The sequence below is a fragment of the Equus przewalskii genome, chromosome 7 (genome assembly GCF_037783145.1).
Source record: "Equus przewalskii isolate Varuska chromosome 7, EquPr2, whole genome shotgun sequence".
NCBI lineage: Eukaryota > Metazoa > Chordata > Mammalia > Perissodactyla > Equidae > Equus > Equus przewalskii.
Genome location: NC_091837.1, coordinates 70,897,118 through 71,010,237, shown reverse-complemented (window position 1 = coordinate 71,010,237; position 113,120 = coordinate 70,897,118). Strand labels below are relative to the sequence as shown.

General features: G+C 39.5%; 2 protein-coding genes and 1 long non-coding RNA gene across 6 annotated transcripts; 1 reads left to right on the top strand and 2 right to left on the bottom strand.

Moving 5' to 3' along the window:
* Nucleotides 1–8,092: 8,092 nt before the first annotated feature.
* ELAC1 (elaC ribonuclease Z 1) lies at nt 8,093–32,821 on the bottom strand. The gene is made up of 4 exons (XM_070627603.1): nt 30,709–32,821; nt 24,416–24,580; nt 17,697–18,164; nt 8,093–8,768 (listed from the first exon to the last, which is right to left on the bottom strand). The coding sequence occupies exons 1-4, from the start codon at nt 31,196–31,198 to the stop codon at nt 8,302–8,304; spliced, it is 1,590 nt and encodes a 529-aa protein (XP_070483704.1). The 5' UTR covers nt 31,199–32,821; the 3' UTR covers nt 8,093–8,301.
* On the top strand, nt 30,737–47,500 carry LOC139084562 (uncharacterized). The gene is made up of 3 exons (XR_011542047.1): nt 30,737–30,953; nt 39,872–40,036; nt 44,579–47,500. It is a non-coding gene; the product is annotated as an uncharacterized lncRNA (long non-coding RNA).
* Nucleotides 47,501–49,160: 1,660 nt separating this feature from the next.
* Nucleotides 49,161–104,473, bottom strand: ME2 (malic enzyme 2). Of its 4 annotated transcripts, XR_011542043.1 has the most exons (18): nt 103,891–104,446; nt 102,929–103,031; nt 97,083–97,202; nt 86,408–86,541; nt 82,129–82,278; nt 79,855–79,930; nt 78,594–78,755; nt 78,184–78,287; nt 75,586–75,695; nt 75,392–75,489; nt 74,981–75,094; nt 72,099–72,213; nt 69,724–69,866; nt 63,620–63,722; nt 55,167–55,237; nt 54,151–54,249; nt 50,242–50,490; nt 49,161–50,045 (listed from the first exon to the last, which is right to left on the bottom strand). XR_011542043.1 is itself a non-coding variant. In XM_070627600.1 (17 exons), the coding sequence occupies exons 3-17, from the start codon at nt 97,188–97,190 to the stop codon at nt 49,878–49,880; spliced, it is 1,755 nt and encodes a 584-aa protein (XP_070483701.1). In that variant the 5' UTR covers nt 97,191–97,202; nt 102,929–103,031; nt 103,891–104,446; the 3' UTR covers nt 49,161–49,877. The 4 variants fall into 4 exon arrangements, 2 of the variants coding, with proteins under 2 accessions (XP_070483701.1, XP_070483700.1); XR_011542042.1 differs by lacking the exon at nt 102,929–103,031 and having other exon boundaries at nt 103,891–104,468; XM_070627600.1 differs by lacking the exon at nt 50,242–50,490.
* Between the last annotated feature and the right edge of the window lie 8,647 nt (nt 104,474–113,120).

Below are 113,120 nucleotides of genomic sequence, written 5' to 3'. Positions count from 1 at the left end.
TAATATTTACTGTATATTTTTGCAGATAATATTTATCAGGTTAAGGTTAATATGATGACTTCTTATCATAAATGAATATAAATTTTATTTAAAAAATTTTGTACCTATGGAGATTATCTTACCACTTTTTCCCATTTATTTTGTTAATGTGATGAATAATAGTGATTTTTAAACATTAAAGAAAGCTTTCATTCCTTGAATAAACTCCCTTTGTCAAGATTTATTCTTTTTATATGTCACTGGATTCAATTAGCTAATTATTTTCTGAGGTCTTTTATGAGAGAGATTAGCCTGTAATTGTCCTTTCTTTTAATATCCTTAAGTTTTGGCATCGAGGTTATGCTGACTTCATAAAATGAGTTGGGAAGTGTTCCCTCCTTTTTTATTTTCCAGAAGTGTTTGTGGAAGAAAGGTATATTTCCTCCTTAATTGTTTAGAATCATTCACTAGTGAAACAATCTGGGCCTGTGGTTGGCTTTTTCGCTTGTTTTTTCTTTTGTGTAGGAAGAGTTTCAATCACAAATTCAATTTCTTTAATAAATAGAAAATATGAATAGTCCTATATTTTTTTCTGTGTCACTTCTAGCAAATTGTGTTAAGAAGTTGTTTTAGTACTTTTATCTAAAATTAAAGTTATTTATAGTGTCCTCTTTTAACTTAGTAATATTTGGGAGATCTATAGCAATGTTTCCTTTTTCATTCCTGATATAGGTATACTGTAAAAAGTATTTTAAGTAATCTATCATTGGATCAACTGATGAATGGATAAATAAAATGTTGGATATCCATACATAAAAAGGAATGAAGTACTAATACATGCTATAACATGGATACATCTTGAAAATATTATGCTAAGTGAAAGGAGCCAGTCACAAAGGACCACGTTTTATGTAATTCACTTTATATAAACTGTCCAGAATAGGCAAATCTATAGAGACAGAATGTAGATTAGTGGTAGAAGGTGGCTTAGGGCTGTGGAGTTTGGGAGAAAGTGGGAGTGATTGTCAAAGGGTACAGAGTTTCTTTTGAGGGTAATAAAAATGTTCTAAAATTGATAGTGCTAATAGTTGCACAACTCTGAATATATGGAAAACTATTGAATTGTATGGTATGTGAATTATATCTCAATAAAGTAGTTTAAAACATCTATCATTGGAGAGATTAGATACTTCTTGATCTGGACTTGATTAGATCCTCGTTCAATTTTGTTCAAAGCAACAAATTGGAAACTACCCAACTTGCAAAAGAATTTGTTACCCACTCATTCATGTTTTCAACTCCAATACCAGTATTTTCAATTATCTCCTTTGGTATCCTGGAGCATTTTACAATGAAACCAGCAAGACATTTTGCCTACACTAGTCTCAGGAAGATTGATTTTAGGAAATATTTCAGATGAAAGCATGCCTGTGTATTCTTAGAAAAGTCTTTGCATTTCCCCACGGGTACAATACCCTAGTTTGAAGACCACTGCAGTAGGCTACAACGCCTCTCGGTATAGGCATGTGGAGGAGGAAATTGATCGTGTTCCAGTATCCACTAGCTGTATGAAGACTGTTACATGGCAAGGCCCTTTGTGAGCCAGTTAGGATCAGCATTTGTGTAGCTGACCCAGACATGGGTACTTCTACAAGGTCAGCTCTAGTCCAGGATGTTTGACAGAGATATGGTGTCATTCTGTCAAGCCTATGATCTCTGGAAGCCAGAAAAGTGTAGAGAACAACCTAGACAAAATAACCTTGGTTTCACTTGGTGACACTGAAGTAAATGTTGCTTAGCTCTACCTGAGGCTGCCTGAACTGTTTCTGGCAGTTTCAGGGGGATTTATATAGCTGGGAAACTTGATCCCTCGCCTTTCCCCTTTTGCTTTTTCGTGGGCGAATTTAATCTTTGTACCTGCCATGTCTGCTGAGTGTATAATTAGCATGCTGACATCTGAGCAACAGTGTTTCTCAGCTAGCTTTATTTAGGAATGGAATTATTTTTTACTTTGGATAAACTTAGGCACTGCCATCAACTTCCCTATTATCCTGGAGATGACAGCTTTTTAATCCTTAGAATATGTTTATTGAGGGCACAGAAATATCAGTGTCCAGATATCAGCTGGAGTTACCCTGTCCTTTAAGATCAACAGGAAATTGGCTCAATCCCTCTCCCGCTGCCCCATTTCATGGGTTATATAAAGGTCAATGCCCTCCTTACAATTTTCTGAAAATTCCTAGGAGACTTCGGTTCTTAGGGCCACCTCTGACTCCAGCTCCTGTGAACAGTATTGGTTTTGGATTGTCTCATTCTCTCACCCTTGCTGTCCCTTTTCCACCCAGGTCAACCCAGTCATGGAATTTAGAACTTGTTCTCGTTTGGTGGTGTGCAGGGTTGAGGAGAAATCCCCAAATCCTTTGTGTCTAGCAGACTTCAAAGAAAGTTTGGGGGAAATGCAGGGATTTACTTCCAAGCAAATCAGCCACCATAAAACTGAACATCAGACATTGGTGTTCTATTGGTTCTCCCACCATTTCCTTACCCTGCATGGGGCTCCAGACTCCTGCATGGGACTTGGCCTTCTCCTCTCACTCTTTATTACCTTTGTTCTGACTTTCCTATATATAGGAAAAGCCAACATCCCAATTTCTTAGGCAGAGAAACTCATTTTCCAGCCCTTTCCCTGACTCTGTGTATCTGCCCACATACCTTAGGACACCAAGCTAAAGCTTTAGAATGAGTATTTATAAGGATTTGCCTCATTACAGTCACAGGCAACCATTCTCTTCCTCTCCAGTTTTTGTTCAGAGATTAAGAGTGGGGATTTTTGTTTGTCTTTAATATCAATCAGGAAAAATCCCTAGGAGAACAAGGTATTGCATCTTAATAGAATAATGGGATGGCAAGGAAAATTGAGCCAGTCACCACTATTTATTGAATGCCTAATATGTTCCAGGCCCTGAGCTAGGAGCTAGGGCACAAAGGGAAACAAAATCAGACACATTTCTGCCCTTGGGAAGCTGACAGTGCTAGTGGGAAAGAGCAACATCAATCGCATACACAGCAAAATGAAAATATGAATTGACAAGCACCAGGAAGGTGGGTGCAGGTGCTGTGAGAGTAATATCCTACCTTGTGGGGAAGTCTGGGAAGGCTTCTGTGGGGGTGTCACTGCAGGGCTGTGATCAGCAGGCCCAGCAAGGGTTAACTTAGGGAGAGGAGAGAGAGCATTCCAGGCTGGGTGCCAAGACTGTGCAACAGAAACCTCTGACAAAGGACTAAAAGAAGGCCCATGTGGCTGGGGCTGCAGAAATGAGTGGCACTGTGGAGAGAGATTAGGTTGGAAAGGCTGGGTAAGGCAAGGCCATGAAACAGATTCAAGTGGGGGGTGCTAGGCTCAGATTTGCATTTTGAAAAAGATCACTTTGCAGTATGGAGAATGGATTGGAATGTTAAAAAGGCTTGAGAGGAACTGTGAACTGCCTGGAGCACCCATGTGGAGACCAGCAATGGATATGATTACTCAGAGCAGCATCTTGTCTATGTGTGGGTATTTTAATGTAATTTTTAAACTAAATGAATACACGTAAATAGTTCAAATATCCAACAGCACTAATACTATTAGGCTTATAAAAAAAAGTAGTCCTCTGACCGTCCCTCCCATTCCGTTGTACCTTCCACTAAGGATCCCTTCCTCAACTCTTTTTTTTTTTTTTAAAGATTGGCACCTGAGCTAACATCTGTTGCCAATCTTCTTCTTTTTCCTTCTTCTCCCCAAAGCCCCCCAGTACCTAGTGTATCTTCTAGTTGTGGGTCCTTCTAGTTGTGCTATGTGGGATGCTGCCTCAGCATGGCCTGATGAGTGGTGCTCTGTCCGCGCCCAGGATCAAACCGGCGAAACCCCAGGCCGCTGAAGCGGAGCGTGCAAACTCAACTACTCAGCCCCGGCTGCCCCCTCGACTCTTAACTATTCATCCAGTATTTATCCCCCTTGCCTTCCTTTTTTTTTCTAACATAATATGCCTAAAGTACTACTTATTTTTCAGTTTTAAACATTGTTTACTTACTACTTGGAAGTAAAGAATTTCTCCCTCTTACCCCACGTCCCATCTCACCCCCTCCTTAAACTCTATTCATATCTGACCAGGGTGAATATTCAAAGTATTACCAGCATTGCCTTGTTGTTCTTCCCATATAAGAAAAAATACTCTGACTCATTCATTACCTGAAAATCCATTAATCAGGACAGAACCAGTACATTTCACTATAAATTTACCTTTGTGAAGACAAAAGTACCTTTACTGTACATCTGTCATGAACATATTTTAAGTAGTAAGGATTTTTACCCCTTTAAGTAAAAACTGCCAAACTTTTAAGACGGTGTAAGACTAGTGAAGGAAATCACAATTGAATTATATGTGGTAGTTGAACGACATCATAAAGTTATTTGCACTAGGAAGCCAAAATAATGTTTATAAGTCAAATGTCTTGGAACAGAAGGGATAGAAAGGTCCTTAATTGATGGTACTCAATATCATCTATCAATGGAGTAGAAATCAGGCGTCTCTCATGCTGCTGCAGGATGTGAGCTGGGAAACAGGGGTCGATTCCCACCCAGAGGCTGAAAACCTAAGGCAGGTGTTTTGACCTTCAGAGAAATCAATCCTCAGGAAATACTCAGAGATACAAAGGTTTACACCTAAGAATATTCAGGATCGAATTATTTATAATAATGGAAAACAATCTCAATGCCCCCAAAGTAGGAAAACAGTTAAATTATATTACATCTATAGAATGAAATAATATTAAATCATTCAATTCATGCTTTCAAAGAACAGTTAACATTGTGGAGAAATGCTCATAAAGTTAGATTAGAAAACAGTTGAGGTCAACCTACATGTAAAAATATGCATGTGAGCATGTGTGTAATATACACAAATATATAAACATATTATACGTTTAAATATGTATAAAATATCTAGACACACCCCAATTTTTTTAAGTGCATAGAAAAGACGGTTTTTTCTATAGTGTTGTGCCTATATACTTCAGAATCACCTGGGGGGCTTATTAAAGATGCAGATTCTTGGGTTCTACCCCAGACCTACTGAATTAGTCTTTAGAATCAGAGCCCAGGGTTCTCCATCTACCTACACACCCTTGTCTGCCCATGTACTACCTTGAGTAATAGTGACTCACACATCAGTTTGAAGAACACTGGTCTAGAAGTTAACTGTCTGCATGGTGGAATCATGAGTAATTGTCTTTTCCTGAATCTTTAGCAAAAAATTTTTTTACCACGCTTACACTGATTTTTTGATTAAAAGTTCATTCAAATATATTAATGAGGCATGAGTATTAGAAAACAGAGCTGATTTAGGGTCTATTTGGGCAAGTCTAAAATACCTTTTGGGAACCAGAAAGTGCATATTTTGTATCTAAAATAAATAGAATTTCTGACTACAGAAAGTCAGTTTAGGACAAAGAAAATACTATATTAAGTGTAGGTATGGAATTCATTACCTCAATAAATTGTGCAGGTAAAAGTATACATATAATTTTGAGAAATATTAAGGAGCAGTGTTTCTCAGTGTTCCGAGATGTTTCCTGACAAGAGGACTCGGTGATCTAATAAGTTTGGGTCAATACATATTCTAAGCTCCTCTTAGAGTCATACAACCATGAGCAGATTACAGGCTCTGGGAAGTCCAAGATAAGCTTCAAACTTAACAATGGTTCCACAAATTCTTAGAATGTCCTACCATTAAGAACAAATTCCAGGCCAGAAGAGAGTCCAAGAAAGAATTTTCACCATGGACTGATACCCTACACTTGATCCAACACATCAATTTGTTCCCAGATTCTCATGGTCTTGGAAGGCTTAGCCCACATATATTAACAGAGCCTGATTCTAAGGGTACAGCTCAAGTCAGCTACCAAATATGGCTCAGGAACAGCAAAATTGAGTGCCACGCTACAAGATTAGAACATTTAAAGGAACCGTATACTTAACATTTGTTTACTTACTTATCTCTACCACTTAGACTGTGAGCTCAGGCCTAGAATTTTGCCTTATATTCATTTATGTACTCCCAACACAATAAATCCTGGCACTTACTTGGTACTCAATGAACAGGGAACCACCAAATGGGTAGTTTAAATTTTTTGGATAAGTACAGCAATGAAACGGGTGAGGCACAGGGTTCTAAGCTTTAGGTCCTAAAGTTTGCACGCTCACAATATCAAGGCCTCATTTCATTCAATAACATTTCTGAGTGTTTACTATGGGTGGGCAGTTCCAAGAATGTAGAGGCGACTCAGATACAGTCTTTACACGCAAGGGTTCCATGAAGTAGAGGGACTAGTGCTAGCCATTCCTTCTCGTACAGGTTTGGGCACACAGTAGGTATCTAATAAATGCTTGTTTGGATTGAGTTCAGAAATCAAGAAACACTTTAAGTCTGGTCAAACTTTGGTACTTTGGGGGCCAAGAGCCTAGAGCAGGGCAGAACCAGATCATTCTGGAGACTGCCTCAGAATGAATGAGATCTTGAGTAACTAGACCCATCCTGACTACTACTCTAGAGACTCCAGAGCCAGCCAGGAGTCAAAATTTTTCACCAAAGAAATTTAACAGCATACACCATGACAATGTTTCTGAATATGTGTACTGTAAAATGTTCTAGGTTCTTGAGATACTAATAGGTAGTAAGTATATGGTGAAAATAGGACTGAGAAAGGGGTTCAAGAGAGTTGACAGGCCTCTGTACTGCAGGACGTCTCAACACCTTTAAGCAATGTGCTATGTTCCTTTTATGCAGAGTCTCATTTAATCTTCACAACCATCCTATGAGGTAGGTCTTACTATTTTTCCCATTTTAGAGATGAGCAAGCTGAAGCTCACAGAAAGGAAGTAATCTTCTCCAAACAACACATGTACCAACATGAATTACAGAATGGGACTTGGAAGTCAGATCTCTCTGGCACCAAAAACTGGTGTATGACCACTCAAGCAGTACTGTTTTTACTATGTTGATGGGCACTAGAACACTTTCAGAGGGACACATAGCATAAAGGGTTTCCCAAATTGTTCGATTAGGGAACCCTTTTGAATGAATCAGTACTTGAGATTAACTTTCCATGTAACATATTTTGAAAAATATTGTGGGGCAAATGAGTCAGAGATACCACATGGCAGAAAGAAGGGAGGTAGAAGGCAGCTCATAAGGAAAAGCTAGTCTAGAAAAAAAATGAAAATTGTGCTCAAGGAATTATTAATAGTGACATGTAAATTAAACCTTAGTTTAATAGATATCATTTCTTTACCTCCGTATTCACAAGCTCCAGCTCATGGCTCATTTTGGGAAAATAATATTTGATATGACATTCCAATTCCAACATATTCACTTAGCAAGGTCTTTAGGATTTGTTGAATTTGGCTTACGTAGTAGTTCAATTCAGTATGTCACTGATTTTGGTAAAGTATATTCACAGTGGGAGGATAAGTTTTAACTTGCTGTGTATCTCAGTAGGCCTGCAATTTTCATTTTGGGGTGAGATAATTCTTCATTATATAAGACTGACCCAAACTTTGTAGGATCCAGCATCCTTGGCCCCTGCTGACTAAATACCAGTAGTACTTCCCTCACCCCCATGTCACTGTGACAAGAAAACATCCCCATAATTTCAAAACTCCATCTAGGGGAGCAGTATCACCCCAGCTAAGAACCACAGGCTTAGAGCAAACCAGAAAGTTCAATAAAATATTAATTGAAGGATAAACACCTAGCCCAACCTTGTACTCAGTATTCCAGCAAAGAATTCAAGATTTAACATGCCAGCTTCAATCCTGCATGTCCAATGTCTCATTACATTTCTCCTTATTCTGTTAATAACATGAACAGATTCAACACAAACTGCCAAAATACCATTTTTAGCCAAGAGGGCTGAGCCCTGTGTACTTTGCCAACAACAGCAATAAAGCTGGGCAGAAGCTAAGCCCAGGATTGAATGGGGTGTTGGCTCATATTTGAGGCAGCAGCCACAAAACAATAAGTATAGCTGAGTAGTCTATCATTTTGTCAAATATAGACTTTAAAAAGGATGCTGGTTTTTTTCTTTTTAAAATGATTTATTATCAAAAAGCTTGTTCCCTCTCCCTGCTGAGTCAGTTCACCAACGCAGCTCCATCCTTTTTACGATTATTAGGACCCAAATAATTTTAGACCAAAACGACAACAACAACAACAATAAGAAACTGGACTGTTGGTTCAGTAACGTATTCACAGACACGTCAGTATGCATTCAGGAAAACTGGCTTCATTTCTTGATCGGAATGCCAATCACCATAAAATCTTCCGCGAGAGTCACTTCTTGGAGATCTAACACCGATTCAGCTTGCTTTTTCAGTTCTACAATCCCATCTGTTTCTCCTTCTCTGGCCAAGGCAACTGGTTTGTACCTCTGACTGAAGTGAGTCAGAACCAGCCTCTTTGCTTGGCACAACTTTGCAAACGCCGCTGCCATCTGTGGTGTGCTGTGGCCGTGCTCCTTTGCTTTGTCCATCTGGGCGTCATCCAGGGTTGCTTCATGGATCAACAGGTCTGCTTCAAAGCACAGCTTCACTCCTCCATCACCCACAACTCCAGAACAGTCACCCAAAATGCAGATTTTTCTTCCAACAATAGGCTTTTTTAAGACATCTTGGGGAGAAATTGTAACTCCATTTTCCAGAACAACAGAAATTCCATTTTTCAGCTTCCCATAGGCAGGACCTGGCGGAACACCTAATGATGGAGGCAGATAAAATCACATCATGGGAATGGAATTTATGACTTTTTAAGAGAGTCTGTTTCAACAGCACAGCAAATAGCAAATGGAAAAGGCATCCAATTCTTTTCATAATTGTTATAAATATTTTACTACTCGTGGAAAACTGAAATATTTATACATTTTTAAAAATTCAGTGTTGGGGCCGGAGATCTCGGAGAGGACCGGGGCGGGGGAACTTTCAAAGGCGGGTCCGGCGATCCGGTGGAGAAGCGCCGGAGCTCCGCCCGGGCAGCAGACAAAACTCTCTGTCTGCCGGTAGCAGAGGGGCCACGCTGAGCATTCAGAGCTCCCGGCAGAGGCCCGGACAGAAGCCCAGAGGGCGGGGCGACCCCCAGCTGCCGTTGCCCGCCCCGTGGGACTAGGGATTGCCGGAGATCTCGGAGAGGACCGGGGCGGGGGAATTTTCAAAGGCCGGATCGGCGACCCGGAGGGGAAGTGCCGGAGCTCCCCCAGGCAGCAGACAAAACTCCCTGTCTGCCGGTAGCAGAGGGGCCACGCTGAGCACTCAGGGCTCCCGGCACAAGCCCGGACAGAAGCCCAGAGGCCGGGGCGACCCCCAGCTGCCGTTGCCCGCCCCGTGGGACTAGGGATTGCCGGAGATCTCGGAGAGGACCGGGGCGGGGGAACTTTCAAAGGCGGGTCCGGCGATCCGGTGGAGAAGCGCCGGAGCTCCGCCCGGGCAGCAGACAAAACTCTATGTCTGCCGGTAGCAGAGGGGCCACGCTGAGCATTCAGAGCTCCCGGCAGAGGCCCGGACAGAAGCCCAGAGGGCGGGGCGACCCCCAGCTGCCGTTGCCCGCCCCGTGGGACTAGGGATTGCCGGAGATCTCGGAGAGGACCGGGGCGGGGGAATTTTCAAAGGCCGGATCGGCGACCCGGAGGGGAAGTGCCGGAGCTCCCCCAGGCAGCAGACAAAACTCTCTGTCTGCCGGTAGCAGAGGGGCCACGCTGAGCACTCAGGGCTCCCGGCACAAGCCCGGACAGAAGCCCAGAGGGCGGGGCGACCCCCAGCTGCCGTTGCCCGCCCCGTGGGACTAGGGATTGCCGGAGATCTCGGAGAGGACCGGGGCGGGGGAACTTTCAAAGGCGGATCCGGCGATCCGGTGGAGAAGCGCCGGAGCTCCGCCCGGGCAGCAGACAAAACTCTCTGTCTGCCGGTAGCAGAGGGGCCACGCTGAGCATTCAGAGCTCCCGGCAGAGGCCCGGAGAGAAGCCCAGAGGGCGGGGCGACCCCCAGCTGCCGTTGCCCACCAGGTGAGGCTAGGGATTGCCGGAGATCTCGGAGAGGACTGGGGCTGGAGAGAGTTCCAGAGACCCAGCTTAGTAGCCTAGGGGGAAACCCTACAGGCTCACAGAAGCCTTAGGGAAAGCCTCGGCACAGCACCAGTAGAAGGCACCCAGCCGCCAGCCACAAGGCTGGAAGACCCCAGGGCAAAAGCAGCATAGCTAGGTGTACTAACCACAGACTGTAGAAGATGCCAATAGCTCTCCTGCGACCCATAGAGGACAAGTGAGATTTGGTGGGTGCCGACAGCAACCGAGCGACAAATAAAAGTGATCCCACCCCTGGCCGCTGGAAAAGCCCATAACACCGTTGCAGACCCCAAGGAGAGAGCGCATCTAGGTGGGCAACAACAGTAGGCACCTGCAGTCTGAAGCCCCCCGTGACGGCCCCCACGGCAGAGGAGGGAATCCAAAGGGCCACTGTGGCTACGAAGAGGGGCCCAGGCCCAGTTAGCAACTACGGACAGGGTTCCTGGTTGGTGAAGTATAAACAGCTGCTCCCCCCACCGCAGCAGCTGAAACAAGTGAAAGGAGCAACTAAACTCTATCTCCATGCGGAGGCACAAATCAACATCATCAAGCAATATGAAAAAATACATCAAATCTCCAGAACAGAAAGAAAGTAACAAATACACAGAAAACAATCCCAAAGAAAATGAGATATATAACCTAAATGATGATGACTTCAAAACAGCCATCATTAAAATACTCACGGAGTTAAGAGAGAATTCTGACCGACAACTCAACGAGTTCAGGAGCTATGTCACAAAAGAGTTTGATACGATAAAGAAGAACCAAACAGAAATACTGGAAATGAAGAACACAATAGAGGAGATTAAGAAAAATCTAGATGCTCTGAACAGTAGGGCCGATAATATGGAGGAAAGAATTAGCAATTTGGAAGATGGCAATATAGAATTGTTGCAGGCAGAGGAGGAGAGAGAAGCAAGACTTAAAAGAAATGAAGAAACTCTCCGAGAATTATCAGACACAATTAGGAGATGCAACGTAAGGATTATAGGTATACCAGAGGGAGAAGAGAAGGAGAAAGGGGCAGAAAACCTATTCAAAGAAATAATGGCTGAGAACTTCCCAAATCTGGTGAGGGAGATGGATCTTCAGGTGACAGAAGCCAATAGATCTCCAAACTTTATCAATGCAAGAAGACCAACTCCACGCCATATAGTAGTGAAGCTAGCAAAAGTCAACGACAAGGAGAAAATATTAAGGACAGCCAGGCAAAAGAAACTAACCTACAAAGGAACCCCCATCAGGCTATCAGCAGATTTCTCAGCAGAAACTTTACAGGCTAGAAGAGAGTGGAATGATATATTCAAAAATCTGAAGGACAAAAACCTACAGCCGAGAATTCTCTACCCAGCGAAAATATCCTTCAAATACGATGGAGAAATAAAAACTTTCCCAGATAAACAAAAATTAAGGGAGTTCATTGCCACAAAACCTCCTCTTCAGGAAATCCTCAGGAAAACCCTCATTCCTGAAAAATCCAAAAAAGGAAAGGGACTACAAAACCAAGAGCAGAGGAGATAAGTAGAAGGACAAAAACAGAGAGTAGCAGCTCTACATCAGAACAGATTAAACCATGGGACGAGAAACAAAGGAAACTGAAGAAAACCGGAAAACAAGACACAAAATGGTAGTGGTAGGCCACCACGTCTCAATAATCACTCTAAATGTAAACGGATTGAACTCCCCAATCAAAAGACACAGAGTGGCAGGATGGATCAAAGAACAAGATCCAACAATATGCTGCCTCCAGGAAACACACCTCAGCCCCAAAGACAAACACAGACTCAGAGTGAAGGGATGGAGAACAATACTCCAAGCTAATAATGAACAAAAGAAAGCAGGTGTCGCTATACTAATATCAGACAAGGTAGATTTCAAAGCAAAACAGATAAAGAAAGACAAAGAGGGACAGTATATAATGATAAAAGGGACTCTCCACCAAGAAGACATAACACTTATAAATATATACGCACCCAACACAGGAGCACCAAAATTTGTAAAGCAACTCTTAATAGATCTAAAAGAAGACATCAACAACAATACAATAATAGTAGGGGACCTCAACACACCATTAACATCAATGGACAGAACATCCAGACAGAAAATCAACAAGGAAATAATAGAATTAAATGAAAAATTAGACCAGATGGACTTAATAGATATATATAGAACACTTCATCCAAAAACAGCAGGTTACACATTCTTCTCAAGTGCACATGGAACATTCTCAAGGATTGACCATATTTTGGGAACCAAAGCAAACATCAATAAATACAAGAGAGTTGAAATAATATCAAGCATCTTTTCTGATCATAACGCTATTAAACTAGAAATCAACTACAAGAAAAAAGCAGAGAAAGGTGCAAAAATGTGGAGACTAAACAACACGCTTCTCAACAAACAATGGATCATTGAAGAAATTAAAGAAGAAATCAAATATTATCTGGAGACAAATGAAAATGAGAACACGACATACCAAATCATTTGGGATGCAGCAAAAGCAGTCCTAAGAGGGAAATTCATCGCAATACAGGCTCACCTCACTAAACAAGAAAAAGCTCACGTAAGCAACCTCAAACGACACCTAACAGAACTAGAAAAAGAAGAACAAACAAGGCCCAGAGTCAGTAGAAGGAGGGAAATAATAAAAATAAGAGCAGAAATAAACGATATTGAAACAAAAAAGACAATAGAAAGGATCAATGAAACAAAGAGTTGGTTCTTCGAAAGAATTAACAAAATTGACAAACCCCTAGCCAGACTCACCAAGAAAAGAAGAGAGAAATCGCAAATTAATAAAATCAGGAATGACAGAGGAGAAATCACAACAGATACCAATGAAATACAAGAGATCATAAGAGAATACTATGAAAAACTATATGCCAACAAATTGAACAACCTGGAAGAAATGGACAAATTCCTAGACTCCTACAATCTCCCCAAACTGAATCAGGAAGAAATGGAGAATCTGAATAGACCAATCACAAGTAAGGAAATAGAAACGGTAATCAAAAACCTCCCCAAAAACAAGAGTCCAGGACCAGACGGCTTCTCTGGAGAATTCTACCAAACATTCAAAGAAGACTTAATACCTATTCTCCTCAAACTGTTCCAGCAAATTGAGAAAGATGGAGAACTCCCTAACACATTCTATGAAGCCAACATCACTCTGATCCCCAAACCTGACAAGGACAACACAAAGAAGGAGAACTACAGGCCGATATCACTGATGAACATAGATGCAAAAATCCTCAACAAAATTTTGGCAAACCGATTACAGCAATACATCAAAAAGATTATACACCATGATCAAGTGGGATTTATACCAGGGACACAGGGATGGTTCAACATCCGCAAGTCAATCAACGTGATACACTACATTAACAAAATGAAAACCAAAAACCACATGATCATCTCAATAGATGCAGAGAAAGCATTCGACAAGATCCAACACCCATTTATGATAAAAACCCTCAGTAAAATGGGTATAGAAGGAAAGTACCTCAACATAATAAAGGCCATATATGATAGACCCACAGCCAACATCATACTCAATGGACAAAAGCTGAAAGCCATCCCTCTGAGGACAGGAACAAGACAAGGGTGCCCACTTTCACCACTCCTATTCAACATAGTTCTGGAGGTGCTGGCCAGAGCAATTCGGCAGGAAAAAGAAATAAAAGGAATCCAAATAGGTAACGAAGAAGTAAAACTCTCGTTGTTTGCAGACGACATGATCTTATACATAGAAAACCCCAAAGAATCCACAGAAAAACTATTAGAAATAATCAACAACTACAGCAAAGTAGCAGGGTATAAAATTAACGTGCATAAATCAGTAGCATTTCTATACACTAACAATAAACTAACAGAAAAAGAACTCAAGAACTCTATCCCATTCACAATAGCAACGAAAAGAATAAAATACCTTGGGATAAACTTAACCAAGGAAGTGAAGGATCTATACAATGAAAACTACAAGACTCTCTTGAAAGAAATAGGCGATGACATAAAGAGATGGAAAGACATCCCTTGCACATGGATCGGAAGAATAAACATAGTTAAAATGTCCATACTACCTAAAGCAATATACAGATTCAATGCTATCCCAATCAGAATCCCAAGAACATTCTTCACAGAAATTGAACAAACAATCCTAAAATTCATATGGGGCAACAAAAGACCGCGAATTGCTAAAGCAATCCTGAGCAAGAAAAACAAAGCCGGCGGAATCACAATCCCCGATTTCAAAACATACTACAAAGCTACAGTGATCAAAACAGCATGGTACTGGTACAAAAACAGGTCCACAGATCAATGGAACAGAATTGAAAGCCCAGAGATAAAACCACACATCTATGGACAGCTAATCTTCGACAAAGGAGCAGAGGGCCTACAATGGAGAAAAGAAAGTCTCTTCAACAAATGGTGCTGGGAAAACTGGACAGCCACATGCAAAAGATTGAAAATTGACCATTCTTTTTCTCCACACACCAAAATAAACTCAAAATGGATCAAAGACCTAAAGATTAGGCCTGAGACAATAAGTCTTTTGGAAGAGAATATAGGCAGTACACTCTTTGACATCAGTTTCAAAAGAATCTTTTCAGACACTGTAACTCCTCAGTTGAGGGAAACAATAGAAAGAATAAACAAATGGGACTTCATCAGACTAAAGAGCTTCTTCAAGGCAAGGGAAAACAGGATTGAAACAAAAAAACAGCTCACTAATTGGGAAAAAATATTTACAAGCCACTTATCCGACAAAGGGTTAATCTCCATAATATACAAAGAACTCACACTGCTTAACAACAAAAAAACAAACAACCCGATCAAAAAATGGGCAGAGGACATGAACAGACATTTCTCAAAAGAAGATATGAATATGGCCAATAGACACATGAAAAGATGTTCATCATCGCTAATCATCAGGGAAATGCAAATCAAAACTACACTAAGATATCACCTTACCCCCGTTAGATTGGCAAAAACATCCAAAACCAAGAACGACAAATGTTGGAGGGGTTGTGGAGAAAGAGGAACCCTCATACACTGTTGGTGGGAATGCAAACTGGTACAGCCACTATGGAAAACAGTATGGAGATTTCTCAAAAAGTTAAAAATAGAAATACCCTATGACCCAGCCATCCCATTACTGGGTATCTATCCTAAGAACCTGATATCAGATATCTCAAGAGTCCGTTGCACCCCTATGTTCATTGCAGCATTATTTACAATAGCCAAGACGTGGAACCAGCCTACATGCCCAGAAACTAATGATTGGATAAAGAAGATGTGGTATATATACACAATGGAATACTACTCAGCCATAAAAAAAGACGAAATTGGCCCATTCACAACAATGTGGATGGACCTCGAGGGTATTATGTTAAGCGAAATAAGTCAGTCAGAGAAAGACGAACTCTATATGACTCCACTCATAGGTGGAAATTAGTATATTGAGAAGGAGATCTGATTGGTGGTTACCAGGGAAAAGGGGGGGTGGGGGGAGGGTACGGAGGGGGAAGTGGTGTACACACAACATGACTAACAAAAATGTACAACTGAAATCTCACAAGGTTGTAATCTATCATAACATTAATAAAAAAAAAAAAAAAATTAAAAAAAAAAAAAAAAAAAAAAAAAAAAAGAAACGAGGAAATCTGGCCATTTGTGACAACATGGATTGACCTTGAGGGTATTATGCTGAGTGAAATAAGTCAGAGGGAGAAAGTCAAATACCATATGATCTCACTCATAAGTAGAAGATAAAAACGACAAAAAAAAAAAAACAGAACACATAGCATTGGAGATTGGACTGGTGGTTACCTTTGGGGAAGGGGGAGGGGGGAGGGCAAAACGGGTGATTGGGCTCACATGTGAGGGGATGGACCATAATTAGTGTTCGGGTGGTGAACATGATGTAATGTATACAGAATTCGAAATACGATGTACATCCGAAAAAGATAAAAATTAAAAAAAAAATTTTAAAAAAAAAAAAAAAAAAAAAAATTCAGTGTTGGCTCTTGACATTAGCAATGCTCTAGTACTTAAAGCATTTCCCAAACACATGTGTCACGTGAGTTTTAAGCTCTTAAGTCTCACTAAGACCTTATTACAGTCACGATAACAGTCTCGATTGTCTGCTGTGCATGGGAATAACAGTTTTTGCCAGTGCTTTATTTAATAAGCTGATCTTTCGGTAAAATTAAAGAGTCTATTTAAATAATGACAAGTTACCTACAAACTGACTAGCAAAAAAAATTGTTAGCGGGGATTGTTTGGATCACAAGATCAAGGAGAATCTGAGGCAATCATACATAATCAACTTTCTTTGTAGATGGGGCAGTTCCACCCTTACCAGACTGGGCTTAAATCTCATATTAGTCTAGAAGAACACCTGATCATCACTCTGGACAATACCTACAAACATATAGAACGTGATCAGGAACTCCAACATAGATCATGTTTCAAGTTTCCAAATACAACAGTATTTCCAAAGGTTTTTAAATAATAAAAATATCTTTAGCCTAAGTCACTTTTCCTTATTATTTGCCACTTTGTTTTAGTTGGGGAAGAAAGAAGAGATTGCATAAAGAAACAAACAAGGGGCTGGCCCCGTGGCCGAGTGGTTAAGTTTGCGCGCTCCGCTGCAGGCGGCCCAGTGTTTCGTTAGTTTGAATCCTGGGCGCGGACATGGCACTGCTCATCGGACCACGCTGAGGCAGCGTCCCACATGCCACAACTAGAAGAACCCACAACGAAGAATACACAACTATGTACCGGGGGGCTTTGGGGAGAAAAAGGAAAAAATAAAAAAAAAAATCTTTAAAAAAAAAAAAAAAGAAACAAACAAATACACAAAAACAATGCCATGCTTTTTACAGGCTTTGCGATGGTCATGCCAAGGACAGTGGTGATGCTGGAGGGATAAGGGACACAGATGCTGCTTCGAGAGAGGAGCTGAAGACCCCCTCACACACGATGGCTCACCAGAGGAGGAATGAAGCCTCAGATGGGCCAAGCCCATCTTTGTGTACTCGCTTCCAAGGGTGATGAACCCAGGTATGTAAAACTGGTTAAGGAGCAATGTTCTGATCACTGCCTTAACTTAATCACGGTTGACTGAAGAGGCAAAGTCAATAGAGAAGGAAAATCCTGACAGTAATTGGGTGCAGGTGCAAGGTTAAGAGCTATGGCAAAAATTCTCAGGCCAAAGATGTCACTGGAAACATATTTGAAAAGGAAGACATGAAAAAAGAAAAGCCTAGACCTAAGACAATAACACCACCCTGCCAACCAAGATCGTTTAAGCTGAAGATAATTGACTAAGAATGTGCATCCAGAGAACTGAAGAGAGGATTCAAATATATACTTGGTTTTTGCTCTGAATAGCATCTTTTGGCCCTAAGAATTTCTCTTAATAAGCAAACTTTGAGCAAATGAAGTAAGTGGAGAAAATGTCAGTTTTAGGCCTGGGAGACAGCAAAGGAAGGCTACTATGAGACTTCCCACAGCCTCAGTTAACAACAGCTCGATTGATGAGAAGGGGGCAAAAAAACACTTACCGAGGTCTTTCAGTTTCTGGGCATTGAGTTTACCTGGGCGTTTCTTCTCCATGACTGAAAACCCAAAGGAGGGTATTCGGTGAAAGAGGCGAAATGCTTTCACGACAAACTGTTCATCATCAACCAGAAGGTATGAGTTTTCTTCTGAGTCTAATAGGATAGTTCTTCCTTGTCCGTCTTTGGGAGGGCTGTCTGCTCTATTCACATGTACAAAGTCTTTCAGTTCTTCTGTAGGACACTGATCTGCCGTAGGTACCAGCTCATGGACCACGTAAGGGAAGACCAACTCTGTGTGAGAGAGTTCCATGGTTCGCCAGATGAAGTCCCGCAGCCCTGCAGGGCCGTAGATTTCGATAGGCTGTTTGGTGACGGTGGAGCCACTCTGCAGGCTGATTGTGCAGAGAAGGCCAGGAAGGCCAAAGAAATGGTCTCCATGAAGATGCGTGATGAAGATCTTGGTAATTCTCCCTTTTGATGGAGGCAAAGAAATAAATCTGGGAATTTTTCAGAAATAAACCCATACAAAGCTACTTGAAACATGCATAACAACTTACATAGAAAGCAGTAAAATGAATTCACAAGCTCTACTTATCACCATAAACTTATTTCTTTACGTTTTTCTACATGATTCCAGAAGCGAGAAAGACAGGCTTTATTTCACTAGATGGTTTTAATAAGATATAACTTTTTTCATAAAACATCTTCAAATTACATAGTGTTACAGTTTTGAGAATTTTCCTACACATCCTCTTACTAAACAAAAAAAAGAAAAAGAAAAAAAAAGGAATAGGGAAGTGTACCAAAATAATTCACTTAAATAACTAGCTAGGCCTCAAGTGTCAAAGCATCTGGCAGTTACACTGCCCCCTACTGCTCACTCTGAGAATAGCAAATATGTACTTTCAGCAAAACAAATGTTCCCCTGGCTCCAATTGACTGGACCAGTGCCTGAACCCAAAATTGCCTTTTAAGGACTCTACACTGGACAGAGATTAACTAACCAAGTCAGAGCCTGCTTGTCTGGGTGAGGTTAAAGAGGCAGGAGAAAAAGGGAGGTAGGAAAGGGACAGGGAGAGGAGAGGAGGTGGGCAATAGATCCCAGAATGTAGATCAGAGGGGAGATCCCCTACGGTGTTCCATAAAGGTACCTGGGCCCATGCCTTCCTTTCAGTCTGAACTAACACAACAGCCTTTTCAATGTATATTGGCTTAGGTTGTAACTTGATGTAGCCAATAGTAAACTGAATTTACTGCTGGTATGTGGCAGGATGCCACATCAGCATTTTTCTGAGATGCACCGTAAGTCATTTTAAAAGTAACAATCACAATTAACACATTTTTAGTATAACAGAGGCTCCCAGTCCTAGCTCATGGCTCACCTATTTCAAACATTTGATACCATAAAAGAAGAGGAACAGTTTACTGATACCATAAAAGAACAGGAATAGTTTATTGTAAAGTAATTTGTTCTCTGACATCAAGGCAAAGTGTTCTCCAGGCAAGTCTTCCCAGAGTTACTACACCAAACCCAGGCCCTCACGGCACACAACAAAAGACTGGGCAGAGGCTGATCTTGGGCCTTGGGAATCCCCAGAAGGCACTCTAGAAGTTTCTTCAATATACTCCTTTTTGTTTTTCTCTTTTTAGTCCTCGGTTTTGCTGTTTCTTGACTTCTAGAACCCTTTCATTTCCCTATTCCTGCTGTCTGGGCTGCCCAGGCACCCCTGAGTGTGACCTGAGGCCTCTGCAGACAAAAGAACTACAACGGTTGTTGAGTCCTGATCTCACTTTGACCTCAAAACTGCCGAGTCAGACTCTCTGGTCCCTCTCCCTATCTACTGCAAAACAGCCAAAACTGAACACCAAACAATCTGTGAACCCAAAGCAAGCGCGACAAGTTAAGTAAGGAAAAAACTGCTTCCCACACTTATCACAGTTTCAAGGAAGACAAACATTTCATTTTTCTTGAAACTTGATTCCAGAGGGAGAAGGAATGGCAACCACAATTATCAAAGGTATCAAATGAGGAAAGAAAAATGCATGAGTTCTGTCTCACTTGAGAATAAGAAAGTTACCAGGGAACAGGTCATCCCCAGAGGAGCGAAACACTAAGCATCCTCTAAGTGATGATGCAGGTATATTTACTGCCATAGGAAAATGTCTGCAATATACTGTTCCTATATAGTGTTCAGCTGGAAGAAAGCAGGGTACACCAAGTATTGGGTGATTCCATTTATGCAGAATTATACACACACACACACCCTCCATTACCATATCTACATGTACAGAAAATTTACCTATGGGGGGGATTTAGGCTCTTCTTATTTATACTTTTCTGCTTTGTTTGAACTTTTACAATGAGCATGTATACTTTTTGTAATCATTTTTTAAACTATATTTTTTTTTTTTTTTTTTTTTTTTTTTTTAAAGATTTTATCTTTTCCTTTCTCTCCCCAAAGCCCCCCGGTACACAGTTGTGCATTCTTCGTTGTGGGTTCCTCCAGTTGTGGCATGTGGGACGCCGCCTCAGCGTGGTCTGACGAGCAGTGCCATGTCCGCGCCCAGGATTCGAACCGACGAAACACTGGGCCGCCTGCAGCGGAGCGCGCGAACTTAACCACTCGGCCACGGGGCCAGCCCCTTTAAACTATATTTTTTATAATCATTTTTGAGGGAAAAAAGGAAGGCTTACACTCACTTTTTAAAATTATAAAAGAAATAGACATGGCAAGCCTATGCCTATAAATCAGATGCTCGCATATTAGGACCATGGAAGCTTGAAAGTATGTTTAGATAAATAGAAAGTACTTCTTTATGAAACTCACAGAATATTACTACCCCAGGAGGTAGTACAAGCTGAAAGAGTTTCCATGGTCCATAGGTCCATATGGGGTTACTGAGAGAAACCAGGATGTATTGAGGATGCTGCATTCGAGTTTGAGACTGGGGGCTTCCGAAGCGCTAGCGAGTAATTGATAAGTTCTGGGATTACCATCTCACCCTCCTCTCTGAGGCCGGGAATTTCCTTTTTTAAGCCAATAAAAATTTAATAAACTAAAGGTTCCCTTAGGCTTTATTTTATTTATTTATTTTGCCAGGCTTAGCTTTGCAAACTATTTACTTTAAAAAGATATAAAACAGCTATAAAATATAAAATATTAGAGAAAAGGAATTGAGGCAGATAGACTTAAAGTGGCACTCATGGCCCCTGCCTCCTGGTGTTCTCGTGCTTCTGTAATTCCCTCCCCTTGAGTGTGGGTGGGACTTGTAACTTGCTTCTAACCAGTAAAACCTGGCACAGGGATGCAATGTGATTATGTTGCATTATAAGATTCCATCTTGCTAGCAGACTTGCTCATGAGTTTCCTTCTCCCTTGCTGGCAGTAAATAGGCAAAGCTACCATGAAACAGAAACCCATATGACCAGGAACTGCAGGAGGCCTCTAGGAGCTGTGGGCTGCTTCAGTTCTACAACTGTAAGGATGCTGCCAACAACCTGAGTGAACTCTGAAGCAGATACTTCCCCAGATGAGCCTCTGATGAGACCTCAGCCCTAACAAATAACAGGATTGCAGCCTAGTGAGACCTTGAAGCAGAGAACCCACCTAAGCCAGGCCTGAACTCCCTGCCCCATAGAAGCTGTGAGAGAGGGAATACAAATAAGCCACTAAATTTGCAATCTGTTATGCAGCATTAGATAACTGATACAGCTATTAAATAAAAAGTAAAGACTTATCCCTGCACCCAAACCTCTGGTACCCACATTTAACAGTTTCTGGTTTCTATTAATCACTCTGCCACTTCAATTCCTACTCTCTACAATGTTAAATATTACAGCTTCCACCCTGGCCTGTGCCTACCCTGAGAATTCTCATAAAGGAAACCCCTCTGTGATCCAAGGGAAGTAAAGCGTAGTACTTGCCTTCACCTCAGGGTTTCAACAGAAGACAGCAGATAATTAAGGTTGAACTGTATATATCACAAGGCCATGTGTCCCAAGTGAAATGCAGTATTAGTTCCTTTCTGCAACAGCTCTTTTCCTGACTCCCTCTCTAGGTTGAGGACATCACCATCTCTAACTTATAATAATGCTTCACTTCTTCACATCCTAGGCATTCATCAGTCACCACCTCCTGCTGGCTCTACAAGTTACTTCTTAAATTGAGTCTCTCATCTTCATCCCCATCTCTACTTCCTGCTTCAACATCCTCATCCTCTCTTTCTCTCTCAGATGAAGGCAACTGCCTTGAACTGGTCTCCTTGATGTTATTCTCTTTCTCCCAACACATTTGCCATTGGAAAACTCTGTCCTAAAACACAAATCAGACCATGTCTTTCCCCTACTTGAAAACTTTTAATGATTCCTTATTGCCAATAGAATACAGTCATGTGCCACCTAATGATGTTTCAGTCAATAATGGATCGCATATATGATGGTGGTCCCATAAGATTAGTACTATACAGCTAGGTGTGCAGTAGGCTGTACAGTCCAGGTTTGTGTAAGTACTGTAGAGGGGAGGAAGAAATCTTCTTCTACCCTTCTCAGTTCTTCTGGCTGGTCTAAGAATTAAATTGACATGAGACAGATTAACAGGAGAAAAACAAAAGTTTAATAACATGTATATGTGGGAGAAACCCTGGAAAACAGAGTAACTCACCAAAATGGCCAAAGGACTCACCTTAAATACCATCCTCAGCTAAAGACAAAAGATGCTGGGGGAGGGGAGAGTTAGCGACATCAAAGAGAAGGAAGGCAATCCACAGGTAGGTGAAAAGGAGCAAACATTTGGAAAACAAGTTTGGCCACACAGAAACAGAAGAACCCAGAGGGGAGCCCAACCAACAGGCTTTTCCAGGTTCCTCCCTGTTTACCACCTAGCTTATAATATGCTAAGGTGATAGCTTGCCTCCTGAGACAAGTTTTTTTAATCTGAATTCTATAAGGCAGTTAAGGGGGCATAAGAAAAAGAACATTCAGAGTCTTTGTTTCTTAAAAATAATCAGCCTAGAATAATCCTCACATAAAAGAGACACATTTGGGGGTGGCAAATTTTGTTCCCCTTTAGTACACCTTATGATGTTCGTGGGCCTAATGACACATTTCTCAGAACGCATCCCCATCGTCAAGCAATGCATGACTGTAATAAGGCCTAAACACCGTAGTATGCCACAGAAGACTTCACAGTCTGCCCTTACTTACTTTTTCAGCATTCTTATCTCCCATCTATCCTAGTCAATTACGCCAAGTTCTGGATGGTTTAATATTCCCCAAACATGTCATGTCTCTCATGGAAACCCCCTTACTTGTTGCCTACTTTGTTGTCTGTTCCTTGAATGTCCATTCCTTCTTCTCTCCCCAGAGAAACTTCTATTCATCTCTTAGATCCTAGCTCAACTGTTACCATCTCTGGGATGCTTTCTCTGAACATACAGCTACAGTTAGTGTCCCCCTCGTTTGTGCTCCGATAGTACTTGGAAAACACCTCCATAATTCTACTTATCACATTACCCATGTGATAGCTATTCTGTTTATCACATTACACTATGACTGTCTGCATGTCAGTTTCCACCACTAGACCAAGAGATCCTTGGATGCTAGAACTATCTTTCCTTTAGTCATCAAATGCCATGCACTGTGTTGAGTCATAGGAATAATAACTTCAATGACTACCATGTATCAGTCCTAGTGAGTGAGAGGCACTGTAGTAAGTGCTGAACGTCTTATTCCAGCATTAACTGAACAGATATTTACTAGGCATCTACTAGGTACATAAGTGACCAGTAAGCTTAGTACAGGGAAACAGTGTACAGAGAAACAACTATTTAAATAACATAATTTTAGATATTGATGATGCTAAGAAGTCAAAAAAAATAGGGTGGAGCAGCAAAATGCCTAGGGTGAGGGAGGAACGACTTAATCCTGGATGTTCAGGGAAAGCCTCTGAAGAGATGGCATTTAAGCTAAGATTTAACTGATGAGGAGACAACCACACAGAGAAGGGATTATTATACATAATTCTCATAACATCATTTCTAAGTAGAGTTTTTATACCCATTTTCAAGATGAAGAAGTAAAGCTTAAGTTTGCTAACCTGCTAAAGTCACAAGCAAAGACAGAGCTGGGACTGGAACCTAGGTCTGCCTGGCTCTGGGCCGAGGCTTTTCACCACTGTACTCCTCCGTCTCCCTGGTGCTGGGCCTCTGCTCACTCCACTCCTTCTGGCTGGAATGCCCTTCTTCTCCCCAACCCAGGGAATTCCTCCTCCTCCTTCAACAACTCACAGGTCACCTTCTCTGAGATGCCTACACCGATAACCCCAAGTGGAAAAGAGTATCTCCCTCCTCTGAACATCTACTGCCCTTCACATTCTCTCATGATACTTACAACTATCTCCAGGGGGAAATAAGTATGTACGCCGTTCCTTTGCTTGGGCAATGTCCATCTAATATGCCTGATGTATCCCACTCCATCCTCTATCCCCTGAGCCTATATAAATCCTTGCTCTCAACATTTACAGGATGGATGAAAAGTAAATAAATAGATGAATGAAGTTCAGTGGGCGTGGCCAGATGACCAAGAGCCCTCCAAGTCTTCCAGGGCTCCAGCACTGAAGTGGGATGCAACTGTCAGGACTATTTCTTAGCAAAGGCCCAAGGAGAGCCAAGAAAATGAAGCAGAACAAGAGACAGTCTTAACGAGATAGCTGAATCACACTAACCTGCTTTAAGTTGACTTTTCATAAGCTGTGTCTGGGTTCCTTCCCCACAGTCAAAGAGCCAGCACTCGCCCTCACACCGAAGGACCAGAGCAGAGGCACCCCGAGTTGGGGATGGGTATGCTGCGCCTGTCCCCAGAAACGTCACATCCATAGACATCTTCCACCCTGCAAAGGAAAGATCACCCAGGGATTACTTCACGTCACTGCTCAAAATCACCAAAAACAGGTTCCTGTGAGATTTACTGTTATTTATTTTTTGGTTATTCAGAATAGTCTGGATTCCTGTTCTCCAACAGTTTTCCATAGAAATCCAAAGGAAGATTTTAATAACTCTTAATCAGTTAAAACCACAAGTTACCAAACCTTGCGTCACTGCTCACACACACAAAAACAAACAAACAAATAAAAAAACAGCCAAACCCAGTCAGTTAAAAACCATAGTTGAATTCCAACTATATGACATTCTGGAAAAGGCAAAACTACAGAGACAGTAAAAAGACGGTGGGTGGTTGCTAGTGGTTTGCGGGGAGGGAGGGAAGGATGAATAGGTGGAGCACAGGGGACTTTTAGGGCAGTGAAACTATTCTGTGTGATACAGTAAAGATAGACACATGTCATTATACTTTGGTTAAAACCATAGATTGGGGGTTGGCCCCACGGCCGAGTGGTTAAGTTCGTGCGCTCTGCTTTGGCAACCCAGGGTTTTGCCGGTTCAGATCCTGGGTGCAGACCTAGCACCGCTCATCAGGTCATGCTGAGGCGGCATCCCACATGGCAGAACTAGAAGGACCTACAACCATAATATATAACTATGTACTGGGGGGCTTTGGGGGAAGGAAAAAAAAAAGCCTTCCTCTATTTAAAAACAAAAACCAAAAAAACCACATAGATTGTAAAACACAAAGAGTGAATAAACCCTAATATAAATTTTAGTAGTAATAATTATGTATCAATATTGGTTCAACAACTGTAACAAATATACAACACTAACGCAAGATGGTAACAATAGGAGGAACTGGGGGGCAGGGTGAGGGAGTATATAGGAACTCTCTGTACTTTCCACTCAATTTTTTTAAAAAGTCCTTCTAATCAACACTAAACAATAACAACTCTAGCTGAGGTTCTGGGCAAGAGACAGGATTTAATTGTGCTGACTGAGTGGTATCTCTGGTGTCTATGGTGATCAGCCCTTTCTCTGAACGATCATAAATACAGCAGTGCTCTACAACACTCTACAGGACTGCTGACCCCTCAGAGTACAGCGGAGTGAATGGCTCACTCCCCTAAATGACAGGCTCTATGACTGGTTAGGACTCAGCTTTCTGCCATTATAAGTGATCAGCAATAACCTGTTGAAAGTGTAGATTTCTGCTCCTGGCATCGCTCTTTTTCCTTTCACTGTTTCTGAGCACATCTGCTATCTCTGATATACTTCCGTGATGGGAGATGTACATCAAATAGAATAAATGAGAATAAACTCAAACTTACACATAACCAATTTAGATTATCCACACTGATGGCAAGGAGGAAAACATATAAATAATTTTAAGAAAAAGTACTAAAATAAGAAAATTTGACAGAGAGCTGAATATACAATATACAAAACTATCAATAATTTGCCACAACTAGAAGGACCTGCAACTAAGATATACAACTATGTACCAGGGGGGATTTGGGGAGATTAAAGCAGAAAAAAAAAAAAACTATCAATAACTTTTCTAAGTCCTAGCAATAACCAGATAAAAATAGAAATGGGAAAAAAATCTCATTCACAAGAGGAAAAGAAAACCTTATAAAATCATTAGAAATAAAGTTAATAGGAAAGGAACAGGACCTAAAAGACCCAAAGAAATGGAAATACACCTTATGCTCCTTGATGGGAAGATTTAATAACACAGAAATGTTACTCTTTTTATAATGTAGATCCATTGAATGCAAATTCTTTCAGATTTCCAATGGGATTTATCTTGGAACAAAAAACAATCCAAAGGTCACATGGAAGGAAAAATAAATGTCTGAGAATGGGCAAGAAAATTACCTAAAGTAGTGAGCAGTGACTTATCTTTCCAGATTTTAACACTTACTACACTAATCAGGTATAATTAAAAGAGAATAATATTGGCACAAAAATAGAGGTGAAGAGAAGGGATGGTCCAGAAATAAAACCAGTTATGTATGAGAATCAATATATAACAAAAGTATTAAAAGAGTGGTTTATTTAATAAACAGCACTGACATAATTGGCTATTTTTGCAGAAAAAAATAAAGCAAGATTCTCACTTTGCATTATATATAAAAATATATTCCACATGGTTTAGAAATTTAAATGTAAAAGGTGCAATAAAACGTTCAAAAAAATTAGGAGAGGGGCTGGCTTGGTGGTGTAGTGGTTGAGTTTGTGTGCAGTGCTTTGGCGGCCCAGGGTTCATGGGTTCGGATCCCGGGGTTGGACCTACACACCACTCATCAAGCCATGCTGTGGTGGTGTCGCACATAAAATATAGGGGAAGACTGGCACAGATGTTAGCTCAGGGCCAATCTTTCTCAAGCAAAAAGAGGAAAAATGGCAATGGCTGTTAGCTCCAGACCAATCTTCCTCACCAAAAAGAAAAATTAGGAGAATACATATATATATCGCTTTGGGGATGAGAAAGCCCTTATTGGCAAGATAGGAAACTCACAAATTTAAAAAAAACAGACATTTTCACAACATAAAAACTTTCATATATCAAGACTCATAAAGTCAAAAGATCAAAAAAACACCTGGAGAAAACTGTTTGCATTGTATGATAAAGGGTTAATGCCCCTAAGAAAAAGTTCATGCAAATGCATTCGAAAAACAAAAATAACTGACAGAAAAATAAGCAATAGATATGTACAGGAAATGGACAGAAGAGATCCAAAAAGCCAATAAGCATAAAAAGTGCTCAGTCTCCAGGTAGTTAAAAGAAATGCAGATTAAAGAAACAAAGAGACACCATTTTTCACACATCAGCTGGCAAATATTAACACTAGCTAGTGCTAACCAGGACAAGGGAACAACTGTACTGTCACATGTTACTAGTGATGGAGGTGTGAGTTGCTATTATGTTTTAGGAAAGTAATCTGGCAATACATATTACCAATAATAATGATGCAGCTAACGATAAAACACTTTAACCCAGCAATTCCATTTTTGGGAATCAACCCTAAAAAAAAAGGTTCTATGTACAACGATGTTTACTGTGATACTTTTAAGGTGGCTAAAATATAGATGCAATCTGAGTATATGTCAATAGGGAAACACTCGAATATTTTATTGTATATTTATACCATGAACTATTTATTCTGCAGCTAAGTCAGGTCTGCAACTCTTGTTCTGAAGGGATGACAGTAAGAAAAGTTACAGATAGCTATGGCATGATCTCATTTTTATAGCAATGCCCCAAACCCCTACAAATATAAGACAGAGAAAGTCTCGTGTGGAAGGATACATAGCATATTGTTAATACTGGTTATCTCAGGGGTAATTAAAATGGTGGGGGAGGGGGGATTATTAACTTTTCTTTTAAATCATTGGGTTGTTTTTGGTTGCAATCAGCAGCATTTATCTATTTAATTTCTTTAATTTTTTTTCTTTTGGTGAGGAATATTGGTCCTGAGCTAACATCTGTTGCCAATCTTCCTCTTTTGCTTGAAGAAGACTGGCCCTGAGCCAACATCTGTGCCAATCTTCCTCTATTTTGTATGTGGGACGCTGCACAGCATGGCCTGATGAGTGGTGTGTAGGTCTGCACCTGGGATCCGAACCCAACAACCCTGGGCTGCTGAAGCAGAGCGTGTGAACCCAACTATGCCACCAGGCCAGCCCCTTACTGTTTTTCAAATGATGATTTTTAAAAAATATGTCATAAGGCTGAACATGCTTTTCTAATTACACATCACCTAATCTTTCTTTCCATTTGGGGACACAGTCAGCTCCCCACCCTCCTCATGCACACACCTCACACACACAGGTGGTATGTCTCCACCCCAAGCACAAGCTTTGAGGTTATTGCCAGTGTGCCTTCATGGGCTACTCCACATTTTTACTTCCAAGATCAAGCCTTCCTCTGATAATTCAGTTGTTTAATTTGCAGAGGCTTTCCTGCTGGACTGCAGTTTGCAAGAGAGGTGAGAATAAACAATGTAGAAACTTAAAAACATTAAAAGTTAATAAATGCAGAAGGAAGAATAAAATATAATCACTTTGCAATCCCTAACAAATAATGGATCTGGGCCAGTGGTACCTAACCCTGGAGCATATTAGAATCACCTGAAGAGCTTTTAAAACATATCAGTGATTGGGCTCCATCCCAGAAAAATTAAATTCTGCTAGTGAGACATATGTTTTAGTATTAAAAGAAGAAATTATTTCCCTGATTCTAACATGCAGTCAGATTTGAGAAGCACTTAGTGAAAGGCTAACAGAGAACTCTAATGGATGGATCAGGCTGACCCGAACACACCAGTCAACCAAGCAATCTTTCTAAAAAACTTTTTACTATGAAAAATTTCAAGCACATACAAAAGTAGAGAGATTAGCATCATGCATTGCCACATACATATCATCTAGCTTCAACAATTATCAACTCACGGCTAATCTTTTTTCATCTATATCCCCCACCCATCATCCAAGAACACCTGCTAAGTGGTATTGGGTACCTCCATCAAGAAGCATGCTGTCTGGCTGTCTTTTTCTGATGTTAACAGCCGCTAATGATCATTGTCAGGATCCATTATTTCATTGGGGGTTTCCAAAAGGTGATGTTCTTTCATTCCTTCTGCAGTTATTAGCTGGCATCCTTGTGTAATTTCCCACTCAATTATTTAGTTACCCTGCGGTGCAATTTGTACTGAAAAGGCTCACTGATCAATCTTAACACCACAAAGAGAGACAAGACCTTATCTAACGCATAATGTGATGCAAATGAAATACACAGTAATGCTATGAGATTTCTTGCCAAAAAGTGAACCTGAATCTGAAAAAGGCTGCAATCTCAATACCAGTTTATTAAAGGACATCACCAGGATGGAAAAACAAAAATCCAGCATGTAGGAAACTTTACAGGACAAATGACTTGGTTTCTTCAACAAGTAAAAAACAAGGAGAAAAGCAAAACAAAGAAGGAGGGGATAAAGAGATTAAAAGAGACCTCAACTAAATGTAACATGTGTAGTTTGTTTGGATCCTGATTTGGACAAACTGATAATGGGGGGGGGGGGAAGACAACTGGGGAAATGTAAACGCTGACTGGATAGATGATAACATTAAATGCTTATTATATTAATAATGGCTTTGTTTTAAAAAGGAGTTGTGTTTTATAAACATAAACAAGTATTTAACGGATGAAATGGTACAATCGGATTTGCTTTAAAATAATCCAGTGGCCGTGAGGGTAACAGATAAAAAGATTGATCATGAAAAATGGTACACTATCCATTTTTGCATATGTTTGAAAGTTTCCCATACAAAACGTTTAAAAGGAAGCCAAATAATCAAAACCATTCCACTAGGTTGGCAAGTAATCAGTATTTAATCAATGGGTCAATTTCATCGACATACACCCCTTTAGACACTAGAAATTAAAAGTGACCAAACTACATTTGGTCCCTTTCTTCTTAGACAAAAAACCCCAGCCGCTTGCTTTCTCATGACTATGATCCACCTTGGAGGAAGTGCATATTCTGGGCGAGAACCCAGCACACGACCACAGTACTGTCTCTTGACACTGGGCCAGCGCCTCTCAGTCCTGGCTGCATATCACAATCACCTGGTGACTCTCGGCCTCAGCAACTGGAAGGCTTGCCAAACGATTCTAAAGGCAGCGGGTTGAGAACCCCTTTTCCGGCAAGGAGTGCCAACCCTGGGATCACCCTGTGGTGTAGGCAGAGCAGTTACTGCCACCCTCAATTTTACAGATGAAAGAACCGTGAAAGCAGAAATAGAGTGGGCGGCCAAGGCAGAGTCAGGGCCAGAAGCCAGGTCTCCCATCACCAGCGAACCCAGGCCCTCCTCCAAGTCAGGGTCAGGCTCCCAAAGGGAGACGCGGCGGCGGCAGGAGCGCCGGGCGCCGGAGGCTCCCGCCCCGAGGAGGGGACGCGGCGCGCCCTCGGTCCCCCGTGCTCCCCGGGCCTGGGTCCTCGGCTCTGGCCCCGCCCGCGAGCCGGGAGGAACCGCCCGCCCGAGCGGCTCAGCCCCGACGGCGACGCGGGGGAGGCCGCGGCGGCGCAGCCCCTGGCCCGCCCCCGCCGGCGCGCCCTGCCCCACTCACCAGCTCCCCGAGGCCCCCGGCAGGAGCCGAGGGAGGCGCAGCCGGCCACGGGGCAGCGACGGGCGCAGGCGGAAGTGCGCCGCCGGCCGTGTCCGCGCGCGGCCGCTCTAGGACGCGCCGGAGGTCCGCGCTCGGTGGCGCCCAGCCGGCCAGGCCGCGTGGGGAGGCTCGGGCCGGCTGGAGGCACCGTCCCCAGCCTGCGGTGGCTCCCTCTCCTCCTTCCCTCTCCCGCACCAGTTCTCTGGGTAAGATGGTGACAGGAACCGGTGAGGACCAGAGCGCCCGAAGTGAAAACATTTACTGCTCCGCTTTTTGTTTTCCGTGTGATGTTTTTAAACAAAAATATTCTCCTTGATGCTTTGCTCCTGCGTATGTTTTTGTAATTTCTATTCTTTCGTTGGGATGAATCTCTTTCAGTCGCTAAATCTAAAAGTTTAAGCTTGCAGTGCCTTAAGAGGAAAAAGCAATGTGCCTTTGAATCAGAGTTCATAGCAGCTCTACTAGAGATCACGAGTCTCCGCTCTTTCTATTCCACTTTACTCTTCTGGGGATACCCGGAATATTTGCTTAAAATCTGAAGCTGCCTGTGCTGGACTCACACCAGCATTGCAGGTGTGTTCTCTTACACAGCATAGCCTGCTGGACGTGCGAGTGAAAAGCCCGGGCTGCTGTGTGCGGAAACTGCACGTGGTGATTGCAACCATAAGGGGAAAAGACACATTCGGTTTATATTCCAACTTTTAAAAAGATATTTCAAGGTTCTGTGCAGTGCCAGATGCACTGATTTTTGCTCGATGTACTCGAGGTGGTCGAAATATCCAGCAGCTTCATAACAGGAATAGAAGTGCCGTGTCTGTGGGGTTTTTGAAACTCCCACGAGAGAGAAATCAGGAACCGTTGCCCCTCACCCCACCCCACCCTGACCGCTTTGCTCAATAAACCATAATTTACTCTTTGGCCTCTTCAAAGCCTTTACTTATTCAAGTATTAATTGAGCTCCAACTTTGTGGATAGTATTATTGTTATGCAGAGACAAATTTTAAAATATGTAATGGCCCCTGGTTTTAGGAGCACGACTGAGGTTGGGAAAAGATGTATCAGGAAACAGTCAAGTAACAACATGAGGGAACAAATGAGAAGACAAAATGAGTGATAAGAATATGTAAGAAAGCTGGGGCTGGCCTGGTGGCAGTGGTTAAGTTCACGTGCCCTGCTGTGGTGGCCCCAGGGTTCGCAGGTCAAATCCTGCGCGGACCTAGCACTGCTCATCAAACCATGCTGTGCCCAGGGCCCACATAAATAGAGGAAGATTGGCACAGGTATTAGCTCAGCGACAATATTCTTCAAGCAAGAAGAGGAAGATTGGCAAGAGATGTTAGCTCAGGGCCAATCTTCCTCACAGGAAAAAGAAAAAAAATATATGGAAGAAGGGCTATTACTAGCCATGAGATAAGAAGAGGTGGGACTTGAGCTGGGTGTTGTAGGATGGCTGAGACAGACTAATGTTACGGAAGTGGAAAAATGAGGTGGATTTGGTCATGTGGGGTCTGATTTAGCAAAGTATTATACACTGGAACTTGAACCTGGTTTATCTGACACTTGCCTGGCTAAGAGGAGCTCAAGAAGACACATTCTACAGCTAGGTCTTGATCACAACTCCGCTAGAGGTCCCCCACAGCAGTACCCTCCATAGACCTGCCCTCTCCAGAGGTTCCTGGCTTGTTCTTCCCACCCATCAAGGCTTCCTACAACTCCTCTTCTTAGAGGTTATTCCATCTTTAGAGAACAGTGGGTAGAACGTTTTGTTCATTTTAAAAATTTTCCATAATGGGAAATTTTAAATGTACATGAAAGTTGAGAAAACGTTTAATGAACCTTTGTGTATAATGATCACTCACCTTCAACAGTTAGTAATAGCTGGTCCATCTCGTTTCACCTATAACCTCTGCCCCTCCAAAAGCAACAATAAAACCCTGGATTATTTTAAAGCAAATTCCAGACACAATGTCATTTTATCCATACACACTTCTGGAAGCATTTAAGGATCTTTTCTTTTAAAAAAAAAAAAAATCTCACCATTACATAACGATAGTGGGCAGTTCAGTATATAAATATAAAAGATAAGGACTTTAAAAAGTACAACCATAATATTATTACCATCAAAAGACAATAATTTCATAATATCATCAAATATCCAGTCACAGTTCAAATTTTCCTGTTCATCTCATAATTTTTTGAAGCTTACTTGTTCAAGTCAGAAAATCAAAATATAAAATTAAAAACTTAAAAAGCTCTCTTAAAAAAACTACAATATTATCGTCTCACCTGAAAAAGTTAATAATTCTTTAATAGAACCTGATTTGTTATAACATCCAATTACTTATTACTATCATTGAATTACTGCTTAATGTTCAAATTTCTGTGATTACTCCTGGAGTATGTCATATGTACTTGGTTTGTTTGAATTAGGATCCAAAAAATGTTTACACATTGCATTTGGTATAATTCTTTAAAGTTTCTTTTAAATGTTAATGGTTTCTTTTGCCTCCTTTTTCTTGCCATTTATTTGTGGAAGAAATTAGGTCATTTGTCCTCTAGAATTTCCCAGATTCTGGACTTAGCTGATTGCATCTTCATGGTATCATTTAACCAGTTCCTCTATCCCCTGCATTTCCTATCACATGGGAGTTAGATCTCGAGGCTTGTTCTAAGCCTTTTTGGTGGACAGAGCTAAGAAATATATATATTTTAAGGTAAAATAAATTACAAATTCATACTGATATTTCCAATTCAAGTGTAAAATTATAGAGTTTTTACTTAATTTATTTGATTTTATATCAAATGTCACTATATCAAAAATCTTGATTCCTAATGACATTAACATAATTTGTTTGATTTAGCTGCAGTAAACTAACCCCAGCACACCATTAGATATATCCTACTAGGTATGTACAGTCAAAATACTGTGTTTTTGGGTTACTTAAGAATGATTTTTTCTGTGTTGTTATGCCACCAACCTGATATACAATTAGATTGCTTTGTTTATTTATTTTTAGGTATTTATTTTTTGTTTTTTAGTTATGTAAATCACTTACATGGGTTCCAAAGTCAAAATTATATTCAGAAGTATATTAATTCCTTCCTTCCATAGGTGACACTTTCTTAAAATTAGTTTTAGAGGAACTTCCAGAATGACAGCATAAGGAACTCCATGGGCCCATTCCCCAGAAAAACTGGTTAAAATGATCAAAAAATGATCATTTAAAGCTCTGGAAATGGTCCTAAGGACATTTAGCAAAAGAAGAAACATTTATTCAAAAACTCTATTAAAATTCAGTAGAAACAGTGAGAGTTTGTGGTATGTGAACTGAGACCTGCTTCCTCCCTTCCCCCTCCCAAATCAGTGAGACTGAGCCTTCACTGCAGACTTGTGCAACTAGTAACCCAGGGCTCCCTCTCTTCCCAGCTCACAGTCAGAGGGCTGTCTTCCAGGTAGGGCTAGCATGTTAGTGTTTCCCATCCTGTCCCTAGCTACTGGTTGTTGAGGCTAAATTCTAGGCAAGTGTGACTAAGAGGTAGGATGGAGCCTTTAGTTTGGCCATGCCCTAACAAGAATACTACTAGGACCCTGATTGCCCTTGCCCTGGCTAATGTGGTGGTTCCATGCTGAGAGAGGCCAGCCAAAAAGACCTGAGGTTGATATCAAACCTCTTAATCTCAAGTTTGTGTGCTCAGTGTACAGTAAGCTAATCACTGAGGCATAGTGCATGGAGATAGAAAAAATTTTATTTGAGTTGGCCAAAATGAGAAGGTGGGAGGATAGGTTGTCTCAAATCTGCCTTAATGAAAGAAGAAAGCAGGGGGTCTTTATAGAGCTAAGGGGCTTGGGAGGAGGAATTTCAGAGAAACAAATGGGAAGTCCATGTTTCTTTCACTCCAGATAAGCCCTTGGGCAATCAGACTTTTGGGCATGGAGAGCAGCAACTGGGTCTGGTTATCTAGTGATCAGTAACTTCCTTAAAAGCATTATTTTTCTTCTGCAAAACAAGCCCATAAATCCTTGTGACCCTTGAGTCACCCCTCAGGTTAAACAAGAAAACAGCAAATTAACAAGATTAACTTCTTTTCATCTGTGTCTGTGTTGAGAGCAAGGTTGAAGGGTAATCATGTTCTTATTGAATATTTACAGTAACCCTCAGGTACCCAGCTTCAAGGTCACTGCTTTCCTCCCCAATTCCCCAGCACCTAAATTGGTGGTATCACTGAGAGGGTAACGTGCCATTGTCCATAGCTCTCTAGGTCCAGTGCCTTGGCTCAGAGATTTTGCCTGGGGAGAAAAGCAGGGCTAAAACATACCTCAATCTCTTCCAACAGACTGACTTCACTTACAACAGAATGTGAAGACATTCAAGCTTAAGGGCACTCTCAAAATGAATGGAGATGATGGTGAAAGGGGATTGGGAGGAGATTGGTAGAATCATTGGACATATAGGCTAAATTGTCAGCAGCTAGTTTTTCTAAGAGAACCAAGGGGCAAGAGACAATTGAGAGGAGCCTACCTGAGGTCAGAACAAAACTCAAACACTAACCTGAGGAACTATTTCTTCAAAGGAACTCAAATTTGATTGCTTTAGTCTCTGGAACAATTTATGCCCTGAGACATTGTTGAAAAAAGAAAATAGAGCAACAGCCTGGCAATTAGAAGAGCTTAATAGCTGGCTGTAGTCAGGGAAGGAGAAAAAGAGAGTCCTGCCCAAATCATTGTCATCCCAGGATGGATGTGGGCATACCCAAGGCTGCATGTCCTGAGGAGAAATATCAGAGGGTTAACTCTGTAGGCTGAGGGGGGATGGTTCCACTAAAATAATCCAGCGGTCACTAAACTAACAAACAGGCAAATAAGAATAACAAATCCCAGAGGTGGGGGGCAGTACCCAGAATTGCTATAATATAGTGTCTAAAATGTGCAGTTTCCAACAAAAAATCATAAGAAATGTAAAGAAACAGGAAAGTATGACTGGAAAAAAAAAAAGTAGGCAACAGAAACTGCCCATGAGAGTGACCAGATGTTGGATTTAACAGACAAAGCTTTCAAAGTAGCCAGTATAAATATTTTCAAAGAACTACAGAAAATCATGATTAAAGAAGTAAGGGGATGTATGATGACAATCACATCAAATAAGGAATATCAATATGGGGTAAAAAAATTATTACATAAAAAGGAAATCCTGGAGTTGAAAAGTACAGTAACATGGAAAATTCAGTAGAGGGATTCAACAGTAGATTTGAACTTACAGAGAAGAAAGAATTCGCAAACCTCCAGCTCGATTGACAGAAATCATACAACCCAAAGAACAGAGACAAAAAAATGAAGAAAAATGAGTAGAACCTCAGAGAAATGTATGACACCATTAAGCACACCAACATACAAATAGTAGGAGTACCAGAAGGACGGGGGAAAGGAGCAGAAAAAATATTCAAAGAAATAATGGCTGAAAACTTCACAGATTTATTGAAAAAGCAATAATCTCCACATCCAGGAAGCTCAACAAACTCCAAGTAGCATAAACACAAAGAAATCCACAAACAGACACATTGTAGTAAAAATGCTGAAAGAGAAGACAAGAAGAAAAGCTTGAAAGCAGCAAGAAGAAAATGACTGATCACTTAGAAGAGAACCTCAGGAAGATTAACAGCTGATTTCTCGGCAGAAACAAATGGAAGCCAGAAGTCTGTGGGATAACATATTCATAAGTGTTCAGATTAAAAACCTCTCAACAAAGAATCCCATATCTGGCAAAGCTATCTTTCAATAATGAGGGTGAAATAAAGACATTCCCAAATAAACAAAACTGAGAACTTGCTGCTAGTAGACTTACTTTACAGGGAAGTTCTTCAGACTGAAAGCAAGTGACCCCTGATGGTAATTTCAATCCACATGAAAAACAAAAAGTATCAGTAAAGGTGCACTCCTTGCAGCTGGACAGCAAGTTATTTTTGCAAGGAAGTTGCAAGCAGCACGCCTCCTTGGCTGACACAATCCTGTGTCAGCATACAAATTTCTTCCTCATTCCTTTTCACAGCTGTCTAATACTGAATGATTATATTATAGTTTATTCAGTCAGTCCCTGGATTGTTTCCAGTCTCTTGCTTTCACAGTGTGATAACAAATAGCTTTGTGCATAAGTTATTTTTTATTTCTGCAAGTATATCTTTGCCATAGATTCCTACAAATGGGATTGATGGCTTGACAGGTAAATGTGTGTATAATTTTGCTAGAGATTGCTAAAATCCCCTCCATGGGGGTTGTACCACTTTTCCTTTCATTGGCAATTTATCAGAGTACCTTTTTCCTCAGAACCTCAATGCCATTAATGGTGTCAAACTTTTGGATTTTTGCCAATCTAACATCTTAGACTAATTTAAATTTAAAATCTGTCATAATTGAGCTATGTTGAGTATCTTTTCATAAGTTTAAGGGTCATTTGCATCTGTTTTTCTGTGAACTTTTCATGAATGTATTTTCCTTGGTTTCTTATTGTATTGATGGTCTCTTTCTTCTTGGTTTTTAGGTGCTTTCTATATCTTAGGCATAATAACTAACTATGGTATAAGTTGCAAATATTTCCCCAATTTGTCATTTCACATTGCTTAGCAACATGAACTTCTGTTTGATAGTTTGAGTCTTGATTTTGCCCCTTTGTGTTTAGGTGACCTTGGTCGGTTCGTTTAACTTTTCTGAGCCTCTGTTTTTCTTTTTCTTTTTTCTTTCTTTTTGAGGAAGATTAGCCCTGAGCTAACTGCTGCCAATCTCCCTCTTTTTGCTGAGGAAGACTGGCCCTGAGCTAACATCCGTGCCCGTCGTCCTCTACTTTATATGTGGGATGCCTACCACAGCATGGCACACCAAGCAGTGCCACGTCCACACCTGGAATCCAAACCAGCGAACCCCGGGCTGCCAAAGCAGAATGTGTGCACTTAATGGCTGCACGACCGGGCTTGCCCCAAGAGCCTCTGTTTTTCCATTGGCAGAGTGAGGATAATAATTGCTCTTCTTGCCTCAAACTTTTGTTATAAGACTAAATGGTGTTTGTTGAAAATGCTTTGTAAAGTGTTATTAAAAGGTGAGTCGTTACAAAGTGATACCTAGCATATCTAACAATATAATTTCTACAGATAGAAGAAGGCTGCCTTCCCTTTTCTCTCTCATTCTTTGCTTAGAGGTAACCTACACGTAATATAACAGTGGTCTTCTTGAATCAGTAATTGAACCTGCCTATTAGCTTGTCTAAGGTGTAACTGACCTGGAATTAAGAGGGAAGGATAGCCGGCCCTGTGGCCGAGTGGTTAAGCTTGTGTGCTCTGCTTCTGTGGCCCAGGGATTCACCAGTTCAGATCCTGGGCGCAGACATGGCACTGCTCATCAGGCCATGCTGGGGCGGCGTCCCACATGGCACAACTAGAAGGACCCACAACTAAAATATACAACTATGTACTGGGAGGATTGGGGGAGAAAAAGCAATTAAAAAAAAAAGATTGGCAACAGTTGTTAGCTCAGGTGACAATCTTTAAAAAAAATTTAAAGAAAAAGGGAAGAATAATACCTCTGATTACAAATTAGTAAAAAGCAGTGGTCAAGTTTCAGAGCCAATGAAGTGCTAACATGGTGGACTCCGTGACTTTGTTTTCCTCATTCAAATTATATTTGGAAACTTTTTTGTCGATCATTTGGTAATGGAAATCAAGCACTGCTTAAACCTACATGGAGAAAGAGCCCTGAACTGAGTGAGAAAGAGATTTGAGTCTATACAAAATAAACAAAAGACATGACCACAGCCCTCCATTTGCTTAAAGTCTTGTTGATGGGCTAATATATACACACTTATAAATAGACATGTTAATTGGGTGTCAATCAGAATTATTGGTTACAAGCGTGGAGATCAATTTTGGCTAATTTAAGGAGATTGGAAAGCCCACAGAATTGACAGAAAACTTGAATCAATGGAGGCAGCAGGCACCAAAGCCAAGGTCTTGCCTCAGTGCCTTCTTAGGGCGCTGCCACTGACACACCACCACTACATGCTTGCCACTGTTCTTGGCTGCCATGAGGCAGAGAGAAGGAGGAGCCTGCCCCATGAGCTTTGGCTTCCACAGAGGAAGGCAGCACATTCTGTTCCTTGCAACACTATACATAGCGGGGAATCGCTCCAAAGTAATAGGGTTGGATACTGAGTGTCACCCAAAATATCTTTTTTTTTTTTTTTATTAATGTTATGATAGATTACAAGCTTGTGAGATTTCAGTTGTACATTTTTGTTAGTCATGTTGTGGGTACACCACTTCCCCCTCCGTACCCTCCCCCCACCCCCCCTTTTCCCTGGTAACCACCGATCAGATCTCCTTCTCAATATACTAATCACCCAAAATATCTTTAACCATGCACCTCAAATTTAACTGACTGACACGAAACTTTTGTTTCCTTCATCCGCACGTGCTTCTTCCTCTATTCATTCCCTAAATACGTTGTGTTTCTTTTTGCGATCATAGCACTTGGATTTCACTCAAGTTACTTTGATAGAATTTTTAAACACCATTCCTCTCCTCTCAAATCTGTGGTGGCCATTTTCTAAATATCATTGGGATAGACGATCTGCTATAAAGGCTGTCATTTGCTTTGAAGTATTTCAGTGTATTTGTCTGATATTAAGTATTTGTCAATTAATTTAAGCTTTAATTTAAGGGGTGGTCATCTGATGTGTTATCAAGAGTCCTGGAGTGAGCGTCTTACATCAGGAGGCCTACACTGCAAAAGTAGCTGCCACAAGACTTTCTGCTATTGTCATTTTGATCAAAAATCAGTGCTTTGCTTATCGGCATATTGAATGTCAAAACGTGACGCTAGTGATTTGTTAATTAGCATGATGAATGTTAAAAATGGGCTCTCAATGTTAAAATGCAAGGTATTCAATATAGGCGTGTTGGTCCAAACAATTCAGAGATCCTCTTCACCCTTGGATGAACAGATTAAAGAATCCAGTGAGATTAGTCACGACGTGATCCAGAGTTCAGACAATAGATCTAGAAAAGAAACAATATCAGAAAATCCAGAAAGTCTCATTACTTTAACAATAGCTCTAGTAATTTCAATGTTTCTAACCTATAGACCTACATCCTGAAGGACCTGCTATGTTAGTCTGGATCCTCCAAGTGGCAGACACCAAGAGGAAGAAGTGAAAGTGAGGAAGGAGCTGGCAGGCTGTGAGAGCCCTCAGACCGGGGATGCAGGTCTGATTCCAGGTGGAAGAGAGCGAGAAGGAAGAAAGGCTAGGTAAGGAATGAACTTTAGACTGAAATCCAGTTCTGAGCTTGGCGAGGCTTTGAGCTAGAATCACCTGTGAGAGTCCCCTCTCTCCCAGGCATGGGCCTGGCTTGCTGTCCCCGCTGTGTTAAGTCATTGGCTGAGAGCAGCCTTGCAGGAAGCATGCCTTCCATGTGAATGAAGAGATGGATCTCAGGGTACAGTGACTGGGGCTGATGGTCGATTAGATTCCTAGAAGTTAGCGATCTGAGAGGCACATTCTCCTGGTTGCTGTACACGTAGTGTCTTAAGTGTAATTTTTAGACCAGCTTGAGATGGAAAATTGTTTTTATTTTTTATTTATTTTTTTAAAGATTTTATTTTTCCTTTTTCTCTCCAAAGTCCCCTGCTACATAGTTACATATTTTTAGTTGTGGGTCCTTCTAGTTGTGGCATGTGGGATGCTGCCTCAGCATGGCTCGATGAGCAGTGCTATGTCCGCGCCCAGGATCCAAACTGGCGAAACCCTGGGCCATCGAAGCGGAGCGCTCGAGCTTAACCACTCGACCACGGGACCAGCCCTGGAAAATTGTTTTTAAAGTTGCCTTCTATTCACTTTAGATGCAAACCAGATGGTATTTGACATCCATATTTTTCAGGATTCAACAACAGAGAAGATACTATTTGGGGCAAGGGGTGTGAAGTCACTGATATTGCTGACATATCTGAGCATTACTTGCTTTATCAGGCAATGAAAGACCTTTATTTGTCTGTTTACCCATTCCAGCCTTGATGAAAGTTGAAACCTGTATCTCAGCATGCCAATTATTGCAATAAATAACTATGACAGACTAGTTAAAAATGCTCTAGCCTAGTTGTTCTTAACCTACCTTAGGTAAAAAAAGGGCCCTTTAGAAAATTTGATAAAGATAATGGAAATTCTCCCTCCTAGAGCCACAAGCACAGTACTATACACAACTTCAGGGGCTTCCTGGACTTCCTGAGACTATTCATGACCCCCTGGATGAAAAGGGTATTTTTTCAACAAATGATGAGCTGGACACTTTTCTAGGTTCCGGGATACAGGAATGAAAAAAAAGATGCAAAAAACCGTATCTTCATGGAGTTTATATTCTAATGGGGGAGAGATAGATAATAAATAAAATAAGTAAAATATATACTACATCAGATAGTAATAAGTTCTGTGGGGAAAAATAAGTAGGGAAGAGAGAGAATGCCAGGGAGTTTGGGTTACAATTTTAAAAAGGGTGAATCAGAGAAAGGCTCACCGAAAAGTGACATTTGAGCAAAGACCTGAAGAAGGTGAAGAGCAAGCTGTGGAGGTACAGAGAATGTTCCTGGCAGAGCATGCAGCAAATGAAAGGGCTGCCTGGAGTCTGCCTGTGTGCTCAAGGCAAGTATGGCTGAAATAGAGCGAGAAAGCAGGGAGCATAGTAGGTGAGATCAGAGAAGTGAGCGGTGGCAGTAGTAGTGGGGGGTGATCACATAGGGCCTTTCATGGCACTATAAGTACTTAAGCTTAGCCATTGAGGGTTTTGAAAAGAGTGACTTGCTTCATTTTATGTTTAAAAGGATCACTCTTGCTGTTCTGCTGAGAATAGATTTCTGTTGGTGGCAAGGGTGGGAGACCACTTAGGAAGGCATTGCAAGAACCCAGAATAAAATAAGAACCCATGAGTCCCTACCAATATAAATAAATGAATAAAATAATGGAGAAGAAGGAAAATGTCTTCCTTATAATAGAATGCCAACCAATATATACAGAAGAAATGATAGAGTTAGAAAATCATCAATGGATGCTAAAACTTAGTGGGTGAAGGCTTGATAAGGAAGAGGGTGTTTACATAGTTTCAAAACATCTCCCAAGAAATTACTTATTTACAAAGGGAAAAATAACTTTAGAGTAGAGAAGGGATATTAGATTAGGTAATAGTATTGCATCGATGTTAAGTTTTCTGATTTTGATAAGGAATGGTACTGTGCTTATGTCAGAGAATATCTTTGATCTTTGGAAATGCATACAAAAATACTTAAGGGTAAAGGGGCATCTTGTCTGACACTTACTCTCAAATCATTCAGAAAATAAGTGTTTATGTGTGTATAGTGGGAAAGAGAGTGAATGAATGATGAAACAAATGAAGCAAAATATAAACAATTGGTGAATCTGGGAAAAAGTCAGGGAGTTCCTTGTACTACTCCTACAGCTTTTCTGTACGTTTGAAATTATATCTTTCAAAAAAATAGTAAAAACAAAAAAGAGGGAGTGATCCATTGTGTCAAATGATGCTCATGGATCTAGTAAAATAGCAATTTTAATTTGACCTTTGAATTTGGCAGTTTGTAGGTTTCAGTGGAGGCTGGGTAAGACCTGATTGGAGTGGGTTCAAGAGAGAGTGGAAGGAGAGGATGAAGTCAGCAAGTATAGAGTAACTATGGAGCATCTTTGAGGAGTTTTGGTTTAAAGGATAGTGACTTGGGGCAGTAGCTGGAGGGGAAGAGGATTCAGGAGTCCCCCTAGCTGCAATCAGTGTGCTAGTGATCTAATAGAGGGAAAGTCGATGATGCAGAGAAGGGAGAATTGAGAGCAAGGCCCTTGAGTGGGTGAGGGGAAATGGTACCCAGTGCCCAAATGGAGGGCTTCTTCCTGACTGACAGGGCCGTAGTTGGTTCTTAAGCACATGGATGGAGATTGTCACTGCCCTCCAGCCTAAGAGCACCAGGAGCACACCTGTAGCTATTCATTGCAGCAATCAAGGATGCACACCATAGAGAACAGGGGGGCATCTCAGTAACAGGGTGTTAGAAAGCACCTATGATAGAATTTGGCTTTTGGTTGGGTGATTTTGCAGAGGGGCCACAGAAGTTGAGGTTCACTCTGGATTGGGGTTTGCTTAGGAAGCAGGGACAACTCTATGATTGCTTACCTCAAATCTTATCTATAGGGAGTGAGGCTAAAATTATAATTGGTAAAGTGTTAGTAGTCAAGCACACTAGCCAGGATTGGGGTTGGGGTGGGGTCTGGTCATTTCTGTGGTTTGGACAACGCCCATGTTCTGTCTGTGTATAGACAAGATGATGGAGTGGCCTCGTGTTATGTATTACTTTAATATGATTTCGAATGCACTTGTTTATGACTAAGACCAAAAGAAAAAAGTTGTTGTTTTGATATAAGAATGAAGTAAGTTGTGTCAGGATGTCATCATCTCATCTGTTGTCATTGATAAGCACTCGGTAGCTCAGCTGGGCCAGCACTGTTGGGGGGCTTAGCACCAGGAACACGTGGAGAAGCAACAAGGCACTCCTTGCAGACCTAATAAGCTGTCCGAAGACCTTGGGGCATTAGCTCCTAGCATAGTAAGGATGACTCCCTTATTAGTAGCTGTGACAAACTGCTCAGTCTGCTCAGTGGCCCATGAAGGAGATCAGCCTGCCCACCAACCCCGGCAACGTTGTTCCCTAGCAACGTGCTCTAGCAACAAGGGACTCGTATTTTGCGCCGGCAGCTGGAAGTCAGCTCTTGGTTGGTTTAGCCGTCTCTCCTGAGTGCAAACTCATATAAGAAGGTACACCTGGATTAAATTTGGACTTTATTCCTTTATCTCCCCTTGCCTGGAACAATAGTGTGATTAATCTGTCATTGGTTTGGAGCATGTTATTTTTTTTTATTGGCTTATTAAGAGACATTATCCTGTAGGCTATTGGCTTGTGAAACTATTATGAATCCCACAGTGAACCTGTGTTAAATTATTGGCAAAGGCAATCTCAGTCTCTGAGTATTAACTTGCTGCCCCCTGAAACAAAACACCTAGTTTTTGTCTTGGTTCATCATGGTCAGAGTAGCCTTGCCTGATTCTCATGTTCTGTGAGGTGGTTTACACCCCGCAGAACACCAAGGCCTGGTTGAGTTCCTAAACACACAAGGACAGCTGATAGTACCAGGCCAGCTCCTGGAGGGCAGGAGGTGCTGCTTTTCACTTTCTTAAGGTACCTGGGGAGCTGGGGGGAAGGGGAGCTGGAGGACATTCTCTTCTGATTGTCCTATTTCTCCATGAAATGGGAAGGAAGGCCATCTACTGAGGGTGAGGATGGGGGAGGATGTCAGAGACCTGAGAGCCGCGAAGATATCATAGTCGCTGGGCAGGGAAATGCCAGGAGCATTAAGGGTTTCTTGAAGTTAGTGACTATGAAGTGAGACACACAGCAGGACTGTGATTTTCTGCAGCCATGTTCTGCTCCCTGGGCTGTGCTCAGAGTAGGTGGAGAGTCTAGCTTAAACAGGATTGGATTTTGTCAAACCATGATGCAAGAGGTCTGAATCCTGGCTTGGATTCAATTTAGTAGCTACATGACCTCAATGGCTCAGCGCCTCACATTCTATATCTGTAAAACGGGGAAGATGTCGGTACCTACACCTGAGAAGCTTGTCGTGAAGTTTAAATGAATAAGCAGGTATCAGGTACTTAGGCAGCACTCAGGCTGTTACACCAGTTTTTCCCCTTTATCACAAAGTCAACATGCAGTCGTTCCTGATTTTGTATTCTTACATTGCAGTCTTGGAACATGTATGCGGTGGGCGAGAGGAAGTGAGAAATAATTCCTTTACTGCTATGATTAAAATAAATAAGAAGAGAAATAGAGCAGGAAGCTCAATAAAAAGGAAAGATGAGCGGCAAAACCAGTGCTCCACGTGTGAATTGAAGTCTAACAATATATCCCTGAAAGATCAAGTATTCTGGACTCTGTGTGAGTGCGTTTAAAGGTTTAAGATAATGCTAAGTTTTAAAAGTGCCCTATACACAGCAGCCTTTACAAACAAGGTCATAATGCATTTTTTAAGATTGGAAAATTTTGCAAAGAAAATACACACATCTCATTACAATTTATATCACAAAAGAGAAAAAACAATTCACATCATTTTGAAGTTTTTGGACTGATTCCTGGAACCATTTGTAATAAGTTGATCTGGTATCATATACCCTACGCAAGGCATTCCCCTTAAATTACTATTCCCATAAGCAATTACAAGACTGTTTATTCCATCTCTTTATCTTAAATCCAAAGGTGAGAAAGGCTAAGCAATGACTTTTGTGATGTGTGGCTTCCTTGAAGTTAATAATTAATACTTGGGATGTTATCAAAGGGAACATAATATCAATTGCAAAAATATGGTTTTAATTCCAGCTAATTTTAAAGGTCATTAGGCAAAGTATAAAACATTAGGCAGAAGTTTTACTTTGTCAAATATTTAGCTAAAATTGGCCTCAGAAATTCATTTTTCCACATATATATTTTATATTGCTACTTTCTATGGAAGAAGTTATATATATGCATATAATACAATAGATATCATTTAAAATAGATCTTATTTTCAAATTCACATTGACATTGGCAGATTCACAAAGTGTGTAAGCACTATGGAAATTGATTTTGCACAGAAGTGACAGCAGTTGGTTCTGTGACGATTACCAAATCAAAAGATGTCAGTGAGCTGGCTACTGAGAATCTTTGGTGTAATTTATCAAATTCAAAACCAAATCTTTTATGTTTACCTCCAATACTTAAAATGCTGAAGACTAACGGATAAAATAGGTTTATACTGTATTTGAATTATAAATGGGAACTAAGTAAAAATCAAATGAACTGGTAAAATGTATTAAAAATGACCTAAGACTAGTCTTATAAGAACAGGTGAATAATTTTCATCTGAAATAGCAATTCTTGACGATAAGGAATTTAAGATCCAGATAAAATCGCCTATCACAGACGCCCTTCTTCGTGGAGAGGGACTGAGGCTAAGAGCCGGGCTCTGCCACTCACCAGCAGACCTTGGGCAAGGCGTTTAACCTTTCTGTGCCAGTGTCCTTCTTTGTAAAACAGGTGTGGGGAGAGAAGGTCATTGTGAGGATTAAATATGCTGATGCATGTAAGACACTTAGAACAATGCCTGGCACAAAGTAGGTGCTATCTATAAAAGTTAGTTTATCATTATTTGATAATTGTACATACCTAAGGTGTTGGTGATGACTCAGTGACTATGTAGGAATCAACGATTTGCTGGAATATACACTTAAAATTATGAAAGTAAGGGGAAATAATTTTTCAAGGCCATAAAAAGACATACTGAAAACTGGGGGATATATACCCACAAATTTCCCCTTAGTCTTAAGACTTTAAAAAGTGTGCTGAATGTAGGGCTAACTTCCTAAACAGCAAATTAGCAAGTAAGTGTTTATTTGGAAAAAACAAGATTAAACAGCCATATGAAGAGAGTCAGTTTATTGGCAAAAACCTGTTACAGAAAGAGACAAAGCACCCAAAAGTCATTTGACTTAATTTGTATCTTTTATGCAACTGAACTATGAACACATTTCCATATTATAGCCTGACTTACTTTCCTCTTTGAGAGGCACAATTTTCCTTATCCAAGAAAGGAAAGTAATTATTGTTTTAAAATCTAATCAGTAGTTTATCTGAGTAACTCCTGGCAAGGATTAAGGGAATTATGCAACGACTCATGTCCTAATAAGGCCTAGTTGAATTTATTAAAATTTGGAACAAAGCATTGAGCTTTTTCTCTGCTTACATTAAAACATCTTATCCTGATTTCAGATGAGGGAGATGACGGAGAAGTTTTCTGTAGTCGAATTATCTTGAATATTTTAAATATTGTTACTTTATTTAGCTGCTCTACGGAGGATTTCTTTCATTTCAACATTTAGATGCAAATCAAATCGGTTGAGAGGAGAGAACAAATCTATGCCATTTTTATAAAGTCAGCAATGTGCCTGCACTTGAATATGTGTGGTCTTGTCTTAGATGGAAATACCTGATTGGTGCTATTCCATGCTTGAGGACAGTCCCTTTAAGTGGAATCCCAGTAGAGAGCTCTGAGATTTATATTAATGTTCTCAAGTATCGTGTATGCTCAACAGAGCTGACTCCATTTTGGCGAATTCCACAGAACCCTGAAGCTGTTCAAGACTATGAAGACGTTATCTTTGAAGACTGAATGGATTCGGGAAAAAAGCTACAGGAGCGTTTGAATGAAGTATTTTTTCTCAGGCAAGGCTTTTCCCACCCCCCTACCATCCTCTTTGGGCTTACTCAGTTATCCGAGAGCAGCAAATAATGCTCCACACCCCTTAATAATTATTATGCTTTGGTCTTAATTCATCAGCAACTCCTTTGCAAAGAAGAATGTAGAATCTTATTTCTCCAGAGGTTAATTTAGAGAAAGAAATGACAAAGGATAGGATAAGTCATATCATAAGACAACAATAGAGAAGAAACAAATATCCATTTGATAGCTAATCTTTCATAAATGAGAACTAGGTGCTAGGTTTTACTTAAGTACATTAGAAGTCTATAATTTATCATTGAACAGTATTCATTTTCAGAAAAGTGTTTGTGTGCTGTAATTTTTGTTCTTATAAGCACCCTATAAAAACTGTACATAAAAATAGATGAAACCAATCCCGTGTGAGAACACAATTTCACTTATCTTTTTCATGGAAAGTACATACTGTATGAGCACCAAGCTTAAACTGCACATCACACTCCGCTCTCCGGAGCAAAGCACTCAGTGTGTTCTGTGTGCTGCGGCGTGGGCATCCCCTGGGAGCTTGTCAGAAATGCAGAATCTTGGCCCACCCCCTCTGCCACACCCCCGGCATCGGCAGGAGGAATCAGTTAGCTCTCCAGGTGATGCGGCCATCTGCTTTAAGGCCCGACTGGGGGGACAGGGGACGTGTGTATGCATCAGAGTCACCTGGGGACCTGCTGAAACTACACCTGCCAGGGCTCTTGCCCCTGGTGGTCCAGGGGGCCTGCAAGGAGGCAGCAGAGGCATCTGCATTTTAAAGAAGCTTCATGGTGATTTTAAGGCAACTTCCTGGTTAAGGATCCATCCTTTAAAAAGATTGTAACCAAAATCTTTTCACACTTTTCCCATTATAGTCAATAAACCTTACTTCACTAGTTAATCCAATTTTTGTTCACACTACAGGTGGTGGTGCCAGATTAGAAAAACATGTACTCTCACTTTTCCCTACTAAATAATTTGATGGACTAATCTACAGAATTTCTTCCTTATTCAAAAGAATGAAAATGACTCTCCATTGCTGTTTTTCAAAATAATTAATTTCTTGCTGGGTTAAGTTTCCATAGAGGGTCCAAATGTTTTAGTTTCTTTTCCAATTTGATGCCATTATGCCACCCCTGCCCCCATGCTGATAGTTCCTGCCTGTATTCTTAGCTGAGCTATTAAACATTTTTTTCTTTAATTTACATCCAGTAACTGTTACTTGTTAAAATACTGGTGGGTAAATAACACATATTGAGAATAGGCAGCTTTTAAAATATATATATAGATAAAAGATTTCTGTCTTATTTAAATAAGCAGGCTATATGCCATTTGGTCTTGTTTTTTCCTTAAAATATTTAAAGTTTCCATAAAAACTGTACTGGACATATTTAATAAACAAAAATCTTAGTAAAATTAAGAGGAAATACCTCTTAATTTTAAGAGAAAGAGAAATACCAAATAATGTACATGGTGATACACAGCTGTGAATAATTTCTTGTAGTTAATTTCTACAATGAGCATTTGAAAACTTTGTTCCTTCAAAGCAACTATGTTAGGCACATTTACAGCAATACTTCTTCTCAAAATGCTTTTGGATTTTCCTTTAGAACTCTCCAATATGTAAGCCACATAAGAAAACTGGTCTCACTAGCCAATTATTATCCATTTTACTGAGATTAAAGATGGCATTTCCTAGTCTGAACACCTACCTTATTCATCCCCACTTAGCTCTAAATTAATTTTGCTGGTTTCAAAAAATTAAATCCATCCTCAAAGGAGAAAGAGTTGTCACTACTGATATTCAAAGGGATGTATCATAGGAACATTCCAAAATTATCTCAAGTAATGAACAGCAGCACAACTGGAATAGGGGGAGAGCATCTCCAGCTAAGCAGGACTTGTTTAGATGTGAAACACATGACTACTTTGTTAAAAGTCACAGGATGTCAGTCATAATTTATGCAATAGGTATCCTGTACCCTGCTCCTTAGTATTATCTAGAAATAAAGAAAATGAAAATATTTCTAGCTGGGCAATGAAACAGCGTAATTGAAGCAATTAAATTTAAGATGTCACCTTTATTAAATAAAAAAGTTACACTATGATTTTTATACACTGTCGAAAACAATGACTATTTTATTTGTCTAAAGGTAGCAGTAGTTCCCATTTCTCTCTCACATTATAGTTAATCCTCAATTTTGTTCCAGAAAATAAATAGGGTAGACCTTTCATATTTCTCTACATCTCTCTACGGGAAAGGAATTTCAGAGCATGAAGGTAAAATGAAGCAGAAATAAAAGAACACTTTTAGATACTGACAATTTGTCCTTAGAATTTGGTTAAATTTGGCCTCTCAAAATTCTGTACCCATATCCACAGGGGTAAATTTTGATTTTAGTAGCCCTAGAAGAGCTGAGAGAGAGAAGTCCCTATTATGTAAATAGCAAATACTTTGGCAAGCGTGAACCAGAGCACAAGAGAAGATATTCACAGATACATTTTTAACATCTCTTCGATGTGGGATGAGTTACAAATCAGAAGGAAAGCATTCTAGTGATTTGACTGCAGGGTGCTGGTGGGCATGAACAACGTAGTCAACACATATACCCCCTAAAGAAGTGTAGATTCGTGGGAAAAATTAAGTCAGGCAAAGTGGCGGGGGAGAACAAAACACAGAAAAAAACGTGAATTTGAGAACATTATCTCTTTTTGTCTAAAAAACGCAGTCCTCTGAAGCATGGGAAGTGTTCATCAGTGGGCGTGCTTCTATTCCGTTATCTGGGGAGGGCTTGATGCAGACTCTGGCCATTCATACACATCCGGCAGCAGGGAATCGTATTCACTTCGCCAGATTCTTTCTCTAATATATTTGGCCTTGTCCTCAGGTTCCGGGTATCGGAAAGCCATTTTATTAGCATATAGGTATTCTGTAACCTGAAAAATAAATAAGATTACTGTGTAGGCTCTGAGTATTAACCTATTTGAGAAGGAAAGTACTATTAAAACATAGAAATAAATGTAGAAAAATGGCATTTTTTTCCAAGTAAAAAATAACATTACTTTGACTCATTTCAAAGCATTCAGAAACTATTAAAAGTTTAAAAGATGAAATAAAAATCTGTGATCTCACCATAAGTTCGAGGTGTTTTAAAGTCTCCTGTCTCCCGCAGAATTATTAGCAGTTGCTCAACACTTCACTGCAACAAACAATTTCAAGCTCTCCTCTGTGTCAGGCGAGCAGACCTACGTGGGTAACCTGCCCAGCCCATGTGCCTCCTCCACAGCCCGGCGGAAACGCTGTGTAGGAGACTGACTTCCCGGTCATAACTGACTGGACTGCGGTGAAATCCTAACCCAAAGGGAGCCAGATGTTTTTGCTCTAGAATTTGGATTGAGAGACATGGAGATGATTATAAATCAGGTGTTGGATACGAACTATAATGTCGAGTGAAGTGAGGGCTAGAACCTGTACATGGCAGCTCACCACCCTCACTGAGTGCCAGGCATGTTCTCCGTGCTTTACGTGGACATCTCATTTAATCCTCGCAAGTACTACCATTATTCTCATTTTATACACGAGGACACCAAAGTATGAGGAGTTTAAGTAATTTGCCCAATGTAGTTAAGTGAGAGCTTAACTGTTTTGAGTTTTTCACTGTCCAAACAGCTTCAAACTGTTTGTTTCAAATCCAAAGCATTCTGATTCTAGATCCCAGACCCTAAACAGTTAATCTAGATCACTTCCCTCCTAAACTGGCTTGAGGGGATTTCCGATCTTTGTAACCAAGACACAAACCTTGACTGAAGGTGAGATCAACACTCTGAGCCTCAGTTTTGATGTAAAATGAGGTTGGGTGAGAAGCTTCCTCACAGCGTAGCACAGTAACTGTCATACAGTAAGTTCTCTAGTTATGGTTTTATTTTAACTTAAAAAAAAATGTAGGGGCCAGCCCCATGGCCCAGTGGTTCAAGTTCTGCATGCTCCCCTTTGGCGGCCTGGGTTCACAGGTTCAGATCCTGGATACAGACCTATTCCACTCATCAGCCTTGCTGTGGAGGCATCCCACATACAGAAAAACAGAGGAAGACTGGCACAGATGTTAGCTCATTTTCCTCAAGCAAAGAAAAAAAAAGGAAGATTGCCAACAGATGTTAGCTTAGGGCAAATCTTCCTCATCAAAAAAACAAAAATAAAAAAAATAAATAAAAAAAATGTAGTGACACATGGTAAAAAAAAAAAAAAAAGAATCCAAACAATTGTCTTTCTCCTCCTCCTTTAATTCCTATTCCAAATGGTAACCACTACTAAAGTTTATTTTAGCTTTCTAGAAGAAAACTTTACAAAAAAATGTTGGTTATTAAAAATAATCCTTGGCCCCGAGAGCTCAATCTCACTGTTTTGTGATGGGAAAATGTTTCAATTATTTCCTAATCTATTGTAGGAAACATATTTGTGCCCACAAAAAAGGTTGGGGGCAAGAAGATCAGAATGAGTTCTCCTTGGTCATGTAGGCATGCAGGAGGTGACTGGCGCCTATAAGGAGAGGCTCAGTGGCTGTGGGTTGGGTTGGGGGACAGACACAAAATACTGCCTACTCTCCTGACCCCTTGTTCCTAAAAATGAAAGCCCTAAGCCAGGAGGGAAGGAGCAAACTCTCTACCCCCCGGGAAGGGGGAAGAGACAGGATCCTTGGGCTCTGCTCCTATACCAACCCCAAGCACACATCTTCTATTCCTCATGTACTAACTTTCATTTGGACACACCAGTAATCTCTTGACTGATATCTTCCAAAATCTATCCCACCTGCAATATAATTCTACAAATTCTAAAACTGGACTCTATTCATCCTAATTCTAGACTCTAAAATCCTCAGCTGTTCTGCAATACTAAGGTATTCAGACGCCTTAGTCTGGCATTTGTGCATCTGTACTAGCCAGCCTTCAGAAAACTTTCAAGCCTTGTCTTCTACCATTTTCCTACCTATACTCAGACTCCAGCTCAACTGGATTGGCTGCTATTTCCTTAACATATCATCCTTTACCAATTCCCAATCTTTGCTTAGTTTATAGGTATTAAAATAATGCAATAATAATATTAATAGTCAAAGGGTTAAAATCTTATGATCATCAGTATCTAAGTCGAAAATGTGGTTGATAAATTCCACATCTAATGCTGATGTTTAAGAAAATCTTAGTAAACTAGGAATAGAAGTCTATTTCTTTAAAAAGATAAATACTTATTTCAATCAAAAGCTAGCATTACATTTAATATTAAAATATAAGGATGCCCTTATCAACCCAATTGCTTAAAATTGCTCTTAAATACCAACTAATTTAGTAAGATAGCGGAAAAAAAGCTTACATATATTAAAAAGAGAAAAAGAAATTATTCACAGATGATTCAACAGTGCCAAAAGCATTAACTGAGAACTATTAAAAGAATTAAGATTGTTCAAAGAAATTAGTTATCAAGTAAATTCATAAAAATTAATACCTTCCTTATATATTAGAAATGACCAGCAAGGAAATACATATGGAAAGAAAAGTCTTTATTATAAAGAATAACAAAATTTTTTAAATATCTAGGAAAATAAAAAATAATTTATAAATGTGACAGTTTCATACATAGTTGCAGTTTTCTGTGAATTAAAAACTGATAGAAAAATTCAACCAAAAGAATAAACAGTTTAGAATATAAAATACTCAAAAACCAGAGTGATGGGAAATATATAGTATCAAATAATACACATTATACATACTATAATAATTAAAACAGTGCCTAGTAATAGCCAAATATGGTCAGGAACAGAATCCCAGTAAGAGAATCAAGAATTTTATGTTAAAAGGAAGGTTCTCAATCAATTAGTGCTGGGGCAAGTGGTTAACTACTCAGAAAAAAAATGGTTCTGTCCCACATCATACGCTAAAATAACTATCAGAGGGATTAAACAGTTTTATATTGGGGCCGGCCCTATGGCGTAGTAGCATGCTTTGCTTCAGCAGCCCAGGTTCGCAGATTCGGATCCTGGGCGTGGACATACACCACTCATCAAGCCATGCTGTGGTGGTGACCCACATACAAAATAGAGGAAGACTGGCACAGGTGTTAGCTCAGGGCTAATCTTCTCAAGCAAAAGAAAAAAAAAAGAGGAAGACTGGCAACACGTGCTAGCTCAGAACAAAACTTCCTCACCAAAAAAAAAAAAAAAGCTTTATGTTATTAGAAAATGCAGGTAGATATTTATATGATATTGGAGTGGGAGAAGGCACTAACATTCATAAGAGATGAGGAAACAACAGATCTTTCCATTAAAAATACTTTGAAAAATCCATGTCAAACAATTCTGAAAGTTAAAATAAATAACAAATGGGAAAATGCCCGTGCCAGAGCAAACAGAAGGATCACTACCCTTAATAAAGAGCCCTTATAAATCAGTATCAGAAAGTAGAAATACAAACGTCATACTATAGAAACAAGCAAAGGTCATGAAGGAGCAGTTCATGGGAGAAATGCAATTGTTCACGGAACACAAAAATTTTTCAATCTAATAATAAAGTAAATGCTTTAAATAAAAATGAGATACTTTCACCTAATAAATATGCAAGATTAAAAAAATAATAATTCTAAGTACTGGCAAAAGTGTGGGAAAACAGATAGACTCACACCTAACAGGTGCAATGTAAATCAGTACTTTTTCCCTGAAATATTTAACAATAATTTGGCAGTTATTATTCATTTACATGGGAGAAGGCTCATAATATATTAAGTGGAAAAAAGTGCAGTGAGAAACCAACTATAAAAATAGGCACAGTTGACTGTTCATGTGTGTGTATATCTATGTACCTGGGAAGAAAAAAGACTAGAAGCACCAAATCCAAAATAATAATATGGGTTACATTCTGGTAGTAAGAATATAGGTGACCTAAAATTTCTGCTTTGCACCTTCTAAATGTTTCAGATATTTCTCTAATAAGCTTGTGTTACTGCATAAGAAAACACCATTAAAATTTATGTGAAGAGGTATAAATTATTACTTACTTTAATAGCAATGTTAATAGAAACTTCCTGAATATTAGCAAGTGGTGGGTAGAGTCTCCCTTGAGCGAGCTCCTTATCTGTCAATTGACTTGTCAGTGCCTGAGGAGGAAAAAACAACATTTTACTTTTGTTTAAATAACACAGAATAAAGAGGACCTAATAAAATGGTAAGAAGGGTTGGGGGAGATACAGGTATCATAATCCTCCCTTTTTCTAGCAGGAATACACTTAAACCACTGCAGAACAGTTTTAATAACTGTTCATTACTAACAATAAAGAAACAACCAGATTTAAAGACTTATTGACATATTCTACTTAATACTAAGAAGGTTTGCTGTAATTACAATAGCCACACAAAAAGAGACGTTAACATTTGTATTAATGTGAGTTCTTCAAAACTCATCGCAAAGTCTGGAAACTCCAATAGGCCAGCACTCCAAATAAACCAGTAATTGTCTATTAAAAAAACGTAAGGAGTTGGGGCCAGCCCAGTGGTGTAGCAGTTAAGTTGGTGTGTTCTGCTTTGGCGGCCCAGGGTTTGCTGGTTCGGATCCGAGGCATGGATCTAGCACCACTTATCAAGCCATGCTGTGGCAAGCGTCCCACACACAAAATAGAGGAAGATGGGGACAGATGTTAGCTCAGGGCCAATCTTCCTCAGCTAAAAGAGGAGGAATGGTGCCAGATGTTAGCTCAGGGCTAATCTTCCTCAAAAAAAAAAAAAAAAAAAAAAGTTATAGTTTATCTATTGTCACAATGCTACCTTCAGATATCTATAATACAAGTATAGTATATGTGTTAGAAATATGAAAGGATTCCTAGCTTACACTCAAACATTTGAAAAAAAGTAATTCTATGCAAAAGTAGATGGGCAGATCAAAAAAGCAATAGATGAGTAACTTCCTTTCCATTCATAAGGCAGATTTAACCCATTCTCTCTCTGCTTTTAATTAAGATCCATTCATCTCTATAATTCATCCTTTATAAAATAACCAAACAGTATTTAAAACATTTACCTTTGCAGCTTCCAGGAAAACATGGTCACTAATATGCCGGGTGTTACAGAGAATAACTGCTAAAGCCACGCCTAGAACACATTTTAAATAGTTTATTTAGTCAGGTTACTTTTCAAATTATGAAAGGAGCCAAATAAATTCCTCCATTTAAAGCAAATTAATGGTAACTCACTCCCACCCCTAACAGTACCCCGTCCCCCCCCAAAACAAAGCAGCCAAGAGAAAACAGAAATCTGAGAGTTAAAAATCAAATGATCTTTAACTGTTACAATTATCTACTACAACAAATAACTTGAGAAGTACCAAATGGGTTTTCTCAATTTAGTTCTACATTTATTAAAATTCAAATGCATCCAATTCATTAACACTTGTTACACAAAACATCCATCCCCAGCCCGCCTCCAACCCTCCATTGCTTGCTGTGCAGAGGCAAGTGCTTTCAATTCTTTCAGCTGATGATTTTAGTATTTCTCTCTCTCGCTCAAACAGCTTGCTTATATTCTTCTCATTGACTTTTGACTCACTGACTCCTTCCTGTGGAAAATAAGCATTTAGCTTTCTTTCATGTTTCCAGCCTTCTCCCTTCTTCCCAATACAGTTAGAGCATAATTTGAGTTGAGTCCATACTCAATGTTTATGTTATTATGACTTCATAAATGCTACTCGCAGCCGAGCCATGTAGTAACAGTGTATCATGATTACTTTCCCTCTTCTGCTGTAACTTTTTATCTTCCTGAAGTTACTGTTCTGCTGTAGGTTCCTCTGAGTTTTCAGCACTTAAAATTATTTCACGCTGAGACTCTCACTCAATGGTCTAAATCTTCTACTATTTCAGCCACCTCACAGATTCTCTAATTTCATTCTCTAGAATAAATCTCTGCTGAAACTCCGATCTGCTCCAGCGGCTCTCCAGCCCACATACAGAGTTGTCATCCTGGAAAATCCCTTTATCTTTATGGGGATTCTCTTTGCTTCTTTCCAAGTTGGGTCCATTTCCTAAATCCTGCTTCTTCCTAGTTTTTGGTTACTCCCTCTTTTTGGCAGGATATATTCTCCCGTAGTTTTCTGAAAAATAGTGTATGGGAGATACATTTTTTGAAATCCTGCATCCCCCCCCCCCCTTTTTTTTTTCTACTTTCCACTCATTTGATAGCTTGGGTTTCGAATTCTAGTTTGGAAATAATTTTCCTTCAGAACTGTGAGGCATTATTCCAATACCTTCTAGCTTCCAGTGTTGCTGGCGAGTCCAATGCCAATTTGATCCCAGATCCTTTTTCAGTGATTATCTTTCTGTTGTGTCTCTGGGAGTGTGTAGGATTTTTTTTTGTACCTAACATTCTGCAATTTTGACAATCATGTGCCTTAAGGTGGGTTACTTTCACCCACCATGTTTGGCACTTGGTGGGTGGGCCCTTCCTATCTGGCAACTTGGGTCTTTCAGTTTTGAGAAATGTTCATGAAGTCTTTAATAATTTCCTTCCCTCCATTTTTCTGTTCTTTCTCCCTGAAATTTGTTTTCTGGTATTGTCCCTCCTGGACTAGTCCTCTCATTTTCTTCTTTTCTTTGTTTTCCATCTCCTGTTCTTTGCTCAATTTCTAAGTGACTTCAACTTTTTTTTTTTAAGATTGGCACCTGAGCTAACATTTCTTGCCAATCTTTTTTTTCATCTTCTTCTCCCCAAAACCCCCCAGTACACAGTCGTATATTCTAGTTGTAGGACCTTCTAGTTCTGCTATGTGGGATGCCGCCTCAGCATGGCCTGATGAGCAGTGCCATGTCCGCACCGGGATCGAAACCAGGGAAACCCTGGGCCACTGAAGCGGAGCGTGTGAACTTAACCACTCAGCCATGGGGCCCGCCCCTCAACTTGTTTTTATAATCCTTCTGCTATCAAACTTTTCATTTTCAAGAGCTCATTTTTGTTTTCTAATTTAAAAAAAAAAAATTCTGTCTTTTTTCTGGAATATAATATTTTGTCTCTATGAGGACACGGATAGTTTATTTTTTAACTTTTCTTCTCCCCACATAATCCTTATATTTTCCTAAGCTGCTTTTTTCTTTTTATTGGTATGCTTTTTTGTTTTTTGGGTGAGGAAGTTGGCCCTGAGCTCACATCTGTTGCCAATCTTCCTCTTTTTTTTCTTTTTCTTCCCAAAGCCCAAGTACATAGTTGTATATCCTAGCTGCACATCTCTCTAGTTCTTCTATGTGGGATGCTGCCACAGCATAGATTGATGAGCGTTGTGTAGGTTTGCGCCCAGGATCCAAACCAGCAAACCCCAGGCTGCCGAAGCAGAGCACGTGAACTTACCCAACCACAGGACCGGCCCCTTTTCCTAAACTGCTTTTTTCTATTTGTCTACTTTAGTCTCTTTTATGAAAGAAATTGTTCATATTAGAGATTTTCCTTAGATAACTAGCAGTCTTTTAGTGTTTCTCATACATAAGGGTTAGGAACTAAAAAAATGATTGTTAGCTATGAGCACCAGGATGGAGCCTGCCCACTCTGAGCATCGCTGGAGTCACCTGGCTTTTAATCTCCCTATTTTCTGGCACCTCTGTCCTCAACTATGTCTGGTGTCTCCCAGTCTAGCAATTCTCTGTTTTAAATTACTCAAAAAGTATTGCAACAGGGGCCGGCCCCATGGCGCAGTGGTTAAGTTCGCACGTTCTGCTTCTTGGCAGCCTGGGGTTCGCCGGTTTGGATCCCGGGTATGGACATGGCACCACTTGGCAAAAGCCACGCTGTGGTAGGCGTCCCACATGTAGAGTGGAGGAAGATGGGCATGGATGTTAGCTCAGGGCCAGTCTTCCTCAGCAAGAAGAAGAGGATTGGCAGTAGTTAGTTCAGGGCTAATCTTCCTCAAAAAAAAAAAAAAAGTATTGCAACAATCTTTGACCAGAATGGGGAAATACGGTCACCCAATTAACCAGGGACGGGAAGAAGATCAGGTGGTTAATAGCCTCTTATTTTGATCTAGCTTTCAGATAATATATATATCTTTTAAAGTAGAGCATTTGTTCCATCTATATTTAATGTGGTTACTTAAATGGGGCAACATCTATTGTATTCTTATATTTGACTTGTCTATTCCATGTTCCTTTTCCTCTTCTTGCCTTTTGAATTTTGTTTTTAATCATTTCATTTCCTACCCTAACATTCTCTTACCGAAGTTTGGAAGTTTTTCTTTTAGTGATTATCCTAAAATTTGTAAGATGCACCCTTGTCAAAATTCCATGTTAGTTTTAATGTACCCTCCTACCAGACAATGCAAGTCCCTTGTAACAGTTTATTTAACTGATAGGCTATTACTATTGTGTATTTTAGTTTTGTCTCTGTATTTTTCAAAATCCCACGTTTTATTGTTTTGCTCTCTATATACAACATTCATTTTGTTTAACTCACAGATTCACAACTTTCTTGGCTCTTCATTCCTTCCACATCTCTGAGCTTCTAGCTAGGGTTATTTTTCTTCTACCTAAGGAACACTCTTTAGAATTTCTTCTCCTTTCTCACAGGTCTGCAGGTGGTGAATCCTCTGTTTTTCTAATAATGTCTTCATTTTGCCTTAATCCTTGAAAGATATTTTCACTGTGTAATGAACTCCAGCTTAGTATTTTGTCTGAGCAACTGAAATAGCTCATTCCACTGCCTTCTGGCATCTTGTCCTGTGGAGGAGTCAGTTGTCATTCTACCAGTTGCTTCTTGAAGGAAATCTTTTTGCTCTGGCCGCATAGTCTTCTCCTTGTTATTTTCTGAAGCCTCACAATGATATTCCTAAGTGTGGGTTTCTTTTTATTTATCCTGCATGGGTTTTACTGAGCTTCCTGAATACTGTGTATTGATGACATTCATCAGTTCTAAGAAATTCTCAGCCACGAGGCCTGCAAATACTGCCTCTGCTGCATTCTCACTCTCTTCTGTTGGGACTTCAATTAAAAGCCTATCGATTAAAGGAATATATCTTATCTGTTTTCCTATATTTTCCTTTTTTGGTCTCTGGATCCTTTCTTCTGGTCTATCCTCAAGTTTATTAATTCTCTTTGGTCTAATCTGCTATAAACCTCATTCACTGAGTTCTTAATTTATTGTATTTTTCAATTCTAGATTTTAGTATTACTTAGCTGAATTTTTAAAGCTTGACTTTTATCTCCGTAAACATAAAAACATATTTGCTTCATAGCACTTGTCTGATATCTAGAGTTCCAGAGTTTTCTAGTTGTTTCTGCTACTTTTGGCTTGTGTTGTCTTGCTGCTTTATATGTCTCATTATCTTTTTTTTTTAAGCTTAAAAATTTTTTTTTATTAAGATTATGATAGTTAACAACTTTGTGAAATTACAGTTGTACATCATTATTAGTCATGTTGTAGGTACACCACTTCACCCCTAGTGCCCTCCCCCCACACCCCCCCCCCCCCTTTCCCCTGGTAAGCACCGATCAGTTCTCTTTGTCTATATATTAACTACTACCTATGAGTGGAGTCATACAGAGTTCATCTTTCTCTGTCTGGTTTATTTCACTCAACATAATACCCTCAAGGTCTATCCATGTTGTTGTGAATGGGACGACTTTGTCCCTTTTTATGGCTGAGTAGTTTTCCATTGTATATACATACCATATCTTCTTTATCCAATCATCAGTTGCTGGGCACTTAGGTTGGTTCCATGACTTCACTATTGTGAGTGATGCTGCGATGAACATAGGGGTGCATGGGACTTTTGGAATTGCTGATTTCAGGTTCTTAGGATAGATACCCAGTAGTGGGAATGGCTGGGTCATAAGGTATTTCTATTTTTAACTTTTTGAGAAATCTCCATACTGTTTTCCATAGTGGCTGCACCAGTTTGCATTCCCACTAACAGTGTGTGAGGGTTCCTTTTTCTCCACAGCCTCTCCAACATTTGTCACTCTTGGTTTTGGATATTTTTGCCATTCTAACAGGTATAAGGTGGTATCTTAGTGTAGTTTTGATTTGCATTTCCCTGATGATTAGTGATGATGAGCATCTTTTCATGTGTCCATTCACGTATCTCTTCTTTGGAGAAATGTCTGTTCATGTCCCCTGCCCATTTTTTGATTGGCTTGTTTGATTTTTTGTTGTTGAGCTGTGTGAGTTCTTTACATATTATGGAGATTAACCCTTTGTCGGATAAATAACTTGTAAATATTTTTTCCCAATTAGTGAGCTGTTTTTTTGTTTCAATCCTGTTTTCCCTTGCCTTGAAGAAGCTCTTTAGTCTGATGAAGTCCCATTTGTTTATTCTTTCTATTGTTTCCCTCAAATGTCTCATTATCTTTTATTTTTTAACTGGGGTTGTATCTGAAAACTTATTTGTAAAAGTAACTTGAAGGCTAGCATAGTGTTATCTAATTCCAGAGAAGATTTCTGTTTGCTTCTGCCAGGGACTTGTGGGCACTGGCAGGCCAAAGCAAAGGCTTGAGGTTTTCTAGATCACTGATGGCATATACAAACTCCACCCATATTCCAAGGGCCAGCTCTTGAGAGTTTCAGCCCCAAATGGGAGGTGGTTCACTAGGATCCCATCCTCGGCAGGTGCCAGACTCCAGCTCTTGTCTTCCCTCCACGAAAAGTACAGGTTTAGCTCTCAGCCACCTTCCTGATCAGAGAATGCTTGCAGTGCAAAACTCCTTCAAATGCTGGTTCACCTCTGGGCTTACTCCTCTCCCTAATCTTGATCCAGAATTCTCCAATATTTTATTAGTCAGCATCTTATTAGCATTTTGACCCTTTTAAGGTTTTATTGTTGTGGTTATATCATCCAGTCATTATAATTGCTGGACTAGGTAATTCAAACAGTACCAGAACCTTAAGTTTTTAATTGCTTTATTAACAGACTTTAGGCCAATCCTCCTTGTTTTAAGCCCATTTTAACCTCCATTACCACGTCATTTTTACCTCTAAATTTATATTGCTAATTACTGTTATTAACAAAGTTAGGACTTTGAAGTGTAGTGTAAAAGTAATCAATTGCCAAATTCCTTCTTAGTCAAATATGATATAAAAATGGCTGTTAAAATCAGCAGAAAAGAATGCTCTTCCATGCTCTTATGCCTTTATGCCATAGAAATATTGTTGGATGGAGTAGATTGATTTTGAGCATTATCAAGTTCTAGAAAGAGATCATCAGTGACAGGAGAGTTTCTACTATAGATGCTGGGTCAAGAGCCAATCGGGGCAGAACTCTAGACAACCACAACTACACGGGGGAAAATGAGGGAAGTTCACATACAAAAGCACTAGGATATTCACAGGCTAAACATCTTTACTTTGATAACAGTTATAACATGCCTGCTTGATGCTAGCCTACGTATGGTATAAATCTACCTGTCATGAAATCTTAGTTAAGACCCTGCTGTCAGCTATTCCAGGAGGGGCCCTCAAGGAGAAAGACACAAGTACAAAGGAAATTCATACCAAATTCCTATTTTACATAGTCTTTCATTAAAATGAATAAACAACTAAGGATAACCAGAAATTTATGGAAAATAAACAGCACAAAGGAAGAAATACTTAAAAGAATCTTAATTAACTCTCTGGAGAGATCAGAAAGGATACTGCAATCTTAAAAAAAAGTAAAAGTGGCTATTAAAAAAGAGTGATTCTAGGATTTAAAAAGGTATGGGAATACAAAAATAACATTTCAACTTTCTGAATTGATGATATATGATATTAAGCAATCACTGTTAATTTCCTTTGGTGTGATACCAGTATTATGGTTATGTTTAATTTTTTTTAAATTTACTCTTTTAGAGATACATACTGAAGTAGTTATTAATGAAATTATAGGATGTCTCTGATTTGCTTCAAATAGCTCAGGGAAGGTGGAGTCGGTAGGAACATAGATTACATAAGACTGGCTACATGTTGGTAACTGCTAAAATGTGTGAGACTGGAACGTGGGACTTCATTCTTCCCTCTACTTTTGTCTATGTTTGAAATTTTCCATAATAAAAAGAAAAAAGACTGTTGAAACAAAACATATACCATAAGTCCTAAAAACCAGAACAGATACAGATGAACAAATGAACACTACAGAAATCCCCCATTTTATGGAATAAAAAAGGCAGAGGTGAAAATATGAAATAAAATTTACAAGTCAAGGACAATACAGGGATTTGACCATGGTCTAAAATAAGTTCCATAAGGGAAAAACAGAAAGAAACAAAAACCAAAAAAGTCCTTTGTAAAAGACAATACAGTGAATTGGCCTGCCTACAGAAATGCATAATAAATGGAAATAAGCCCAAACCTGGATGCTTCCCACTAACCTTTCAGAAATCTAAAGATTAAGAAAAAAATTTTAAACCTTTTTAGGGAGAAAAAGCTAGTATGTATAAAGGAATGAGAATCTCACTAACAGATTTCTCATCAGCAACACTGGCCACGAAAAGTGAATGGAGAAACGTTTGCAAAGGTCTGAAGACAATGACTTTGAATCTACAAATCTCTACTCAACTAAACTATCAAGCAAGAGGACAAAATAAAGACATTTTCAGATATGTAAAAACTCAGGAAGTTTTTGTCCATGCTTTATAAAAAAAACTTACTCAAAGATGTATTCCAGAAAAATGAGACCAAGACAGAGAAGAACAGTGCACATGCACACGAGAGAAGAGTAAGAACACGGGACACAAGAAGCAGTTTGTTGTGGAGTAGGATCAAGGAGAAACGAAGAAAGCTGGCAAGAAATTAAAGGAGGATTCATTATACTTGACACTTCAAAGACTCTGAGCGTAAAAATTTTGTGATGTAGAATGGCATGTTCCATTATATTTATCAAATCACCCTCTTGTTTAGACATGAATGACATAATCACGTAATTTCAGAATCCATCCGTAGACGAGCATGGAAAACAACAGAACAGGACGCAAATGTCAAAGAAAACTGCTCCACAATTATTAACTAACCAAAATTGAGGTGGTAACTACTAGGAAAACTAAAAGCAGTAACACAAATTGGGAGGGAGAGAGGAAGCAAGGTGTTAGGAGGTATGTGTGTACTATTGCTTCTCTTTCACAGGGGGAAGTTCACACATACAGTCTGGAGTTGGAAGAATCAAGGTAAGGGGAGATCAGTGTATCAGTCATGATGGCAACTGCCAGAAAAGCTCAAAGCAAACCAGTGACAGTGGTTATAGTTGAGAAGCGTGATAAGGAGGTACCAAGAGGAGATCAAGAGGGTTAAATATTTAAACCATTCTGTTCCTTCTGCATTTTTATGAACCATATACCACATTATTTCTATAATAAAAACAAGTTTAATGGTATGAATAAATACATTTTCAGTGGAAACAGAGCACTGAATTCCTCGAGTTTCCTTGTACATTCATACCAAAATCCTGTTGTTCGTTTTAATCTTAAATTCTAAAGAATTTCATGAAGTATTTTTATGTAATTATTACTCTATAACAAATAATGTGGCATTTACCTGGAAAAATATATACATTGTTTCCTTGACCTGGGGTAAAGAGCTGCCCATCGCTGAGTTTCACTGGCCCAAATGGACTGCCACTGGCAAACAAACACCTTCCCTGTTAAGAAATGAAATAACCTCAATTTTGTTACTTTATGGGGACTAGAAAATTGAGATAAATTCACCCAAAGTTAAATCTTGTAGTAAAGTAGACCAATATATTACTAACAAACAGGCATAAATTTACTATAAAACATGATTTTCTCCTTAAAACCCTTACTGGAATGAAGTTTGTCTGTGCATAGCATACATGCAAATAAAGTTGAAAAATGTCCATTAGTTAACTTTAAAAAACCTAACGCTTCTATTTTCTTTAAAAATGTAGAGGGCCAACAAATACCATCGCCAATAATAAAAGTTGCTGTAAACATCTGTGAAAGAAGGGGAAAACATCAAAAATATTAAATGGCAACCACTGACTGTACATTTGCTGGTTTTGCCACTGTACCAGGTGCCCCACAGGTGTTAACTCAGTTAATTTAGCCCCCACAAAAGCCTTATGAGATCACCATAATTTCCATTTCACTGATATAAAAGAAAAAATCTCAGCAAGCTAAGGCTTAGCTATTTCCAAGTACTTTGTAAAAAGTCACACTCACAATGGTAGCAGTTCAACTTGAATCCAGATATTTTATAACTCCAAAGCCTGTGGTCTGTTAGTGTGCTATAATGCCCCCCAGTTAGGCAGTTTATAACACAAGAATATTGTATAACCACACTATTACCTCAGAAAAACATGGCATGTTGCCTTGTTAAATAAAAATGAGTCTCCAAATTTGCTGTATACATCAATTTTAGTACTGTGCTCTAGAATGGCATATAATAAATACTACTAACACATTCAGTTTTTCTAAGAGAATTAGATGCCCACAAAATTAAAAAGTACCAGAAAGTTAATTTAGAAATACTTTATATATTGTTTTGTCACTGACATGACACCTGAACATTCAGTAGAATTATGATGTGTTTAGACCTTTGCTTTGTCTGCTTTTCTGTAGATCTAAAAATGTGTATTATACCAAGAGTGATTATTCTTTGAAATATAACAGACCCTTGGCATCAGTGGATTTAACACTCAAGTATTTGAGCCTTTGGACAATCTGAAAGTCCACAATGTATAGTAATTATTACTTTCACAAGACATACTTTCAATTTCAAAATGATACAAGGTTTAAGCGTAGAAGCAAGTTAACTCTGCCAGTGGTGGGCCCAGGTGACTATCCTGGACCCACAACTCCAGACAGCTGTATGGTTTTCTATAGGGAGCTATTATTCTCTACCTGTTCTAAGCATAGCTCTCCTTGTGACAACAATGTTTCTTTGAAGATTAGGTTTTAGGTTATTTCATGGTGAATGCCATACATGTTACCACAATAATAATGAGTATAATAATACAGATTATTTTTGTGGCACCAGTATTTTTAATAGCTTTATAAATTATACAAGATAGCTCTTTATGGGAAAAATGCTATGTTGTCATTATATGAATAAATTTGGAGATTTACAAAGATCTTGTGAATCTTCTCCAGAATGGCAAAATTCTACAGCAGTCTATCTTCTCCAGGCCATCCTTTTCTTTTTTTCATTCATAATAGACCAATGGCTTAAATGTGGCCAGATCTTGATGATAACAGTATTTGCATTCTGAAGTCCAAGTTGACCTATTCTTTGTTCTATGAGTGACTGGCCATTAAAATATAAAAACATTGGGGGGAAAAAAGTTTTTCTCACTAAGCAGCAGAGGGTGTTAGAGGAACATCAAAACAACTCTCCACCGAAAACAAAAAGAGATCAAAAATTTAAGAGGTGACTGCAAATCTATAAATTTATGCCATTATTTTATGTAACACTAAGAATTTCTGTAAAATTAAATTATGACAAAATGCGTTAACATTTTTTTTTGTGCTTTATCTCCCCAACCCCCCCTCCGTACATAGCTGTGTATCTTAGTTGCAGGTCCTTCTTGTTGTGGGATGTGGGACGCCACCTCAACGTGGCCTGACGAGCCGTGCCATGTCCTCGCCCAGGATCCGAACCCTGGGCCATCACAGCGGAGCTCGCGAATTAACCACCCGGCCACGGAGCCACCCCCTCGTTACCATTTTTTTTTTTAATTTTATTTATTTCTTTTAAATTTTATTTTTTCCTTTTTCTCCCCAAAGCCCCCCGGTACATAGCCGTGTATTATTCGTTGTGGGTTCTTCTAGTTGTGGCATGTGGGACGCTGCCTCAGCATGGTCCGATGAGCAGTGCCATGTCCGCGCCCAGGATTCGAACCAACGAAACACTGGGCCGCCTGCAGCGGAGCGCGCGAACTTAACCACTGGGCCACGGGGCCAGCCCCGCCTCGTTACCATTTTTAAGAGAGAATTTCAAAGTTATAAAAACTGTGAAAACATTTTCATCTTATAACTGATGGAATATAGTATATCAAACTAGTTCCCCTGGGGAGTTTTTATTCTTTTCAATAATGTACATCTATCACAGTAACATTTATTAAAAAGATAAACTTCCTAAATGTTGAGCAGTCTTCTAGGGATATACTGCTACTGCCCCAAACATTTAAATTTTTTATATTTTGGAAATCCCAAAGCCCATGATACATGGAGTATATTTATCAAACAGTCGTTGTATAAGACTAAGATTTAATTTTGGGGGTAATAACCATTAGCCTTCAGTAGCGAACACTGGTGAATAGGATGAGCAATCAAGCAGGAAGTAATACCATATTTTGGTAAAAAGGTAAGACAGTATACCAAAGCCTGATTTTTTTTTAATCAGTATGCAGATTTTGTGGATGATTTCAAAAGAAAAGATTTTAATAATTATTAGATGTTTCAGCAATTATTAGAAACATTGGAAACCAATAGTCAAGAGAATTAATTCTGATTAACAAAATTAAAGGAATTTTGAGGGGTCGGCCTGGTGGTATAGTCATTAAGTTCACATACACTGCTTCAGTGGCCCAGGGTTCACGGGTTCAGATCCTGGGTGTGGACCCACACATGGCTTGTCAGGCCATGCTGCGGCAGCACCCCACATACAAAATAGAGGAAGACTGGCACAGATGTTAGCTCACGGCCAATCCACCAAAAAAATAATAATAATAATAAATAAAAGGTAAAAAAAAAAAAAGGAATTTTGAGACAATATATATGTCAAAATAAAATTTTTCACAATGAGAAAGAAAAGAAGGCTTCATATATCAAGCCATGAATATTAAGTTCAGAAATTTCTGAGAAAGGGGCCAGCCCTGTGGCTGAGTGGTTAAAGTTCTGTGTTTTTGCTTTGGTGGCCTGGGTTCATGGGTTTGGATCCTGTGTGCAGACGTACTCCACTTGTAGGCCATGCTGTGCAGGTGTCCCGTGTACAAAGTAGAGGAAGACTGGCATGAATGTTAGCTCAGGGCAAATCTTCCTCACCAAAAAGGAAAGAAAGTTCTGAGAGAGAGTCCTGCCTTGGTAGTGGTCTTCTAGGTTGTTTTGTACCAATTCTTCCTCTGGTAACAATGAGAAAAAGTGGATAAATATATTAAAAGTATTTTTCAAGGAAGCAGGAATGCTACCAAGATAGAGTTTGGAGGCAGGAGATATTTGAAGATCCAAAAGAAGAGGAAAGCAAGATGTGCAAGCCCAGCATTTGAAGCCTTCCCCCTCAAGGAGACTGCTCATTTCAAAAGCAAAATCTGTGGCTGAGAGCCTGAGCAGCAAAGCTATCAGAAGTCTCATGATGACAGAGAGGAAAGTCAAGTTCAGGGACCATGAGGGATGAGGGTGCCAATAAATAGCCCAGGGTTTTCAATTCATACTCAGAGGGTACACATCAGGAAAAGGATAAACTGTGGAAAGAGACTAGGCATCACATGGACTGCATCCTGGTGAGATGACGGTGAGCTAGCCCAGACTAACAGCCACCAGAGGAACAGGTAACACCCCTCTGGAGAAAGAGAACTTCACCGACAGCCTCAAATTATCACTACAGTTCTTCATTCACACTCTCTAGCACTCAATAAATCAACAACAACAAAAATAATAAAACTAGGCTTACAGAAAGATGAGAACTGAATAACCAAGAGGAAAGAAGGACAGATACTAGAAATGGACTCACAGAGAATGAGATACTTGTTACTATCAGACATTGACTTTAATTATGATACATATATTCAAGAAATTAAACAAGATAGAAAATTTTAGCAGAGAATTGCAAGCTAAAGAAAAGGATCAATAAGTATTTAAAAATTATTAAAATTGTGAGGTGTGATAATCATACTGTGATTATATTTTTATAAGAATCCTTAACTTTTGGATGACATACTTATAATGAAATGATATGATGTCTGAGATCTGCTTCAAAATAATCTGGGGTGGGTGGGATGCAGAAGAAATGTGACTGGCGATGAGTTGATCATTTCTGAAGCTAGGTATTGGTATGTGGGAGTTAAAGAACTAAATCAAACGATTTGGATGAAGGTAAAAATTTGTTCCAGACAGCTGTCAGATGACTCAAAAAAATGGCCCTCATAAAGACAAACACTGATAGTGAAGATACATTTGAAGAGGGTAAAAAGAATTGTTTCATAAAACATGAGGGCAAGAAAGCAGTATTTATAAATTGGTTATTTCTATAATATGTCATTGTAAGTCTGTCTCACTAAATTAATAAATTATTACAAAAATAATCAGGGCAAGCCCTGGTGGCCTAGTGGTTAATGTCGGCATGTTTCCCATCAGCAGCCCGGGTTTGGTTCCTGGGCGTGGACCTACACCACTTGTCTGTCAGTGGCCATGCTGTGGTGGCTGCTCACATACAAAAAGAGGAAGATTGGCAACAGATGTTAGCTCAGGGCAAATCTTCCTCAGCAAAAAAAGAGAAAAAAAATCAAATAGAAATTCTACAAATAAAAAATACAAGAAAATTAAGACCCTAACAACAGATTAGCACAGCTAAAAGGAGAATATGCAAACTGGAGGATAAGTCCAAATAAAATCACCATATTGAAAGACAGAGAGCACACAGGATGGTATACAGAAAACAGTGTGAGATATATGAGATATGGTTAAAAAAAAAAAAAAAAGTCTGACATTCACATACTTGGAGTCCCACAAGAGGAGAGAGAGAATGTGGCCAAATCAGAGATATTTCCAAAATAGACCCCTCAAAAAAGAGGACATAAAGCTACAGATTCAGGAGTTCTGCAATCCCCAGGTGGACTAAATATAAAGAACAGCACACCTAGGTCCATTGTACTAAAACTGCTTAAAACCCAAGACAAAATGGTGTATCAAAAGGAAAACAGGGGCTGGCCCCGTGGCCGAGTAGTTAAGTTCCCTTGCTCCTCTGCAGGCGGCCCAGGGTTTCGTGGGTTCGAATCCTGGACGTGGACATGGCACCGCTCATCGAGCCACGCTGAGGTGGCATCCCACATACCACAACTAGAAGGACCCACAACTAAGAATATACAACTATGTACCTGGGGGCTTTGGGGAGAAAAAGGAAAAAAATAAAATCTTTAAAAAAAAAAAAAAAGGAAAACAGAAATCAGAAAACAATAGAATGATATCTTCAAAATAAAGTATCTATCAACTTTTACTTCTATGCACAGTGAAAATATCCTTGAAAATGAAGGCAAAATAAAAAAATTACCAAGAGAATTCATCAGACCCAGACTTAAGGAAAGTTCTTCTGGTACAAGGAAAATGATCCTAGATGGAAGCACAGATGTGCAGGAAGGATGGAAGGGCAAAAGAAAATATTAAAATGTAGCTAAATTTAAATGAATAATTTTTGTTTAAAACAACGTCTTTTGGGGTTTAAAATATAGAGAGAATTAAAATGCACAAGAATAGCATGAAAAGTGTGAGGGTGTTAAAATGGAGATATAAGGTAACAGTTTTCTAGAATGGATACAAGCAGTAATTTATATCAGAATTTGATGACGCACGGACGTACACTGTAATCTCTAGAGTAACCATTAAAAGAATTATGTGAGAATGTATAACTAACAGGCTAATAGAGGGAAAATAGACATAATCACTTCATACAATTATTTTGATTAGTACCTGTGTAAGTGTATATGCTTCTTCAGCTGTGCACTCAGCCTTCGCTGTAGGATTACTCAATGCAAAGATTATAGGCCTTTCATTGATATCAGCCATGGCTTTGATTACCTCAGGAGTGAAAAGTCGGCCAGCTCCCGCAACTCCTATGATAAACAAGGGGGAAAAAGGCAACTTCATTACAGCTGAAATAAAGCAATTCTTATCAACAGCATTTCTACAACAGGTTTAACATAAAAGCACAGGTAAACTCCCACTGCAAAGACAGATCTTGCCGTCCTGTTGCTGAGATAATGCCATGGGAACACAATCTCAAATCTGAAGAGAAAAACAGTAAAATGCTTCAAGTTTTCACTTAAATAGTTACTGTCTACCCCTGACATGGTAAATTGTGGGAAATAACAAAGAGTATAAGACTATCTCCATCAATCTAATTGAAAAGTTAAAACTTGCTACAACATGGATGAACCTCGAGGACATTATGCTAAGTAAGATAAGCCAGTCACAAAAAGACACACACTGTATGACTGCACTTCCGTAAGGTACCTAGCGTAGTCAAATTCATAGATACAGGAAGTAGAAAGGCGGCTGCCGGGGGATGTAGCTGTTTAACGGGTACAGCGTTTCAGCTGTGCAAGATGAAAGGCGTTCTGGAGATTGGTTGCACAATAGTGTGAATGAACTTAAGATTACTTAACTGTACATACAGTTAAAATGGTTATGATGGCAAATTTTATGTTGTGTGTATTTTACTACAATTAAAATTGTAAAAAAAAGATAGAAACTTGCATCTCAAATGTTACAATGTGAAACTCTATAGTATTCATTAGAAAATAGTAGGAATTCAGAAGGGATAAAAAAATCATCCTGACTAAAGTTTGACACAGTTCAGTTTAATGACCTTTTCTTAAGTCCCTACAATGCCTTAGACACTTTATTAGGCCGTTAGGATGTAAAAATGAGTATAATTCAGGCAGCTTATAGTTGAGAGAAAAATAACACAGTAAACAGAAATCAGAAAACCTGTAATAAGTGCTGAGTATAAAGTGTTATGAAAGCACAGCACGAAGGAAGACTACTTAGCCCACAGTAAGAATCTGGGGATGACCAAGCGATGCCTCAGCTGAGTACTTATCCAGTTCATCCAGAAAAATGATTATATTCAACAGTCAAAATAATTAATCTTTAATTATGTTTTATAAACTGATATTTAATAAAGAAAAATACTGATCTGGAGACCAGAGTTTTAGTGCTTGCTCTGTCACTCCTGGCTATACGAAGAATTCACAAATCTTGGGCAAGTTGCTTATTAGCATCTCTGTGCTTGTTTTTCTTATGGAAAAAAGGAATTTATACTCAGTGTTTCTCCATGTGGAGATACACGGACATATTCTTAGGAGTTCATGAGTTCTAAAAGAATTAAACATCTTTCTCTTTATGATTCCTTGACCACACAGGGATGGAGTCAATGGACAGATTCGTAGGTTTCCACGTTGAGTTTCAAGAGAAATGGGCTAGATGATCTTTAAGATTTCTTCTTGCTCTGAGAAATTATGAATTCTAATCAATGAAAAGCTAATAGGGACACACTTTTCCTGACCACAGAAACTTACTGTTTGTGACTGTTTTACTATTTAACATTCAATAGGGCTCCTACATGAAACTGATAAAATTACAAGAAAAGTTATACAGGGCTAGCCTGGTGGCATAGTGGTTGGGTTCACACACACCACTTTGGTGGCCCAGGGTTTGCAGGTTCAGATCCTGGGCATGGACCTACACACAGCCTTTGAAGCCATGCTGTGGAGGAGCCCATGTACAAAGTAGAGGAAGACTGGCAAAGATGTTAGCTCAGGGCCAATCTTCCTCACCGGAAAAAAAAACCAAAACAAAACAACTTATAGATTCAAATCTTACAGCTATATAGGAAATTAAATAGCTCCTCTTTTAAAGACTTTTACATTTTCTGCTGTGACCTTAATGCCGTGCTGGCATAGGCTGATGTCAGCTATGCAATGCCTGACTCTCAAAATGTACGAAAAGCTTTCAACTTTGTTGCCAACAAAAATCTCTGACTCTGCATGGGATTTTCTTGGCACAGTCTGTCAAATACCTTGTCTTTTTCAGGTTGTGAGCTCAACAGTCATACCAACTCTAAAGCAAAGCATGATCCATCGCACAGCTTCTACCACTTAAAAGAACAAGTAACATCTGTTAACCAAAATTTACACACTAATCAAAAAGCTATCACAGAAAACATCATATAGGCTGAAAGCTAGGTAAAAATCTGTCATTGCATGTTTAGTAATCTTGCGTGGTAGTTATGACCAGCAATAGACAGGTAAGTAATAGAATGATGTGCCAACAACTTTACTTACCAATTATAGCTGAAGGCTTAAGTATATTCACTGCTTCTTCGAAAGTATCAGGTATGTTCTCAGGAGCTGAGTGAGCAAATGGTTCTTGATAACTCTCTATTTTAGCTTTCCGCCCCTGAATTTTTAGATAAAATTGATATTTTTTAGTGCACGCTTATTGAGGATTAATTGAAAAGACATCATTATATGAGTCACATATTGTTTCCACAATAGGAATGTCTTTTCATTTACTTTTCCTTTCAACCCATATCTTCCAATTCTATCTTCATAGTATCCATAAACCCAAATATAAAACATAAAGCAAATCCCATTATAACCAGAAACTGTCTAATCCCTCTCAAAAACTTATCTACTCTGTGAAGTCCTCCTAAATCCAGTATGGCACAGAGGCCTTATCTGGGCTAGATGCGTTTTGGAATTCAAAATTTTTCATATTTTAGAAACATATTATGGTAATGTATCAAATATTACAAATGTCTCACAATGGGCACCCCACAACTGAACAAAACTTACGAAATAGTCACACCAAGTACAAAAGGTTAAGACTACAAAGATGCTCCCTGCTTTTGCTACCAGCTAAGTTCAGGTCAGTCAGATTTGCTACCAAATAAATTTCAGAAAAAACTTTGGGATTTCAGAGCTTTTAGGATTTCAGAATTTCAGATAGACATCATGGATTTGTACTACCAAGAGTTCAGAAAAAAGAGGCACAGGGAATTCTGGTTCAAGATGGCTGAATGAAGAAACATGGTTTCCTCCCCAAATACCAGGTCAAAGACTGTAAAAATTATGACTTTAGTAGTGTTATAAAGCCAGGAGAGGTACCACTGACAAACTAGAACAATGAAGAATTTTTCAACAATTTAAAGCAGGCAAAAACATACTGAATCCAAAAACCAACCAGCCTGAGAAATCCATACCCTTAATTTTGGTAAAAGAGAAGATCTCCCCTACAGAGGTGAATTCTTCCATCAGAACTCCAAAACAACCTGAGGTAAGAACCAGCAGAGGCTGGAAAAAGCAGCACACTATCAGCAGTTGGCTGGGAAGTTAATTTAAGGACTGAAATACAGCCTCAACAGATCCCTGTTCTCTGAACAGTGGCTTCTTATGCTTGCCCCCAGGAGGACCTCAACTCGCCAATACAGAGATTCAACATGAAACTCTCAAAGTCTCAAAAAGGAGGGCAGTGTTTTGGGTCACCAGGACAGACTGGAAGCCTAAAACCCAAAGGTCAAGCTATTTACACACCCCGAAAGACAAATATACTCTGAACTTGCAGATGAACAGGGATTCTTACTTGTGCCAACCAATACCATATTCACTCTAGACTTGACTTGTTACAAATATGATAAAGCATCACAAAATATTTGTGAAAACCAACATCACAAAAAGAAGCACCAACTAACTGTGTATCAGAAAAAATATATCACTCCTTTCCCCTCCCTCCACCTTCTAAAAGCACAACGTCTTATAATCCTTGCATTTTATTTACAAGCAAACAGGGCAGTTATCGCTCACTTGGGAGGCAGTGCAGCTGAAGAGTTAAAAGCACAGTTTCATAGTCAGGCTACTTGGGTGTGAATCCTACCTCCAATGCTTATAAGCTGATGACCTTGGAAAAGTCATTTAACCTTTTTAAACTGCAGTTTCCTCATTTGTAAAATTTCATAGAAGTTTTTAGATTAAATGAGATACTACCCATAACAACTTATCACAATGTCTGGTACGTTTTAAACTATTTTAAATTATGTATAATTTAAGCACTCAAGATTTTTCATTTACACACTTTAATTTTTCCTTTAATTTTTTGTACTAATAGAATACTGGAACTAATAAAGAAGAACAGATTTCAGAACTGGAACAAAGTACACAGAGATAAGCCTGCTCTGAAGATGCAAATGACAAGTAACTGCTGTATCATTATATATAGCAAAAATACAATGCACTGTGTGCTGGACAGGTTCAACCATGACACATTTACCTAGATTTCAATGGGTTATGCAGCATAAAAGATATAAGGCATTTCTTAAGCTACTAAAAATGGCAGTCACTGCTAGGAAGGCAGGAAGCAACATCAGCATCGTGGTGGAGTGAGTTGTTCCCTCTGTCGCTCCCCTCTAAGTTACAACTTAACAGACATCCATTAACCAACAGAGGATTCCCTACACAGCACAACAGGATGCCTGAGAGATCCAGGCAGCTATCCATCTGACGGTGGTGGACTGGACCCCCGGGAAGCAGTGGAACTAGGGCAGTGGCCCCTCCCTGGCACAGCTCCTAAAACAGAGGATCCTCACACAGCGGCCCAAGCCCGCCAGCACATGAACGCTTGCTAGGAAGGCAGACGGGTCCAAAGAATACTAAATTAATCTGGGTTAGAAGCTCTTTATTATCCATGAATTGGCTTCAGGAATATGTGCCTTTTTCTGGGGGAAAGGTCCATAAATTTCTACAGCGAATCATATCTCCAAAGGGTTAAGGAAGTTTTGCTCAAATATCAGATATCCTGCTAATAATTTAATTAGAAACTTCTGAGTTCCCATTAAAAAGCTAGTTTTCGAAGGGTCAAGTACAATCTTATTTATATGGTTATTTGATCTCTTAAGAGTCAGAGAACAAAGCAAGAAAGAATAAATCTGGTGCCACACAGAGATTATGATTTGAATATGAAGCAACAGTCTTTATAAAAGACAAAAGTCTGCAACTGGAGGATTTCTGTTGTGAATATACTGGAAGGTCCTCAACAGGTACAATGTGGATAGTCCAGTGAGATACAAGATTTTATACAAGATTTTAAGAATTGGTAATACGTAAAAAAATCAAACTAAAATATCACTATAACAATATTCTTTTGCTTCTCTGAGTTTTAAATCTCTTACCTTAAATAATAAACCAAACTTGTCAACCATCCAAATTTTCTTTTGTGCTTCTTCTTCTGAGATCCCATTTTCTACCATAGCCATAACTATGAGATTTGCAATTCCAAGAGCAGCCTGTCCAACAAAACATAAATTTGAAAAATAAAGATTAGCATATGACACAATGTTTGAATTACTTTATAGATGAAGATTATATGGTATGAAGAATATCTGGTTTGTTCTTCCCTTAGAAATCACACAAAAGTTGATTCTTTGTGATATTCTCTCTAAACATATTTTAAATTACCCACTTTACAACAGAGATCTTGAATTCATACCATCTATCTCAACAAAATTATAAGCTCATTATGCCCCATTTTCCAATTCTAAAGGAGAGTTGGTTTTAAATTCTAAAAGCTTACAAAAACGTACCTCTCCTGCTCCAAGAAATAAGATTTTGTGTTCTGAGATGGATTTCCCAGTAACCTTCTGTGCTGCGAGAAGACCTGCCAGAGCTACTGCAGCTGTTCCTGGAAGAAAAATAAAGAGTTTGAAAAGTAAGAAATGAGCACACTAAAAACATTTTTTAAAAGAATCAAAAACTTGAGGTTTTCTTTTTGCTTTACCTTGAATATCATCATTGAAGGTACAATATTTTTCTCGATACTTCCTCAAGAACCTGAATGCATTATGATTTCCAAAGTCTTCAAACTGAATAAGTGTGTTCTGTCCATACCTAAAAACAGCAAAACCCATAACGGTTGTGTTGAAAATACCACTGTTGAACAGCTTTCCTGTCCAATATTCCTTATGATTGCATTTAAAAACACATAATGTCTTACGTTAGTTCATTTAAGGCCATCTGGCAATTTTCAGAGCCTATGAAAGACTAGACTCAAAATGTAGAAATCTAATAGATTCAGAAAAATTTATGGGATGCTTAAAATGAATATTATAAATGAACGAATATTAATCTGTATAAACTATTTCCAAGTGCCTAGAAGGATGCCAAGCACATTTAAGCACAAAATAACTTCCTAAACAGGAAGAGATTTTTGTCTCTAAGTCTCAAAAAGTATATATTTGATATGTATATTCTCATTGCATTAGCAGTTAAAGAGAAACACAGGACAGTATATGTTAAATAAGAGGTTAAAAAGTAATTGCTGTACGAGTTCATTGGCATTCAGAAAAAGACATCAATTGTCTTGGTGAGTTGGGGTAAGTGAAGGCTTGAAAATGAGGTGGGACTTTATTTGGGCCCTAAAAATAGAACAATAAGTAAAGAGTTACGAAGAAAAACAAGGTGTATTTTGGTGACCCTGAATTTTCAACAGTCTGGCTATACATTTCAGGGTTTATCTGAGAGGACAAGGGAGAAGTTGGTTAAGGCAGGTTGGAACCAGATAAGGGAGAATCTTGAATGCAAAATTAGGGAATGGGGACTTTATTCTGTATTGATGTAGAATCACAAAAGGCTTCAGAGAAGGGAAGAATTCGTGTAAGACTCCCTTTAGGAAGGATAAACCCACGAGCAATGTGTAGCATGTACAGGAGAAGCAGCTGGCAGGCTACTATGATGACAAGAAAATCTGAAGCAGAAGCCACAGGAAACGAAAGGGACAATTATGAGACATTAGAATGAACAAATAGAACTTGATGGTGAGGACCAACTGCGAAGTGAGGGAAAGTTGTTAAAATGCCAGGGCAACCTGGATGACTAAGAAGGTACCATTTGGGGGCCGGCCGCGTGAGCGAGTGGTTGAGTTCGCGCACTCCGCTGCAGGCGGCCCAGTGTTTCGTCGGTGTGAATCCTGGGCGCGGACATGGTACCGCTCATCAAGCCACACTGAGGCAGCATCCCGCATGCCATAACTAGAAGGACCCACAACTAAGAACATACAACTATGTACTGGGGGGCTTTGGGGAGAAAAAGGAAAAAAATAAAATCTTAAAAAAAAAAAGGTAGGGAAGTGAGAAGAAGGGAAGGAGATGGCAATTTCTGGGAAGATGAAAAGCTTAGTTTTAGATACGTCAGCTTGGACTCTGAAAAGGAATTAATTCTTTAGTATCTTCTATGTACCAGTAATTTAAAAGCCAGAGCAGGGCTAGATCACAAACAGGTTGGACTTTACCCTATGGCAATAGGAAACCACCTGAGGGATTTCAAGCAAAAGAAAGACATAATGAAGTACACGTTTTTAAAAAATTAATCTGTGGTAAGGTGGAGATGAACTGGAGAGGAGAGAAACTGGAGGAAGGTTCAGAAGAATCCAGAAGAGAGTTGAGATCTGCAGAAAGGCTATGGCAATGGAAAAGAGGAGATATATTTCTGAGGCACTTGAGTGGCAGCACCAACTGGATTTGAGGGGGTTGTGTAGGGTATGTGAGGGGATGTGAAGGGGTAACTCAGTGTGTAGGGGGTTGATGGAGAAGGAGGAAGGGTCAAAGATAACACCAAGATCAAAGGTTTGGCAATAGGGTGAATGTTACTGCCATTAATAGAGGCTGGATATATAGAAGATAGGTAGTTTGGAAAGAACATAAAGATGAAGAAACAACAAAATGTCTAGATGGAGCATTCCAGTTGTTGGAAATGCAGGATTCAGAGACAGGTGGGCTTACAGCGATGGGTTTTATGGATTTAGGGGTCACATGCATAAAGGTCATATCTTACATGACTCAAAGAGAAGAGAACTACATACTCACCCACATTTAACTAAAGAGAGCAAGAAGAACCAGTGAAGATGACAAAAGAAAGAAAAAGGTGGGAGAAAGACCAAGTTAGGAAAGTCTTTTAGTAGTTGAGAGAAGAGAGAATTTCCAAGATAAAGAAGTGAAAAACCTGGTCAGATGCTGCAGAGAGGTGGAGAGAGAGGAGGACCAAATGGTCAGCGAGTTTAAAACATGAAAGCTGCACCAGAGTTTCGCTGGAATGGTGGAAGCAACCTGGACACCATGGGCTGAAAGAACTAGACAGTGAGGGTGTGACAGGAGCAGCGAGTGCGGACTTCCCTCAAGATGTCAGACGAAGGAAGGCAGAGTATAAAGGGTATCACCATGTATCAGCACATCCAATCACGCAGGAAAGAACCAAAGTTCTCAAAAATTTAATTTCCTCCTACCTGTCTTGACAAGAGATAAAGGAAAACAAAACAAAACTGTGGTTCCCTTTTTAAAAAAAATTTAAGATGCTTTCGTATATTCAGACTTTTTAAAAATACCTGTCAGTAATGGCTTTCATAAACTCATCAATCAGATCATCATAACGTTGTGATCGATCTCTTTTCTGATACAAGCCCATGTAAAATGGATCTTTTAAGAGAGCCTATAAAATAGACCAAATGTAAAAATAAAAGCACTTTGTTATATAACCAGTTTAAACATATTCTATAAAACAAAAATTGCCAAATAAAAAAATCATTAATAAAATTTTTTAAACTTTATTACCTTTCTTCAAGAAACTTTTAACAGGCTTAATTTACTATTATTAGTATCAACATTAAAAGCAGAGTTTAAGACACACATCTAATCACAAAATTTTCCCTTCTTATATTATCCTCAAAAGAAGAATGTAATAAAACATTTTTTAAACATGGCAGGAGGATCAAAGGGGGAAAATGCTTCTACTCACTGGATTATCAGTTCCGACATCAATACACACAGGCAGGCATCTGTCAGGCCGTATTCCTGCACAAGCTGTATACAAACACAGTTTTCCTACTGGAATCCCCATTCCATAGACACCCAGATCTCCAAGACCCAGAATTCTCTCTCCATCAGTCACCACAACAGCCTTCGTTACAAAAAATACATAAATTAAAAGTTGTTAAAAACAGGGCACTAAAGCAAAACAGTTTTACAAAGATTCTCTTTGCATATTTTCACTCTCACTTTTAAAAATAAAATGGTTTCTTGACTAGCTTCCGAAGGAAACCAACCAAGCATACTTAGAATTCTAGGATTTCTAGATCTAGATGTAAAAAAGAGAATTATCTAGATATGATAACCCTCTGTCTTTGGTTAGGAACAGAATGCTTCTGACGGGAGGACCAACTTCAACATCTTCACAAAGACTAAAGAGGGAGAGAGGAGCAAACTTCTGATAAAGAGATTAACCGGAAGAGAAAAATAAGAGTTTAGAAGTAAACAACATCCTACTCCAAAATCATAACTTAGGCCAAACAAGAAAAACCTCAGCAATGGTGAAAAAGAAAAAGATCTAGAATTAAAAAATACACTTAACTACAGGGTTTTAAGATGACACTGTTTGAGTTTAATTATCCGACCAAATTTCTTCTAGATTATTGGAATTCATGATTATTCATCAAAGATTATTTTGGTAAGGAAGACGTAATAAAGGCACATAAGATTACTCCTGTAGTAAACCCTAAAGCTTACCAAAAGATCTTAAATAAGTCATTAGATTTTATGAAAGATTAGCCAGATTGACCAATATATTTGCTAAATTTGAAACTCTAAGAGTTTTATATTTGCTTAAGGATCTAAATCTATCTTAAATTTAGAAGAAAAAAGGCATAACGAATCCTCTCCACCACCCATCAGAATAAAAGTTTTTATGACATTTTAATGTACTGTCTCTACCTACAATATTGAAATAGACAAGGGATATAGAGAAGGCAGGAGACACCAGAGGTATTGACCATGAGCAGGCTCACCTTGTGTACCAGCTCCAATTTCTTTCCCAGAGTCAAACTCCATACCAGTAACCCATTTTGTAATTACTACTATCGTGATTTTCTCAGAGCACTAAATCTGCATGTATGTAAGTAAAAATAAATCAGAGCAACAATGAAAAACTGTTCTTGGAAATTTAGAGGTAATGTACAAGGAAAGAAAAAACATTGTGAAAAGGAAGGTTGTGCTATTAGTACCTTAACATGATTTTCTGGCCAGTTATCCACAATTGATCTAACATGACCTCTGTCTGAGATTGAAATAAATAATCCCCTGCAACAGAACAAAAACACCTTTGCATTTCACAACAGTTTTTTTTTGTTTTTTCTAATTTTTTGTTCATAACTGGAATATTTAGATATTTTAATAAAACATCAAGACAGTATAATTTCCAAGCAGATTTAGCTAAGTCACACTGGTTTATTTTCAAACATTTTCAACTACTTCAAACTGTAATTGCATTGCTCAGACAGTAGCTGCAACAAAGATTATTATTAAATGATATGATCATTTTACTCAAAAAGAAATGTTACCACATCTCATGTTCAAAAATACTCAATACACCTCTAGGAAAAAGCAGTATAAAGATAAACCACCAATGCAGGAGACCATAATAAGGCCAAGAAAATTACTGTTAAAACTCACTAAAACTGAAAATTTGAAATTTGAAGGACTAAGAAAGGAGAGAAAACTACAGTAATTTCATATAAAACATGACATCCTTGAAGCATTAGGAAAAAGTGAAGAGTTATTTTCAACACACTGTATATTGTTATCCAGTTGAGATCATCAGATTTCAAAAAAGGAAGAGAGGAAAGGAGAAAGGAAGAGAGACAAAAGGGAGAAAAAAAAGAAACACAGGTTCTAGAAAATAAGTCAGGCAGAGATGAGGGCCGACAGTTCCCCAATGCCTTCCAACTACTGAGTCTTACACTTAACTTTCTCACTGGTATCTTAACTTTGGCATTACACTATCCCAGCTCAAATCAGCTCAAACAGCTTCTCAACTATAGGTGCACAATAGAATAATCTGATAAACTGTTTAAAAAAATGCCAAGGTCCCACTCCAAGAGATTCTGATTTAACTGGCCTGGAGTTTAGATTAATTAACCAACCAAGATTTACTGACTATTTTCTATGTAAAAAACAAAAGGAACAAAAAACCACTGCATAAATGATACACAGTATCTGCCCTCACCCAAAAGCCACGCTCTTTACGTATCATGTTAGTTCTCACCCTTGGGTGCACACTAGAATCACGCCAGGCGCTTTTATGAAACACAAACATCTGGGCTCAACTCTAGACTAAGCGAATCAGAATCTCTTTGGGTGGGGACCAGGCATCAGTATTTTTTTTTTTAAGTTTCCCTTTGTCCTTTCATCTGGATGGAGAACCATTACTCTAAGTGAAAAATAAACTGTAAGAGCTGAACAGCTGGGTTATATCACAGAAATGTTTGGAAACATTAATTGATGACAGCACACAGGACAGAACAGACAGGTTCTCAAAGTGAGTTTCTGGGAATACTTGCAACACCATCACCACAGTGTTCATTCAAATCCGGACCTTCAGACCTTTCTCTTTTTCATCAGAATCTTGGGAATGGGAAGAAGAGGAAAGTTGGCAGGGATCAACATTTCAATTAAGTCCCATTGGTGTTTCGTATGCACATTAAAAGTTTGAAAGCCACTAGACTAGATTAGGGGAGGTGGAAGGTAAATGCTAGTACACATTGTTTGAATTTCTACATTTGTATCAACATGTAAGCAGAACATGGGAAGATGTAAGGATTGAGGAAAAATGATAATAGGTTAGAGGAAAAAGGCAAGAAAATTCAAATTAAATAAAAATAGCATTTATATAATGCTTGCAAGTTTACAAAGAACCATCTCATCAGTTTCTTCACCTGACCTTCTCAGCAGCTCTCTGATAGGTACTAGTATCCCCATTTTATGATAAAAAACCAAATTCAAAGGAATAAAGTGACTTATCCAAAGACTTGAGTCAATGCCCATTCCAGTACTCTTTCCATTTAAAATAATTGGAGGTGCTAGAACTATTTGAAATTAAACTTTGTGAAAGTTTATAAACAAACAACAGAAATTGAAGCTGACAAACAATGAGAATCAATCTCTTAATTTAGCCAAATTGTCAAAAACTTTAATGATAATTCTGGAGAATCTGCCACCAGAATTAAGAGTACTTTTTTCATACAAAAATGCATAATTCCTCTAATAATCATAATAACTTAAAGACGGTTAAGAATGAATGATGCTATTTCTACAAAAATGATAGATATGAACATGCTGGATTTTTATTAATCTCTTTTTGTCCAAATTAAGCTTTTGTGAGGTGGGAAACGTGGTTGAGATAAAACTGCAACACACAAAATAGAAATATAAGTGTTATAGAGTGATATTTTTCCTACATAATAATCATTTACAAAAATATTTTTAAAAATAAGCCTTACTTAGGTCTCCTAAAGATGTGTCCATATTGGGAGCAGGCAAGACCAACTGTTGGTGTATATACAATTGGCAGCAGACTTTCAATATCATCTTGCAGAATTCTGTAAAACAACTTTTCATTTCTTTCTTGTATTCCCATTATATAGATGTATCTGAAATTAAGCACAGTAAATAACGTCTACATCAGCCAGCATTACATTCAAAGTTTTGGCCTTTGATAGCGAAATCTAAACATCTAAACCTGAGGACCCTCCACCTACCCCAGAAAACAAAATCCTAAATTATCATTATTTAACACCGAGGAGTAAAGATAAAAATCTACTTAAATGAGAGATGATGAAGAGAATAACAACAGAAACAACAGCTAACATTTACTGAGCCCTCACTGTGAGTCAGGCTCTGTGCCAGGCACTGGAAATGCAAAGATTACCATGAGGCCCCCCCACCCTTAAGGAACTAATCTTCAAAGTGACTGGCATATAAATAAGGAAGCAAAATAAAGTGGCATTCATTCAAATATTTACTAAATACTATGTACCAGGCACTATTCTGAACTCTAGGGATGTGAGAAGTGACCCCTGTCCTCATGGAGTTTATAATCCAGTAGGCTTACAGGCATTACAAAGTCTACAAAGAGCACAGAGATGGTACAAAGGTCAATTCATATAAATATATATGATAATGGCTTTTAAAGAATAAAGTTTAGAAAACAGGGAAATATTGGCTTGAAAAACCAGTAGTCATCTTGAATTAAATAGGTCTAAAATAGACTCATTATCTTCCCCAAAATCCTTTCTCCTCTTGTTATCATCTAACCAAATGGGAATCGCAGTCCATTCTTGATTTTTTCCTCTCCCACTGTCCACTACCCCAATATAATAAATCAACAAGTCCTACAGAATCTACCTGCTAAATATCTTTCAAATACACCTATTTCTTCCCTCTACCCCAACCCAATCCAAGCCACGATCATCTCTCACCTAGGTTATCTCAAGAACTTTCTAACCAGTCTTTATACACACAATTTTGCTCCCCTGCTCCAATCTATTCTTCTCATAAAAATATAACCCTGATAATTCCTGTTCTCCTTGAATGGCTTCCAAATGCCAGTTAAAGAGGCTTTAAGTGCCTAAAATAGTTAACAAGACCTCTGCCTCCTTTCCAGCTTCATCTTCATGCTGAATGTACTTCAGTTCCTCAAATGCCTCACAAGCCTGGCCTTGGAGCTGCTACCTACCATGCACCCTTGGCCTGGACACCCTCCATTCAGGCATGGTCCTGCTCTCTGAATGCAGCTCAGGTGCCACACTCTCTGGGGGTACCTTTCTGTCTGTTCCCCTACCCCATCACACACATGCACACGTTACATTTTCTTGTCATCAGGTCCCATAAGACCTTACCCCCTCTTCTGTAACTCTCACTCCACTTCTTGACTTTGTCTTCCCTCCAGCCTAGATGACATCATGATAAGGGACTATCACCTTATATACTTCTATATTTCCAGGAACTAGCAGAGTACGTGGAATACAACTGGTATGCAAATACTTGGTGAATAAATAAGGAGAAGTGATTCCATTTAGAAGAGAAATAATACTTTCTATGTAGCTACCATGGGCAGAAATAATACCAATAGGTAGAAATTAGAGGAAAAGAGATTTCTTCTCAGTGTGGGGAGGAAAACTAAGAATTGGGCTATTAAGACTGAATAGCTTTGTGAAACAGACAGCAGAAATGTTAAGGAAATAACAGAGGACCTACCAGGCACTTGATGGAGGGAAGTTAGTGCGATTCCTGGACTTCCTTGACCTTATCAGTTTCACTTCATTCATTTCACTTTGGTCACTCTTCTGAGTGCCCCATGTTGGATCTTGCTGTCCTCACCGAGGACTGTTGTAGCTCAGAAACCCTGAATGCTGTTATTTCACTCTCTGATCATAACCCTCTACCCTTTGGCTAGCTATACAAACAAAGCCCTTGCTTCATAGTTCTTTGAGGGCTCTCTAGCTCCTTGATGGCTTCATCTCCTGCCATTCTATTAGCTCCCTTCTGGCTCCTTTTCCTTCCCGACTCTGGATCCCAGAATCAAGTCTTTCACTCGGAATAAATCTGCCACCATCATTACCATTTAGAAAACCCCTCAAATCTTCATCACAGCACTACTTTTCCCACACTGTCTGCCTTTTCCATCTCCCTCAAACTCCCTGAAGGCAAGGGCTGGAATTTTTCATTGTTGTAGTTCCAGAGCTTAGAACAATGCCTGGCACAGAGCAGCCCTGAAATAGTAGCTGAATGGATTATGTTGCATCCTTGCCAGCCCAGCAAACCCCAAAGCTGAATCGACATTATACTGCACCTTTCCTAAGAAAAATAACATTGCTGGGCAGAATGGCATCAATACAAACAAGACGATGCCAGCAGGCCTTCAGGGTCTACTCTCATCCCTTTTACCTGTCCTTGTTGAGCTTTGCTTTACAGCTAATGGCTCTTCCAAATATTTATCACTCTCCTCACCAACTCTATTCAACCTTGGTCCTTCTAAATCCCAGCTAGACCTTCCTATTCTACATCGTAAAGAAAGTCAAGGTCATCAAGAATGATGAGATCTCACACCCTCTGCTCAAGCACCTGCATAGTTTATCCTTACTTCTCTTCTTTGCTCTTGCCTCAGAGACTGAGTTATTTTTTTCTTATTCAAGGCCAACCTCTCTACCTCCGCATTTCACCCTATGCCCTTTTCCTTTTTCTGGGATCTTGTTCTATCAATTATCCCTTCCCCTGGGCTCATTCCTCACAGCTATGAGCACAATCAACTTCCTTCCGGCCTGAAATATACCCCCTTAAACCCAAGTCCTGCTTTACTTACTGTGAATGGCTTTCCTCCCCCTCTTATCTAAACTTCTTGAAAGAGACTGCATTTCCTCCTCTCTCATTCATTTCTCAATCTATTTTAGTCACCCTTTTGCCCCATCAAAAAAACCACTCTTGCCAGTCAGCAATAACCAATAATTTCTTACACTTTACAAACCCAACAGTTTTTTTTTTTTTGCTGAGGAAGATTAGCCCTGAGCTAACATCTGTTGCCAATCTTCCTCAATTTTATATGTGGGATGCCACCACAGCATGGCTGATGAGTGGTGTAGGTCCATGCCTGGGATGGGAACCCATGAACCCATGCCATTTACACGGAGTGCGCTGAACGGAACCGCAAGGCCATAGGGCCGGCCCCTCAACAGATATTTTTAATCCTGTATTCAGACTGATCCCTCTACCCAGAATACTTTGCCCTTCTTTTTCATTTTCCCTGCTACCTGTAACATGTTATTTAAAACTCAGCTCAGGTATCACTTCCTCCAGGAATTTTTAATTGATTCCCAAAGTTGGGCTAGGTGCCCCTCTTTATGCTTTCAGAATATACTCTGCATGTACTTTTTTTCCTCATTGTCCTGCACACTGTAATACAGAGTAAAATGACAGTCACGGTCTAACTATCTATTGATGAACTCCTAGAAAGCAGAGCTGTGCATTACCTGGGTGGCCCTACATTCTAGTTGGCCCGGGACAGTTTCAGTCACGCCTCTTTTTCATTAACCAAAGTGTCCTGGATTGGATGATATATTACCTGGTCACCCCATCTATTACCCACTTTATATCCTCAGTGGTTAGTACAGTGGCACACACAAAGTAGGCAATCAATACAAGCTGTTGAATAGAATGGGTCAAATCAGATGAACAAGGCTTTGCTTCTAAAATTCCATTCAAACTTGAAATGACCTGTGATTTTTAAGCATTAAAAACTGACTTCGAGGCCTGGCCCCATGGCTGAGTGGTTAAGTTTGCCCATTCCACTTTCATGGCCTAGGATTTTGCTGGTTTGGATCCTGGGCATGGACATGGCACTGCTCATCAAGCCATGCTGAAGCAGCATCCCACACAGGACAAACAGAGGGACCTACAACTAGAATATACAACTATGTACTGGGGGTTTTGGGGAGATCAAGAAGAAGAAGAAGAAGGAAAAAAAACAAAGATTGGCAACAGATGTTAGCTCAGGAGCCAATCTTTAAAAAAAAAACTGACTTCTGCTAAATTTTACAGTACTGAAGACAACTGAAGTATTCACTGAAGTGAAGGAAACATAATCATTATAAAAGTAACAGATAACTGACTAAAACACAAACTTCATTATGAGACTGTGTATTTCTCATACCATAATAACCATAATATTCCCAATTTTTCTGATCAGATCATCAATAAAAAACTAAACATCTAATTAACTCTTACTTTTCCAAAGGGCCATTCAATTTCTTCACATTTCTATGGAATCGTAAAGCTTGAATATCTTGTGTCTCTATCTTGGGAGGTAGAAGTCCTTGAAGACCAAGCATCTGTCGTTCCCGTAATGTAAATGCCATTCCCTAAAAAGGAGAAATAAAAGAATTAAAAATTATTACTTACTAGGGTAGCAATGGTGCTGTCCCACAAATGTAATTTAAATGCAAATTTAAAACAACTCAGAAAAATATCATTTTTGCCCAGACTGTCAAAAATTTCTAAGATTGACCATATCTAGTAATAGCGTGAGTAATACTCTCACATACCACTGCTGGGAATATAAACTGGTTTAGCCTTTTCGGAAGACAATTTTAAAGTAACTCTTAAAATTTTTAATGCACATACTCTACAATAAAGCAATTCTACTTCTAGATAGCCTTCCTAGAGAAATATTCATACAGAGAATAAAGAGGCATGTACAAAGAGATTAGTTGTAGCATTGTTTCTAGTTTTCTTGGCCATTACAAACTAACTAAAAGTCCATCAGTTAGGGAACCGATAGTATTTCCATACCATGAAATACCATATCATTTGACATATGTCTCTAAGTGTGTAGTAGAAAGATCTCCCAACACAGTTCAGGAAAAACAGCAAGTTGCAAATCAAAATACACTCACTGTTAATGGATATGTTTAGAAAACCCTCATAAAGTACATATTATACACAGATGCATTAGTACATTAGAAAGGAAATCAAGAGAACACAGTTTGAAAGAACACAGACCAAGCTGGTAACAGAGGCTACCCCTACCAGAAAGGAGTGGAAGAAATGATACTTAAGAAAAAATTAAGCTATGCCATAAGAAAATCTTTTTCAATTTCTGGTATTCAGTTGTGGGCTAAATTCTTTGTATTAAAATGATGTCTGTGAAAATGCCAGGGTAAGGACTTCCAAACATCTTTTCCTCCATAAAAGGAACAAGAACACTGGCAAAATGACTACAATCAACTTCAGAATTTTGGAAATTAACCAAAGCCTTCAGCAATCGGAGAGCATTTATTCAAGAAAAACAGCTGAATTTCAGTAAGAATAGCACGCTTCACAGCATTTGAACTTGCCTTATTCCTATTCTCCCCTCCCTAGCTCCACAGCAGCCTTGAAAACAGCAATTTGAGTGAAACAACCACTTTGAAAATTAGCCTGGCAGCCACTGGAGAGGGCAGAAGGGGTTGGAGATTCTTCTAAAAAGCCCCATATCCAGAGAATTGTCATTATTTGACCTGTCTGGTGGTTCCCTGGAAGACCCCACTTGCAAGGCTATCTTTATTTGACCTGACTTGGAGCTCACCCAGTGTGACCAGCCTTTCCCCCAGAAGAGCCTGTTGAAAACAATCAGAGGTAATTATTTTACATGGCAGCTCCCTAAGGCAGTGGTTAACAGCTGAGGCAAACAATAGGCTAACCAAAAAGCTGAAAAGGAAAAGCTGAGGAATGAGATGTCCCGGGCGGGCAGGGGAAGGGAAGGGGGTGTGCAGGGGCGGGCAGCGTTGAAAGGCTCTAATATACTCCTGAGACTCTAGAAGGCCAGGTGCATGAGTTGTAGGCAAGTCCAGGACAGACTTGAGAAGCCCTAAGGCTCCCACCTCTGGCTAACCTTGAGGCTCTGTACAAACAAGAAGTGAAAGCTGATTCATAGTTGTAAACTGCCTGGCTGAGTGCTGCAGGCACGCCCCAACATGTAAACAGAGCCAGAGGACGGGAGACTCATTGGTTCTAAGTATTTAAGTCTCTGTCTAATCACTAGCTGACCACTAAGCAAACAAAGCAGAGACTTCAGTGGGCATGTAAAGACTTTAAAGAATTTATTCAGAAATGTCACTAAATAAACAGCAGCAAGACAACAAACCCTAGTAGGGGGATCTAATTTCCAGAGCAGCCACATTATTTAAAATGTCCAGTTTTCAACAAAAAATTATGAGGCATGCAAAAAAACAAAGTCTAGCTCATACACAGGAAAAAATGGTGGTTAATAGAAACTGCCCCCGAGGAAGCCCAAACACTATATTTACTAGACAAAGACCTTAAATTAGTTATTTTAAATATATTCAAAGAACTAAAGGACACCATGTCTAAAGAACTAAAGGGAAGTATGAGAATGATATCTCACTAGAGAATATCAATAAAGAGATAGAAATCATAAAAAGGAACCACACAGAAATTTTGGAGTTGAAAGTAAAATAACTGAAATTAAAAATTCACTAAAGGGGCTCAACAACAGACTCAAGTAGGTGGAAGAAAGAACACCTTAAAGGCAGGTCTATTGAGATCATCCAGTCTGAGAAAAGGAAAGAAAAAACAATACATAAATACGAACAGAACCTCAGAGACCTGTGGGACACCATCAACAGTGCCAACATAGGCATAATGGGAGTCCCAGAAGGGGAGGAGAGAAAAGGACAGAAGAATATTTGAAGAAATAATGGCCAGAAATTTCTCAAATTTGATGAGAAACACTAATCCACACATCCAAGAAGCTCAAGAGCTCCAGTCAGGAAAAACTCAAAGAGATCTACACCTAGACACATCATATTCAAACTGTCAAAAGCCAAAGACAAAAGGAGAAATTTGCAAGCAGAGAGCAGTGACTCATCACGGTACACTAACCCTCAAAAAGACTAACAGCTAATTTCCTATCAGGAACTGGGGACGTCATGAGGCAGTGAGATGACATTTTCAAAGTGCAGATAAAAAACCTGTCAACCAAGAATTTCTAAACGTTACAAAACCATCCTTCAAAAATGAAGGAGGAATTACAACATTCCCAGATAAACAAAAACAGAGAACTCATTGCTAGCAGACCTATCCCATAAGAAATACCAAAGAGAGCCCCTCAGGCTGAAATAAAAGAGAGTAGACAGTAACTCAAATCTACATAAAGAAATAAAAACGTGGGTAAGATAAAACTATATGAGTAAATATAAAAGAGAGTATAAATATATTCTGTGTGTAGCTTTTTTTTCTCCTACCTGATTTAAAAGACAAATACATAAAGCAATAATTATAAATCTGTGTTGACGGTCACAAAATGTATAAAGATGTAATTTGTATGACAAAGCAGCACATAAGGGGGGGGTGGGCTATACAGGAACAAAGTTTTTGTGTACTACTGAAATTAAGTTGGTACCAACCTGGACTAGATTGTTATAAAGATGGTAATTGTAATCCCCAGGGCAAACAACTAAGAAAATAACTCAGAAATAGGCAATAAAAGAAATGATAAAGGAAATAAAATGGTACACTGGAAAATATCTATTTAATACAAAGGAATGGAGCAGTGGAGGAACAGAGGAACAAAAGAAGACATAGGCATTTAGAAAACAAATTGCAAAATGGCAGACATAAATTGTACCTTATCAGTCATTACATTAATCTAAATGGATTAAACTCTACAATTAAAAGGCAGGTATTGGCAGAATGGATACAGTAACATGATCCAATTATATGCTGTCTACAAGAGACACGCTTTGATTCACACACAAATAGGTGGAGAGCAAAAGGATGGAAAAAGATATACCATGTAAACAGTAACCAAGAGAGCTAGAGCAGCTATATTAACAGACAAAACAGACTTTGAAACATTGTTACTAGAGACTGACATTTTATAATAATGGAAGAGTCAATCCATTAAGAAGATATAACAATTATTAACATATATACATCTAACAAAAGAGGCCCGGAATATAGGAAGCAAAAACTGACAGAATTGAAGGGAGAAAGACAATTCAAAAAGCTGGAGACTCCAATACATCACTTTCAATAATGGAGAAAAAAACAAGACAGAAAATCAACAAGGAAACAGAAGCCTCGAGCGACACTATGAAGCAACCAGACCTAACAGACACCTACAGAGCGCTCCTCTCAACAGCAGCAGGATACACGTTCTTCTCAAGTGCACACAGAATGTTCTCCAGGACAGACTGTACGTTGGGCCAAAAAACAAGTCTCAATAAATTTAAAAGGATTTAAATCATCCAAAGTATGATCTCTAACCACAGTGCAATGAGATTAGCAATCAATAATAGAAGGAAAATTGGGGAATTCACAAATATTTGGATATTAAATGACACAATCCTAAATAACCAATTGGTCAAAGAAGCAATTACAAAGGAAATTAGAAGATACTCTGAGATGAATTAAAACACATATCGAAATTTATGAGATGCAGTGAAAACAATGCTTAGAGGGAAATTTATAGTTACACATGCCCATATGAAAAAAGCAGGGAGATTTCAGAACGGTAACCTAACTTTCCACATCTTAAAACACTAGGAGGCGAAAAAAAGCAAATTAAACCTGAAGCAAGAAGGAATGAAGGAAATAATAAACATTAAAGTGAAAATAAATAAAATAGAGGGGCCGGCCCAGTGGCGCAGCAGTTAAGTGCGCATGTTCCGCTTCAGGGGCCCGGGGTTCACTGGTTCAGATCCCGGGTGCAGCCATGGCACCACTTGGCAAGCCATGCTGTGGTAGGCGTCCCACATATAAAGTAGAGGAAGATGGGAACAGATGTTAGCTCAGGGCCACTCCTCCTCAGCAAAAAGAGGAGGATTGGCGGCAGTTAGCTCAGGGCTAGTCTGCCTCAAAGAAAAGAAAAGAAAAGAAATAAAATAGAAAAAACAATTGGAAAAAAATCAATGAAACCAAAAGCTGGTTCTTTGAAAAGATGTACAAAATTGATAAAACCTTTAGCTGGACTGAAAAAGAAAAAAAGGGAGAAGACTCAAATCACTAAATCCTGTGTGTCATAGGTTTCTCCCTGTAAGATTTTATCTAAGGCTGGGAAATTATCAAGGAGATAAAACCAAAACTGTTGCTCTTCCTTTTTCCAACTCTAGTAAAAGGCTAAAGTGAAAAAGTAAAATTTATGTTTAAATGAACTATATAGTTCAATTAAAATTACTTTACCTATCCTATTGCCAAAGATAAATGAGTTGGCTATACAAGGTTTCACTACCTATCTCCTGTTTAGACTGAAGGGACACTCAAAAGCATTTTATTTATAGTGCAGGGTAGAAGTTAAAATGATTATTAAAGAAATAATTTTATGTATTAAGTATGGTAATAGTTGATGAAATTCTTAAATTTGCTAGCCTGCTGTTAATAAGTGAAGCAAGCCTGCAAAGACAACTAAAATTGCTTTAAAATGAATGCTTTGATTAGTTCCTTAACAGTCAGCAGAAACAGTCTTCCTTTCATCTGCCCTTCTCCTACTCTCTCCATTTCCTGATGCCACCTGTCCCACCAGGCCTGCAATTCTCTCATCTCTGCAGCAGCAATGCCTCCTCAGTTTACAGAGCAGAAGTGTGCCTCGTTCAGCCGATCCTGAAAGATCCTGAGCTATTTTCTTTAGACACGTGCTGTTGCTCCACATAAGCCAATATTGATAAAAATCCCTTAAATAGACTCTTGAATGTGCAGGTAAGCATGCTAGGGGGGAAATAAAGGCCCCTTCTATTTCTTTCTCTTCAAGTGCAGTCAGAATAAAATCCACTAGAGATTGGGAAACTACCAAATACTTATTTATAAAACTGATAAGGTGACTAAGTGACTAATGATTTATAAGGTCAAAATTGGAAAAAACAATAGTCAACAATAGGGCCATGGCTAAATAATAAAACATCACCCAAACGGAATAACTCACATTTACATAGTATTTCAGTGCCTAAAATAGCTTTGTAATTTTTCTTTTTTTCTGTATAGCACTGCAGATGAAAAAATTGGGATCCAAAGAGGTTGTCTCCACACTGAAGATTAAACAGCCAGTAAGGGGTCAAGCTAGGACTCTCATGAGTCTTCGTGATTCCATATGTATCTACTAAACTATTATACAGCCATATATCATAAGGCTTATGAAGCATCATGGAGATTATTTATAATATACTCTTCTCAGTGGTAAAATGGCATACAAAATTGAATGCTACAATCTTAATAGTAAGTATACTTTTAAGAGGATCATGGCAAAATAAAAATAGACGATATATTGTGGTGGTAGGAATGTGATTTTTTCTTTCTTTTATAGTCATAATATTATTTGTGTAAATAAGAATCACAGGAAAAATCCAAATTAGTTTATCTATTAGGGAACTAACCACGGGAGGTTAAAATAAAAACAAACAAAACCCTCAGAGAATAAGAACCATAAAACCAGAGCTCCAGATACAAAACTCAAGCAAGTCATCAAATCTTTTAGGGCTTAAATTTCCTAATCCACAAAGCGAAGGGGTTATTAATTCTCTTCTTCAACACTCTTCTTCCCAATATGTTAATGATTTACATTGGCATTTACCATTTATTTAGCTCTTTTAGCTCTAGCAATCTATGGTACGTTATTCTAAATAGTTCCTTAGGAATATTCAAATTTGGCTGAAATAAATTTGAATCTCTCGTAATATGTCTCCACAATCTTCCACCTTGAAAAAAATATTTGATTTGAAAGAGAGATTCACTAATATTATGGAGGAAACAGGAAAATAAAAAATTCAGATGGCAGGAGGGCTTTGAAAATTGCTAGTTGATATGAACAGCATTCAATTTCTTTTGAATTTCAGAAGGGCTCTGATACCTTTGATACCCACATCACTTCATCAATAAAAACGTTTGCTTCTCTTCCCAAAGCAGCCATTCCACAGGTCGGAAGAATTGGAAGAAAGTGAAAAGAGTTGGCAGTGGGGGCTACAGAGTTCAGAGCTGGCCCAGCTTTAATCAAGCAACTGCTTACAGTTTTAGTCGTAATCATAAGAACTCGTAGTCTGAATACTCCCCAGATTTTCTGTTTGAGAAAGTGTCCTAAGGAAGCATTATTAAAATGTAAAGTATCATTTCTAAGTACCTCTAAAAGCTTTAAATCTGCACCAAAAATAAGTATCTAATTAATTTACTATACACTTTCTCATTCCTCTATGATTCAACCAAATATTTGTTTATTGGTACTCATTTTATACTTTAAAGCACATTTTAGCTAAATCTTTAGGTCTTGTATAAGCTAAACAGGACATATATCCTGAGAGTTACAGAAATAATCCGAGACTAAAACAACCCTTCAGATACTTTAATACTGATCTGGATTTGTGATGAGAAACAGAGGAGATAGAAGGCAACTGATTCAGAAGATAGAATCCATTGATACAACGCATTCCCTTAACTTCAATACGATTAGGCACTGTGCAGCCAGCTCCTCACAAGTATAAGGTAGTCCTGGAACATTCAAATGCTTCTTTAGATTCCTGAAAATGTGTTAAATAAGATGAAATAGCACTGAAAGGGGCAAACTCTAGCTAAGTGGCAAGGTCTGTTCATGAAAAACCCATAATTATTCACATCAGATGCTCTAAGTAGCTTATGTTGCTTTGGTATAGGAACTGGGTCTTATAACTCGATACACAAATTAGAAATAAAAATACGCTCATCAACTGAAAAACTTTAAATGTAATTTAAAATTATTCATACTTAAAAAATATATACATAACTTAATTAAGACTTTGTAAGAGGAAATAGGCTCAAGGAAAACATACAAAAACCACAAGGAAACACACAAGTCAGCACACTGGAAGAAGAGCTGTGAATAAGGCTAGTTCCTATCTTATTTTGCAAAAGTAGTTGACACAACTAAAGAATCCAAACATCTTTTCTGGAAACAAAACTCGTGCTTCATTATCTGCACTAACCAGCATCATCAACTACCTCAGGCTTTTTCTGTGCCTTCATCCATCCATCCATCTATCCATCATTACTAGGGTTCTATGTGTGCTGAGTACAATGGTAAGGTGCTGAGGATCTAGAAATAAGACATGATCCTTAGCCTCAAGTGGGTCATAGTCTCATGGAGGAGTTAGATAATTCCAATAGAGAATGATACATAGTAATAATAGCGGTAAGCACAAGAACGCTAAAAGAACACACAGGAGGAGTAACCCATCCAGTGTGGTGGGGAAGCAGGGGAGAAGAGTCAGCGAAAACTTCCTAGGGGAAAGGATGCGGAGCTGAGTTTCAAAAGCCTATTAGAAAAGTTAGCCAAATGAGCATGGGGAGAAAGGAGAAATCCAATTTGACACTTGTACAGTCCTTTGAACGTTTCAAAATGCTGTATTATCTACATTATTTAAGTGAGAACAGGGAGGCCTAGAGAGGTTAAAGGATTTGCCAAAGTTTCACGGCTAGCAAGTGGCAGAGCACAAATCAGCACCTCACATCCTGCTCATAATCTAGCAAAATGTCCAATCCTTTAAAGGAGAAGGACTTAAAAAACTTTTCATAAACAATTTCATATTCATGCCAGAATAGGCAAATCCACAGGAACAGAAAACAGACTAGTGGTTGCCAGGGGCTGAGGAGGGGACAGGGGAAATGAGGACTGACTGCTTACTAGGCATTGGGTTTCCATGTCGGGTAATGAAAAACTCTGGAACTAGATAGTGTGATGGATGCACAAGACTGAATGTACTTAACGTCACTGAGTTGTACACTTTTAAAGGGTTAAAACTGTAAATTGTAGGGGGCCAGCCCGGTGGTGCAGCAGTTAAGTGCGCATGTTCCGCTTCGGCAGCCCGCGGTTCACCAGTTCAGATCCCGGGTGTGGACATGGCACCGCTTGGCAAGCCATGCTGGGGTAGGCATCCCACATATAAAGTAGAGGAAGATGGGCACAGATGTTAGCTCAGGGCCAGTCTTCCTCAGCAAAAAAAAAAAGAGGAGGATTGGCAGCAGATGTTAGCTCAAGGGCTAATCTTCCTGAAAAAAAAAAAATTGTAAACTGTACATTATATTTGCTTTACCATAATAAAAAAAGTTTTACAGGTATACCTTTAGTAGACAGTGATTACAGAAATACATTTAAAAAGATTAAGAATTCAGTACTGCCTTTAGTTACTATTTTAGTAATCATAGCAGCAACATACTCTTAAAACAGTATTTATAAATATGTGAAAAATTATTAATTTAGTCCACAATGTTTGAAGCACAAACCTGATTTCTTTACATGGTAAGTCCCCAAGGAGTCCATGACCCTCAAATTGGGAATCACTTCCTTCTTAAACAAACAAATACAACCAAAATCTCTTCCTGATGCTTAAGGGATTTTCAGAAGTGGTCCTTCAATAGGGTAACCATACAGATGTTATCCAACCTTAGAGATTTCAGGCCAGAGTGTTAGATTTTTTCTTTATAGAAGTACTGTAATACATTTTAGGCTATCCTCCCCTTTAAAATTCACTTGCTGCTTAAGGTACTTTATAAATTTCTTATAACCCCCCCCAAGTAGGTTTTAAATAGTTTCTATAAGGATAAAAATAAAATAAAACCATATTTATCAAATGTTTACTATACCCATGAAACTGTAAAAAGATACAAAGAAATTTTGAATGGTCCTTGCCCAAAAGGAAGCTGAAATATAAATTCATGAAAACCTAAATGCTATCAGTTATTTCAAGGACAGCTTAAGACATGAAAAGATGCACAAAGCAACATGTATCGATTACTTGCCATAGGAACAGAAAGATAAAAACTGCTACAGGGTTTCAGAGAAGGGAGCGATTATTCCAGCCCAGGGTGGTGTGAAAAGGCCCTATGGCAGAACTGGATTTTGAATGAGCTGCATCTTGAAGAGCAAGCAAGATTTGGGGAGATGAGGCAAAAACAAGAGAGGATTACAATATCCCTCATTAAGCTTCATTTAATTCACTAACTGCTTGCTGAATTCTCATGCGGTGCCAGCTACCAAAAATGCAAAGATAAGGTGCTGTGTGTGACCCTTGGTCAAATTCCCCTTTGTAGGCCTGAAACCCCTCAAAACATATCACAGTTAATGATTTCCCTCCCATAATGGGGAACAGATGAGATTAGCAAATTTTTTATGACTATTGTTTTAAAATAAATCACATCCTTGTCTGAATGTACCTTTCCCAAAAGGTAAATTTCATATACAGCATATACAGAAATAAACCCAATGTACCCTTCCTGTAAGAAATCGCTTTCCAGAATTACTTAATATTTAATATTGCCACTAAAAAATAGAAGGACTTGCCCGCTGTACCCAGTTTGGATAAGGAACAAAGGCAGAACTAGGTCTCAATATTGCCCATCATTTCTGGCCCAAGAGTACAGAAAGGGTCAGGGGTGACTCTCCTTTGAAGCAGTAGTGTGATTAATGGGCAAAATCACTTGTGTGCAATGATTTGTGTCCAAAAAGTTGGGTGGAGGTGGGGTGGGGGTGGACATTAGATAACATTTCACTTTACAATTTTGACCCCATCCTCCAAGGGCCCAAGTGACTGCTCCAGGATGAACACCTGATTCAAGCTGGGTCAATCTAAATATTCCACATCTGGCCAAAAGTCCTGGCCAGATGTTATTCTTGGGATTTTTATTTTTGAGATAGAACTAGGAAATAAAGTCAATCCTTTTCTGGTGGTAGAAGTTGTAGAGGGTGAAATTTGGGAGATATAAAGCAGTCATGATTCTTGCCAATGTGGAAAAAACTGAAAAAAAGTTCACGCAGTAAAAGTAAATACCTCTGAATAGTTCTTGTATAAAGCTACAAAACACAAAAATTTCATTCTTTATCAGTCTAAGATATAACAAACCTTTACCAGGAAGAGAGAAAATGTATGTTAGTATTAGTGTTACTGACCTTGTTTGTTCTCGGGTTCAACATAAGCGGCTTGCCTTTCTCTTTCGTGTGAACAGGACGACATGCTAGAGTACAGGGAGCAGCAACTATTCTCAACCGAGACAACATCTCTTCCTTCACCTGGGAAAAGCAAAGCAATTAAACCACTGATGAGAAGCATATCACAGAACTGCATGTACAGCGGCTATCAGTTTTCAAAAGCAGATTTAGAAAGCTTAACTTTCCACATGTGAAAAGGCTTTTTCAAAATACATTTGTTTCTACAGGTTCTAATGACCATAAAAAGGTAACAATAAGGTGAAGGCAAAGACTGACTTTTCCTGACACCACTTTAAGTCTTTGGATAACAATCATTGCTACTCTTTACGTATTACCTATTACAGTGTGCTAAACATTTACCCTTTTTCTAATACACAAGAGTGGGGCAAGGTATGTATCTTTCACTTATGACAGAAAGAAAGTGAGATGTTAAGAAACAAGGTAACAGCTAGTAAAGAGACAAGTGAGTTCCATGTAAGCGAGTGTGGGAGTTTAGCTTGAAGGTGGAAAAGTGAGTAACAGGAAAGCCTGGAGCATACACATTCAGAAGAAAAGAAGCTATGCAGATTCTTAATCTAGACTTAGAATTTTATTTTATTTTATTTTTTTAGGAAGACTGGCCCTGAGCTAACATCCGTGACCATCTTCCTCTACTCTGTAACGGGGGACGCCTACAACAGCATGGCTTCATACACAGTGCATAGGTCTGCACCCGAGATCCAAACCTGCAAACCCCGGGCAGCCGAAGCCGAGCATGCGAACTTAACTGCTGCGCCACCGGGCCGGCCCCTAGACTTAGAATTTTTATATCCTAAGATATTCAATGTTTAAATTTAATGTACTAAAACTTTTTTGTTTTTAGAAAACCTGTTCTTTAATATAAAAAAAATCATGCAAATTAGCTAGAAAACATGTTTTTGTCCTTTCACATCCATCACAAACATATGGGAATTCTTCAAAATGGAAAACTCTACATAACACAGTCATGCACTGGATAACGACATTTCAGTTAATGATGGTGGCCCCATAAGATTAGTACCATATAGCCTAGATGTGTAGTAGGCTATATCATCTAGTTTATATAAGTACACTCTGATGTTCGCACAACGACGAAATCACCTAGCAATGTATTTCTCAGAAAGCATCCCTGTTAAGCGACACCTGACTGTACATTAAACCTTAAATATTTACTGATAGGAATATAATAGATCTGTATATCAATTCTCCTACCAAATAACAATTTGCAATGCCCATTTATTTCTTTAATCATTACAAATTATCATGCAGTAAGTTTTTTTTTAACAGAATTTCTATTTGCTGAGAAATTCATCCTCTGTATATGGGGGTGTAGCAAAACCATCTGCACTGGGATTTTTTAAAGTTGATTTTTATAGGGGCAAAATTCACATAACATAAATTTAACCATTTTAAAGTGAACAATTCAAAGGGATTTAGAAAATCCATGTTGTGCAATGACCACCTCTATCTAGTTCCGAAACATCTGCATCATCCCAGAAGGAAATATGGTACCCAACAGGCAGTTTGCCCCCTCCCCCACTGCCTGCAACCACCAATCTGCTTTCTGTCTTTATGAATTTACCTATTCTGAATATTTCACAAAAATGTGGTACTACATATGGCCACAAAACCCAGAAATCTGTATGATCATAAGAACATCAAGAATCACATGAGACGGGGAAGGGGGTTGGGGACAGGACAGGTGTTGCTTAAGGGTACAAACCTGCAATGAGCTGTAAGTCCTAGAGATCTAATGTACCGTATAGTGAATATAGACAATAGTATTGTATTATAATCATCAAACTTGGTGAGAGACTAGAACTTAGTTATTCTAACCACTAAAAAGAAATAATTATGTAACATGACAGAGGTACTAATTCTCGCTACAATGGCAATCAGATTATAATATATAAATGTATCTAACATGTACGTCTTAAATTTACACGTTATATGTCAAATAGATTTCAATAATAATAATAATGATAATAAAGAATAATGAGAGACATACCACAAAATAACTGATTTGTGGTTTTTGGTTATCTTCCAAAACGTTCATGTCATAAAAGAGAAACACTAAGGAACTATTGCCAATTTAAAGAAGACTAAACACATGTGACACCTAAATGCAAAACCTGATTTAAAAAAATGCTATAAAGGACATTATTGGGAAAATTGGCAAATTTAGAAGATATACTGTGGCTTACATAAAAGTACTGTGCAATTTTAAATTTTGTGAACCTGATAACCACATGTAAGAGAGATACTTGTTCTGAAAATACACAGTGAAATATTAAGGGACCAAAAGGTATGATGTGTGCAATCGAGGCTTTCAAATTATTTCAAAATAAATTGTATTATTATTATTATTTTGGGTGAGGAAGATTGGCCCTGAGCTAACACTTGTGCCAGTCTTTCTCTATGTTTGTATGTGGGCCACCGCCACAGCATGGCTTGATGAGCAGTGTATAGTTCCACGCCTGGGATCTGAACCCGTGAACGCCGGGTCGCTGAAGCACAGTGCACAAACTTAACCACTATGACACTGGGCGAGGCCCCAAAATAAATTTTAAATGGTAGTATTGATCATATGTTTATGTGGTTCTTCCAGGAGAGATAGCATTATTTATCACAATTAAAACTTTGGTAACAAAAGATTGGTTTAGGGGCCAGCCTGGTGGCATAGTGGTTGGGTTCGTGTGCTCCACTTTGGTGGCCTGGGGTTCACAGGTTTGGATCCTGGGCATGGACCATACACCACTTGTCAAGCCATGCTGTGGCAGCATCCCATATACAAAATAGAGGAAGACTGGCAGAGATGTTAGCTCAGGGACAATCTTCCTCACACACACAAAAAAAGGTTGGTTTAGTATTGCAGTATATTGGTGAGGCAGGCAAACCTAAAATAGTATGGAATACTTTTTATTTTAAATCAAAGACAATCTGAAAAAAATTACATTTTGTAATCAGTACTTGTAACATAGTAAGAAATATGTTTGGTTTTTGTCCTCAGTTCCTGGTACAGAGCTCCTAAAAATCCTCGGAATTTCCTGAGTGATAGAAGTATCTTTTGTTATTCACAATCGAGTTGCTTGAGAGTTTCTTGGATATTAACACATGTTTCTTGTTTCTACTCCGAGTGCGTCACTCACACTGCCTTGCCCTGGGAGGCAGTGGAACCTACTCTCCGGGTGGTGTTTAAAAATGGCTTAGGACTGAAACTGTCCGGCCACTGGCTGCTGGAGACTACCCTACTTGGGGGTAGAAAGGAGAAGGTCAATGCACTCAAGACCAAAATTAGAGAGAGGTCATCACTTGGTGCAACAAGCACAAGCTCTGCAGTCAGACAGACTTGAGTTTGAATCTGGACTTAGCTAATTACCAGTTTGCAATCAGTTGTGTGACCCAGGCATTCCCAAACGGTCTCTGAATTGGTGTTAGTCTGGGACATGCTTTTCACTGGTCTGTGACCAAATTGGAAAAACCAGGACAATGTAATATAGTTTTTCATAATACTAAATTTACTGTCTTTGTTTTCATGTTGCAATTATGATCTTCCTACCTTTTGGTGATTAAAATGTCCTTTCTTTCATAAAAGGATGGGGATGGTAGATGGTAGTTTTTAAAAAGGTTCTTAACCTTGACAGAATTCAAAGCTGCTGATCTTATGTCTGGTCCAAGTTGCCACCCTGTGTGCACACTTTTTTTTATAACTTGCTCATGAAGTCCAAAAGTCTGGGAACCACCGACTCAGAAGTCTCACTTTTCTCCTCGATAAAACAGGGCAGGGGAAATTCTATACTGCAGAGATGTGACTAGTAATGAGCCCTTAGAGCTTTATCATCATCATAAATACCTTGACTACTTGACTTAAAGGGTTATTCAATAAAATCCATATCCAGGCAGTCTAACAGGGTGGTCAAAGGCAAGCTCTGGAATCAAACTGCTGGATTTAAATCCTGGCTTTGCCATTGCTAGCTCTGTGATCTTCAGCAAGTCAGAGTAAACCACAATCTCCTTGAGCTGCGGTCTTCTCATCACTCAAACGGGGATGATAAACAACAGGACCTACGACACAGGGCCGTTTTAAGATTTAAATTAGATAATCCACGTAAGATGCTTATCACAGTGCCCTCTAAGTGCTGTCTAAATGCTAGTTATCTAAGCATTATTGTCATCAGTAGTAACAGACTAAGGTGGTCAGAAAGTGCCTTCTAAATGCCTGTTAGTTTCTGCATCAACATCTTCCAAGGTGAAATCCACGTTAAGAGGCCATGAGGATAATCATGGTTAATATTTATTTAAACTATTTCAAAATAAATTTCTAGGTCAAGAATGAGAATCTGGATGACATAAGGATCCAGGCAACATTAAATGTCATCCTAAACAATATCTACAGAACCAATATAATATTTTTCATTACTTTTGAAATTTGTAAATATTGATCAAAGGAGGTATAATATGCAGCCATCTAATCAAAATGGTGACTTTCAAATAAAATAGTTACCTTTTTATAAAGCCAAATGTAGAGTAATTTTGATATTTAGTGTGAATTTTGTCCTCTAACATTGTTCCTCAGTAAACCACCATACGTTTTAGTGTTATTTACGTTTTAAAATGTGGCTGTTAAGTCTGTCTGAAATTCCACCAACATAAATCAGAATTTATTTTACTTTAACTTAATACAAAATTGAATATAGTTTAGAATAGCTTAGTTTTATATGAAATTAAATACAAGGTATGCATGAACAGTACTACATAGGAGTTAATTTACAAAAGAAATTCTCAAATGGTAAATGAGTTCCTTTATGAATTTTTGAATGTGTTTTCATAATAAATATATTAAAAGACAAAAACATTATACACAGTCACCTTCTAAGCCGTAAGTAATTCTTTCTCAGAAATAACTACTGACCAAGAGTGTTTTAATTCTCAAGAGAATGAAGAACTTCTACAAAAGCATAGCCCAACATTTTCCAGTAACATATGATAAAGGTAATATCAGCATTTCTGGCCTCCATGCCTAACTTTTAATTAAGTTTTTATGACTACCTCAAAAGGGTCAGATACAGGTTATAAATCAGTGCTCAAAGCGGAGTATTTAAAGGTCGAATACAATAAGATGACAGAGATCAACTTTTTTCTGTATTTCTGCAAACCATGTAACAGCAACATGTAACTGAACTATAATAGTCACGCAATAGAGATACATATACTGTAGTGTGTGTATATATACATACATGGATATGGATACATGGGGGTGAGGGGGGTGACTGTTTCTTCTCTAACTTCCAGAACGCTTGGCCACTAAAGATCAAAATTTATGAGTACAGGGGCCCAACGGTGGTGCAGTGGTTAAGTGTGCACGTTCTGCTTCAGTGGCCCTGGGTTCACTGGTTTGTATCCCGGGTGCGGACATGGCACCGCTTGGCAAGCCATGCTGGGGTAGGCATCCCACATATAAAGTAGAGGAAGATGGACACGAATGTTAGCTCAGGGCCAGTCTTCCTTAGCAAAAAAAAAAAAAGAGGAGGATTGGCAGCACAGGTTAGCTCAGGGCTAATCTTCCTCAGGAAAAAAAATCCCAAACTTATGAGTACACCATTGCAATTATTAGCAACTGAACAATGCTTAAGGAGCATACAAGGTGAAGAGGGGGTGGAGGCTAATAAATCAGATTGCCTGAGTTTGAATCTAGGCTTTGCCACTTAAAACCTGTGATTTTGGGCAAGTGACTTAATCTTCCCAAGCCTTAGTTTCTTCATTTGTAAACTGGAGATAACAGTACCAACCTCAAAGCACTATTTTGAGATCATCCATGTAGAGCACACTGCCCGACTCATAATTAATAATTAACACGTGCTTCCATTGTTGTCATTAAGAAGAATTGCAACACTAAAAGAAATAAGATGCTATTAACTGCTTTGCTTAGAAGTGATTGCCACAAGCATTATTCAAACAGATATGAGATAACACGTTTTGTAAAGAAGCACTTCTGTTGAGATTTGTTATTTTGATTATGCTTCCTACCAAAAGGCAACATAAGTTTTCTAGAATTATCTTCAGAACCAAGAAAGAAAGTCAAATCCAGGACCACAAATATAACACCGCACAAGCAGAGATGGTTATCACCAACGTCAAGGAACCACCTGCCAATTCTGGTCCACAGATGCCATCTCATATGAATGGACAGAATCCTAGAACTTTCTAGCTTGCAACAAACTTCCTCTAAAACGAGGAACTAACGAACGCACACACCCACACCGCCCAACTCCTGTCATTAATTCATCGTTGCAGAAAAAGAGATCTACTGATAAAGGAGCTTCGAGCCACACAATCGGTCTTCAAGGGGCGCGGGAGGCGAGGGAAGAAGAGATGCCGGGATTCTGGAGCCCAAAGGGCCTCACTCCAGGGCGGGAGGGGGACGCCCTGGGACCAGCGAGCCGAGAACCCGGGAAGTCGAGCCCCGAAACCGGGCGCCGGGGAAGAGCCGCGGACGGTCGAACTGGGGGTCGCCGCGACCTGACCGCTCCGCTGGCCCCCAGCCCTGACTCAGGGAGCCCCTTCCCTTCACCCCGGCCCCCATCCTCCACACCGGGACCCTGCCGGCCGCACACACGGAAGCCGGCGGCGGGGCCGCGCTCGGCTCCCCGAAACAGCGGGAGGAGGCCGGCGCCCGCTCCTCTCCCGGAGCTCCCGCCCGGCCCGCCGCGCAGGCCGCCCGCAGCAGCGCGCCCCTCACCCGGAGCCTTACCCGACGTCTCGCCCCGCGACAGGTGGTGCTGCCGGCGGAGAGGCCGCGGCCTGGCCGCCCACCCGGGCGATGCTCAGCTCCGGCCGGGCCCGGCCCTCCCCTTCCCCGAGCTTCCTGGAGCCCGCGCCAGCTCAGGGTGGGACCGGCGTGACCGGGCGGACACCACCGAGGAAGCTAAGCAAGCGGCGTAGTGAGGACAGGGCGCCGGGAGGAGAGCCGGTGCGGCCCCATGGGCGGAGACTGACGGGAGCGCGGACCAATGCGGAGGCAGGAAGCCAGTCCCGGGGGCGGGGCTCTGCCTCGAGGCTCCGCGGCTCGCGCGCTGAGGTTCCTGCCCTGCAGGACCTTCCTCCGTCTGGTTCCTGGAGGTTACTTGTTTTGAGGGCGGGCGCGCGCCCCTGTGGACGCGATCCCGAGGAATGTGAGAGGGGCCGTGGAGAGTAGAAGGGGTCCGCAGATACAGGCGACGTCTGTCGCTCCACGAACAGAGCTGAGACCGGCTCACCGGGGACCTCGCATCCCCGGGATTGGCGGGGCTTTTGGGGGTGATGGCAGCGCGTTCGCGCGAGAAGAGGCTCTGCGCAGGCGCGGGTGGGGTTGGGGGATGTTGGTGGGTACCAGTCGCCCAGGCAGGAGGAGGCGAGAGGAAGGCTGGGAGTTTGGGTCCATCCTGGATAGCCAGTGGAGGCAAGAGAAGGATGGAGGGGGAGATTTAGGAGCTGGATACAGGATAGGAGAATGGAGAAGAAGAGGGAGGATCCAGGAAATGCGAGGCTTCCGCGCTTTAGGAACAGTTATGTTTCTGAGCTGTTTTTGTTTGCGTGTCTAAGACTCGTTCTTCTGCAAAGTTCTGTGCCACTCTCCACAGCTGCTGGCACAGTTATTGGCCCGCGGGGAATTTACTAATGATCCCTACCGTCACAGTCACCATAAATAGATTTTCAATGTTCCTTCTCAGAAAAGCACTGGAATGCTAACCTGTCATCTTGAAAGCAGCAGAGACCATACCTTAATACATCTATACTTATCCACAGTTATGATATTGAAGGATATTTCTTCACTCTTATATCAGAAATGTTATCACCAAAAATTCTTTACTGCAATTGAGTTTGTGTGCTCTTAAAGTATGGTGGTGATGATTTTAAAATAAAGATGTAAAGGATAAAAAAGAGGCAAGGCAGATGAAATAAGAAAATTGAAAATGATGGAAATGTAAGATAGTGAAAATTGAGTGAAAGCAGAGAAAAGTAAATTGTCTCCTCCTAAACTCTTTGACAGTTGTGTAAAATCTGGAGCAACTGTGCCACTGGGAGCATTGAAGGGTGGGGCATTCTTGGGAACAGTGTAGTTACATGATAAATGATAGGTATGGCTGCTATTGTAACAACTGCAGTAAAAGAGGGACTATAAATAAGTATGACCTAAAATAACCCTGCTGGACAGAAATTGTCAAGATGCAGCAAGTTTAATGACGGAAACTTCAAAAATTACAAGTGTCATTATAAATGCTTCATTCGTGGAGGTAAAATTCTTTTGTCTTTGAAAGACAGTTTGCCCTCCATTAGAATAATCCCAGGTTGGAGGGTTGTAGAGAGCTATCATGGATGGGACTTATTTTGGTTAAACTGAGGTCAATTCATTCCTTATTCAATGAAATATCTGTTAATGTCGAGGAGGCAGATGCTGCTATTTGGCTCGTTCACCCCAGTTAACTTCTTGGTCACTTGGGTGATTGGCCTGAGGTTTCCTATCTAATGCAGAAACATGTGGCTATTAGCACTTGAAACGTGGCTGGTCTAAATTGAGATACTGAGTTTGAAAACAGTGCAAAAAGAGAATATAAAATATCTCAGCCTTTAAAATATTGGTTGCATATGAAAATAATATTTTGAGTTGAATGAAATATATTATTAAAATTTATTTCGTTTCTTTCTTTTTACTTTTTTAATGTGACTACTGGAAAATTTAAAATTACATGTATAGCTCCTATTTATGGCTTGCATTGTATTTCAGTTGGACAGTGCTGATCTAAGAGGACCTGTTAGAATCACATACATAGAAACTGTTGGGTGGGGCTTCTGGAAAGCCGTTTTTAAAAGAATAGACTCAAATGGCATGTGCCTTTCTTTTTTTTGCTTCATCCCACATTGAGCCACATTCAGCTTTGGTTCCTTCCCCCATACTTCTTGTTTGTTGAAATGGCCTCTGTGTAAATCAACTCAAATAGGGTTTTCTGTTTGAGGCTAAAAATAATTAATAGTTACTACAGTTACTGCTACAATTAAAATGCACAAAAATCTGTTCTCCCTGTCATACTATCTTAATTTGCACTTCTTTCTTTAGACTGGCTCACATCTCCCATCAGGTCAAAGTGAGGGTATCAGATCTAAAGTAGTGGTAGTAGTAATGACAATTATACCGCTTTGATTTTGTGTGCCCTCGACCTACTATATTAGATCAGACCTTTAAATTCATTTAAAAAAATTCTATACTTAAAATCTGTCTACACACTCACATTATTTCTAGAGACCTAGAGTTGTATGTGATTCCCCTCGGCCTTTTAAACATTTGTGAGACATCTTAGTGTCTCACTATAACTATTCCTGAACCAAAATAGCATCACTTACAGATGAAATAGCTCAATTCAGGCAAGAATGTTGGACAGATAGAGGCTAAAAGGTAAATTCAAAAGAGCACAATATTTTTCAAAGGTTAAGAGGATTATTGTGTTTAAGTATGTGAATGACTTCCCACATGTCTGTTTTCAATCTTGCAGAAAACTCACCATCAGTTGCAGAGTGATGACCATTTTATTTAACCCAGGAGTTGTGTCCTTTCGTGTAGTTCTTGCCTATAGGAACCAGCAGACGGACACTTGTGGAGGTTTTAGGTTTTAGGTCTGTGTCAATGATTACTCATGTTTTCCAGTTACATTTGTTTTTTCCTTATGCTTTCGTTGTTCAGATCCAGAATATAATATATGTAATATGTCACCAAGTACCAGTTACATAAAAGGAACGTGTTAGTTGCTGTATTACCTTTCCAGTATGCATGGACAGTCATCCTTTGGTTTCTGAGGGGGATTGGTTCCAGCGCCCCCTGAGGATACCCGAAGCCACAGATGTTCAAGTCTCTTCTATAAAATGGCATAGTATTTGCATATACCCTGCGCACATCCTTCCTTGTGCTTTAAGTCATTTCTAGGTTATTTATAATACCTACTACACTGTAAATGCTTTGTAGATAGTTGTTATACTGTATTGTTTAGGGAATAATGACAAGAAAAAAGTCTGTACATGTTCAGTACAGAGGCAACCGTTGCAGGCCTGTCCACCGACATCAGTGGAATGCGAGGATGCGGAACTGGGGATGTGGAGGGGCAACTGTATGTGTTTTGACGAAGAGGACTTTCTTGTTCAAACTTGTCTTCTTTTAGGTTTTCGACTTTCCAGATGTTCCTTGAGAGAATGAAAGAACCTCTGTTAAATGTAGGGTTCTTTCTAATAAATGGAGTTAGAACTTGACAATCCTTGACTAGAAATAAGGCCGAACAAGAAATACAACTCCAAGCAGAGTATAGATTATCCACTGATTACACATCCCATTTATGGATAATCTGGGAATGATAGAAGGAAGATCACTGAGATTCCTGTGGGCATGTCTGTAAGTGTAGGGGAGTATATTTGCAAACTATCTGGACAAATGCCTCAGTTCTTCAATAGTTTTTTGTTTTTGTTTTGTGTTTGCTTATGTATTTATTTTGTTAAAGATTTTAGATTTTATTTTTCCTTTTTCTCCCCAAAGCCTCCCAGTACATAGTTGCGTATATATTTTTTCAGTTGTGGATCCTTCTAGTTGTGGCATGTGGGATGCCGCCTCAGCGTGGCCTGATGAGCAGTGCCATATCCATGCCCAGGATTCGAATGGGCGAAACCCTGGGCTGCCGAAGTGGAGCACGCGAACTTAACTACTCGGCCACAGGGCCGGCCCCTGCTTATTTATTTATATTGAAGGAAAGAGCACACTTTAGGAGTTTGGAATACTTGAGTTCTAGCACTATCTCTCAAATTCTGTTGAAAAGTCACTTAAAGGGCTGGCCCAGTGGCATGGTGGTTAAGTTTGCACGCTCCACTTCAGTGGCCCAGGGTTCGTGGTTTCAGATCCTGGGGCAGACCTACGTATAGCTCATCAAGCCATGCTGTGGCAGCATCCCACATACAAAATAGAGGAAGATTGGCACAGATGTTAGCTCAGTGACCATCTGCCTCAAGCAAAAAGAGGAAGATTGGTAACAGATGTTACCTCAGGGCCAATCTTCCTCGCCAAAAACAAGCTAACAAACAAACAAAAAAAGAAAAGTCACTCAACGTCTTTCTCCTGTCAAGTGAACACAAACTTTCCCTACCTATCTCAAAGGTCACTGAAAGGAGGAAATATGATGAAAAATATGCAAGGGCTTCGTAAAATTAAAAGGATACAAATGCAAACAAACTATTCTCATTCAGGTTCCCTGCCTGGCATGTAGATCATGTTTAATAAATCATAATTACCATTCACTTTGCACTAATTATTTGCTAAGTATTGCTCTAAGGTTTCTCATGAATATATTAAAATCATTTAATTGTCTGAACAACACTATGATGTAGGTATAATTATTATCCCCATTTTACGTATGGGAAAATTGAGGACTTAGAGATTGATTTGCCCAAAGGTACCACTAATAAGTGGAAAAGGGAGACAAACTATGCTGTAAAAACTCTGAATATTTTTATGTACGTACAGTTCAAGGTTTTGGAAAGACCAGAAAGAGCATTTGGAACATTATGCTACCCCAACCCCCAACTTGGGAAATGGGAAGGCTCTCCCCACTTAAGCTGTCTATTACAATCTCCTTCATAACTTAAGGACAAATTCTAATCTCACCTCTTCAGTGAAGCCTTGTGTAATAGTATGTAAATGCACATTGGAATTATTTAGGAGCTTCTAAAAAAAATTGATGCCTACTCTATACCAGTTAAATAAGAATCTTCTGATATGAGAGTCCAGCATCCATGTTTCTTAATAATTCTCCTCTATTTCTTTTTTATATGCTTCTCATACAGTATAAGCTCTGTGAGAGTGGGGATTGTTTCTCCCCCTATTCCTCCCGTCCTCACATATGATTAATGTTTAATTAATGAGCAGGTGTAGAAATGTTCACATCTTCCTTGTCCTAATGAAGGACTTCTCAAGGTGTGGTTCTGGATCATCATCATCATCGTCATCATCATCATCATCATTATCACCTGGGAGATTGTTAGAAATGCAAATTCCACTGAATCAAACTCTGGGCTTGGGGCCCATCCATCTGTGTTTTGACAAGCCCTCCAGGTGATTTGGATACATGCTCAAGTTTAAGAACCATCGTCTGATACCATGCATTGGTCAAGCAATCCTCAGAATGTAATTTGTGTGTGTGTGTGTGTAAAATTTCCTACCGAGAAGAGCTGATTGGGAAACAGGCATGAAAAAGACACAATACTTGCCCTCAGGGAGTCCACATTATAATGTGGAGACAAAGCATTTACTCATGTAAGTATAATTTAAAAAGCAGCATGTTATTACATATTTACAGGCAAAGTGACATGATCATGTTGTCTTGGGTTTGCTTTGAATTACTCTAGGGTAAAAAATGGGGATAGATGTGTCGACACAAATAATCAATAACCATCCTATAGATAACAAAGATAGAGTGATTTTTAATTGAGCCAAGGACTAGTCTGGAAGCACTCCCTTCCACAGGGAAGAAAGTACTCCAGGAAAGCATTTACAGCATGATTACACACCATTTCAGAACAAAGAACACACATCAAGCATGAAAGGAATACATCCCACCCCCCCCCCCAAACTCACACGGAGATGTTTTGCTGCAGTTTAGCACATACACAGCAGGGCAACTGGACCTTAGTTCTCTGAGAAGAAAACTGATCTTCAAAGAAGTACTGGCATCAGGGCTGGAGAGAGGAAGACATTACATTCCTATCTTTAAAGAGTGCATTCTTTGGGAGGATGTTTGAAGCAGATGTACAATGCATGTTAAATACTGCTTATTATAATACTTAAGCTAAATTTATTATAAGTGACAAAGAATTATGACGTTTCACTGGTTGCTGTGAGTGCAGAAATGACTGGATAAGTTATAAAACCTTAGCTGTGTGTGTGTGTGTGTGTGTGTGTGTATGTGTGAGGAAGATTGGCCTGAGCTAACATCTGTGCCAATCTTCCTCTATTTTGTATGTGGGATGCTCCCACAGCGTGGCTTGGTGAGTGGTGTGTAGGTCGTCACTCGGGATCCAAACCTGTGAAGCCCAGGCTACCGAAGCAGAGCACACAAACTTAACCACTCACTATACCACCGGGCCAGCCCCAAAACCTTAGTTTTTAAGGAGAAAGTTTTGATGATGGAAGTCAGTAAAGTGGTTAGCTTTCAGAGGGGGGTTGGCTGAAAAGAGACACAGGGAACGTTCAAGTTTTCAGTCTGGGTGATGACCGTGCACAGGTGTGTAGAAGTTGGTCAAGATTGAGTGAGGTACTCTACAGACCTCACTGTGTGAATTTTACATCCACCCCAATCACTATATAAAATAGACCATTTGTATTGTGCATTGCTGTTTCTTTTGGAGTAAATGCCCCCTGAACTCTGTCGTGCATCCAGTATCTTCCTTATAGGCTTCCTCCTTGGTGTCCTTCCCTGGACCTTCTCAGTAAAAGGAGGAGACCATTCTTGGCTGCCCAGAAAGTAGCTCTCCAGGCCTTGAAGAGTCGTCAGAATGGCTATGCAGACAATACAAACAGTGCTGAGCCCAGAGAGGAGACACAAGCTCTTCCTGGAAGGACAGATTGCAAGGGAGGGGACTCGGTAAAACAAGGTTTCAAGGCCCAAATCAACAGGAAGCTGGGAGGAGGAAATAGGTATCAGGGTTGGTCACTGAACAGAGAAGGATGTGGGTGGGGATAAGTTTGTGTGAGTCCTGCACTTTTAGGAGTTGAGGCTGCTATCTCAGGCTCTGTCTTAGGTTTGGCTGGTTCACCTATGAAGTGGGAGAAGCCTTAAAGGGGCAGGCTGCTGGGGCACACCTGGCCATGTGACTTCCCTGTAAAAGTCTTCAATAGGCAGAGTTTAAAGTGGTATGTATGCCAGTTATCTCAAGATGGGCGTTCATTTGCCCACCTTTCTCAAAATTAAAGGAAGACCTTTGGAAAAACTTTCATGTCAGTTGCCATGAAAATAGAGCAACTTTCTTTCATCCACTCACCACAGTGTCTTTCCTTAAGGAAAATCCATATTACTGAGGTTTCAGAGAACTGTGGAAGGTCATTCTCTTGGTAGTGAGAGTATACATGAGTAGAATTGTTGGTTTTAGGTTGACACATCATTTATAGCAAAAGCAGATAGATTGTGCTAATCACACATTTAAATTTACACAACCCCATCTGCCTTAGAAGAGAAAACATTAATAATGAATGCTGACTGCACCACTGGGAATTATCCTCCAATAAATTAGGGACATTAAAAATGCAAACTCTTTAAAAATACAAGAGAAAGTAAACAGTATATCTAAAGGCATTTGTGCCAGACAGTCGGCAGAAACAAACCTCCAGTTAGCCTACTCTGGAAACGAGACATAAAAGCATTTGGTGTAGGTAAGGACTATCATTAAGAAACAATAACATTTTTGTTATTCCCAAAACACAATGAAGTGCTAATGATGGTAATTATGTCCCAAAAAAGTACTAACAATTCTTTATATAATTAAAATAAATATAACTTTCAGGCTGTCTAGAAGAGTAAACTAATACCATAGTAAGCAGTGTCTTCATTACCAAAATATCTTAAGGAAAGTTCTAGAAATTTTTGTGAAGAACAAAGAAGTTAATATCATAGGCTTATTAACAATAGAAGAACCTTTACTCCTTAAGGAAAAGTAGCACTTTAGTGTTTATGGATAATATTGTACCACGCTTGATTTTTCTCTAGGACTTATTAGGTATCCTGGAGAAAGTAAAGCAAAAGTTTACTAGCGTCATGTCATTGTGGGAATACCCTCTTTCTTTTATGAAAGTGATTCAGTCTTACTAAAGCCACCTCTAAAATCCTCCTAAACCATAGGCTGCTTGGTGTTACTCATTCTAAACCCTCGTCCGGGCTCCATAATTATCCATAAGCCCTGAGGAGAGGATTCGAGCAGCAGCAACCTTGGCATCACCTGGGAGCTTGTTAGAAAAATGAAATCTGAGCCCCCACCCCAGACCTATTGCATCAGGATCCAGCATGCCCAGGTGGTCCCATGCACATTAACATTTGGGAAGTGCAGAGGACTCCTGAAGTTCTAGGTTCTGTGAACTCATACTGCTGGGAATGGATTTTTATTTCTAGATGTGGGATAATGAGAAGCCCACGATACTTCCTTTACCTTCAAGAAGTTCCTGTGCCAAGACAAACATGGTTGTTCTTTCCTTCCCACACTGAGAATATGTTATGCTTAAACCGCGACCGGTACAATTTTATTCTTCATTCACCAGGTACGCAGTTATGAACCGGGCACCAAGTAGAACCTTTGCACCAAACAAGATGGATGCAAAGTCTCTGGCTGATGTCTGGGAAAAAAAATCCCAGGAATGTTTCCTTGATCATCCAAATAGTGTTCCTAGTATCTCGAGCATTACTCTACATACAGGTCCTTAATAGACCCTACAGGCTTCATAGTTAGACTACATGGGATGAAAACTACCTCTGAGATTCTATCTCTTGGGGGCAGTACAGGGACATTTTTCCATAAAGTGTTCAAGATTTCTCTGGACGAGAGAGTAGCTACAATAGATGTAGTAATTTAAGGGAACCTAAATTGGTAAATTGGGTTTGATACTCTAATATTTTTCTACTGAACAAACAATAGTAGTTCTTTGGTACATGTGATGTCACTAAAAACAGCTTTGACATTGTTAAGTTGAATATTTCATATCTTTTACATCGACAAGATGTGGTCTAACCACAGAAGAAATCTCCTGGGTGTGTCTTTCCTCCCAATATTGTTTGACTTTAGACTTGCTGGCATGGTGAAATGCTTCCCAGAGTGAATAACCTCCCACACTGGCTTGTACTCTTGGGCTGGGAATTCTTCCAGATGTTCTTTCCATGGCCATTGGTTACCTCAGGAATGTCTGGGGCCATCTTGGGGTCTGTACCAGCT

Bases quoted from the DNA above. Each gene is read 5' to 3' on its own strand.
- ELAC1 (XM_070627603.1), bottom strand. From the start codon at position 31,198: ATGAACTCTGATTCAAAGGCACATTGCTTTTTCCTCTTAAGGCACTGC. The intron at 24,581-30,708 runs GTGAGTGGGGCA...TTTCCTTTGCAG, and splicing joins CCGGGGGCCTCGGGGAGCTG to GGTGGAAGATGTCTATGGAT. The intron at 18,165-24,415 runs GTTAGTGTGATT...CTCCATCAAAAG, and splicing joins GAAAAGTCAACTTAAAGCAG to GGAGAATTACCAAGATCTTC.
- ME2 (XM_070627599.1), bottom strand. From the start codon at position 97,190: ATGTTGTCTCGGTTGAGAATAGTTGCTGCTCCCTGTACTCTAGCATGT. The intron at 79,931-82,128 runs GTAAGGCTTATT...GTTCTGTTGCAG, and splicing joins CACATCTTTAGGAGACCTAA to GGGATTATTTATTTCAATCT. The intron at 75,490-75,585 runs GTAAAGCAAAAA...TTTTTCTTCCAG, and splicing joins CTTCAATGATGATATTCAAG to GAACAGCTGCAGTAGCTCTG.